This window comes from Scyliorhinus canicula, chromosome 9, assembly GCF_902713615.1.
Source record: "Scyliorhinus canicula chromosome 9, sScyCan1.1, whole genome shotgun sequence".
Lineage (NCBI taxonomy): Eukaryota > Metazoa > Chordata > Chondrichthyes > Carcharhiniformes > Scyliorhinidae > Scyliorhinus > Scyliorhinus canicula.
Genome location: NC_052154.1, coordinates 183,118,466 through 183,262,644, shown reverse-complemented (window position 1 = coordinate 183,262,644; position 144,179 = coordinate 183,118,466). Strand labels below are relative to the sequence as shown.

The 144,179-nt window shown below is 48.8% G+C and overlaps 1 long non-coding RNA gene across 1 annotated transcript; it reads left to right on the top strand.

The window, feature by feature from the left end:
- The first annotated feature begins 77,429 nt into the window (after nucleotides 1-77,429).
- LOC119971023 lies at nucleotides 77,430-143,363 on the top strand. The gene is made up of 4 exons (XR_005461723.1): nucleotides 77,430-77,563; nucleotides 86,987-87,162; nucleotides 141,696-141,873; nucleotides 143,199-143,363. It is a non-coding gene; the product is annotated as an uncharacterized LOC119971023 (long non-coding RNA).
- Nucleotides 143,364-144,179: the final 816 nt, after the last annotated feature.

Sequence of the window (144,179 nt, the reverse complement as noted above, 5' to 3'; positions counted from 1 at the left end):
TGAATGTCCATCTCGGACCCAGTGAAGCCCGCACCCTTTCCCATGGGAATCGATGGTATTCCACACGGCACCGGTGCTAGCCCCTCACCGGTAGCGGAATCGGTGCAGGTTTGGTGCCAATTGTTCTGACGTGACAGTCCACGGATTCTCCACTGGCGTCAACACTTAGACTCAGAAATGGAGAATCTTATATCTGGAGGGATTGATTTGAAAAATAGGTAACTTATGCTAAGCATGGATTGTACCTTGGAGAGTATGGCACACAGTTCTCGTCACCGTATTGTGAGAGGATATAAGGCCACTGGGGAGGGTGCAGTGAAGATTTCCAAGGATAATACCAGAATTGTGTAGGTATGCGTATCAGGAAAGGATTGACAAGTCAGGCCTCTCTTCTCTTGAAAAAAGGACGATCGAGTGGAAAAAATAAATCTTGCATTTAAATAGCGCTTTTCCTAACCACCATGTCGCAAAAGGCTTTACAGTCAAGGAAATACTTTTTTTAAAGAAATCTGAAAGGTTTTGATGGAGCGGATACAGAGCGAATGTTCCCTCATGTGGGGAAAGGCATAACTGAAGGTCACCCGTATAAAATAATCACCAAAAATCCTGATCGGGAAATCAGGAGAAATCTCTTCCTCCAGAGAGTGGTGGGAATGTGGAGCTCACTACTACAGGGACTGGTTAGAGTGAAGATAGATAACAATGCGAGGGAGAAGGGAATAGAGGATTATGCTGATAGATTTAGATGAGGAGGGTTGGAGTGAGGCTCAAGTGGAACTGATTGGGCCCAAATAGCCTGTTACACTGCCATTTATCCGCTGCATAGCAAGGACCCTTGGTGAAATGAGAGATGATACTGTGACAGAAATAGAATCCTCACGATAAAATTTGATTTCAAGGTCTAAAATGGCAGGAACTTTAATTCTCCTTGAGCAACAGGAAAGGGACGGGGAGCATTTAAAATTGAACGTCTCCATCAACGTTCTGCTAATTTCCCCATTTAACGCGCGCGATCTGCTGGCTGCTTCCCGCCTGAACGGGGGCGCTTCGCGGCCAAGAGAGGCCTCGGCCAGGATTCCCGACGGCCGGAACACCTCAAGAGATCCAACCAGGGGTGCGATGGAACGGAAAGGTATCTAAGTGTCGGGTTTTGCTGGGAGTTTCTCCTGGCTCTGTCGGCGAGTCCCCACCGCTATCTAACCACACTTAGGCCGGGATTTACTGAACAGCCCGCAGTGTATTTCTCAGCGGGGGAGGGGGCCCGCCAGTGGGATTGTCTCATCTCTGGGAAATCCATTGGCCGCTGGTGGGACCGGAATATCTCACCGGTGTGGACAGCTGGTAAATTCCGCCCTTGTGATTTCTTTGGGCATTGGGGAGTTTTTCTCCGGATAGCCCACTTATTTTCATCACTGGGGAATTGAAATTGCTCCTTAATTGAAAAAAAAAAATTGGGTACTCTAAATTTAAAAAGAAAGAGAAAATCACTGAGGAGGTGAACTCGCCGGCCAGACCAGCTCCTCAGAGATCGGGCCGCCATTTGGAAAGGGTGTCCTGATCTCGAAGTGGGCTTAAGGGTCCTCCACACCCCCCACGCAATGGTAATGTCATCCCCCCCCCCCCCCCCCCCCCCCCACACACACACAAGGACACTACCCGACCATCCTTCCAACAGATGCAACCCTGTTATCCGGCCGCTGAGGGCCCTCCCTCAGTGTCTCTGGGGCACCTTGGCAGTGTCAGGTGGCAGTGCCAAGATGGCAGCCTGGCAGTGACAAGGGGTCTGTGTTCAAGGGGAGGGCCAGGGTTATGCTGTGTTATGCTGCTTCGTGTCGCATAAGCTGCTCCCTCGATGTATACTTTGACAAAGGAAGCTCCACACTATGAAATGAGTTCAACTTATTTATTGAACTATTAACTCAGTTCTTAAATGAGTTTGACTCTCTGCTAATCTAGCTGCAGTAACTCAGTCTATCTTTACCAACCTGCTCTAAGCCACGTGCTGGGTGTGATGCTGTTGATCAACCCTGTACTCTCTAGATGTCTATCTGTGGAAAGAGGCAGAGCATGTGTGCCCTGTCCTTTTATATGGGTTGTGAAGTGCCCCCTTGTGGTAATGCCACCTCTGGGTGTCCTGATTACCCATTGGTTGTGTCCTGTTGTAATGACCCATTGGCTGTATATCTGCATGTCATGACATCTCTGGTGCTCCCTCTAGTGGTTACTTAGTTGCAGTGTATTTACATTCACCCCTTGTGTATTTACAGTGATGCATATCACCACAGGACCCTCCCCTGTCCCCGACCAGCCAAATGCCCCCCCCCCCCCCCCCCCCATCCCGGGTGCCGTTCCACCTGGCCACCAATACTGAAAGGCGCCTCACTGGGGATACAATAGAACCCAGGTGAGCACACCTAAGCAGGTTTTGAACCTACTTAAGCATGAAAGGCTTGGTCCCGCACATTGTGGGCAAGAGCCTGATCACGACGTCTCATGAGACCTGGGTAGATCCCGCGAGGCATAGTGTCTGCCGGGAGGCTCCTCCGGGAATCTATCGGCCGCATCGCGCTTCCCCTCGGACACGAAATGGCTGGTAGCTCATGCCTCAGATCTTGCGAGACATCACAATCTGGGTCCCGCCCATCTTGCACGGCTAAGCGGGGTTTCAAACCGCACTTAACCGCGCTGACGCCAGATCTAACCGGCTCCCGCATTTACCGGCCTCCCCAGGCGGCTCCAGTTTAATGCTGTTCCAAGCAAACATGGACCAGGCAGAACGGCTCCGGGGGGTCTCCCTGGCCATTGGAGGCCCCTAGGTGGTCAGGGACAGGACTGGGGTGGCACCCTGGCTCTCCTCCTGACGCCCGGGCACCTTGGCACTGCCAGGCTGACACTTCCAAGGTGCCTGGGTGGCACTGCCAGACTGGCAGGAGGACTGTCAGGGTTCTACGGTGGCAGTGCCCGGTGGCAGGGTGGCACTGCCAAGGGCCAGGGCCTGAGGGGGGGCCATGCCCATGAAAGGAGGGATGAGAGGAGGGATATAAAGGGTGGGGGTGGTAAAGGAGGGGTTAGGGTGTGGCTGGGAGGTGTGGGGGACCCCAAGGCTTACTTTGAGATTGGGGTACCCTTTCAAAATGGTGGCCCGATCTCCGAGGAGCCGGTCTGGCCAGCGGGTTCAGCTCCCCAGACTGATTAACAAATTTGAAGTGTGACCCACGGGGAATCTGATCAGGGTCCGAAAAGTGACTAAGTGTGGTTAGATAGCGTCGGGGAACTCTCCGTCAGAGCTGGAGAGAAACTAGCAGCCAAACCCGCCTGCAATGACATTTAGAAACCTTTCCGTTAGATTGCGCCCAATGTTTTTGATACAAGTGAACAATGTTCCAGATGCTCACACTACGTCATTAAATAGTACCAATGTCGAATAGGCAGCCAACTGTACTCCCAGCATTCTCAACGCTCCCAAGTGGGGAAAATGCAAAGGTATTAATTAATTGCTGTATTGATCTCGAAGCTCCTTCGGAATTTAGCCATTTATCCTATTATTTAACTATCCTCCTATTCTGGGGAGTTAAATTCCAAAACTGATCCTTGATCCTCCTTCCTGACCTGAGGTTAAACAACCTGAGGTGTTGAAAGCCTGTGCTGCAGGCGACTGCGCCACAGGGCCTGATTGGTGGAAGCACAAAGCACATACGCACAGAAGGTCAGCCAAATGAACAAGCAGAGCACACAGGACAGTAAAGGCTCATGACTTTTTCTTTTACAAAAATAGCACATTCGACTGGGTCACTCTCAATGGAGGAGGGTTTTTTTTCAGCAATTTTGCATACTTGTTCTTTACTTTTTATCAAATGTTCTTTCCTGACTCAATTACCATCACATGGGATATTTAAAAGAAAATTGAGAATAAATGTCTCTTCTAAACTTGGCTTTCAAAGGCTGTACACAGATTAATACATCAAACCCTTAGTACCGGGAAACGCAACAGATTAAAACATTGGAGCTAAAACAGTACTCTTGTTATTTCCAGTCCTGATTTGAATCCAGTTTGATACAAGTGATGAATAGCATCTCTTTCTCCCTAAGAACCAATTGCGAGCCTGATCCTTCTGCCGCAATATAGGGTTAATCAGGGGCACGCACTTACTTACCTTAAACAGCCTTACATTCTGCAAAATCCCCTCAGAAACGCCTTTATTTATCTGGCCTGATTTCTAATAGTTAAAGGCGCTTCCAACAACTGGTGTAAAGGGTGGCGAAGGTTAGGCATATTGACTGAAAAGCCGTCATTTGATATTCAAAACGTGCAACTGATAATGGCTTTCAGAAGCACTCTAGTGCTGTTGCCAGGATAGTGATTATGCAGCATTTATTATGTGTTAATTTCATTGCCTATTGGAAGAAAGTCAACTAATGCACTCAATTAGAAAGGTCAGGTTGAAATTCTAACGTCGCTTTAAAGCTATAAAAACAGACCCCATTCTGAAAAAGAAATTGCTCATCGAAACTGGGGCCATTCCGCAGATCTGGTTTGAACATTATCCTTATGAATCATTAGCTCTCAATCCAAGTACCTTTCGCAATTTTGTGTAATTAAAGGGAGGAAGTTACATAGATACATAGAACATACAGTGCAGAAGGAGGCCATTCGGCCCATCGAGTCTGCACCGACCCACTTAAGCCCTCACTTCCACCCTGTCCCCATATAACCCAATCACCCCTCCTAACCTTTTTGGACATTAGAGACAATTTATCATGGCCAATCCACCTAACCTGCATGGCTTTGGACTGTGGGAGAAAACCGGAGCACCCGGAGGAAACCCACGCAGACACGGGGAGAACGTGCAGACTCCGCACAGACAGTGACCCAGCAGGGAATCGAACCTGGGACCCTGGCGCTGTGAAGCCACAGTGCTAGCCACGTGTGCTACCGTGGCTACCGTGGAAGGAAGTTGTTCCTTCACAGTGAATGTTGAAGGAAATATTTTGGTTCAGAAGCATTATTTTTATGATGCCATTGTACATACAAATACTGATGTTTGTTGTGCTGTGGACAAGTGAACTCATTGCATTGCACATTTTATATTACTAATGGGACATCATTAATTCTAATTCCACTCAAATCAAGAAACCTTAGCTCATTCTGGCACCCGACTGCACAAACTTTCCATAATTTCGGCACTGGACTGGTGACCCCATTCGAAGAGGCTGCAAATGCGGCTGTTTTGGGAAATGGTAATGGTTGCACTGGTGGGCTCCCCTGAGATGGGATTGAAGGCGTATTTTTTTGGTTCAGTAGGAAGGAAGTTTTAATCTCTATCTGGTCCACGTGGTTTATGGCCCTTGAGTGCCGACATTAATACTGAAGCTGGGGACTTAGCGACACTAACAGCATTGGAACGACAGTCCGTTTAACTCAAAGCAACCTTTAAAGCAAAAAAAAGTTAAGCAGCCAAGGCTCATGTAAAATGTACGATGATTTTCCTACAATTATGTCTTGACCTTGTGTGACTCCGTGCTAATTTAGAGTTGCCTAACATGCGTCCCCAAACAAAGTTTATCCGGTTTTGATTTCAGAGGCCTTAAAATCCTGGTGTTTTTTAAAACAAGAGCCTGCTTTCAATAACTGCGGGATGGCACGGAAGCTTTTCTGTAGAACAAGAAGATAGGAACTCATATTCCTCAACATAATAGCACTTATTCAAAAAACACACGCAGAGTCAGGTGTGCATTTTCCAAACTAAAACTACTCAGTTAATGAATCTAAATTGCTATTCTGAAAACAGAGCAACCCTAACAGATACCTCCTGACCCTTGATATATGCAGAGAGGTGAACATAACTCACAAGCAAGGTAATTAATTTTGATCAACTTGATAAATTTGTTTCACTTCTTAAATCCAAATTAAACTTCAGCCTTTTCTCTTGAACATCCAAGAAGCCAGATAAGTCATGAGACCTACTTCCTTCTCGTTTAGATTTGCTTTCTGAGTACTGCTTTCAGGATATCATACCTAATTGTTTATGCCAGTATTGTTGAGATGTACCCCAGTTAGCCATGGATTTCTGATTACAGACCAACATTTATATCTTTCCTCTGATTAACAGAGGTCTGGTCATAGACTGAATCAGTAGAATTCAACGCTCTATCCTGAAAGAACGTCTAAAGGTGACCGCTTTTCCAAAAGATGTGCATTGTGGCTGAGTTCAAATGGAAAGTTAAGATTGTCATAGTCATAGAATTTACAGTGCAGAAGGAGGCCATTCAGCCCATCGAGTCTGCACCGGCTGCTGGAAAGAGCACCCTACCCAAGGTCAACACCTCTACCCTATCCCCATAACTCAGTAACCCCACCCAACACTAAGGGCAATTTTGGACACTAAGGGCAATTTATCATGGCCAATCCACCTAACCTGCACATCTCTGGACTGTGGGAGGAAACCAGAGCACCCGGAGGAAACCCACGCACACACGGGGAGGATGTGCAGACTCCGCACAGACAGTGACCCAAGCCGGAATCGAACCTGGGACCCTGGAGCTATAAAGCAATTGTGCTACCACAATGCTACCATGCTGCCTTACTTCAATAGCCTTTATAATACCTTAATAACACAGAATAAGTGCTAAATACCTGTATGGATTTGGAGAAGGAAGCATGAATCCCAGCTTTGAAGTACAATGGGCTGGATTCTCCCAAAATGGGGCTGCATCCCCACACAGGCATAAAAACGTTGGCCTTTCATTCCGGAAATTCCTGAAGCATGTTTGAGTTGATTCAATGCCCTGCAGGGGTCTAACAGGAACCCAGGGTGTTTCTCGCAGCTTTAGCTGCAGATACGGGCCCCGGCACTTCCGGTTCCGAGACTGCGCACGCGCGCAGCAGCGGCCTCCAGGGGTCGCGCCGAGCGCCATGGCGGACTTGAACCATGGAGGCAGCTGCAAGGTGTAGGCACCCCCGATCGGCTATGCGCCCTTGCATCCAACCATGCACAAGCACTCCCCGGCCGCCCATAAGGCCCCCCCCCCCCCCCCCCCCCCCCGCCGCAGTGTCCGATCCCCCCCCCCCCACCAGGTTCCCGAACGGCAATAACAGGTTAGTTCCACGCCATCAGGAACTTGGCCGGTCGGGAGTGGAGGATCACTGGTTGGACCTCTGGCAATGGGCCCCCCCCGCCGCGCGGAGTACTCCGTGAAAACGCCGATTCTCGGGTCCCGGAGAATCGCCGGACCGCTGCCAGGCCTGATTTTGGCGCAAAAGCTGATTCTCCGCCCCCGCGCCAAACACAATTTTGGAGCGGGGCTGGGGAGAATCCAGCCCAATGAGCGCGATCGATCCGAATGAGAACAGAGTCCCTTAGTAAACGCATTTAGTCGGGTGTTTCCTGCCGCTCGGAACGCCAAGAACCACAAAGTTATTTGACCCCCATTTGGGTAGATATGGGGTCTCAGTGGGCAATGTCCTGATGCGGCCACACTTAGTCCCGTTTGCTGCACTTGAGGAGCTCCGCTCACTGGAACTCCTCCATGCAGAAGGGGATCGGGGCACCGTTATTAAATGGCATCCCAACCTCTCAACCCCCTAATGCAACTCCCAAACCCCCTAAAGCCCCAACTAACCTCTAAGGGGGGGTCTTCAGCACCCCCCCCCCCCCCCTCACAAATCCCCGCATCCATGCAGGGTACCTCTGGGCCTCTGACCCATAGGGTGGGAAAAATGCCAGACTGGCATCACTCTTGAGTGCTGTTCCGGGTGGTCCCCATTTGTGGAGGCCAGCACTGAACGGTGCTTGCCCGAGATCTACAAGACAAGGAGGTTAGATCCTGTGCCTTGGGTAGACCGTGGGAATGCATTCGATTGACTAGTTGTTTCACTCTGATATGCAAATTTCCCAATAAGTATTCCACCCACAATGGGCAGGATTCACATGGCGATGTCTTGTGAGTGTGGTGTTGTTTGTGCTGCTTATTAAGGATGGATGGCGTAGTGTTCCACAAAGACCACAGTATAGCTTTTACTTAAACAAAGCAATGATTTTATTTACGCTATTAAAAACTGGGTTTCGACACTTAGTCCTTTTAGAATACAGAATTGATCAATAACATCTCACTACACTCAACTACTTCTAATCTCACTGCTGATATAAACTATAATCTAACCTTCTCACACTATCTTCTCTGATGGCCTTCACTAGCTGCATACACTCCTCCCCTGAGGTGCAGCATCACTACTTTATGTAGTACTATCTGCAGCCCCCTCTGGTGGTTATTCGTGGTACTACATTAACCCTTGTAATGCTGATAGTTATGATAATACCACAGCGAGATTGCGTTAGATCTTGCAAGGCGTGGCGAGTCAGGTAGATCCCGGAAGCGGGATCACCCGGCATCTACCAGCCGCATTGTGCCACGCCATGCCACGCTGCCTTTCGGGCCTAATGTGGCCTGTAGATCGCGCTCAATGAAATTAAATACCAGCACTATCTTTTGGATATTGGTCTATCTGATAGATAAAACATTTAACAGTAATGTACCTGATAAGCCGTAATTGCTAATTTAACCTCATAGTTTATCTTCTCACACCTGAATTTTTTGGGTCATCTTTGCTGGTTTTTAAAACTTTACCAATCCTCTGGGTTGCCACTAATCTTTGCCACATTATATGTTTTTTTTCTTTCAGTTTAAGATTATCCTTCACTTCCTTGGCTAAGGTTGATTTATCCACTTCCTAGAATCCTCCTTCCTCACCGGGATATATCTTTGTTGCGAGTCATGAAGTATTTTCAGAAACTTTTTCATTCCTGCTAAACTTCTTTCCCAGTCCACTCCAGCCAGCCCTCATTCTTTTATAATTACTCTTACTTAAGTGTAGCACAGTTGTTTCTGACCCATGTTTCTCACTCTCAAATTAAATGCTAATTCCACCACTGCTACCTGGGGAATCCTCTTCTCTGAGATTGTTATTAAACCTGCCTCAATACACATTACAGAATCCAAAGTAGCCAGATCCCTAGCTGGATCCACACACATCTTGTTTAAGGAATCTGCCCTGAATACATTCTATGAATTCATCCTCTGCCAATTTGATTTGCCCAATCTACAAGAAGATTAAAGTCACACATGATTTTGTTTCATGCTTTATTATCTCCTGATTTATTCTCGTTCCTATAGTATAGCTACTGTTTGGGAGCCTATGGACTACTCCCACCAGTGTTTTCTTCCCCTCATTATTTCTTATTCTCCACCCATATGGATTCGATATTTTCTAATCCAAGATCATTTCTTGCTGTTGTACTTATTCCATCTCGTACTAACAATGCTATCCCACCACCCTTTCCTCCATGTCTGTCCTTACGAAAAGTCAAATAGCGCCGAATATTTAGTTCCCAGTTTTGACCTCCCTGAAACCTAGTCTCTGTAATGGCTATAAGATCATTGGTTTAGCACACTGGGCTAAATCGCTGGCTTTGAAAGCAGACCCAGGCAGGCCAGCAGCACGGTTCGATTCCCGTAACAGCCTCCCCGAACAGGCGCCGGAATGTGGCGACTGGGGGCTTTTCACAGTAACTTCATTTGAAGCCTACTCGTGACAATAAGCAATTTTCATTTCACATCCATTAACCTCATTTGCGCCATTAATTCATTTATTTCTTGCCGAAGTCTATGTGCATTTAAGTAAAGATTCATTCATTTTGTCTTGTTACCTTTTTTTTCATTATTTGTTGATGTTTTGTAAATGTTTGTGCACACTGGGCGCGTTTTAACTAAACAAAACACAGAATCTGTTCTGGGCAGGATTAATGGGGTTGTTCCCGGTGCTTGTAGCACCGTTAACGACCCCGCTATCTAACGGCACTTTGTTTTTTGCGATCCATGGTGGGAACACGCTCCACCGGCACATTGTTTTGCAAAAATGGCACCCTGATCTCCCCCCCCCCCCCCCCCCCCCCCGACACGACACCTGGTCCGTCCCAGTGCCTCATCTCATCTATAAGGGAGTCCTTGCCTCGTCCCCCCCCCCCCCCCCCGCCCCCCCCCCCCCCCCCCCCCACCTCACCTCAAAAGCGCAGAGCATCCTCTGACCTAATCTCCGGCGCAGGCAGTGCCACTTTGGGCACCCTGGCACTGCCCAGGTGGCATCAGTAGTGCCAGGGTACCACCCTGCCCAGAGGCCAGCCACCCAGGAGTCTCCGATCACCTGAGCGACACTCCCCAAGTGCCGTTCCACCTGGTCCCCATTTGTGGGCACCAGTGTTAAACACTGTGCGGCTGGGGTCTCCTTGGCAAGGCTGGTAGATGCCGGGTGGCCGCTCGATTCAGCATCAACACGGTTAAGTGAGTTTTTAAACTGGGTCCTGCCCAGGTTGGGCCGGATTGGGATCGCGATGTCTCTCGGGATCTAGTTAGAACTTGCGAGGCATAATGATGGTCGGGGATCCCGGAAGAGGACACTCCGGAATCTACTGGCCGTGTCCCATTCCGATTCCAGCGGGATATGGCCAGTAAATGTGACCCCAGTCTCTTCCTGTCACACTCTGGGTATCATTACCGAAGTAGCTGCCTTGTAATACTGTCATATCCTTTTACTTTGTAAGCCTACATATCCCCGATATCGAATCGGCCCCTCGTCTATTTAGTTCCAAGCCTTTTGTACTTCCCTAGTTATGCAGTTTGCAAGAACACTGATCTCAGCAGAGTTCAGATGTAGGCCGTCCCAACAGTACAGCCCCCCACTTTCCCCAGTACAACTACCAGTGCCCGTGAACCGAAACACACTTCTGCCACGTCTGTCATTGAGCCACCTATTCATCTCTCTAATCTCCTGTACCTTATGCCAGTTTGCACGTGGCTCAGGCAATAATCCAGAGATTATAACCTTGCAGGTTCCGCTGTTTAATTCGGTGCCAGTCTCCTTTTTATAACCCCAGTGGAGGTCCCGGGATCATGACTATACAATTTCCCATGACCTCCCGGGAAAATGAACTGCCTCTTTAAGAGGGCGGGCTTCCCCTCAACAGGGAGAGCCCCAACTCACATAAAAACCCCATCTTGGGCGCAGGTTGGGGAATGAGACCCTTGGTGGAGTGGAGTGGAGTTTGGATTTATATTGTAATAAACCTTGTTCGTTACTTTCTACCTATTATCTATGCATCCTGCTTATCGCAAATTCAACACTGGCGACGAGGATTTCATGGAGCTGCCGTCAACACTGGTTGCTACGTGCCCAGTTCACCTCGTCTAGGCCTCAGGAGCGCCCTCTATTGACCACTGAAATGCCACATATAGGGAAGCTGGAGCCATTCAACAGGCTCAGATGATTGGGGACAATAAGTTAAATGTATGCAATATTTTTTTCAGACAATTGCGATTATTGGTGATGAGAGACAGACTGTGGTATTGCTATTGTGAAGGACCTACCTACAGTGTGATTAAAAGCCTGACTCCACCAGACCCTCCCAAATACCCGTCATTCCCCTACCTGGTGGCCTTAGTGGGGGGAGCATTCTGACACGAAACCCCTGCCTATTGATTGCTGCATCCGGTTCCACGTGCCTACTCAGGCCCAAGCTGAGCCAGTGAACGACTTCCTGGCCCACCTCCGAAAACTGGCAGAGCTATGCAAATTCAGATCAACATTAAATGAGACGCTCCGCTTAGTGTGTGGATTCCGCGACGCAACGACAGTGAAGAAATTACTAGCTGAGGTACACTTTAATTGGATTGGATTGGTTTATTGTCATGAGTACCGAGGTACAGTGAAAGGTATTGTTCTGCGTGCGGCTCAAACAGATCATTCCGTAAATGAAAAGAAAATACATAATAGGGCAAACATAAAATACACAATGTAAATACATAGACACAGGCATCGGGTGGTGATTGTGGAACTATAGTACGACTCAGTAGAGAATAGAACAGTACAGCACAGAACAGGCCCTTCGGCCCTCGATGTTGTGCCGAGCAATGATCACCCTACTTAAACCCACGTAACCTGTATACCCGTAACCCAACAAACCCCCCATTAACCTTACACTACGGGCAATTTAGCATGGCCAATCCACCTAACCCGCACATCTTTGGACTGTGGGAGGAAACCGGAGCACCCGGAGGAAACCCACGCACACACGGGGAGGACGTGCAGACTCCATACAGACAGTGACCCAGCCGGGAATCGAACCTGGGACCCTGGAGCTGTGAAGCATTGATGCTAACCACCATGCTACCGTGAGGCCCCTATGAGAAGATGTGTGAAGATATCAGATCAGTCCATAAGAGGGGTGGAGATAGTCATCTCCGTTGAAAGCACCAAACAAGTGGTCCAGGAACTCCAAGGCATGGCATTGCTCAGTCTGGGACACCAAGGCAAACACCAATCATGCACGGCTAGGACTGAGGAAGCCAAACCCCGGCAGTGGGACACCTACAGGAGGAACACGGACCATCTTCACTGAGGCCGGAACGGCGCTGGGTGTTCTCTCCCGACCTTGAGGAACAGGAATCTGACCTGTAGGGGCAGTAACAGGTCGCAGGGACCGGGGGAACAGGAGGCCCCTCGAGAATCTGCCCGCCTGCCGACCGACCAGGTGTGACCATCAAAGGGGCAGTGGCCAGAATAAGCATGGACCCTATGGCTCAACCACGCTACCTCCGAGCCCGACCTGTTCCATTTGCCCTACGACCCAAGGTATATGCAGACTTCGACTGGATGGAGAGTTTGGGCATCCTACGCCCAGTGCAGTTCTCCGACTGGGCATCGCCGGTCATGAAGCCTGATGCATCAGTACATTTATACAGGGATTATAAGATGAATGTCAACCATGCGTTTCTGCTGGGCCACTATCTCGTCCCTCGAATTGCGGATCTTCACACCAAGCTGAGCAGGGGGGGTTGCACCTTTAGAAAACTTGACCTGAATCGCACTCACTTTCAGCTGGTTCTTGGCCCCGGGTCCAGACGCTTCGTCACCGTGAACACCCTCCGGGGTCTATATGAATATACTCACCTGCACTTTGGGGTTTCCTCTGCTGTGCAACATTCCAGTGATAATGGAAACTATTCTGCGAGGCCTGCCTCAGGTAACGGTCTATCTGGACGACGTCCTCATCACGGGCTCCTCCGACCAGAATCACCTGCGAAACCTGTCCAGGGTGTTGAGGAGTTTTGAGGAGGCTGACGCCCGCCTGCGGAGAGAAAAGTTCATTTTCAATGCAGCCGAGGTAACGTATCTCGGCTACCGCATTGACCTCCATGGGTTGCATCTGGTGGAGGCAAAAGTGAAGGCAATTCGGCTGGCCCACATGCCAGGTGGCCCGAAGGAACTCCGATCATACCTAGGCCTTGTCAATTACTATGTTCGGGTTTCTCCCGAACCGAGCCACCACTTGCACCCCCCCCCCCCCCCCCCCCCCCCCCCCCGCCGGCGTCTGTTAAAGAAGGGGCAGCGTTGGTGTGAGCCCAGGAACAGCAGGCGGCTTTCACCCGGGTGACAACAGCTTTCCTCAGCAAGACTGCTAATCCGCTTCGACCCGTCACAACCATTCCTGTTGACCTGCGACGCTTCTCTGTACGTCGTCGGGGCCGTGTTGGCCCACCCCATGGGGGCCAGATCTGAAAGTCCCAGTGCCTTTGCCTCACGATCGTTGACAGACACAGAGAAATGAGACGCGCACATCAAGAAGGAGGGTTTGGTCATCGTGTTCGGAGTCAAGAAATTTCATCGATATGTCCTTGGGCATTGCTTCACCATTCTCACGGATCACAATCCCCTCTTTGGGCTCTTCAAGGAAGATTGAGCGATTCCCCCCATTGCTTCCACCCGCACCCAGCGCTGGGCTTTGCTGCTAGCGGTATATGATTATGTTCTGGGACACCGCTCTTGGACGAAGATTCTCAAGCTGACACTATAAGCATCTGCCCCTGCCAACCAGGCCACCTACACCAGCAGCGGCCGGAGAGGTCATCGCTGCCCTCCATTTTATGGACTCACTACCAGTCGTGGCATCCCGCATTCCCGGGTGGACCCAGACAGACCCTCAGCTATCACGCCACTGCCACATGGTGCAGTATAGGGTGCAGCACCGGGCTTGACCGTAGGACCTTAAGGCCTACATCACAAAGCTAAGCATAGAGGATGGAGTACTCCATGGAGTGGGGGACCCGCGTGGCGGTTCCTGAACGTGGGAGGGGCCTGTTCCTGATGGACCTCCACAATGGACACCAGAGGTGTCGAAGATGAAAATGTTAGCTTGCATCTACGTTTGGTGGCCCGACATTGACAGCGAGTGGCCCAGCACTGCGTTTAGTGTCAGGCCCACCAGAAGTCGTCCCCAGCAGCTCTGCTCCACCCATGGGAATAGCCGGGTCTTCCGTGGGCCCTCCTCCTCATCGATGCTCACTCCAAGTGGATTGAGGTCCTCAAGATACAGGTGGCGATGGCCTGGGCCACCATAGAGAAACTCCGGCACATTTTTAGCACGCATGGCATAACTGAGGTGCTGGTGTCGGACAATGATACGGCTTTCACGAGTGAGGAATTTGCTCTGTTTGTGTCCGCTAACTGTCCGGAATCTGTCATGTGAGGACCGCTTCATTCCACCAGGCCTCAGATGGGTTGGCCGAGCGGGTGGTGGAAACTTTCAAGCTTGGAATGAAGAAGCAGACATTGGGTTCCTGGGAGACCCACTTAGCCAGGTTCTTATTCTGCTACCGGACAACCCCGAATGCTACGACAGGCATCGTGCCAGCCGAGATGTTGATGGGGCGCAGCCTCCGCACCCGGCTAAGTCTTGTATTTTCGGATATTGGCAGGAAAGTCTACTACACTCAGGACCAAACCGAGACGGTCACAGGCCGCAGCTATCCACTGCGTGGGTTTGCCCAGGAGATGGGGTACACGTCTGGATCGGCGATGGAGCCGCTTGGATCCTGGGCATCGCATTGGCGAAAATGAGTCCCATTTCCTACCGAACAGAGGCACAGGACCGCGGGGTCAATCCCCGCATGGACCATCTCTGCTGCCGAGTGCTGGATACTACGGCTGAACCGGCTGTTGATTCAAACATCCCAGCGCCGCCCTCTTCACACGGTCCCTGCCGCCGTTGTTGCCGATGCTGCCTGCCGGCTCCGCCGTCTGTCACGTAGCAAGGGGTCATTTGTCAGGATATCGAGATGCCAGAAGAGAAACTGACGAGCTCCGAATCTGAACTGAGATGGATGTTTCACAAACGCCAGAGATACCCGTGCTGGCACTCATGGCCGCACCCGCCCAGACGTTCATCATGCAAATGCAGCTTCCAGTCCGATATACGCCTCCTGACGCCGCACGGTCTGCACCTGAACGCCTCCCAAGGGCGAAACGGCCAAAAGCACGTACCCATTCATGTGGATGTTGCTCCAGACTCGGGGGAGAGGAGCGTTATCACCCCCATGGAGGTCCCGGGATCAGGACCATAGGATTTCCCATGGCCTCCCCCGGAATATGCCCCATTGTGGGACAGGTCTTCCCCTTAGCAGGGAGAGCCCCAACTCACATAAAAACCCTGGTGTAGGTGCAGCTCAGCGAAGGGGACCCGTAGGGGAGTGGAGGAGTTTGGATTTGTATTGTAAAGAACCTTTGTTAATTTCTACCTGTGTGTCTGTATGAGCTGCTCACCATGGATTCAACACTCCTCAAATTCTCTGTGCAGGACATCTTCCCTTGTTCTACCTATGTCGTTGGGTATCTACGTGGAGCATGACAATGGGATCCTGTCCCTCTCCAAGTTCCTCTCCAATCCGGAGCAGATGTCTCAAACACTGGAAACTGGCCGGCAACACATCCGTCCGGACGACCACATTTTCTTTAATCTGCGAGTTATTGAAGGGAGACCTGCGTATATGAAATACCATAGTATTACTTTAAATGTGTCTGGGACTTATTTCTCTATATTAACTGGAGTAATTTCAGTCTGCTCCAGTTTTCCAATATTATGCATGTATCAATGTATGGAGTATAAAATGATTACATTTGATATAGGCATTTTAAACTTAATATGGGGCCAATTTAAAATAGATTGTTTCCAGGTGAACTGGTTTGTTTGTGTCCAAGCAGAACGCTGGTCGATTAGTTTCCAAATCTGTGCAAATTATGGGCTGAGTCTATTTGAAAGAGAATCATTCTAAACTTCTGAGCAGTTTTGGGTATGTCCATATCTTCAATTGACAGGAATGTGATTTCTTGCAGACACTGAAAATAGGAAGTGTAATTACAAATAATTACACAAAGTCAAACAAGTGCATGACTAGATGTGCCACACTGCATCATTCACCTGAGAACTGAAATTGTGAAAGACAACATAACATCTGTACATGTTTTATCGGGAAACATGAAAACTGTAACTCTTAATGTAGCCAGAGTAAACTTTGACTTCTGACAGTGCCCAGAGAAAATTCCCAGGGAAAGTGCAAAGCAACGTTAACATGGCTTCTCCCGAGTTCAAAGCCTCTTCAAGGTTAATGAATGTTGAGAGTTCCTTTTTTTTTAAAGTTTGAGAGCAACTTGCTGAACATCTTTGAAGGAAATCAAAGCAAAGTTGCTTGACTTAAAGCCAAGTTGGTGACTTCGGTGCAGACGGAGGGAAAAGGCAGTGCAAGCTGTTTCTTTTTCTTGTTCTCTCGTACTCCACGCTCCACCGCAGAATGTGATTCAGGAGGTTTCCCAAATGCAATGCTGTAACTCATTGAAGTTTCCTTCAAAGTGTGAACTGCCCAGGCTTAACAATTCCCAGTAAATGCAAACCATGCCTTAAATGCGGCAATTGCTATTCCTTCTTCAAACGTAATAACACCCGTTTTCTCCACTGCCAAGTTTTCATTCCAACAATTAGAAGAAAAACCCGCTAAATCTAATTCCAAGCATTCTCAGTTTCAGTGGCTCTCCCGTATTACTCAACTTCAGTTGAGCCAGAATAAGAATCAGTATTTGCAGTAATCCTTGATCAACCCACTGTCTGCAGTCAGTGCTGTCAGATGAAGCGGTTGTGTGGCAGATTTTAACTGTGCCTCCAGATGTAATATTCAACAGATGTTTTTTGTCATCTCAGCTTTGTCCTTCCTGCATTATTGTTGTGCGTGCTCTGACTTTGCAGATGCTCCCAGAGAGCTAGTAAATGTTTCATGTCGGCGTATGATCACTCATTAGCCATTACATTATTTCTGCGTGATGCAACACCAATTTTTTTAATTTTCCAGTTATTTTCACTGAGTTATGTCTATTGGTTTCGCCAACAGCAATGAGCTGTGAAATTGTGTAGATTGGTACAGCCAACACTGTGCGTTGGTGCCCTCTGGGTTTTAGTTTATGGATAGATATGTGTGTACAATTGACTTGATATAACACAGATTCACTCCTTGTACCTAATCATGTCGCTTTTCGATAACCAATGCTTCATGCAAACATTTTATCTTAATTCATTTTTGACTCACCCTTGGCATACTCAGGATTGTTCAGCAAGTGCTAAACACCTTTCCTCATGCAGTATGAATTGTTGTTCCCTTTGAAATTCGGTGCTCCCGCTTTTGTCCTGAGGAGTGCAAGCTGAAAAGTTTCAGCACCATGGGCAGGATCTTCTGGTCCCTTTGGCAGTGACGCCCTGCGCCAGTTCCCCGGAGATCGCGGGTGCAAACAACGGGAAACCCCGTTGCCAGCCAATGGTGGGTTGTCTCCACCACCATGGAACACGCCGCGGGAATGTGGGGGGCTGTAACTCCCTCCCCCATGTCACTATTTTCAGCCAGGCCCAGGTTCTGTACAAAGTGACTGTTAATGTAAGGTCGGCAGATGGACAATACAGACAGGTTGCAGAGGTAGAAATGGCCCCAATGCCTGTGGGTTTTACAAGTCCAGAAGATTCTGGCCATAGTTTCCAGACTCTGTGCTTCCTTTCGCCTCCGTTTAGTGATTAAAGCTGCAACAGTTCATGACTCAAAGACATGGGGCTGGATTCTCCGCAGCGGAGAGTCGGCATTTACGCCCAAATCGAGCCCAGCGCCACTCCCGCAATTCTCCGGTCCCCGGAGAATCGTTCGCACGCTAATTACGCGGTGCGGCTGGGGGGGCCGTTGGCAGAGGCCCTCCCAGCGATACTCCGATCCCAACCGACCAAATTGCCGACGGCGTAGTTCTAATCACGTTCTAACCACACTCGTGTGGCTGGCCCGGTGGGGGGTCGGGGGATCAAGCACCTGGGAGGGGGGTTCCTTATGGGCAGCGATTGGGCGGGTCATATGGAGCGGCGCGGGCAGATCGGTGGGACCTTGTTTGTTGGTCCAGGTCCGCCGGCTGAGTCCGCCATCGCGTTCGGCGTGGCCGCTGGAGGCTGCCGCCATGCGTATGCGCAGACTCGGAACCGGAAGTACGGGCGCCCGTATCCGCAGCCAAAGCTGCGTGAAGCTCCCCGGGCCCCTGCAGCCACCTGCAGGTAAGTGAATTGGTCTTTTTTCTAGGAAAGTCTGAAGTGAAATGCCAGCGTTTTGACACCGTCGTGGGGACATAGCCCCATTATTGGGCAATCCAGCCCATGGTTGGCACAACTGCACGGGAAAGTGGCCATTATTTGTTCAAACATTTTCAAGTTTCCGTTCCGTTTGAAACCTGTTAATTAGACAAAATTGTTATTCTAGGCACAGAAGTATTTGAAGCAATCACAACGAAAAATAAATGATACATTTATTTTCATTCATCAAAGTTTATTTTGAATTCTCTAATTAAATTCTCATTGAAATGAATGCCCTATCATTGTCTCCTTCTGCTGACTGTCACTGGTGGCTGGAATATTGAAAGTGACTCCACTAGAAATAGGATTCCTTTGCAGGGTTTATCCCCAGGAAACATGAGAACTGGACAAATAAGCGTCATTTAAATTTTCGCTCATCATACAACCCGTAACTTTTATCTTAAATCTGCCCAAATCCTAGTTTAAAGCAATTCCGATCTCAATTTCGAAGTGTGCATTACATGATTCATAAGACCTTCTTTACTTGTTGATGTTTAAGAATCAGGATACCCTTTTCAGTTTCGCAAGCCCTATGTTTAATTTTAAATGCAATGTTGTTTTAGCTTTACATATTTTTATCGGTCAGTAAACAATGAACAGATTGGTTGCTCAGTAACTTGTCTCTAAACTGCTGATATGTCCTATTTCATCTGACATGTAGAATAGGCACAATTACATTTTACTGCTGTTATTTCGCATTTTAACCTGGGTGTTAATGCTATTTGGAGGTGCTCGGGCAGAGCTTGATATTTTCAATTGTAGAGTTTTACCAATACGCTGCTAATCGGAGAGTGGGGAGTGGCGAATATATGTTCCCGGCATCCAGAAACAGGACAAGCGGGAGAATATTGGGATTTAAATTCAGCACTGTTGCAGCTAATTTATGGGTACAAAAATGGGTGTGACAATGACCCACTTATCCTGGTTGGTTGTGCCACTGGCTAAGTTGTCAGGGTCCATTATTTAGGGTGACCCTGCTCCTGCAATGCACAAGTTCAAAAGGTTAGCTGCTGAATAGTAAAGGCCATGAAGTTTACAGAAATGTAGGGCAGAATTTTACTGTACGGTTTCCGTGGCAGCGGGGCCACAGAATGCAGCGAGCTGTCCAACAGGCCATTGATTTCAGCAAGAGCGGAAAATTACACCAGCGGGAGCGACAGTCAAACTCCGCCCGTGATATTAGATCATTCGGAACAAGCGGAAACGCCACAAATCAGCAACAGTGGGACATTGTCATCTCTCCGAGTTGTCTACTTCCCTCACCTACCAGTGGGCCTGGACCCCAGCTGATATAAGTCAGAACCTCCTCCCCACAGCCACCCCAGGCCCCCTGTCCCCAACAAACATACTGGGTGGGATTCACCGACCCCCCCCCCCCCCCCCCCCCCCACCCCCCCGACAACGGAGAATCACTGGGGGGGCGGCAATTCTCCCCCCGGCAATTCTCCGGGCCCCGATGGGCTGAGCGGCCACCTGTTTTCAGCCAGCCCCACCGGCGTGAAATGGACATGGTCCATCCCGGTGGGACCTGGCTTGGAGGGCAGCTACCGGAATCTTTGGGGAGGGCGCGGGGGGATCCAGCCCCAGGTGGGGGCCCCACGGTGGTCTGGCCCGCGATCGAGGCCCACCAAACTGCGGGCGTGACTGTACCGTGGGGGCACTCTTTACCTCCTCACCAGCCTCTGTAAGGCTCCACCATGGCCGGCGCGGAGAAGAAACCCCCTGCGCATGCACCAGAACACACCGGCAGTCCTGCGCATGCACCAACTCGCACCAGCCGCGGCGGCCCTTCGGAGCCGGTTGGCGCAGCGTTAACCCCTCCGGCGCCGGCCTAGCCCCCGGAGGTGCAGAGGATTCCGTAACTTCGGGCGGCCTGACGCCGGAGTGATTCACGACACTCTTGGAGCCGGCGTCGGGCCATCCCGCCAAGTGCAGGAAAATCCCGCCCACTGTGTTGAGATGATAGTACCTGCAGCCTTCATGTGATGAAGCCAAAAGAAGAATGTAGTGCCTCTAGCCTCTTGTAAGATTGTCTGTTAATCACAGCAACAGAGTGGTTAGCACTGTTGCTTCACAGTGCCAGGGTCCCAGGTTCGATTCCCGGCTTGGGTCAGTGTTTGTGCAGAGTCTGCACGTTCTTCCCGTGTGTGTGTGGGTTTCCTCCTGGTGCTCACTGTAGTTTAAGAGACTGAAGAGGAAAGCGAGTACAAACAGGTTAGAAGATTTTGCCTTCTTTGCAAGTGCAGTTTAACGCCTGCCTTACAGAAACTTTGATGTTTGAGTTGCTGGTGTTACCCTCTCATCTGTTGTTCATCAGAGATCCTCTCTTCCTCAGCCACCCTCTCTTCCTCAGCCACCCTCTCTTCCTCAGCCACCCTCTCTTCCTCAGCCACCCTCTCTTCCTCAGCCACCCTCTCTTCCTCAGCCACCCTCTCTTCCTCAGCCACCCTCTCTTCCTCAGCCACCCTCTCTTCCTCAGCCACCCTCTCTTCCTCAGCCACATGACCCAACGATTGAACCATTCTTCTATCTTCCCTTCCTGCCCTTTTAAACCATGTGATCACGCGTTTGTCTAATCTCACGGTCACCTATTATGCCAATTATCAGCTTCATTTAACAGTTTGACACAAGCAATGGTAGCTGATTGTACCGTTTTATAGTATAAGTCAAACAACGGTGATAAATCCAGCTCTCACAATCGTCAACAATGCCTTTAAAAATAGTCCCTGGCTCAAACAAACCTGTTAAAAATATCATTTAAGCCTCCGCATGTTTAAATTTAGGTGAATTATTACATTGGTACAAGTAATAAGAGAAATATTAGTTAATCGTAAGTGGAGGCCTTGTGGCACAGGAGGTAGTAGCCTGTTTCCCAGCCATTGGGCCTAGATTCAAGTCCTGCTCCAGGATTTGATGGTTAAGGAAGGTGCATCCATGACCTCATCAAATATTTTGAGTATGGACTTCTAAATTCTTCCAACACACACCAATGGCAGGCGGTAAGAGTGTGCGAGATTCCTGGTGAGCCGGCTGATGGAAAGAGATTAGAGTCTTTATCATCGCTGTCCACCGCTACAGACTGGACAGCACGGTAGCACAAGTGGATAGCACTGTGGCTTCACAGCGCCAGGGTCCCAGGTTCGATTCCCCGCTGGGTCACTGTCTGTGCGGAGTCTGTATGTTCTCCCCGTGTCTGCATGGGTTTCCTCCGGGTGCTCTGGTTTCCTCCCACAGTCCGAAGACGTGCGGGTTAGGCGGATTGGCCATGACAAATTGTCCTTAGTGTCCAAAAAGATTAGGAGGGGGTATTGGGTCATGGGGATAGGGTGGAGGTGAGGGCTTAAGTGGGTCGGTGCAGACTCAATGGGCCAAATGGCCTCCTTCTGCATTGTTCTATGCTCTATGACTACAACAAGTTGCCCGGCAACTTGGACTGACAGCTGGCCGGGATCAGATTGGGGTGAACAAGATGCGGTTTGACTCCTGTTCAAACTGAGGTGGTTTTAAGACCTTGCCGTCCCCAGGGTGGAGGCCGTAGCGCTGTGTGTCAGACCTGTCTTCAGGCAGAGAACTGAAGGAGATTAGTTGTAAGTTGATTAATCATGGTAGTCCTACAGATGGTCAGTCTGTCACTCTTCATGCCTCTTCTGCAGCCAATGGAGTCACTCCCATTTGGGGTGTCACTCAATTCAGGCCTCATTGAGTGGGAGGGGGACAGGACAAGACGTGAGATGCAAATAAAAGTGATGAAGGAGTGAAAGATAGGAGGCCAATTTAGGAAGTAAGAAATATGATGAGCAAGATAAACTCCTGAGCAAAACGTACTAAGTGATATAAAGAGAGGAACCATGACAAGGACAGATGGGCGCATATGAAATAAGAGCAGGCATGGGCAACATGGCCCATCGAGCCTGTTCCACCAGTCAACACAATTATTGCTGGCCTTGTGCTTAACATCTGTTTTCCTACCCGCTTCATATATCCATGAATTCCTGAGAGCCCCCAAAAATCTGTCTATCCCAGTCTGTTATGATCCCAGTTATTGTGACAATGGAACAGGAAGATTCCAGAATAGAACTCTAACTGAAAAGACTGTGGGCGGGATTCTCCCAATGGGAGACTAAGTGCCGACGCCGGAGTGAAAACCGGAGTGTTTCACTCCGGCGTCGGAGGCCGCTCCTCGCCCCCTATTCTCCCACCCCCAGGGGGCTAGGAGCGGTGCCGCGTCATTTAAATGTGCTGGGCCTTGGTGCCGCGTAAAAGCGGCGCCGCGTAAATGACGTCACCCGCGCATGCGCGGTTGCCGTCCTCCCCGCGGGCGCCCCGCAATAAATGTTGGAGTGACCTTGCGGGGCAGCGGAGGAAAGGAAAGGAGTGCCTCCTTCAGAGAGGCCCCCGCGATTCTCCCATCCGGCGTCGGGGGGGGGGAATTGCGCCCTGTAAGTTTAACTTTTTGTTTGACTAGGTGGAGGAGGAGGGTCACCGGACCGCGAATTAGTTTTCACAACAAGGGAGAAAGTTTAGTAAAATGAAAGTTTGGATTATGCTACAATGCTCCGTTACTCACCCCTTAGTCAGACAAATACAGACATGTTTTAAGATTAACATGGATTACAATTACGTCCGAAGCTACAATGGTCTCACGAACACAAAGTCCTTTTCAGTACACACATTGGTTGTGGTCAAATACTCTCAATGCAAGTGAATTTCCATGGATTTCCCCTCGGAATCGCCAAGTGATTGTCACATGAGAGTTTCTGAACTCCACTCCCAAAAAACATGCTTTAAAATGGTCTTTCACAACAACGATTTCCATCAGTGTTTTGCATTTGGAAATCCAGTCCAGGTTTTCCAAATTACTCTTTCAAACAAAGCTTTCACTCCATTTTTGACATTGAATCCAGTGTCCAGGATTTACAACTCCCCTGTCAGGGTTTCTTTGTTTTGACTGTTGTGCAAACAGTTCACAATTGCGGCAACTATTGACTCCCAGACTCTCTGGAAATAGCATCAAACTTTTGATTGACCTCTGAAGTCTGCTTTCCCATTTAGCTCTGTTTACTGCAGCTGTCTCTTCCATTCACAACACTTTGGGCGCGTTTCTCGTCAGCATCAACTCGGCCTCAGGATCACCAATTCTGGCCCCTATAGGGGGCCAGCACAGCACTGGAGCGGCCCAAGCTGCTCCAGCTGCTGTTCCTGGCGCATGCACAGTGGCTCCCTTCTCCGCGCCGGCCCTGACACGACATGGCGGAGGGTTACAGGGGCCGGCGCGGAAGAAAGGAGGCCCCCAGCCAGAGAGGCCCACCCGCCGATCGGTGGTCCCCGATTGCGGGCTAGGCCACATCGGAGGCCCGCCCCCAAGGTTCGGACACCCCTGCCTCCCATAGATCGCCCCGGACTCTTCCACGCCAAGGTCCCGCTGGTTGAGAGCATGTGTGAATGGCGCCAGTGGGACTTGGGCTTTTTGTCCATTCCGGGCCGAGAATCGGTGGGGGTCCACGTAGAGCAGCCCCCGACCGGCGCCGCGCCAACCACACCGGCGGTAATGGCGCCGATTCTCAGCTCTGCGGAGAATCGCGTCGGGCCAGCGTGGTGCGAATCGCGCCGGTCGCGGAGATCCTCCAGCCCAGGCCCAGGCTGAGAGAATCCCGCCCTTTGTTTGCTTCTACTGTTGAATTCTCCATTGAATAATACCTTGGTCTGTACTCTCCGAACTTCAGTCTTCTCAAATCCCTAATTATCTGGACTATATCTGGGTCTTTGGGAAGTTTGCCTCTTTTCAGCTCCCTTGTCCAGTCAAGCTTCTCCTGGCAGAGTTGAGAGTTGTTCACCTCCCCAGCATCCTTCCTCCAACTTTAATATATCGAGCTAAACCTAAACTCAAAAAAACCTTTCTATCTTAAAAGGCCCCCCAGTTGTAAATCAACAATACTAGTTCTGCCAGCCTCTGCTTACTCTTCACCCTGGGCAGGTTAATAAGGTGGTGTAAAAGGCAAATGGTACACTGGCCTTTATCAATCGAGGCATAGATTACAAAAGCAAGAAGTCATGTTGGAGTTAGATAGAACATTGGTGAGGCCACAGCTGGAGTACGGTGTGCAATTCTGGTCACCACATTATAGGGAGGATGCAATTGCACTGGAGGGGGTGCAGAGGCAATTCACTAGGATGTTGCCTGGGATGGAACATTAAGTTATGAAGAGAGGTTGGATAGGCTGAGTTGTTTTCGCTGGAACAGAGATGGCTGAGGGGGGACCTGATCGAGGTGTACAGGATTATGAGGGGCGTGGTCAGGGTGGATAGGGAACAGCTGTTCCCCTTATTTGAAGAGTTGGTTACAAGGGGGACACATGTTCAAGGTGAGGGGCAGGAAATTCAGGGAGAATTTGATTTTTGATTTTGATTTATTATTGTCACATTTATTCGTATACAGTGATAAGTATTGTTTCTTGCATGCTGTACAAACAGTGCATACCGTACATAAGGAAGGAAGGAGAGACTGCAGAATATAATACAGTTATAGCAAGGTGTAGAGAAAAGATCAACTTAATATGAGGTAGGTCCATTCAAAAGTCTGATGGCAGTAGGGAAGAAGCTGTTCTTAAGTCGGTTGGTACGGGACCTCAAACTTTGGTATCTCTTTCCTGACTGAAGAAGGTGGAAGAGAGTCTGTCCGGGGTATGGGGGGTCCTTAATTATGCTGGATGCCTTTCTGAGGCAGCGGGAATTATAGATAGAGTTGATGGATGGGAGGTTGGTTTGCGTGATGGACTGGGCTACATTCACAACCTTTTGCAGTTTCCTGCGGTCTTGGGCAGAGCAGGCTCCATACCAAGCTGTGATACAACCAGAAAGAATGCTTTCTATGGCAGTGTTCTTCAAAGTCGGGGGCGCGACCCGTGGGTGGGTCACGGGTGGGTGTCGGGAGGGTCACGGAGCCGTTATCCGCGGCGATCTCGATCGCGCAAATCCCCGCGCAGCAGCCGGCTTTTCATAACGCTGGCTACAAGCGGCCGCGAACATGTTAAAAAAACAATTTGCCCGCATTGCACATGCGGGCCGATAATCGGGCACGTATGCGCAGTGCGGCCACTATTTTTTTAAACAGTTGCTGCTTTTTGTTTTTCAAGTTCTGTAGTGGTTTTTATTCATTTATTCATTATTTTATTCACTTAATTTTTTTTCATTTATTTTAGTCATTTTATTTTTTTTACAAGTTCGGGGAAAAGTTACAGGAAAAATTTCAGAAATTTGGACAGATGGAGACTCCATACTTTCCGATACCAGAAGGCTTCACCTTCATCCAACAGGTTCCATTGGAGGAGCGTTTATACTCTGTAAATGTTGATGATATCTCCTTCCCAGCTGGGCAAACAAACTTGGTGAAATAAAAAATTAGCATAGAAATTAATCTCTTGAACATTGAATTATATTTATTTTGCATAAATACACCATCCTGGCTTGGAAATATGGAAAGATGAGGGGCTGGTTTAGCACAGGGCTAAAGAGCTGGCTTTGAAAGCAGACCAAGGCAGGCCAGCAGCGCGGGTTCAATTCCCGTACCAGCCTCCCCGAACAGGCGCCGGAATGTGGCGACTAGGGGCTTGTCACAGTAACTCCATTTGAAACCTACTTGTGACAATAAGCAATTTTCTTTTTCATTTTTCATTTCATATATTGTCATTCCTTGACCATCGTTGGGTCAAAATCCTAGACGCTCCTCCCTAACAGCACAGTGGGAGTACCTACACCTCAAGGACTGCAGCGGTTCAAGAAGGCAGCTCACCACTACCACCTGCTCAAGGCTGGTTAGGGATGGGCAACAAATGCTGGCCCAGCCAGCAAAGTACTTGTCCCATGACCAAATTAAAAAATAATCATTTCAAAGCAGAATTTAATTATTTGATGAGCTGAGTATCTTTCTTTCTGCATCATATTGGAGTAAAAAACAAATGTTAAGGCGATACATTTTCTGGTGAAGTCCGCAAATCACGTTGAAATCTTCATATAATTCTGTTAAAAAAAAGCCTTGGTCGTTGTGCCAACTGTTACTGAAACCTTGCTTCAGCCTGAGCATTATTTTTGCTCAAATTGGTTTCAATAACTAGTTGGTTTAATAAAACAACATTACTGTGGTAGTATTACTAGGGGTATTACGGTACCTGGGAGTGTGAGCTGCCATTGGTGCAGAGGACTCGCTGCCCATTGGCCCAGGTATCCTGTGCCTCTTATCCCTATTGGCTAAGAGGAAGGTAGCTCCGCCTACGAGGCGGGGTATAAGAACCCGTGGTCCCCAGCAGCAAGGCCATTTTCCTGTACGTCTGCTGCCGGGCTCACTTCTTGCTAATTAAAACCTTTCGTTTCAGACTTCACCTACGTTTCGTTTTGTGCATCAATTACGATCTGAGTTAAAAAGCTAGAAAAAGCCTCGCCGGCAACACCAGATTTAACCATGGGAAGGCAGAGTGATTACCTAAATGTCCTTTACTTACAAATATTTTATTTAAATAGTGAATGTTGATTGCATGATTGGAAAAACGGGATGGGAGAAGCTGTTGTGCTGAACGCTAGCAGCAAGGAAACCTGATACCTGTAAATAATATGCACCCGCAAGCAGTAACTGTAATGGAGGTTTATTAATTGGGTTCTCTATTGCGACTGAATCTTTGCTGAACGCTGACAAAAGAATTGATGTGCGGTATAAATGAAGTGTGCAAATCAGGAAAAGATCTGAACTACGGGATGTTTAATTACAGGGCTAGTTGGGGCGGCACGGTGGCGCAGTGATTAGCACTGCTGCCTCACGGCACCGAGGTCCCAGGTTCGATCCCGGCTCTGGGTCACTGTCCGTGTGGAGTTTGCACATTCTCCCCGTGTCTGCGTGGGTCTCGCCCCCACAAACCAATGATGTGCAGGGTCGGTGGATTGGCCACGCTAAATTGCCCCTTAATTGGGAAAAAAAATAATTGGGTCCTCTAAATTTATTTTTAAAATATTACAGGGCTAGTTATCCAGGTTGAAACCCTTTACCAACAATCCACAAAACAAGGAAACATCAACATGTTGTAAAAACATCATAAAGAGGCAAATTAACATCGTGGAAGTTTCATAAATGTGGCCGTCAGATGTCAATCGGAGAATTGTAGACAACTTAGTCTGATATATTTTTATTCTTTCATGGCATCACTGGCAAGCCATCATTTGTTGCCCATTCCTAATTGCATTTGAATTGAGTGGCTTACTCAGTAGTTATGACTCCTGCATTGCGGTTGAATCTTATGTAGGCCAGACCAGGTAAGGATGGCAGATTACCCAGGGGTGATGCAGCGGCCTCGTTGTGCTCAGCGTGGATTCCGGTGGTGAATCGCGCGCAGGCCCAAAATCAGGCTCCGCACTGGGTCGAGTCGCCGGACTCACTCCGCTAGGTCTGGATCTAGCCCTCGCTAGGCAAGATCCAAATCTGAATTCATTTAAATACCCGGACACTGGATACACCGAGTGCCCAGGACTCACCAGCCACATCTGGAAGACGCCAGTTAGTCCCGGTCCTCACAAACGAGGACCAGGCGTAATGGCACCTGGAGGGGGTGTCTCCAGGCCATTGGAGACCCTCTGGGCTGGTCAGGAATGGGGCAGGTTGGCACCCTGGTACTCACCCGGCACCTGGCCACTGTCGGCCTGGCACCTTGGCTGGCGGACAAAATGGCGTCCCGATTTGCAAGGAGCCTTTGCTGTTGGCGCGTTGAAGCGTGCTAGCAGGAAACCACTAAGTCTTTAACTTCAATCTGCTGAATCGCACCCTCCTCCCATTAGTAAACTGAACCGATTATAGTTTTATGATTACCATCACTGAAACAAGACAGCTTTATGCTCCAGTTTTTATTTAATCAATTTAATTGTTTTGAAATTCATTCAAGGGATCTGGGCATTGCTGGTTTGACCAGCATCCTCTGCTGGCCAGGTGGTGGTGAGCTGCCTTTTTCAACTGCTGTGGTCCACGTGGCAACTGAACTGAATTTAAATTCTACCAGCTGCCGTGGTGGGATTCGAACACATGTTCCCCCAGAGCGTCAGCCTGGGCCTCCGGATTACTCATCCAATAACATCACTGCTGTGCTGCCATCTCTGTGGTGCGAAGGCCAAATTGAGTAGATTACTTTAAAGGACACTTACCATAAGATCATATAAGTTATAGGCAGCAGAAAGCACAGGTTTAAAAGTAATGAGTCATGCACCATTAATCGACTGGAATTCTTTGAGAAGAATTATATTTCGATCCAGAAGTGAGACTATTAGAAGGTTTATGGAATTAATTAAGGCTGAGGAGATTGCTTTCCAATGCATGCCTTGGGGCTGGTTTAGCTCACTTGGCTAAATCGCTGGCTTTTAAAGCAGGCCAGCAGCACGGTTCGATTCCCGTACCAGCCTCCCCGGACAGGCGCCGGAATGTGGCAACTAGGGGCTTTTCACAGTAACTTCATTGAAACCTACTCGTGACAATAAGCGATTTTCAGTTTTCATTTTTTTCATGCTTGGTACCCTGAAGCAAAGTCCAAGGCATGAATAACGTTGTCAGAACATAATTCATATGGATAGAGGGACATAAAAAATTTTTTAATGCGGTTTTGGCATTCCTTTCCACAATTGATCATTCACAGAACTTCTGTGGAAGGAAACACCATTTTCAGAAAACTGTGGGAAAATCAGATCTGCAAATCATTATAATTAATTTGCAACAAGCTCGTGGGAGGCAATGGGCACTTGGTTCTACCACTAAATCTCATTGGCTGCTATATTACTGGACTACTGAAGTTGCCATTGTCGCGGTTTGTACAAATGAATCCAGCATTGTTGGCCTGCTGTGTGTGCTCATTAATATAAAGGCGATAATTTCTACAATCTGCGGAGTTCTTGACCAATGGTTGTCTATAATTGCATGAGCTGGTAACTGCATGAGCTGGTTTAGCTCAGTGGGCTAGACAGCTGGTTTGTAATGAAGAACAAGGCCAGCAGCGTGGGTTCAATTCCCATACGAGCTTACCCGAATACATAGAATTTACAGTGCAGAAGGAGGCCATTCGGCCCATCGAGTCTGCACCGGCTCCTGGAAAGAGCACCCGAATGTGGCGACTAGGGACTTTTCACAGTAACTTCATACTTGTGACAATAAAAGATTATTATTAAGTTGGAATCCTTGTTGTTCACATCTGTCCAAAACAAGCAAGCATTAAGTTGGCAAAGAAAGGACTGCTGCCCATCTAAGGGAGAGTGTTCCTTTCTCCACTCACAATAATAAGAGAATTTGAACCATATAAAAGGAGGTCTCGATTGAACCTGCCTCCATCGTACTCCCAGACAGCGCATTCCAGACCACAACCACTCTTTGTCTGAAAATATTTTTTCCTCGCATCACATTTACTTCTTTTGCCCTCCCTGTGCCCGGCCATTCTAGATCCTTTTACGAGCTGGAACAGTTTGTCCCTATCTACTCTGCCCAGCCCCCTCATGGTTTTGAACATCTCTAGCAAATCTCCTCTTAGCCTGCCTCTCTCTGAGGGAAACAGTCCCAACCTCTCCAATCTATCCTCAGAATTGAAGTTTCACAGCCCTGGAACCATTCTTGTAAACCTCTTCTGCACTCTCTCCAATGCATTCACATCAACAAAGAACAAAGAAAAGTACAGCACAGGAACAGGCCCTTCGGTCCTCCAAACCTGTGGCAACCATGCAGCCCGTCTAAACTAAAATCTTCTCCACTTCCGGAGTCCGTATCCCTCCATTCCCTCCTATTCATGTGTCAAGATGCCCTTTAAATGTCACTGTCGTCCCTGCTCCCACCACCTCCTCCGACAGCGAGTTCCAGGCACCCACTACCCTCTGTGCAAAAAACCTGCCTCGTGCGTCTCCTCTAAACCTTGCCCCATGCACCTTAAACCAATGCCCCCTAGTAATTGACCCCTCTACCCTGGGGAAAAGCCTCTGACTATCCACTCTGTCTATGCCCCTCATAATTTTGTAACCTCTATAAGGTCGCCCCTCAACCTCCGTCGTTCCAGTGAGAACAAACCGAGTTTATTCAACCGCTCCTCATAGCTAATGCCCTCCATACCAGGCAACATCCTGGTAAACCTCTTCTGCACCCTCTCTAAAGCCTCCACATTCTTCTGGTAGTGTGGTGACCAGAATTGAACATTATACTCCAAGTATGGCCTAACTAAGTTTCTATACAGCTGCAACATGACTTGCCAATTTCTATACTCAATGCCCCGGCCAATGAAGGCAAGCATGCCGTATGCCTTCTTGACTGCCTCCTCCACCTGTGTTGCCCCTTTCAGTGACCTGTGGACCTGAACACCTAGATCTCTCTGACTGTCAATACTCTTGAGGGTTCTACCATTCACTGTATATATTCCCTACCTGCATTAGACCTTCCAAAATGCATGACCTCACATTTGTCCGGGTTAAACTCCATCTGCCATCTCTCTGCCCAAGTCTCCAAATGATCTAAATCCTGCTGTATCCTCTGACAGTCCTCATCGCTATCCTCAATTCCACCAACCTTTGTGTCGGCTGCAAACTTACTAATCAGACCAGTTACATTTTCCTCCAAATCATTTACATACAAACAGCAAAGGTCCCAGCACTGATCCCTGCCGAACACCACTTGTCACAGCCCTCCAATCAGAAAAGCACCCTTCCATTGCTGCTCTCTGCCTTCTATGACCTACTCAGTTCTGTATCCACCTTGGCAGCTCACCCCTGATCCCGTGTGACTTCACCTTTTGTACCAGTCTACCATGAGGGACCTTGTCAAAGGTCTTACTGAAGTCCATATTGACAACATCCACTGCCCTACCTGCATCAATCATCTTTGTGACCTCCTCGAAAAACTCTATCAAGTTAGTGAGACACAAACTCCCTTTCACAAAACCGTGCTGCCTCTCGCTATTACGTCCATTTGCTTCCAAATGGGAGGAGATCCTGTCTCAAAGAATTCTCTCCAGTAATTTCCCTACCATTGCCATAAGGCTCACCAGCCTGTAGTCCCCTGGATTATCCTTGCTACCCTTCTGCAACAAAGGACCAACATTGGCTATTCTCCAGTCCTCCGGGACATCACCTGAAGACAGTGAGGATACAAAAATTTCTGTCAAAGTTCAGCAATTTCCTCTCTAACCTTCTGTAGTGTGATACTGAGGTCCAACTAGGGTCTTGTACAAGTTCAGCAAAACCTCCTTACTCTTGTACTCTATGCGACTGTTAGTAAAGCCCAGGACAAAATGTGCTTTATTAACTGCTCGCTCTATCTCTGCCACCTTCAATGACCTATGCACATATACACCAAGGTCCCTCTGCTCCATTACCCCTTTAAGAATTTTGCCCGTTATTTTATATTGTCTTTCCATGTTCTTCCTACCAAGTGAATCATCCCACACTTCTCCACATTGAACCTCATCTGCCACATATCTGCCCACTCCATAAACCTGTCTCTGTCCTTTTGAAGTTCTACACTATCCTCTTCACAACTTACAATGCTCCCAGGTTTTGTATAATCCACAAACTTTTAAATTATCCCCTGCACACCAAGATCCAAATCATTAGTATGTATTAGGAAAAGTAAGGTTCCCAATACCGACCCCGGGGTATACCCCACTACAAACCTCCTCCAGCCTGTAAAATAACCATTGGCCAATTCTCTCTGCTTCCTATTCTGTCAACTTTGTATCCACCTTTCCACTGTCCTTTTTATTCCATGGTCTATAATTTCTTTCACAAGTCTGTTATATGGCACTGAATCAAATGCCTTCTGAAAGCCCTTTTACACCACATCAACAGCATTACCCTCATCACCCTTTCTGTTACCTCCGCGAAAAACTCCATCAAGTTAGTTAAACATGATTCACCTTTCAAAATCCATGCTGGCCCTTCCTAATCAACCCACATTTTCCATGTGACTACTAATTCTATTTCGAATAATTTTTTGAGGAAGTTTAAATTTTTTTAAAATTCATTTATCGTTGCTGCTTAGGCGAGAATTCATTGCCCATCCCTAATTGCCCTTCAGAAGGTGGTGGTGAGTTGCCTTCTTGAACTGCTGCAGCCGCTATGGTGTAAGTATACCCACAGTGCTGTTATGGAGGGATTTCCAGGATTTTGCCTCGGCGACAGTGAAGGAACGGCGATACATTTCCAAGTCAGGATGGTGAGTGAGTCGGAGGGGAACCTCCAGGTGTTGGGGTTTCCAGGTATCTGCTGCTCTTGTCCATCTAGATGGTAGTCGTCATGGGTTTGGAAGGAACCTAAGGAACCTTGGTGAGTTACTACAGTGCATCTTGTAGATGGTACACACGGCTGCCACTATTTGTCAGTAGTGGAGGGTTTGAATGTTTGTGGAAGGGTGAACAATCAAGCGGGGCTGCTTTGTCCTGGATGGTGATGGGCCTCTTGAGTGTTGTTGGAGCTGCACTCATCCAGGCAAGTGGGTATTCCATTACACTCCAGACTTGTGCCTTTTAGATGGTGGACAGGCTTTGGGGGCTCAGGAGGTGAATTACTCGCCATGCGTTTCTCCACCACTGATGTTAAACTGTCTGGCCTGAAATTGCTGCAGTCATTCTTCCAACCTTTTTTGAACAAGGGTGTAACATTTGCAGTTGCCCAGTTCTCTGGCACCTCCCCTAAGTCCAGAGAAGACTGGGAAATTGTGGCCAGCGCCCCCCAGCACACTGGGCTAAATCGCTGGCTTTAAAAGCAGACCAAGGCAGGCCAGCAGCATGGTTCAATTCCCGTAACAGCCTCCCTGAACAGGCGCCGGAATGTGGCGACTAGGGGCTTTTCACAGTAACTTCATTGAAGCCTACTTGTGACAATAAGCGATTTTCATTTCATTTCAATTTCAATTCTCACTCAATTCAAAATCCTTGGATGCATCGATCCCCGGGCCTTGTCAACTTTCAGCACCAACAGTCTTTTCAACACTTCCTCCTTATCAATGTTGAACCCTTCCAGGAGAGAATTTCATCATCTGTCATCACTGCCTGTGTAAGATTCTACCTCCGTGGGAAACACGGATGCAAAGTATTCATTTAATATCTCAGCCAGGTTCTTATGTCGAAATTCACTTTTAGGTTCCCAATCATCCCGACTCTTCTGCTACCCCTTTTACTTTTTATGTGCCTATAGAAAACTTTGGGATTCCCCTTTATGTTGGCTGCCAATCTTTTCTCATAATCTCTCTTCCGTTCCCTCTCAATCTTCTTCCATCCTCTTGGCCTCAACTATATTTTCTACCTGCCACCTGCCATAAGCACAGTTTCTCTTCCTTATTTTAATTCCTATCTCATTTTTAACCCAGGGAGCTCTGGATTTATTTGCCTTTTGAGGGAATATACCTTGACTGCGCCCGCACCATTTCTGTTTTGAAGGTAACCCATTTTACAGCGACAGTTTTTCCCACCATCCTTTCATTCCATTCTAACCGGCACTGATTTCTTGCCCCATTGAAGTCAGCACAGCCAAAGCTAATTATCTTTACTCTGTATTACCTATTATCCTTTTTTATCATCACCTTAAACCTTACAATACAATGTCTCCTAAATGTTTTCCCCACTGACAGTTGACACTGACAGTTGGCCCACCTCATTTCCACGAACAAGGTCCAACAGTGTGTCCTTTCTTGTTAAACTGCACACATTTTGCTGTGGAGTTTCCTGAGCACAATCTAGAAACTTTTGCCCCTCTCCGCCCTTTACACTACCACTGTCCCAGTCTACAATCAGGTAATTAAAATTTCCCATTAAAACTACTCTATAATGTTTGCACCTTTCTGTAATTTCCCATCAGCTTTGTTTGTCTACGTCCCTCTCACTAGTTGGCAGTCTATAGACAACACCGAACAACGTAATTGCACCTTTTTTGTTTCTTAGCTCTGGCCAAATTGATTCTGTCCCTGAACCCTCTGGGACATCCTCTTTTCCCAGCATTGTAATGCTCTGCTTGACCAATATTGCCATCCCTCCTCCTTTCCTATCTTTTCTAAACATCTTTGTTTTCTGTAAATTGTCAGATACTTTGACCAGTTTATTAGTGAAATGTTTTACCCAGGTAGCCTTATTTGCAAGATCAACAAAGGACAAACACAAGTTCACAATTCAACCCAAGTCTATTTTTAAACACAATAAAATAGCTATTCTCCCCCCAAAATAAATATCCCAATTACGATATGCACAAGACTCTAATACAACCCGTGCTGATGAACTGGATCGAGCTGCAGGTCCAATCCTCTGTGTCTCTGTCATCTCAGGGCCCTCGTCTGCGAAGGTAGGTCTCACACGCTGCTTCTGTGCGTCCTGTAGTCCACCGTTGAGTCTTCTCCGCTGCCTCCGCATCGAGTCTTCACTAGGTGTCCTGGTCTTATCCCCTCTTCATGTCCATCCCTGGGCGGGGAACCCGCCCCCAGAGGTCCATCCTCAGGTGCATTGTCTGAACACAACCTTATCCCATATAAGGTGTTGTAGGTACCAGAAAGTGTGGCTTCATCTGGGCAATCCACAACAATCGATCCATTTGACTGGAGCTGATTCTCTTCTGATGTCCTCTTTCCAGAAAAAGACAAGACTTGACCCGGTGTATTCGAGTTTGACTGTTTGACCTCCCATCAGGCCTGTCTGCGGTTCTGACTGTAGCTTTAATTTAAAGTGTCCAATTCTGTTTTGGGCCTAAAATTCTGACCATTGGCCATTTTACCACATCATGTAGCCAGGAATATTAAACACCCAGTCCTGTCCTTCCTTGAGCCACTTCGCACAGATCTGTGAGGGTCATTATGTTTACGTGACACACCTGTGTCCATTTGACTCTTCAAGGTCTCTGGCCATCACGGTAAGAGTTGCAAACTATTTGTCACCTTTAGACCCGACTGAGCCAACCTGTCGTTTGGTCTATCGTTCTTCGTCAGACTCTTCTGCTGATGTCTCTTCAATGGCTGTTTTGCTTTTTTCTCGTTGAACATTTATGTGCGAAATGATTCTGCTTCTTGCAGTTAAAACATTGTTTTCCCCATGTTGGACAGTCCTTGCTTCCTGTGGTGTGCAGTCCTCCACAATATCAGCATCTCGTCCTTTTGTCTGCAATTCTTCGCTCTTTCAACTTGACTATCTCTGAACATAGTGCATCTCCTGGTCTGCTCTATCGTACATATGTTGACTGAATCAAAGAAGAGGGTGTAACTAGTAGAGCTGATCAGGGGGAAGTAGTGGATGTGATACATTTAGACTTTCAGAAGATTTTTTACAAAGTCCCGCATAAGAGATTAGCGTGTAAAACTAAAGTGCATGGGTTAGGGGTAGTGTATTGAGATGGATAGAAAACTGGTTGGCAGACAGGAAACAAAGAGTAGGAATTTTTCAAATTGGCAGGGTCCCGCAGGAAAAGGTGCTAGGACCCCACAATATATATTAATGATTTAGGTGCGGGAACAAAATGTAATATATCCACATTTGCAGATGACACTAAGTTGTGTGGGAGGGAGAGCTGTGAGGAGGATGCAGAGCTGATTTGCACAAGTTGAATGAGTGGGGCAAATGAATGGCAGATGCAGCATAATTTGGACAAATGCGAGGTTATCCACTTTGGTAGCAAAAAGGAGAAAGAAGACAAATATCTGAATGACCATCAATTAGGAGGGTGTCCTCGTACACCAGTCACTGAAGGTAAGCATGCAGGTGCAGCAGGTGGTAAAGAAAGCAAATGGTACGTTGACCTTCATAGCGAGAGGACTTGAACAGGAGCAGGGACGTCTCGCTGAAATGATACATGACCATAGTGAGGCCAAACCTGGAGTATTGTGTGCAGTTTTTGTCTCCTTATCTGAGGAAGGATGTTCTTGCTCTCGAGGGAGAGCAGTGAAGGTTTACCAGGCTGATTCCCGGGATGGTGGAATTGATGTACGGGGAGAGAGTGAATCGCTTAGGATTGCATTCACTGGAGTTCAGAAGAATGTGGGATCATCTCATCGAAACCTATAAAATCCTAACAGGACCAGACAGGGTAGATGCAGGAAGAATGTTCCCGATGGTGGGTGTGTCCAGAACCAGGGGTCACAATCTGAGGATACGGGGTAGACCATTTCTTCACCCAGAGAGGGTCGGCCTGTGAAATTCATTATGACAGGAAGCAGTTGAGGCCAAAGCATTGTATGTTTTGAAGAAGCAGTTAGATATAGCACTTAGGGTGAAAGGGATTAAAGGATATGGGGGAAGGCCCAATTAGGCTATTGAGTTGGATGATCAGCCATGATCATAACGAATGGCAGAGCAGGCTCAAAGGGCTTAATGGCCTCCTCCTACTCCTATTTTCTATGTTTCTATGTTTCTAAGTGTTATAGTACAGAAGGAGGGCTATTGGCCGATCATGCCTGCACTGGCTCTCCAAATGAGCAGTATGACTTTGTGCCATTCTCCTGCATTTTCCTGTACCCTTGCATGTTTCTATTCAACTAATCATCTCATGCCCTCTTGAATTTCTCGACTGAACCTGCCACCAACCCACTTCCAGGCAGCGCATTTCACACCCAAACTACTTGTTGTATGAAAAAGCTTTTTCTAGTTGATCTTTCACAACTTCCATATTTTGACACATATCTGCACACATCTATTGCTTTCTTCAGTGTCAGTTTCAGTAGACATGCTCTCACAGTGGGGCATCTCAAGCCGAATATAATCTAACTTTAATCAGATCATCCTTTAGCTGTTCGAATTTACATAATTCTACAAGCTGTGTTACTGTATTCATATACTCTTCTCTGGTCTTATTTTGACGCTGAACTCTGGTGTTGAATACATATTGTTCCTATGTAACATTCAGTCAGTGTTTAAAATGTGCATTCAAGGTGTTTGAAACCTCTGCCGCCTGCTTGTATACACTTTGTAACAGCCCCTCCCCAGCAGTGTTAAAAGTGTAGCGACACTTATTTTTTTGAGGATTGTTAATTAAGTCTTTTGCAATCTCATAGTTTTGCCATTTTGTAAGTGGAAAAACTGCCAGTTTTACCACGTATCACTATTTACTCTGACTGGAGATGGGAGTAGGATACTTACTGCAGCCATTTTTACTCACTCGGTAATTTACTTGCAGCCTTTGTTTGTGTTATTTTTGTCCTTTCATATCGGCTTTTCTTTAGCGTTTTTACAATAGCTGTCTCCAGACTGGAACTTTTCCATGTGCCTTTCTGAGCTGTGCTTCTCTCTGTAGCCAGTATTTTACTTTGAGCCAGTGTGCGCTTTTCTTTTGTCCTTTTTACAGCAGCTTTTTCTTTGCAGATTTGAACCTTCCTGTATTTCTGAGATCTCAATGTCTTCTTTACATCATGTCCGGGGTTCAAAAATATTTTTCTTCACTTCCTGACGCCATGGGTGGGATTCTCCGGTCACCGTCATCGAAATCGCGTTCGGTGATCGGCTGGAGAATTCCCATTAGCGACGCAATCGTGGGTGGCGCCGCTTTTGCGATGCTCCGCCCCCTCCAAAATGGCATACTCTAGGAGTATGTCGCACGGCGTATGGACGGCCTCAGGATGTTGCCTGAGGCCCTTCCCCCGATGCTCCGCCCCTGACCGGCTGAGTTCCCGACGCCGCGATCACCTGTGCTATTCATTGTCGGGAACTCAGCGTGGCGGTCTTTCAGTCAGAAAATGCCACCGTTCCCACGCCAGCATCCGGACATAGCATGAAAACCGGAGAACCCAGCCCCAAGTTTCAGGTATAAGGAAAACCGTCTCCTTCAGTGTCTTGCCTCAGTGAGAGACGTTTTTGAACTGCTCAAGATGTCCGCCTCCAGAGGCAGCCTCATGGCATAGCCATTTGACTACGGAAATCCAAATGTGTCAATCAGACTGGTTAAATTTCAAAACCCAAAAGGATTTGAATATATTCAAAATGCTTCTTCTTTCTGTCCTTTTCCCCACATCCGTCCCTCATGTCCAAACTATTTTCTTAGTCAGGGACAAGATGGTCCCGTGCGCAGATATATTCACGGAGGGCAATACTTCAGGAGATGAAGCCAATTTCCAATGCAGTCCATTTTCTCTTCTCTCTCTCACAAATGGCCTAATGAAGATTGCCGACCTTTTTTTATTTCTTCTAGTTACAAGTCCAATGGCCAATTACGATGTAGATATAGGTCCTGATTGGGTTACTTTAGCAAAGCCGAAAAACGTTGCGTTTTAGTTACTGGACCAGTCCAGCTGTTGCAGAGTTTATCATTGAATCATTACGGTTTTATTAAAAAGTTTGCTGCAATGTTCCAGCACATGTTATAGAACATAGAACATAGAACAGTACAGCACAGAACAGGCCCTTCGGCCCTCAATGTTGTGCCGAGCCATGATCACCCTACTCAAACCCACGTATCCACCCTATACCCGTAACCCAACAACCCCCCCCTTAACCTTACTTTTTTTTATTAGGACACTACGGGCAATTTAGCATGGCCAATCCACCTAACCCGCACATCTTTGGACTGTGGGAGGAAACCGGAGCACCCGGAGGAAACCCACGCACACAGGGGGAGGACGTGCAGACTCCACACAGACAGTGACCCAGCCGGGAATCGAACCTGGGACCCTGGAGCTGTGAAGCATTTATGCTAACCACCATGCTACCCTGCTGCCATCATGTTCTCCATGATGTTTCTGATAAGCTATACCCTGGACTTTAGAACCAGCACCAGCCCTGGAGCAAAATTTTCTTTTTCTTGTACTGGAGGAAAACGGTCACATGATTTTCCAAATTTGCTCTCACTTTGCTGTCGCTGCTCCTGAAGGCAGCCTCTCAAACTGGGCGAACGTTCCATATCGCCTTGCTCACTTGGAATGTTCTTCATGGGTGACAGTGTAATGGAGGTGATTCAGCTGGCAGGGGAACCCAGAGCTGCTTCCTGCTTAATATCCCCACACTGCATGTATTTTACAGCAGACCTCACCGGGAGCTGATCAAGAGCATGAACCCTGAGTGACCCTTTCTCCCGCCCTCTCCTTCCTTCCCAACTCACCCACCCAGCTCCAGAAATCTGAAGCAACTATAGTGCGCCTATCGCCGGCCTGATTTTGATTAGCTCAATGTGCACAGCCTAAAGATCAAACCTCAGGCTTTCCAAATGTGTAAAGGTCAGTAACAGACCACATGATTCGTCATCTACTTAGCCACAAAGATATCCGTGAGCGGCACCATTTTAATAAATTAATCGATAGCATCCAGAGGAATGGCCCCAGGCAAGATTAAGTTAAAGGAGAATATTAAATGTCGACTACAATCTACCATAGATAATTGTCATGATTGGTGCAGGAATGAAGTAAGGAAACAAACGGGAATGAAATTTCCTGCATGTGCTATGTCCAACTCTCCGGTTCTTTGCCAGCTCCAACCTCTGGACCATCGGAAGATTATAACGTTACATTATTGATACCACATTGTGCAGCCCTCGGAGCTGTAGGCTCTCACCTGGAGAACGGTTAGTATTGACCCAGAGTTTGCTGAAAGGGTGAGTATTGCTTGTTGGGTTATATCCTTCAGCTCTCCTTAATCTTGCACCATAAATTGCTGGATGTGTGAGTTGGTAGCAGCACGGCGAGGCTAATGGGGACTTGGTCAACGGCACCAATGGCCTGTTCCCTTCCACCAGACCAATTTAATGGTTAGCAAAGGTCAAAATGGCAGCTGGAACATTTGACAATTTAAATATGGTTTATCACTAAATTTGCGTGCAGGAAAATGTGTAGTGCCAAAGTTTGTTTTTTGCCTGTAGAACGTGACACAAACCTATACATGAGACAGCCCAAGGTTCAGATTATAGCTGATTTTCACTGACAGCGTTCAGGAATTGATGGCAGCTGATGTCCACACATGCAAGTTAGATATTTTACTCCAGTTCAAAGCTGTGTTACTTGTGGGATCAACAGGGTGATTGTTGGTTATTTGCAAATCAGTAGCTACTTTGACAGGAGAAAAGTCTAAATCCTGACAAGCTGAAACAAATTTATCGTCGCCTTTACTCCCAATCAAAAGCCACAGCAAACCAATTTAACAAATAGTCAGTTAAACAAAGCAGTTTAACCCAGACTATAGTTGCTGTTGTATCTGACATGTGCACCACCATTATCGTTTAATTACTAACTGGGAGGCCTTTCGAAATAGAAATCGCCCCTTTAATAGAGTCCTTACGCCGTTAGATAGCAGCCCTAACTATTTACGGCAAGCTTGATTCTTGTTTCAGTTCAGGTGCAGCATTTTCACAGGGACGTTGACAGCGAGAGCCAGTTCTATTGAGGTTAATGACAGGACATCCGACAGTTTGTGGTGATTGGCAAATCAAGGATATCACTCCCTTACCACAACTTGCTGGAGTGGACAAACACCAGCGCGTGTCTTTATCTTGCCCATTATTTGTCAGCAAACCCTGTCCCATCAATTCAGCTACCTCTGCAATTCATTGAATTTAACTCACTCAAACCCCCCATCCCCCGCCCCCATGTGGAAAATCTGGAACCTTTTGCAAAAGCTACAGTCGACGTTACAATAGCGTAATACTCTGCTGCAAAGCCAGCAGAGACAATTAATGAATAACAATTTAACGGGGGGATCCATTGTTTAAATATTTACAGTGACCACACAATTCCCTTCAAGATTGCCGCGTAATACATATCTGCTTTAAGGACCTAGACTGAGAGTGACCAGCTGGAAAATGGGATTGTGAATACGACCTTATGGTTTTGGTTTTAAATCAATTCACGAAATCTAAACCTGGTCTGAATTACCACAGTCTCGCATGTAGGCCTCCATGGACAGCAAGGAAACATGGATGCATTCCTCATGCCATACCGCTGGAAAACATGGCAAACAAATCGCTGGACCACCAGGGAATCACACATTTATTCCTTCCCTCGCACCCTGCTCTGCAAGGGTACTTTTCCTCCTTAACTCATACATTCTTGCTATCCTTTAAGGGATTCTGTTCCTAGTCCATGTCTCCAAAATCCCCTCCACCCAATCCCCCAACTCCCCTCTCTATCTGTACCCTTTCATGTACAATATTCCTCAACGCATTTAAATCTCCCTTTCACTTATTGCTCCCACAGCTCATTTCCCATCCTTTTATCTTCAAGTCGTCAGACCACCGCTACCCACCACTCCCCCCCCCCCCCCCCAATTCCATGCAAACTTCAAACTACTCCAGTTCTGAATCACAAATCCGCTGAAAACCACTTCCCACCCATTCCTGACTCCCCCCCCCCCCTACTATTATTCCCATCACTGCTCCAGCATATGTCTCTCAGTGATATGGAATGTGATGAGATGCTGGGCGGATTGCCACCGCCCCAGCAATGAAAATGATGTATTATCCTCATTCGCAAGGGGGAATCTAATCGGACTATTGGCTTTGAATCAGACTGACTGACAACTGAGGTGTGTGTGTGTGTGTGTGTGTTTTTCCCTTTGTCAACATAATTCAGTGCCTCAGGGCACAAACAGACAGGAAGAGATCAAAGTAAAGATAGCACAGAGGTAGAACTCTGAGCACATATCGAAAGTTAGAATCTGAGAGGGAGCAAAATCATAAATTCGTTAATTTTCTCAGCTTGTAATGTATCAAAATTTCAAAATTAATTTCTAATTTTGTGTCAGATTTGGATTGGATTGATTTATTGTCACGTGTGTCGAGGTACATTGAAAAGTATTGTTCTGCGTGCGGCTCAAACAGATCATTCCGTACATGAAAAGAAAATACACAATAGGACAAACATAAAATGCACAATGTAAATACATAGACACGGCAGACAGGAATGCAGTACTACTCAGTAGAGAAGATATGCGAAGAGATCAGATCAGTCCATAAGTCTATAAGGCCATAAGAGGGTCGTTTAGAAGTCTGGGAACAGCGAGGAAGAAGCTGTTTATGAATGCAAAAATCCTTTGGTAGCAGAAATAGACGCAAACATTTCTCGTTTGGATGGGGGAGACATGCTGTGCCAAAGGCCATTCCTCAAACGTCAGGGAGATAGAAGCAAGATTTCAGTTTTTACGATATCTTGGTTGTACCAAATCAAGAGTCGATAGATAGTCACGCTTTACATCACGATGGCCTGGGAGTTGGTTTGTGCCTGAGTCAGGGCATAATCTCAATGCACTGCATCTTCTTAGCGCCTACTGAGGATGGGAAAAAGACTGCAGCTAATCTGTTGGCCGGCCTCATTGCCGATCTCATGTGGGCACGTCTCGTGGCCTCTGACGCAGCCCACTCCTGCGGTGGAGTTGCGAATTCCGCTGACTGAGAAGCCAGTTAATAGGTCCAGGCAAGTCAGGGCTGGGGCAGGTGGAACCTGGTTGAAAGCAGCCCATGGTTATATTGTGGAGCACACGCTTTCTGATGGCGACATTCCCGCAGTAATTTGTAGGATTCCCTGCCGAGGCCGCATTGAGACACAGTAATCCTGAATGGCAAACCAAGCTGGGCAAAATTAGTTCTTGTTTAGGTGCTAAAATAAACTGGGGAGTTACAAGGATAGGGTGGAAGTGAGAGCTTAAGTGGGTTGGAGCAGACTTAATGGGCCAAATGGCCTCCTTCTGCACTGTATGTTCTATGTTCTCAATAAAAATCTGGAATTAAAAGCTTTGCGATGACCATGAAATTATTGTCGCAAAAACACACCTGGTTCACTAATGTCCTTTCGGGAAGGAAATCTGCCGTCCTTACCTGCTCTGGCCTACATGTGACTCCAGGCCCACAACAATGTGGCTGTTTGACTCTTAAATGCCTTCTGAAATTGTCGAGCAAGCCACTAGGTTGAAGGGCAATAAGGAATGGACAATAAAAGCCGGCCCAGCAAGTGATACCCATATCTCAGTGGCTAAGTGCCGGCTGAAACTGAGAATTTGCGGGCGTTTTGCGGCGCTGAACCCTCACCGATTCTGTGTGAACGGCTATCAGCGGCGCCGGGTGAAGCTCCCAAAACCTGCGCCAAAAACAGTCAAAGAATGGCCGGGTTCGTGGCCTCGCAGGCGCACGGCGACTACCTGTAGCGGTCGTGCCGTACAATATGGTGCCGGTCGTGAGCGGACCCAACCCGCCAAATGCAGCCCCACAGGCCATCCCTTGGCCATCCTCTCAGCACTCGTGGAACATCCGTTGCCAGCGGCACTGATCCCGGCCAAGTGTGGCGCCGCTGGACACAGTCCGCAGCCGCCACACCGGGTTCCCGACTGCTCAGACCGCTGGTCAACCGGGAACTCGGCCCATCACAGAGACGGAGCATCACGGAGGGCATACCGATGACCCGTCAACACCGTTTCAACGGCGTGCAGCGGGCAACGTGGTGATGCCATTTCAGAGGGGGTAGAGACTCAAAAACCGGCGCCAAACCAGCGGCGTCCCCAATTTGGGCGTCGGTCGGGATTCTCCGCTCGGCAATTACGATATCGACGTCGGGCAACGGGGAATCCCGCCCGATGGTTTAATTAGCAAATTCAATATCCAAGCAGGTTCCCAAAACTGCTGAAACTAATGCTCAAACATTGGTCAACGGTCCCCCCCCCGACTCCTCCCCCCCCCCACTCCCCCCCCGACTCCACCCCCCCCACCCCCCCCCCCACTCCCCCCCCCGACTCCTCCCCCCACCCCCCCCACTCCCCCCCCCCCCCCCCCCCCCCCCCCCACCATTACCCTAAATTAAACCGTTTGTATCTAATTATCTGCTTGGAATGTGGCTGCAATGAGGTGCAATTCCACTCAAGGGGCTGGATTCTCCCACCCTCCCGCCGGGTCGGAGAATCACCAGGGAGGCGGCGTGAATCCCACCCGCTCCAGCCGCCGAATTCTCCGGCACCGGATTTCCGGCGGGGGCAGGAATCGCGCCGTGCCGGTTGGCGCCCCCCCCCCCCCCCACCAGCGATGCTCCGGCCCGCGATGGGCGGAAGTCCCGTTGCTGTAATGCCTCTCCCGCCGGCGTGAATCAAACCACCTCCCTTACCGGCAGGACCAGGAGGCGCGGGTGGGCTCCGGGATCCTGGGGGGGGGGGGCCACAGGGCGATCTGGCCCCGGGGGGTGCCCCCACGGTGACCTGGCCCCCGATCGGGGCCCACCGAACCGCGGGCGGGCCTGTGCCGTGGGGGCACTCTTTTCCTTCCGCATTGACCATAGCCACCACGATGGCCGACGCGGACGTGACCCCCTCCCCTGCACACGTGCGGGGATGACGTCAGCAGCCGCTGACGCTCTGGCGCATGCGTGGACTTCCACCGGCTGGCCAAGTCCCTTCGGCCCCGGCTGCCGTGGTGCCAAAGGCCTTCCACACCAGCCGGCGGGACGGGAACCACTCCAGCGCGGGCCTAGCCCCTCATGGTGAGGGCTTGGCCCCTAAAGGTGCAGAGAAATCTGCACCTTTGGAGCGGCCCGACGCCAGAGTGGTTCACGCCACTCCGTCCCGCTGGGACCCCCCGCCCCGCCGGGTCGGGGAGAATCCAGCCCAAGAAGCTATTGGAAACTGCATCTCATCAATTTCAAAAGTCCACTCGTTAAAGCAATAAGATAAAGATGTGCATTCGTATAGCGGCCAGCAGGACCTCACAGCATCGCAAACTGCTTTACCACCCAATGATTTTTTTTTTCAATGTAAAATACAAGTAACCAAGGTTCACACCCTGCCTGTCAAAAGTCTCTGCCAACTATCCCCATCACCTGTCCAAATGCAAAATTGACCATCAGTTATTACTCATCAACAAACAAGGCCACAAGAAAGCTTTTGTTTACATGTTGACATCACGGTGCAAATTTTCCAAAAGTTAGTTCTCACTAACCGCCATCAGTCTCTGAAGACATTTGTCCTGGTTGTTGCAATTATCTCCAGCTGTAACCTCATCTGCACAGTGATTCAGAAGAAAACAAATTGATTATTAAAGTACTAATGTTACAGCTATGATTAACGGCATGTTATCAATGTGCTATCTTTGAGGGGCATTGTCCAGATAAATAGATCAGTAAAGGTAGAGTGTAAATTAATGGACTACATTTTCTGACATTTTCCCAACCAGATTTATGTCTGGGACGAGGACCATGAAAGAAACTCAGTGACAAGAAAATTCAGGCTGCTCTTCTCCACCTCCTAGTGGCCAGATCAGGAATAGGTTGGCAGCGTGAGGAAAACTGACCTCTTGGGTACCAGTTGTATTGTGTTCTGTGCCTGTCACGTTGGCGACGAGGTAAAGACTTCGATCGCAGCAGACAGACATGTGAATTTAAGGGACAAGGAAGGAACAGTTGAGAAAGTAAAGAAGCTCCAGCAAGAGTCGGGAATCAATTCAACTCTGAATGAAAATGCCTATAATTTGTAAACTCAACCTATTTGACTAAGAGACTGAGGAGTACATCAAATGGCTCCACTATTTTTTTTCCCCACAAACAAGATCACAGGCACGGACAAGCAGAAGGTGATACTGCAGAAGGGGCTGGTTTAGCTCACTGGGCTAAATCGCTGGCTTTTAAAGCAGACCAAGCTGACCAAGCAGGCCAGCAGCACGGTTCGATTCCCGTACCAGCCTCCCGGACAGGCGCCGGAATGTGGCGACTAGGGGCTTTTCACAGTAACTTCATTGAAGCCTACTCGTGACAATAAGCGATTTTCATTTTCATTTCATTTCTGATGGTTATGGGCCCCAAATGTATAATTTATTAGGAACCTCACATCCCCGGAGGCACCCGACTCGAAGACTTTTGACCAGGTAGTGAAATTGGTCAAAGAACATTTCAACCCCAGGTGCTCGATTATCCTCCAACTTTGTAAGTTTAACACTGCAGTGAGGGAGCATGAAGAGTCTGTCTCAGCCTTCATAACCAGGTTCCACCAGCTCGCTGAGGACTGTGAATTTGGGACTGCACTTAATGACATGTTGCGCAACCGGTTGGTTTGTGGAATTCATAATGTGGGAAAAAGTCGTTGAGATAGCTCAGGCGATGGAGGCCAACCCCAGGCGAACTGTCATGTTCCGGAGTTTGTGTGCTTCGGATGCAACTGAAGGGGCACATTGAGGAACGGTGCAGCACTAGGCAAAGCGCCTCAATGCAATAAAAAACTACAGCAGCAGCAGTCCACAGCACCACTGAACATAGTGGAGAAGAGGTCTGCAGAAGAGCATGCAATCGATTGCTAAATTAAGTCCAAATGAATAAGACGGCCCCAACTGAAATTGTCTCAGGTTAAAGGGCAAACCCCTTAAAATCGAAGTTGGCACAGGGGCTTCGGTAACCGTAGTGAGGGAGCAACATTTCCAATATCTTCGTGCAGGAACTTAGTGCTAAACCTGAAGAGTATGAGGGCGGCACGTGGCACAGTGGTTAGCACTGCTGCCTACGGCGCTGAGGTCGCAGGTTCAATCCCGGCCCTGGGACACTGTCTATTTGGAGTTTGCACATTCTCCTCGTGTCTCACCCCCACAACCCAAAGATGTGCAGGGAAGGTGGATTGACCATGCTAAATTGCCCCTTCATTGGAAAAAAAATAATTGGGTACTCTAATTTATTTTTATACCTGAAGAGTATTATAGCCAAGTACACCCACGTACACCGGGGAAACTCTGAAGGTACTTGGAACCACCAATGCACAAGTGACCTACAAAGTGCTGGAGGCCAATCTGACTTTGGTTGTCGTGGAAGGGCACAGGTCCAGTCTGATAGGAAGAGACTAGTTGCAGAAGATTAGGCTCAATTGGCTGGAAATCCTGGAAATATCCAATGGCGTCCAGCAAGATGCTCTTAGATAGTATGAAGACGTTTTTTACAAGGAAGATGCACACATGCACAAGATGGCACTCCGGAGCATGGCGACTCTCTGCGAGCTCACCCTAACAGATCCTCTTTTTACTTATCTTACAATCGTTCGAACCGTTATTATGTATTTTCTTTTATTTCCTTTTCTTTCCATGTACTTAATGATCTGTTGAGCTGCTCGCAGAAAAATAATTTTCACTGTACCTCGGTACACGTGACAATAAACAAATCCAATTCAAGGAACTAGGCCGGATTGAAGGCTTCAAAGCCAAATCTATGTCAATCTGGATTCGTCACCCAAGTTTTTCAGACGAGCTGCATCAGAAGATTGAAGCAGAGCTGAAGAGATTGGTAGAGCTGGACGTAATCAAGCTGGTCCAGTTTTCCGAGTGGGCAGCACAAACAGTCCCTGGCTTTAAACCAGATTGTTCTATAAGAATTTGTGGGGACTACAAACTAAGCATAAATCAGGCTGCCCAAGTTGATAGGTACCCAATTCCCTGGATCGAGGACCTCTACACTAAGCTGGCCGGTGGGTGGGGGGGGGGGGGGGGGGGATTACCTATTCTAAGTTAGACCTTAGTCATGCCTACCTGCAACTAGAATTGGATGAAATGTTTCAGACATTTGACACAATATATACCCACAGAGGCCTCTTTCAATATACCAGAATACTGTTCAGTGTCGCTTTAGACTACGCTATTTCCCAGTGTACGATGTAAAATTTCTCCGGGGGTCGGAGAATCGCCCGGGGCCGGCGTCAAACCTGCCCTCGCTGTGACCCGAATTCTCCGCCAGCCGGGAATCGGCGGTGGCGGGAATCACGGCGCGCCATTTGGCAGGCCCCCCACGCCGATTCTCCGGACCGCAATGGGCCGAAGTCCCGCCACTGAAAGGCCTTTCCCGCCGGCGGGAATCAAAGCACGTCTGGTGCCGGCGGGATTGTCGATGCGGGCGGGCTCTGGGGTCCTGAGGGGGCGATCTGGCCCCGGGGGGTGCCCCCACGGTGGCCTGGCCCGTGATTGGGGCCCACCGATCGCCGGGCGGGCCTGTGCCATGGGGGCACTCTTTTTCTTCCGCTCCGCCATGGCCTTCACCATGGCGGGGGCGGAAGAGACCCCCTTCCCTTGCGCATGTGCCGGTATGACGTCAGCAGCCGCTGACGCACCGGCGCATGCACGGACTTCCGCCGGCCGGCGAAGGCCTTTCGGCCCCGGCTGGCGGGGCGCCCAAGGCCGTTCGCGTCGGCCGGCGGAGCGGGAGCCACTCCGGCGCAGGCCTTGCCCCTAAAGGTGCGGAGAATTCCGCAGCTTTGGGGAGGCCCAATGCCGGAGTGGTTCACGCCACTCCGTCCCGCCGGGACCCCCAGCCCCGCCGGGTAGGGCAGAATCCCGGCCATGGTCATTAACTTCAGCAAGCAAAGTGTCGTACACACCCCTGCCTGCATCAATGGGACTGAGGTGGAGATGGTCAACAGCTTCAAATTCCTAGGTGTGCACATCACCAACCATCTGTCCTGGTCCACCCACATTGATGCTACGACCAAAAAAGCACAACAGCGTCTAAATTCCTCGGGAAACTAAGGAAATGTGGTATGTCCACATTGACTCTTATCAAGTTTTCCAGATGCATCATAGAAAGCATCTATCTGACTGCTCAGCCCAAGACCGTAAGAAACTACAGAGAGTTGTGAACACCGCCCAGTCCATCACACAAACCCGCCTCCCATCATTGACTCCATCTACACCTCCTGCTGCCTGGGGAAAGCGGGCAGCATAATCACCCGGGTTATTCACTCTTCCAACCTCTTCCATCGGGCAGGAGATACAAAAGTCTGAGAACACGATCAAAAAACAGCTTCTTCCCCGCTATTATCAGACTATTGAATGACCCACTTATTGACTGAACTGATCTCTCCATCAGTTTACTGAGCAGAACTACACTCCGTATGCTTCACCCGATGTTGATGTATTTACATTGTGCATTTATCACATATCCTATGTGTTTCATGTGTGGAATGATCTACCTGGACTATACGCAGAACAATACTTTTCACTGTACACAAGACAATAAATCTAAATCAAATCAAAGAACTATGCCCAGATTGAGGAGGAGTGCTTAGTGGTTATATGCGATGTGAAATAATTCCACCAATATGTGAGTGGATGGCGGTTTGACATAGTGACCGACCAGAAGCCATTACTGGGCCTTTTAAGGGGCGGCAAGTCCAAACTGCCCATAGCCTCGGTCAGGGTGTAGCATTGGGCCTTGCTGCTGCTGGCCTCCCATTATACTTCCCAGCACTAGCCTGGCATGCAAATTGCCAATGCGGATGCATTAAGTCATCTGCCTCTGCCAAAGAGCATTCTGCCGCCACCAGTACTCCAGGAGATCATACTGGCTTTCAATTTGCTCAACACTCTGCCAGTGGTCTGCTGGACACAATCGCAACTGGACCCAAAGAGACCCCATACTCCCAAAGGTGAAAAGAATGACACAACCTGGGTGGCGCCACGAGAAGTCTGAGCAACTAAGTCCCTACTTCACTCGTCAGGACTAGTTGGCATGTGAGGATGGCATGATTCTGTGAGGGTCACAAGTGGTTGTTCCTCCTCCTGCCAGGGGCCCCTTCCTTCACGAGCTACATAGCGCCCATCCAAGGCAGACAACGGTGGAGATGCTAACACGCAGCTACGTCTGGTGGCCTGTCACAGATAAAGCCAGTGAAGAATTTGTGCAACAGTGCCACTCTTGCCAAATGCAGTAGTCCTTGCCGCCGATCACCACTCTTCAATCTTGGCAATGGCCCGGTCACCCGTGGACCCGGGTCCATGTTGACCATGTGGGCCCTTTTATGGGCAAGATGTTTTTAGTCCTGATGGATGCCCACTCTAAGTAGCTATCATTTCAAGAGATGGGAACCATGACCTCAGTCCCCATGGTGGATAACTTTAGCCCATTGTTTGCCATTCCCGAATCAATCATTTCAGATTGGTGATGATTTCCAGGTTTTTGCATGAGCCAAAGGCATACAACACATGAGGACAGCCCTGTACCACCCAGCGGCTAACAGATTGGGGCCGTTCAGACCTTCAGTATTGTGCTGAGAAACAGTCTGATAAACCATTTCACCAATGGTTGACTCATTTTTTATTGTTGTACAACTGAACCCCCCCCCCCAACCCCTCCCCCCCCCCCCAACTCCACCATGGGGGTCGCACGCCGATGAGCCATCAGTTGAGAACCTGCTTGGATCTTGTATTTCCAAATTTGGCAGGGAGGGTGGAGGCACATCAGGGGTCCCAGAAGAGTCAGCGGTCAGATGGTATGGGACCGATCGGTTTGTGGTGTGAACAATATGGCGACCCAACGAAGGTTAGTGGCCGAGCCATTGCTCCAGTGAACTCCTGGCATTCGCCCTCTGCACGCCTGAGGTCATTCAAAACTCTGCTGCCTGTGCCTCGACCCATGAAAGTTCCCCTATCACCTCTGTGCTCGCTGACCTACTCTGGCTCCTGTTCAAGCCACATCTTGAGTTTAGAATTCCCATACTTGTTTTCAAATTCCTTTCTGGCCTTGCCCTCCCTATCTCCATAATATTCTCCAACCCCACAATCCTCCTCTACCCCTGGCCTTGCGCGCATCCCCAATCATAATTCTTTCACTATTGGTGACCATGCTTTCAATTGATCTGTTAATGGGATCACTTATCTCTGTCCAAAGCGTACTACCTCCACTGTTTAGCATGCATGTGGTCCTGTGTTGTAACTTCACCCAGTTGACATCTAATTTTCATGTGTGCCGAAATGCTAAAAGATCCTACATTGACAGGTCAAATAAACTACAGCCTATTTGATAGGGGAAAGGTTAACCAGGTTAACAGCGATTTACTAGCATCCCGTAGCTTGGTCATTTGGTAAAAATATAACGTAGCTGGGCTACTCAGGTTGGTTAATAACCCAATGCAGAGTTAGATTATCTCCCAGCCAGGATATAAACAGAAGTGCTTTAGTTATATTGCTGGAAAGAGACATGTTGTCGAAGCTTTTTGTCTTGCACTCATCAGGACAGATGCAAGAAATACCAAATTTCAAATGATCGCCACAATTTATACTGCAGGAGAAAAGGGAGCTGATTGGTTGGCAAGTCGCTCATTTATGCCCGCTAGAAGTGACATACATTCATACACAGGGACCTGTTCTCTGAAAGGAAAAGGAATATGTTCAAGCTTTGTGCATTTTTTTGAAAGACCCAGGAGCTTGCGGAGACTTAGTTCTACACTGCTTTCTCCATGGCAATATATTGGCCAATCAGAGCATAGCTGTGAGTAAATTCAAAACAATTTTACGACAGAAATTGCTTATCAACGCAAAAAAGAACAAGGTAAAATGTGTTCAGTAAAGTACAAATTACAGACCACAGTACGTTACTGTAGAGTACTTCACTTGAGGGTGCGGGTAGGGGGAGTGTGTGATATGCCTGATGCACATGTTGATGTGGATGAATAGAACAATTTTATTGTTGACTGATTTGCTTCCTGTTTTTAATTTTGTAAGGTCTCAGAAAAGGAGCAATCGCAGTGCCAATCGCACTTGAAAAATACAACGCTTCTTTTCATTCTTGGATTATGGTCTGTCACCTGTTCTTTCAGCCGATCTTATGAGATCTGCCACCATCTTTGTGTGAATTGCCCTTTCCCAGGCTGTTCGGCCTGCCCCCACTCGTGCTTAGTTTCATTTCATTTCGTCAGCTCAACCAATTTTTCCAGAGAGTTCCTCTTGATGAGGTTGAAGACACCCATCCACTTTATCTGTGATCAGCTTCTCAAATCCACACACACCCCCCCCCAACTTGTTTTGCCAGGTCAACACTCCTGGCCATTTCAGCAACCACATTGAGGAACCCTGTGGAATCATTCACAGCCTCAAGCCAAGCTATTTTCCAGCAATAATTTGTGGTCGAAGTTCCACCTTCACCCCATGAATCCTTAATTATGTTGACTCCTGTGAGGTTGTTGAATTCCTTTCGGCAATCAAGGACTGTGGTTGAAGGGTCCGTTTCCATAAGAAGATTGCAGCTGAAACCTTGCCTGGTGGCGTAAGCCTTGACTGAGTCAATGACCTCCTGGTGCACTGGCTGGACAGGTGAGGTCATATCTGGGGTAAAAACAAAATGTCAACTCTCTGTGAGAGAGTGTGGATCCTCAGTTGCCCTATTGAGGAATAGTAGGACCTTGAATGGCAGTTTCTTTTCCCTCAGATAGGTCCTGACCTCTGACGGAAAGCATTGGCAAACCAGACTTCAAAGACTGCAGCTGAAACCCATGTACTGTTTCCAAAAGCTGGAGTTTATTTTTCCCTTTAAAAGCGCGAGGGTTGTCTGACCTATAACTCAGCACTGGTTTGCATTTAAAACCAGCCACTTTGGCACGTAGCAGAAGTGTCAGCCCGTCCTTTAATTTCTTCCAATATATAAATCCTATCTGGCAGCTTCTTCTCGAACAAGGCAGTTTTGTCTGCATTCGAGACTTGTTCTGCCTAGTAACCTCTCTCCTCGATGCATCACCCTGGGCAACCCTTGCAGCGGCCTAGTAAGCTGAAGCAGCCTCCCCACCAACTTCACATTACGCAGCCTGCAACGCTGGATGAGAATCCTTTGGAAGACGAAAGAAAGGCACCTTCTGCACCACCTTCACTGTCACCAGCACTAACCTCCTCACCATGCTTTATGCGCCGGTACAATTCAAGGGCTTTCTTTCGACTACTGGACCATTAACTGGGTCCTCACTTGATGCTGGTTCTCCATCCACATGTTGAGCATCTTCTGCATTTCCTCTCAGTGCAGGTCTCTCCTGGCCACTAAGGTTAACCTGGCAGGAGGAACACCAGAAACGCTAGCATTGGCCCTTCATTTGTCTTCAGAATGCTTCTTGCACCTGATTGTGGATTCATTGACTAAGTGTTCCCTGGCCAACATGTTAGCAATGGCACTACTTTGTAGTGTATGTAAGATTGTGACTTTGTCCTCAAAAACATTTTCAAAATTATGTGTAACAGAAAACAGAACTATCAGAATTGTGAGGCCATATTACTTGGTTCATATGGGGAGGGAAGGTGGCCAGAGTTAGAAAGGTGCTGTTACAGAGGGGAAGGCAGGCAGGGGGTTTGGGTCTTCCGGACCTGATGTATTACTACTTGTCAGCAAATGTGGCGAAGGTGCGGAGCTGGGTCAGAGGGGTTGATTCCCAGTGGGTCAGAATGAAGGAGAGTTTGTGCAGGGGGTCGGGATTGAAAGCACTAGCAACAGCGCTGCTCCCGATAGCTCCGGGGAAATACTCAGGGAGTCCGGTAATAATAGCTTCATTGAGAATTTGGAGGCAGTTTCGCCAACACTTCGGGTTGGGGGCAGGGTCAAGGGAAATGCCGATTCGGGGGAACCACAGATTTGAGCCAGGGAAGTAGGATGGAAGTTTTCGGAAATGGGAGGAGAAGGGGATTAAGACACTAAAAGATTTGTTTCTTAGGGGTTGGTTTGCAGGATTGAAGGAGCTGGAAGCGAAATATGGGCTGGAGCAGGGGGAAGTGTTTAGATACATGCAGGTTCGAGATTTTGCCAGAAAGGAGATACAGAGCTTCCCGGTGGAGCCGGCCTCCACATTGCTGGAGGAGGCGCTGACGACAGGGGGACTGGAGAAAGGGGGTAGTGTCAGCGGTTTATGGAGCTATTTTGGAAGAGGAGAAGGTACCACTGGAAGGGAGCAAAGCAAAGTGGGAGGAAGAGTTGGGAGAGGATATGGAGGAGGGGTTCTGGTGTGAGGTGCTCCGGAGAGTGAATGTCTCCACCTCGTGCACGAGGTTGGGGCTGATACAGCTGAAGGTGGTATACAGAGCGCATGTCTCGAGGGCGAGGATGAGCCAATTCTTTGATGGAGTAGAAGATGTGTGTGAATGTTGTGGGAGGGGGGCCCGCTAATCATGTTTATATGTTTTGGTCCTGTCCAAAGCTAGAAGATTACGGGAAGGAGGTTTTTAGGGTAATTTCTAAAGTAGTGCACGTGAAACTGGACCCGGGGCCCCGGGAGGCCATATTCGGGGTGTCGGACCAGCCAGGGTTGGAAACGGGTGCGGAGGCAGATGTTGTAGCCTTTGCCTCGTTGATCGCTGGAAGGCAGATCCTGCTGGGATGGAGAGCTACCTCTCCACCCTGTGCCCTGGTGTGCCGGGGGGACCTGTTGGAATACTTGACTCTTGAGAAGGTTAAGTTTGAACTGAGGGGAAGGATGGAGGGGTTTTACAATTCATGGGCATTATTCATTATGCACTTTCAAAGTTGGGGGGGTGGGTGGGAGGGTTGGGGGGAGGGGGGCTGTGTTTGTTAATGACAACTATGGGTGATCCCTAATTCCTTTCTGTCATTTGTTTGTGTGAACATGCGGACTAATGTTTGCGGTTTGGTGGGAGGATGGGATCGTTGTTATTGATATGGGGATTGGCATATTTGTTACTGATTATTGTTTATTGTTGGTGGGTGTAAATTTGGGAGAAAATGTGAAAAAGGAGGAGAATAAAAAATGTTTAAAAAAGAATTGTGAGGCCATTCAGCCCGTCGAGTCTGCACCGACTCTCTGAAAGAGCACCTGACGTAGGCCGTCTCCCCTGCCCCGTTTCAGTGACCTCCACTTAATCTGCACAACTTTGGACATTGGGGGGCAATTTACCATGGCCAATCCACCTAACCTGCACATTTTTGAGTTGTGGGAGGAAACCGGAGCACCCGGAGGAAACCCAGGCAGACACGGGGGAGTGTGCAAACTCCACACAGACAGTGCCCCGAGGCCGGAATTTAACCCAGTTCCCTGGGTGCTGTGAGACAGCAGCGCTAACAACTGTGCCACCGTGTCTACCTTCTTCGCCTGCCCCACAGATTCTCCCCGTGCTAGATCAAAGAAGGTGGGGGGAACGTGGTGAGGTAATTACCTCACAGCTGCATTTTAAATTGCAAAGTTACCCACAGACAATAAAAATACACATTTTCTTTCCATTTAAAAGCATTGCCTGACTCATTGAATCGGCCAGTGGGGGGGGAGGGGGGGGGGGGGGGGTTACTCCTGTAATGTGGGCCTTGGCTATTGCTATATCATGCATTTTATATTGTGTCAATTCGGAAACCTCCTACAGTACAGCCACAACACCCTGCTGGAATACTCTTTGTTACCACAAACTGCATGAAGAATGGCCACTTCACCCAGATGTAGAAAACCTTTGACATTTCCATTGATGACAAGAGGAGCACAAAACAAAGTGAATTCTGTAAAATGAGTGTTGAGCAGGTAATTCCTGCTCCTCCTGGCTCCACAGAAACAAAATAGGTTCCTTTCCTTTTTGTGGCCGGTTGCTGGGCATTCCTGTAAGGGCCATGGGTAAGGTCTCTAAAAAGATGAGCGTGAGGCCAGGTGTAATGCCTGGATCTGGCATGTCTCTCTTGTGGGGACCGTAAATTGGATTCAATTTGAATTGTTTTTTGGAGTAGGCAAGGAGCTGGATTAGGGGTTTGCCCCTGTCCACACGCTGAGCTCTGGCTTTGTAACTCTGATAAAGTAATATACAAATGTCATGTGAGCTCCTGAACATGCCTTAGGGCCCTAATTTGGAGACACAAGATGCCCAACATCTGTTTCAGGCAGGTGCACTTGTGGTGCAAAGGGTTAACAGGTGGGATATGTAAATGTGTGACATAGATGGGACACCATTGACACCTGTCAATCATGTGTTAGACTCAAGAGAGAGAGAAAGAGCTGACAGCATGCCTAGGAGCAACAGACCTACTCTGTAACCCGTTTAGAAGTAGTGCTAACAAACAAGTGATAAGCAGATACCAGAACATGTCTACAGTCTGTCTAAGCACAGAGTTCCATGCCTAGAGTTCAAGGTAGAAAGACCCATCTCAGAACAGCACTGGACACTTGACGTCGCCAATTTCCAGCTGGTACTTCCAGGGAAAGATGGGCCAAAAGAAATAGCAATGCAAAATAGAAGTCTCCGCCCAGCCCTGCCTCCGCCCAAATGCAAAATTTTCACGCCAAAAAAAAAGGGCATGCGAGTCTCAACTTGTCCAACAGCAATGTTTGTTCCATTTCCCCCAAGCAGTGAATGAAACTGGTTCAGGAAAAACACCTGAAATGCGTTTTACTCGGTGCTTGCAATCACAAGTCAGGCCGCTGAAGTAAAGGATGCCCAGCTCAGAGAGTGAGCACATATTCCCACAAGTCATAAAATAATCTAATAACCGCATTGCCACTACTACCCTTTGACACCTTGGCCACATTTTCTCTAATTGCCATCAATCAGGTAAATAGTGTTTGACCAATTTAATTAGAAAATGATGTTCCACTGTTGCCATTCTCTGAGATCAATAACATGTAAGTGAGTAGCTGTTCAGCAGGGCTGCAAACTTTGACCTCACAGCACCGAGAGGTGTACCTACCCATTGCGCTGCGTCCACCACGGACATTGGGCTTTCCACTGTAATGAATAAAACAAAAAGGAAATGGCAAACTATTTGCAGGGTCAGTGTTGTGAATTCCTCCATGTCAGAGCCAATCAACATCCGCATTTCTGGTGTGCCGTCCCACTTCAAAATGTGGACAGAAAAATGACAGAGATAAGAAAATACAGCAACGCCGTCATTTTTCTTTCGCTTTACGGGAGATTCATCATTCAGCAAAATGAATCTGAAAAGCTTATTTTTGCACCTGGTACCTGCCAGGACGTGACAAATCCTGGAAAGAGGGGAAAGAAAATGCCGGAAGTAAATGGCACAGAGCAGCAAGATTCTACAAATTTGACCCGAATGAAAATTACAGAAGATAAATGATGTCCTCCAAGGATAATGAGGTTCACAGAACCTCTTTGATGCATGGGTGTGACGAATCTGAGATTTCAATGCTGAAGCCAGCTGATTCTCATTTGCAATCCTCAACGTGCAAAGTACAGGCACAGACATTAAAACAGACTCATCCTACATTCAGCTTGAACAGGGGTACATTGTTATCCTTCAGAAGAATGTCTACATACACTAAAGCTTGTTTACAATCACGAATGATAAGCTCACACAGTAAAAAAACAACTCCTGAGATTAATTACCACGGGACTGTGAGCATTTATGGAAACGTAGCCCAAAATAATTCACCAGAAAGAGTAAAAAACAAATGGGGGTGATCTCCCGGCCTCGTACCCCACGAATGGAGTTGCGACCCGGCCGGCGGGTGCTGGGGGAGGTCCCCCAATGGCCAGTGCACCTCACGAGATCAGGGTCCCTCCCACAATGGGCAGGACCCAGTCTTGTACGCTTAAGTAGGTTCTAAACTGGTTTAAGCTTGTTGACGCCAGACCTAACCGGCTCCCGGCATCTACCAGCCTCGCCAGGGAGAGCCCAGCCAGGTACCATTTAGCAACGGTCCACACAAATGTGGACCAGGTGGAATGGTACCCAAGGGTCTCAAATGGCATCCCGATCTCTCGCTACACTGAGGAGTTCCGGCGACCGGAGCACCTCAGTGCGGAAAATGGGGCTGAGCACAGCCTCGAACGCGCTTTCCCCACGGAGGCCCCCTAACTAACTCGAGTGCCGTTCGATAGTGTTGTGGTTCTCGGCGCTGCGGGCGGCGGGAAACACATGGCTAAATGCGCTCACTGTGGGACTTTGTTCCTATTTAGTGCGGACTAAACCAGTGAGAAACCCCAGGGCCCAAAGAAGTGTGGGACTCGCCAACAGAGCCAGGGAGCAATTCCCAGTCAAACCTGCCTGAAATGACACTTGGAAACGTTTCCGTCAGACCGCGTCCATAATGTAAGTTGCTTTTGGATGATGCTAACCTGCGGCTTCATCTGCCTCCGCCTCTCGATGTAAGAATCCCCAGTGCACAACTCCGAGGACAGGTCCTCCCAATGCTTTGGTTAATATTTATCCGTCAGCCAACTACACCAAAAGAAACGTTGGCGAGCTGGATTCTCCGTTTCAGCCGGCACCGTACCAAACTATATCCACAATCTTTGACTGGAGATTCCTCTGATAATGAGAAATGAAACATTTGTTACACCAGTTCAGACTGAGCTGACAGGGTTGGCTTCAGGTGGTCGAAACAAAATACGTTCTGTTTAACAGATAAACCGATCAGGAAAATGTGAAGTTTTGAGTAAAATTCATCTTCAGACCTGCAGCTGAAGTGAGTGACAGCTGATTATCCCGGAGAAATATTCCCATGCCAGCTTCTATGTGGGTCCAACTGTCCTGCAATCAAAACAGTAATTGGAGCCTGTTCTTTGTGCATTACTCACAATGTGGATTGGTATTATTTCAATGCAAACAGACTTGTATTAAAGGTTTGTAACGAGGGGTCTCAGCGTTTGTAGTTGTGCGCACAAAGCAGCAGAAGAATGTTCATGCTAACAGCTGAATGAAAATACAGTTTGATACCAATAAATTGTTACAGCTGGTTCCTTAAATCTCTGGGGCAAAGCACTCCACTCCACAGGGTGGAAATTAAAGTCAACTCAGAAATTTTATTGGAATGACAGGGGGAGGAGGGGAAACTGATCCAGAAGGAATTTTTATAGAAACAAAATAAAGACTGAAGCAAAAATAGAAAATGCAGGTAAGTCTCTATCTACAACAAAAGAAAACAACAAAAATTGGAAATTAAGGGCATCAGTATAACTTGTCCGAGCTGTTCTTGTATTCCTTAAAATGGATCCCCAATGTTCATTGTGTCAGTGTGACTGATTTTTACCAGGATTTGAACTGGGAAACATTGAATACGATGGGATAAACCTTTTTGGGAATTACTGGGATTTGAATTTGTTTTTCCTCCTGGAAAACATTGAATACGATGGGTATAAACCTTTTTGGGAATTACGAAACGAAGAATACAATAGTTCATACACAGAGTAAAGGAACCATTCACAGTATTCTGTAAACAGAGGAAGAGCACCTTTTCCAGCTTCTAACATGAGGTTGAACCCAGAGGGCCCAGCAGAAATTGGGCCACGCACCGAGCTACCGTGTCCTGTTTGTGCCCCCTGAGGCAGCTCTCTATTTCGGCCAGATCCAATTGGGGCCGGCTGCCATCGTAATAATAATAATCTTTCTTATTATCACAAGTGGCCTTGCATTAACATTTCAATGAAGTTGGGACGACGAGTTGGTCTGGTGTATCTGAGAGGTGGAGAGCTTGGGGAGGGCAACCAAGAAGGGGGGGATTTGTTGCTCGCAGCAGCCTGCAATGTGAACGTGGAACCTGGGTGAACATAACCGTGCTACCCGTCTCCGCGCTGAGTTGAATGTACCCAACACCCAAAAATCCATTCACTTCTAATTATAACCCCAAAATCCTAAAACACTGCAAGCTCCAACTAGACTCAAAAAACCTAAGGAATCTGTTCCGAGACTACAGCAGGACCCTCATTTCAATATGAGGCCTGTGCTCATTGCAGGGAGCGGGCAAGGCAACCAGGCAGGAGTCCTAACAACCTAACAGTAGCCCAATCACACGTGCAGATCAGGCAAGGGCCAATACATTGTTCATAAAACAGTTGCAGCAATGTTGATTGTAAGTGCTGGTCATAAATACTGTTGTATGTACAGTAAAATATATACTGCCAGCAATATATATATAGCATATATAACAGTAACAGTGGGGGGATTTGCTGTCCCGGAATGGCAGAGGGCATGGAGAATCAAGGGGGGTTGCAAATTGGCCTTTGTGCCAGCGGAATTTCCTCGCTCGATTGTTCACCCCTATCCCCCCCCCCCCACCCATTACCCCTCCCCCCCCCTCCCCCCGCCACCATAACCGCCCCCCCCGCAGCACCAATGGCCTCATGGGAATCCTGGCTTTAAAAGTGGGGATCTCCATTTGCATCTACTTAACCACGCGTATCAGGACTTCACCCTGATAGTCTCCCCACGTTAAATTATCCAGTCACGTTGGTGTGAGGGCACGTCGGCGTGAATCCCGTCAGGTCCCCACAACGTGCACCTGGCAACCTACTGGAGCCACACAGGTGAGTACAACTCCCGGGGGGGTATAAGGCCATGCCCAGCCAGAACACTGGCAATACCCCCCCCCCCCCCCCCCCCCCCCCCAGCACTGCTCAGGCACTGCAGGTGGTGCTGTTGGCTCCATGGTGGGTAGATGGGGGGGAGGAGGAGTTCCTTGGAGGAGGGGGGTTTCTATGTTTTTTACATCGGGGCGCTCTATTTAAACGTCAAAGTTCCTGGCCACCCCCTGGTTTTGTGTTCACAACATTTCTAAAAACGTGGCTGGAAAAGCCAGCAACACAGCCGATGGTCAACCCTCCGCTCTTCCTGCCCAAAGAAAATCAGTAAATCCCACCCATTATAATAGTATGTATTGAAATATACATTTTGTACATATATAATTCCCGGCGGGATTCTCCATTGCGAATCCGCCTCGCTCCCGCTGCTCGCAAGGACGGAGAATTTGGTGCTCAGCCAAACCTCCCATTCACCCCAGCGGAAACGGAGAATCAAACCCTATATACTGTTGTATATACAGTAACATATATACTGGTATCAGTATATGTAACATATATATCTAATAGTAACTGTATATATATAGCAACATGGATAATCTGTATGTACCGTATAATATATATTATATATGTATGTGTATTTCTATATATATATATTATGAAACAGCACATATATATTATATAGTTTTTAAAAAGGATGCGTCCTCATGGTAACAGAATAGCGATCTGTTCAAGTGATACTTCACTGCAGAAACAGACAGAATTCTGCCCTATGCACCGCCAGGATATGGAAAGGTTGAAAAAGTGAGAGAGATAGACCAGTAACAGTACATAGAAATAAAACAGTATACATATATGTATATAATTCATACCTTCTGTTATATACAGAATATACATACAGGCGCTTATCAATAAACGTCAGTATATATGTAAAACAGTAACAGTAGAAAAATAAAACCATATATATTTATAATTCATATATATTTGGTATACAGTATCTCTCACCCAATGACAATGCCAAATCTTTTATCCCACAATAGCATGATTAAAGTACTGAACGAGTAATTCTTGAATTGAGGCAACAACCTCAATCTCCTTGGGATCAACTGTTACCAGATAAATGCTAACTTGGTTGCTGATAAGAGTTCTAAGAATTATTTCAGTAAAAGCTGCCATGACCTATTGGTTGTGTGTTAAAAATCACTACAGTTAAACTAACTGTCAGTCAGTGGGGCGGGTGATATTTGTCAATGTCTAAAGGATCTAATATAGACATTTATAAAAGCTCAAAACTGGTGTTCTATCAAAATGTATATTTGAGCATACTATTATCATACAGAGATAATCAACCTGTAACCATGTGTCAAGGGACAGCCTCTCTCATAACAACAGCTTAAGCGCACATTTAACCATTATATTTTAATGACATAAACAAACTAGCAGATTTCTGGGATTTCAGAAATCCAATGTTCATTGTTTGACAAACCCAGTTCCATTTCTTAGTTATTTCTTAGTTTGGGGCAGCACGGTAGCATTGTGGATAGCACAATCGCTTCACAGCTCCAGGGTCCCAGTTTCGATTCCAGCTTGGGTCACTGTATGTGTGGAGTCTGCACATCCTCCCCGTGTGTGAGTGCGTTTTCTCCGGGTGCTCCGGTTTCCTTCCACAGTCCAAAGATGTGCAGGTTAGGTGGATTGGCCATGATAAATTGCCCTTAGTGTCCAAAATTGCCCTTAGTGTTGGGTGGGGTTACTGGGTTATGGGGATAGGGTGGAGGTGTTGACCTTGGGTACGGTGCTCTTTCCAAGAGCCGGTGCAGACTCGATGGGCTGAATGGCCTCCTTCTGCACTGTAAATTCTATGTAAAAAAAAAATCTAACTTCCTTTGAGCTATATCGAATGCAATTAATATCACTGGTTTTCTCACGCCAAAAGAGTTTGCTACATCCATCTTTTCATGGCACTGCGTACTCCATCCTGAATCAACCCCGCACAAAGCTGCAATAATTACACCACTTGCCATTTGTCAAGCTTAGGGCAACAAACTACAGTGGGAATCACGCCAAGAGGTACCAATTTAATTGTTAACGTGTCCAGTCCATTTGTAAGATCATTTGCTTTATTCTATTCCCCAGGCACTCTTATACGATGACAAAAAAGCGTTGGCAAACTTTAGAATATCCTGCCTCAAATAAAGAATTTAATTCCAGAAGCAATAGGTTTAGAGCTAAGTTTGGGGCGAAAACATTAACGCGTTTGAAGAACATCAGTGAAATTTCACATTCACCTTTTGCGGTTTAGTCAGAGAGGACTGCCGTTTATATTATGTTACAATTTTAACCGTTATCACATTTGTTTTCACAAAATGCAGCTTCCCAAATGAATAAAAACTGCCTGATATACAAAGGGTGAAAGCGAACTCTCCACAAAAATGCAGGAAAAACAAAGTCTGAAGATGTATTTGTCCAGGGGTAAATATTAAAAATGCCATGGGTCGCTAAAGGGTGAATTCAGAAAATAATTAAACTTGACCTGAATCTGCAACTTGGGTCTCTCTTGATAGCAGCTGACATTGAAATCTAAACATTATCAGCAAAATCTGACACACTGACAGCGGTGAAAGTAACATGGCAACTTGGTCCTCTTCAACATCTTAAATGAAATTCTAAGTTGCATTCTAAAAAAGCATGACAAAGGCCACTTTTGATTTAATTAAGTGCAGGTATGTTATTGAAGGCTCCAACCAAGGTAATTACAGCTGACGCCAGACCCAAAGGCAGCCTCACAGCCAGACTACACAAGCAGTGACGGTGTTTAGAGTCTCAGAGGGATTTGGAAAACCGTACTCAAAGTAGTGAGGAATTTGCTGTGTGAAGGGGAGGGAGGAGCCCCGGGGGAGTTCAATTCAGCCTCAAAGAAGAGAATCAAAGGGTTCATCTCTTCGTCTTGGCACTGTCCCAACAGCCCTTTAAATATCCACTCCTGCATCAGTGCTCCATATGGGGAGAGTCAAAGTGACAAACCCGCAGTTTAACACTTCCCTCCCCAGCAGACATGCCACTGCTAACACATATTGACGGAGTAATCATGAAGCATGTGGTTACATAATCTGGCTTCACCACTGGAGGTTTCGTTCAAAGGCGTTGATGGGAAGCATTATTTCAAAACGTGTTTTCCTTCACCTTCATGAATAATAGGGCGGTTTCTCAGGAATGTTTACATAGAATTCCTACAGTGCAGAAGGAGGCCATTTGGCCCATCAGGCGTGCACTGAAAGAGGTATCCTACCTCGGCCCATTCTCCCGCCCAGCCCTGTAACCCCACAACCCCACCCAACTTGCACATCCCTGGACAGTAAATTCAGGTGGGTGGGAGCCCAGGCAGGTTCGCGAGAAGACCTGCCTCATATTCTCTGTGACTTCAACTGCCTCGGTTGTATAAAAGGCTGCTCGGCCCTCTGAGCCTTACCTAGTCCCCCCTCACCCACCCACTCCCATGCCCTTTCCTTCTCAAATGCCACCTCCATGCTCATTCATATCACCATGCCAAGGCCATAGCCCCTAAAACACGAAGCCAATGCTATACCCCCTCATACTTCCCATATCCTCTCCATCGTCACTCACCAGTATCCACTATAAGCAGGCCTCAGGAACCATGTGGAGATGAAAAAAATAATATTTTGACAACCAAAGAGATCTCTCCCTCATACACGTCTAATATTGATGAAAACTCTTATTCATGCAACCCATTCAAATTTTTTAAATCCCCTTAAGTGGTCTGTCTGGTGTAAACTACAAGCAGCCTTCTATTCACTAACCATAGAACCGTAGAATTTACAGTGCAGAAGGAGTCTGCACCGGCCCTTGGAAAGAGCACCCTACCTAAGCCGATACCTCCACCCTATCCCCACACCTCCACACTAGCCCCGCAACCCCACCTAACCTTTTTTGGACACTAAGGGCAATTTAGCATAGCCAATCCACCTAACCTGCACATCTTTGGACTGTGGGAGGAAACCGGAGCACCCGGAGGAAACCCACACAACCACGGGGAGAACATGCAGACTCTGCACAAACAGTGACCCAAGCCGGGAATCGAACCTGGGACCCTGGAGCTGTAAAGCAACTGTGCTAACCAGTGTGCTACCGTGCTCCCCTTCATTAACCGCATTAAAGGCAGTTAATCCTTTAATAACTTCTTTAAATTGTCCATAAAAATGTGAACTCACATCTGCCTGCTAGCATAAGTGGTTTTGGAGCTTTTGAAACTCAGTCAAGCATTCAAAAAGTAATCCACGATAATAACAGCCCTTAGAAAATGTCAACAAGGAACTCTATTGAATCAGCAGGAACAGGTGGCTACTGTTTTTTTCTGGGGTACCCTAGATGGATTGTCAATCTGTTTACTACAGCAGACGGGGTCTTCTTTTTCACACCAAGTGAAAGCTGCAGCTTATTTTCTTCTTCACTTTAAAGAGCTGGGGATTTAAATAACTTCAGATCATGACACTGATACAGACTACGCCCGTCTTTCAAGAAAATGTATGTCCCTTCTATATAATGGGTTAAGGCCCTTGGAACAGCAGAAATTTGGGGTCTGTTTGAGTGCAGCATTAATTTCAAGTGACCCTACTGAGTCCAGTTTTCCCACCTTGTGATTTATGCTCCGACCCCCATCAGCATGCCAGCAGAAATGGGATATGCCAGCAATAGGATTGAGATTTCCACACCTGGATTCCGCTCACCATTTGTAAGACATCCAGAGTCGACCAGATTCTGTGAAAACCCAGCCCGCATTTGACATTTCCCCAAAACAACAATGAACTACATTTCTGTTGGGATCCTGAAGCATTACTTATTTTACTTACAGCCCAGTGGCTATTGTTGGTCTCACCAGAATAGGAATATGAGGAGGCCATTCAGCCCCTTCAGCTTGTTTTGCTATTCAATTAGATAATTGCTGATTGTACTATCTAATCCATCCTTCCTCCTCGGTCTGTATCACATGATACCGCAGCTTCCAGAGCTCAGGTTATAAATTATCAATTGATCTAGATTCTGTGGGAGAGTTACACACTACTACCATCCATTAAGCATGATGTAGAGGGCTGGATTTCAAGCAGCCCATGGCAGTGGGGAAACATGGTGGCCAAGCCCACTTAATCATGGGAGAGGCCCCACACCAGATACCCCGGTGGTGGGGCTCCCTCCCCAGGTTTAGTGGGAGGGAGGAGGAGCTGATGTCGAATAGCCAGCCAGTGGCGGACAGTTAATTAAGCTAATTTAGGAGCCAAGCGATATTATCATTCAGCTCACGCTCAAATTATTGGAGCCTCAGAGATGGACTGGGGTCTGAATGGCTTTCCCCCGTCTTGGGATGGCCTCCAAGCAAATTCTGTTGGGTTTGCCAGCAACCTTCTGGGAAGGGGGTTCCTCGTATTCACCCACTCTCTGTGCCTGTTTGAGAGACTCAGGCAGGAGGGTGACTGCTGAAAGCCACCTCCCCTTGCCCTTGCCTTTGACCACCCCCCCCCCCCACCCGTTTCCCTGCCCCACCGTTACCCTGTAAAGCCCATCCTTCCCCCACACACCTTGAGCCTGGAGTCCAAGGATGATCCTGCGCCTCTGGTGGCTGCAGTACCATCAGCAGCCACCTCTTCCACTGGGGCAAGATGCATGGTGAGCTGCCAGCCTTTGATTGGCCAACAGCTCTCAGCAGGCGGGACTTCCAATCAGGCATCAAACGTGGGCAAATCCCACTGGTGGCCACTCAAGTACATGAGGGGCGCATGATTCCATCAGGCCTCCTCTGTGGAACTGACGGGGGTTCACCACCACTTCTCCAACTTTGGGGCGATTCCCCTGTCAGCGCAAAAAATCTCTACCTCTTTTTTTCCCTAATTTCTCACTTGGAAGGCTTCAGTCTGAATTTAACGCAATGTCTACTTGTCCCAGGAGCCAGCACACCGAAATGGGGTGGGATTTTCTGGCCACCCCCCCCCCCCCCAATCCCCGGTGCGACCTTCCGGTCCCGCCGAAAGTGAACCCCCGCAGTGGATTCACCGGCGGCAGAATGGGCAACCCATTCAAAATGCCTTCGACTTCGGCAGAACTGGAAGGTCCCACCACCAGCCAATGGCGGCCTGCCTCCCAACACCACGAAACACGTGGTGGGGTGCGTGGTAAATCCCAACCATTGTTTCTCTACCTAACGTTTCGATTCATTACAAAATCCTAACACTAACACCAGTGTTAATTGTATATCAGTTGGGTTTTTCATTGTATTTCAGCAGGTGAGTATTAATTGAAGACACCTTTGCTCACAAAGACAAGTTATGTGATGAATGTAGGAATTTCAGACATCTATGTGGTGCAGTAAGGGTTAAAAGCCTGGGTTAGTGTGTGCCTCTGCAGCCCTGCATTAAAAATCCTGGTTCGAAAGTCAGCTAAGCTTTTTGGAGCCGATGGTGCAATTAAAGCATCGTAAAAGGTGGGGATAATGGACTTTATTGATTTTAAGAGGGTTTCCTGTGGAGTAGTTAATTAGAGACATTGTGTTAAATTTAATGAGATGATGCGGTTAATGTTAGGAGCCAGGGTTTGACCTACTCAAGTGTTGATGTTTTTTGGTGTTAGTTTCGGGCTGGAAGGGGAGCTGAGACGGCTTCTGAAGAAATACAGCCAGAGACTCTGCATTGTTTGAACAGAGTGTCAGGCCTCTGTCTTTCAAGCAGTCTCAAAAGATCTCTCTTTCACAAGGTGGAGTCTTTGAGACATCACTATGCAACAAGTATTCCTGAGTTCGAACTGGATTTGAAAGTGGATTGGGATAGAGTCAAAGAGCCATAGCTGTTTACAGCACGGAAACAGGCCCTTCGGCCCAGCTGGTCCATGCCGCCCAGTTTCTTTCACAAAGCTCGTCCCACTTGCCCTCATTTGGCCCATATCCCTCTATACCCACCCTGTCCATGTAACAGTCTAACTGCTTTTAAAAGATAAAATTGTACCCACCTCTCAAAAGATCAGCCATGATCTCATTGAATGGCGGAGCAGGCTCGAGGGGCCAGATGGCCTACTCCTGCTCCTAGTAATTATGTTCTCCCACTACCTCTGGCAGCCCGTTCCAGATGCTCACCACCCGCTTTGTGAATATATTTGCCCTCTGGTCTCTTTTGTATCTCTCCCTTCTCAGCTTAAACCTATGCCCTCTAATTCTAGACTCCTCTATCTTTTGGGAAATACCTGCTGAGTATTTCCAGCTATTTCTGCGATTTATTTTGAAAGCAGTAGTAGTTATAACAATGCAGATAGGACAATGTCCCAGTTCACCTATCACGCCTGCGCTTGCTGACCTATACTGGCTCCCGACGAAGCAATGTTTTCATTCTAAAATACTTAATTTCATTTTTCAAATCTCTCCATGGCCACATCTCTTCCTATCTCTGTACGCTCGTCCAGCTCCACCACCCTCCGGGGTATCTGCGCTTCTCAAATTCTAAAAGAAATTCCAATTAAGGGACAATTTAGCCTGGCCAATCCACCTATCCTGCACATCTTTGGGTTGTGGGGGTGAAACCCACACATACACGGGGAGAACGTGCAAACTCCACACGGATGGTGACACAGAACCGGGATCAAACCCGGGTCCCCAGCGCCTTGAGGCAGCAGTGCTAACCAATGCACCACTGTGCAGCCCATGCTCCGAAAACTCTGGCCCCTTACACATCCCCAATTCTAATCGTGCCACCATTGGCAGCTATGACTTCAGCTGCTAACGACATAAGCTCTGGAAAGTTAATTGTATATTAATGAGTTTAATTAGTCTGCACGAGGTGTTGGAACTCCTCCCACGTGAAAGCTGTGCCCTTATCGGGAAACTGATAACCGTGGAAGGCCATGAGTGTGCCTCATGGTTTCAATGGTGGCCGCTGATGTTGTGATCCAAACCTCCTGGATTTCCAACCGCTTGGAGTCCATCAGTTTCGAAAACATTCTTCCCAGGAAGAGGCCAGCGAAATCAATGTGTAACCTTGTCCACGGACGGCCCGGCCACTTCAATGGATACAGATGAACCGCAGGCAGCAAGGTTTGCTGGGACTGACAGAAGTCACACTAATGGACCTCAATATCTTTGTCAATACTCGGCCACCATATGAAGCACCTGGCCAACATTTTCAGCTTAGCCTAGCCAGGACGCACACTGTGCAACCCCTGCAGCAGTGACTCCGTTGCTGGGAGTGGTAGCACCACCCGGGAAGCCCAGAGCAATGCTCAGCCTTCACAACTGAGTTCATCTCTCCTCAGCTGGCATGGCCTGAGCTGGTCTGACTTGTCGTGGTGCCATCCCCTTCGAACCATTTTGTTTGACCTTCGAGAGGACCGTGTCACATTGGGTTAAGTTCCTGATGTGGATCGAGGAGACCGGCAGGGTATCCAGAAAATTTAACACCAGGACGATCTCAGGCAGTGGAGAGGAGATACTGGGCGGGATTTAAACCGCTGCGTGTTTTTCATCAGCGGCGCAGCCTGCTGGTGGGATCTACCAAGAAACCCATGCACGGCGTGGGACCGGAATTTCCCGCTGGCATGAACACCCAGTAAATCCCGCCCAAAGAGTTTACACACGGATATAGATAAGCTGCAGAATGGGCCAAAATTTGGCAGATGGAGTTTAAAGTGGATAAGTGTGAGGTTATCCATTTTGGCCCAAAAAAATAGAAAAGCAAATTATTATCTCAATGGAAAGCAGATTCAAAATGCGACTGGGCAGAGGGATCTGGGTGTCTTTGTCCATGAATCACAGAAAGTCGATATGCAGGTACGGCATGTAATAAAAAAAGGCAAATGGAATGTTAGCATTTATTGCACAGGAACTGGAGTATAAAAGTAGAGAAGTGTTGTTGCAATTGTATAGTGTGTTGGGCAGACCATATCTGGAGTATTGTGTCCAGTTTTGGACTCCTTATTTGAGGAAGGATGTGGTGGCATTGGAGGCAGTTCAGAGGAGTTTCACCAGATTGATTCTGGGGATGAAAGGGTTGATGTATGAGGAGAGATTAAACAGTTTGGGTTTATACTCGCTGGAATTTTAGAAGGATGAGAGGGGATCTGATTGAGGTATATAAAATACTCAGAGGGATTGATAAAGTAAACATAGACCAACTGTTCCCCCTTGTAAGGCAATCTAGAATGAGAGGTCATAGATGTAGGTTGAGAGGTGGTAGATTTAAAACTGAGATGAGGAGGAACTACTTCTCGCAGAGGGTGGTGAATTTGTGGAACTCGCTGTCCCATAGTGTGGTGGAGTCTGAATCATTAAATGGTTTCAAGCAGGAGATAGATAAATTTCTGATTAAAAAAACAGGTTAAAGGGATATGGGAAACAGATAGGGAGGTGGACGGGAGACCAGGAAAAGATCAGTCATGATCTGATTGAATGGTAGAGCAGGCTCGAGGAGCTGAATTGGTGGCCAGATGCTCTTCGTGTGATGTCCCCGTCACTAAGACACCATCTAAGCATACCATGACCTTTGGGATTCCTTGTGACAGGTTCTCCAACGTCCTCTGAAATATTGCAGATGATACCCCAAAAGGAAACCTGGTATATTGGAAATGCCTCTTGTGCACACTGATGGTCATGAATTTCCTCGAATTCTCATCCAGTTCAAATTGTAGATAAGTGTAACTAAATCAAGTTTTGTATATGGGAGGCCCCCTTCCAACTTGCATAGAGGTCTTCTGTCAGAGGGATTGGATACTTGTTGAGTTGGGCTGCTTGGATTATGATGAGTTTGTAAGCACCAGAGATTCGGTAAGGTTTTAAAACAGGGACAACAGGGGGCTACCCATTCAAAGAATTGTATCGGTTTCATGATCCCTATTTCTTCCAAGCAGGTCGTCAGCCATGACCTTCTAGTGTAGAGTATATGAGACAGGCCTAGTTCTGAAGAATTTCGGTGTGGATTTGGTGTGCATGTAAATGTTTTCCGTTACTTTTCGTATTCGCCCCAGCTCATTTTGAAACGCATCTTCGTACATGGACAAGACTTCTTGGAAGATGCCTTCTGATATCCTGACCATCTCTGGCCAGTTTAGCTTTGTCTGATGTAACTAGACTAGCCGTTGAGGCTCTGCCCATGGTCTTCCACAACAATCATGGGTAATTGAGCCAATTGTTGTTGATACGAAACCGGCGATGTCGTGATATCTAAAACCTTTAAGGTTTCCCCTGCACACCCTGCCAAACCTGGCAGTCGTGCTGCTTAGACTCAGGGGTTGGACTCATCCTCGAAGGTACTTGTAGATTTGTTCACCCACCACTGTCAGCGATGCCCTTGTGTCGACTCCATGCTTAATGGCCGCTTGTGGTCCAAGGGGACTATTTCTCCGGGAGCCGGCTTGTTTACTTTAACCTGGAAATCTCAGATTCTTCTTCGGGATTCTTCGCTACTTTATACAGTGGAGTCATTGTGTGTTTTGTTTAAGACTGGGCGCCACGTCTGGCGCGACAGTGTACTTGAAGGTAGTCCTTCATATTGCACTTGAAGCAAACAAACTCTCTGCAGTTACACATTTCTTGCGGGGTGGACTCCCCCCTCTTCTGCAACACTCAGGGCAAAATTCCTGGGCTGACAGCCCACTTTTCTTCCTTGCCTCTGACCACGATCCTGCTCCTGGGATCTCTGTTCAGCCTCCACTGTACTCGCCTAACAGCCGTTCCACTCCAGAGTTGATTTATCTCGCCTTTCTGCACGCACTGTGGCTCAGAAGCTCCCTTCTCAGCACATTCGGTGGCTTGGGCTATCTCCAGGGTCATTTTCATTTTGGCCGTCTATTTTCTTGACATTGTTGATACCACACACCAGACGATCGCCTAGCATGTCGATGAACACCAATCTGAATTCGCAGTGTTCTGTCATTTGACAGGGTCTGGCAAGAAAAGCCAAGATTGTCTCCCCTGGGTTCCTGATGACCAAATTAAATTTGTACCTCTGCAACATATTGGGGGGGGCGGGCTGTGTTTAAGTGCATTTTCACGAGTGTCACTAGCTGGTCAGACAATTTTGTGTCTGGGACATCTGGGGCCATTAGACGCCTAAAGAGTAGCCCACAAACCATTAACAAAATGATCTTTTGCTTATCTTCCTCCATGATCTAAATGGTGATAAAAGCCCAGAGTCTCTCAATATATTGGCTCCTGACTTCAGCCCCCTGGTTGAACAGATTCGATGTTCCTATCATCGACATAGGATCCCCCAGTCGCGTTTCTCAGTGGCACCCCATTCGTTGATGGCAGGATTCTATCCTCCTGCCGCTTGTCAATGGGATTTCCCATTGAAACAATCCCACTCCACCGTTGGGGCCGGTGCACTGCGAGTGGGAAAAGTCAATCCCAACCACTGGAGAATCCCAGTCATTGTTTCTGTCTCACTGTTTTTCTGCTGACCTCATCTTTTCCATTTCTTGCACATTTCTGGTGCAACCCCGCGTATTCTGGGACTTGCGATCGTTGTCCAATTGTGTCGTCACCAATGTAACGGAGCGAGGTATCACTGAGGAGGATTTTTGTAAAAGAAAGAGATTTATTGGACACAATAAAGAGGTCTAACTATATGCAAGCACAGAGGTATATCATACAGGTTTTTACTCCTGGACTCCTGTGCCCAAACGCCCCGGGCCCCTGCTCCCAGGGCCCCTCACTTTTTCCCCTTTGGCCGGGATTTGCACCCTGCTATGCGATAGACCCCGAGTGGATTAGGTGGCCCGTCAAGAATCGACCCTTAAAGCGGCCACGCTACCACAGAGAGGAACTTACAGGTGGTGGTTGTCCCATGTATCTCTTGTCCTTCTTGATGGTAGGTGCTGTTGAAGCCCCTTCACATTGATGAAGTTATCTGGGTCCTCAATGTGTTGCGACAGTCTTGTTACATTGTTATGCAGCACGTTACTGTCTTTATAACGATGGGATCAATTTCAGACAAAAAATGGCGACTTTCCAAATAATTTATAATGGGAGGTTATAGAGCAACTCTGGTGCACTTGAAGTCAATCCAGTGCTTGAGACAGATGGAATCATCCTTTTCAGGTTAATCTCATGTGAAAAGATGCAACATTTGACAAGGAATCAAAAGTCAAAATAGTTGCAGACTGGCAAACTGTGAGGCGACTGAGTATGTTTCATACATGCTACTAGTTTCCATCACCTGAGGAGGTTTGTTGTAACTAAAAACGCCTGTTCCCTCCTCCTGTAGCCTATCATCTGGAAATGTAAACAGCCCTTCCTTCTTCACATAGTAAACATTCAAATAGGTTCCATCTTTACTGTGTGAACATCTTCATTGGCTTCAGAACTGTAGCCAGAGCGAGCAGAAGGATCATATTGGATTTGCCTCAAATCAAATGCTTACTGCTCCGAACATTGCTGGTGGTCTGCAAGGTTCGATCAGTAGATGGGGGAGGCCAACAAGTTCTCAGTCGCTCGTGCCCCATTTTGAACCCATCTGAAGCGCAGTAGTTTGCTACACCAACTGACTGCCAGGCCACTTATTAATGTTCGGTGATCCAAAAAATATAACATGAGAAACAAATGGCAATTCTGTCTATGACCCGATGATGGCCACAGTGCAAAGCAACAGCTTCAAAAAAGACACTACCGTCTGAGTTGCTGATAATAATATTAATCATCTTTATTATTGTCACAAATAGGCTTACATTAACACTGCAATGGAGTTACTGTGTAAAGCCCCTGGTCGCCACATTCCGGCGCCTGTTCGGATACACAGAGGGAGACTTCAGAATGTCCAGATTACCTAACAGCATGCTTTTCGGGACTTGTGGGAGGAAACCGGAGCACCCGGAGGAAACCCACGCAGACACATAGAGAATGTGCAGACTCCGCACAGACAGTGACCCAAACGGGAATCGAACCTGGGACCCTGGCGCTGGGGGCGGCACGGTAGCACAGTGGCTAGCACTGTTGCTTCACAGCGCCAAGGTCCCAGGCTCGATTCCCAGCTTGGGTCACTGTTTGTGAGGGGTCTGCACGTTCTCTCCGCGTCTGGGCGCTCCTATTTCCTCCCACAAGTCCCGAAAGACGTACTGTTAGCGTCTTCATTAAACAATCAGGAAGATTTTGATTAGCATAGCGACAGCAATAATGAATGTTTTATTATGTGTGCAATCTTTACTTTGTTGTTTTGTCCCAGTGAAATGAAGCTCAGCGTGTACTTTTGACAGGTTGCTGTATTCCATCAGATCGCTTCCTTCCACGTGACACCAAGCCAAAAGGAGACCATCGCCTTTCTCATTCATCAAGTCTAATCTCAAACTCTCTTCACCACAACAGCCTTGATCAGCTTGCTGTCATAGCAACTGGCCAAACGTCTGTTCATCACAATTGACACTTCACCTTATCTCTCAGACACTGAGGACAAGCCAATTCAGTAAAAGATAAATAAGACACATTTCGTGTGGAACAAATATCAGTATTAAATGGCCCAAATCAAACTTGCAGGTGTTGCAAACTTGGACCAATATCAGTAGTTTATTTATAAATTATCTGTTTGGCTTTTAAGTATGCAAGCTTGATGACATTGCAAATTTCTAATTGCCAGATTAATGTTGATTAAAGGTTAGCGTTGATTTTCTTTGAAGAAATGCTGTTTTCTGGGTTGCGTTTTGCAAATTATTAGGATTATCGGAGAAGGTGGAGCAGTAAATACAAACAGTACAGCCAAAAATACTCCCAAAATAAAACAAGCACTGACTATAAATTATTACTGTGTGCAGTCACAAATTAGTCAAACGTACAAATTGCATTATGAGACAAATGTAAAAAACAAGGGCTCAAAATATAGTACAGTCAGAGAGATTATTCTATGGGCGGGATCTTTCAGCCCTTCCCGCCAGTCGTTTTTCTTAATACTGAGTTATGTTTTTGCATTAATATAATCTGTCGAAAACAACAGAGGACTACAGTAGCGTTCCTGGACCAACCTGAAATGTTTCCCAGGCAGCTTTATGACTCATGCTCATTATTGAGTGGAAGTTAAGAATCCCATCTTCAATTTTATTCCCCTCAATCAAACTGCACAGTTTCATCAAAGCGTTCATACTAGCACTTAGGCAAGTAACGAATAGAAGTCGCTTTAGCTTCTTTTACAGGCGATGGCAGACCTTTTTGTCCATTATGATTCGCTGCCAGCCTAACTCATCTGTTAATTCCTCTTTACATTTATTTGAAAACATTAAATCCAGAGGGAACGTAACCGTACAATGAGGTTTGTTAATTAATAGTCTGGAATTGCAGTAAAACAGACATATAGCTGAAAACTATCTGTGTAACGTGTTTTAATGTTTTCGGCTATAATTCAAACTCAAGCACAATTTCAACTATATCACTCAGGGAATGGACTATTGGGACATTTTCAGGGCGGTTGATATCCTCTGCTATTTTGTTTGTCGCAAATATTTCTAACCTTTTCCCAAGTTATTACAGTCAGAACAGCTTTCAAAGGTACAACCTCACAAAAGCGCAATAGACATTTTGCAGGTTTCATTCATGATTGGAAGCACTGTTAGGAAATATCATTTGCAGATTTATTGTTGATTTTTAATACCCTTTGCAAACTAAATGTCCTTTTACCTTCGCTGAATCATACTTATTAAACCGTTTGCACAAACCAAAAAAAAGTCATAATTTCACTTCTCATTTTCACAAAATGAAATCCAGGAAGGTATCACCTTACTCAGCAGTAACAACCATTCCATCCCAGAAAGATTTCAATAATTTAGTTCCCTCACTGTTGATTACACATTTTATTTAATGAAAAGCTGTTCATTTCACTGAGAAACAGAAAGACTTGCCCAGTGTTTTGTAGCAGATAATCAGACTTTTGCAATGATAAACAGCTTGCCTGAGCAAACTGCACACAAAATCCAATCGTAATGAAAATAAGATGTGCAGAGGGTGACACTCAAGCAGGAAGCTATCTTCAAATCAACAAATGTAAATTCCTTCCATAGTAGCTGTATAGGTTGCAAAGGTATTGAAACGACCCAGGTCTTTTGTTTCAGTTCCACTTCTACAAGTTATCATCCCTATTTTACTTTGGGCGCCAACTTTAATGGAAAGACATAATGGCCTTGCATTTTTGCCCCTTCTCTAATTCCTGCCCTCGTGCTAATAAAAATTGTTCATTCAGAGTGGCCAATCCCTGCTGTAGTCTCGACATGGGGATTAATATATTTAGAAACTACGGCACAATTGGGCGCAGTGGCGAGTGGGTGAGGCGGGGGGGAGGGGTGTCAGAGGTCAGTCTGAATTGTAGATTACCCACCCACCTTCCCCCACCTCAGCTGGAAAGTTGGGGGTGGGGGATGCGGAATCCCTGCGAAGAAGAACATTGGCTGCCCTGTCGCCATTAAATGGCTGGATTTAATTGACACACACCCTGCTCTCCTCCACCTCCTCCCCACCCCAACCTTATAAACCCAGGGGCATGGAAAGTTACATCTGGTCACAAAATTCACACTCCAAATTGTTGAAAAAAGACTCCAAAGCACCAACCCTTTCATTCAAATATTATCTTAAAACAGCATTGCTCAACATGGTAATAATGTGGTAGATAATTCAAATGTGGCGCCTAAAATAGTACATATCAAAAATGTTGGTATGATATTCAATATGACGTTATTTTTCATGGGTGCACATTGTGCGTTGTACACATTCAATTATAGTTCAAAGGAAACACATAAATGAATGATACATGCACCACACTAGTCAAGCGCAATGATATGGCATTTGTCAGTGCTAAATCATACCTCAAAACAGGATGCGTCTTTGTTGTTAAGAACTTTTAACATACTCCAAGTCCCACTTACCTGGAAGGCTAAAGGTAGAGAGAGGTTGGAAGTTTTGCTTCAACGATTACCTTTGTGGCTTCACAGCACCAGCATCCCAGGTTCGATTCCCTGCTGGGTCACTGCCTGTGCTGAGTCTGCACGTTCTCCCCGTGTCTGCGTGAGTTTCCTCTGGGTGCTCCGGTTTCCTCCCACAGTCCAAAGACGTGCAGGTTAGGTGGATTGGCCATGCTAAATTGCCCTTGGTGTCCAAAAAAAGTTAGGAGGGATTATTGGGTTATGGGGATCGGGTGGAAGGAAGGGCTTAATTGGGTCGGTGCAGACTCGATGGGCCGAATGGCCTACTTCTGCTCTGTATGTTCTATGTTTTATTACTCTGGCTGTTCAGGTACACTGAGGGAGAATTCAGAATGTCCAAATTACCTAACAGCACGTCTTTCAAGACTTGTGGGAGGAAACCGGAGCACCCGGAGGAAACCCACACAGACACTGGGAGAATGTGCAGACTCCGCACAGACAGTGACCCAAGCCAGGAATCGAACCTGGGACCCTGGTGCTGTGAAGCCACAGTGCTAGCCACAAGGCTGTTAATATATTTTGCAAGGGGAGGCGGCGGCATAGTGGTATTATCACTAAACAGTAATCCAGTGACCCAGGGTCATGTTCTGGAGTCCCAGGTTCGAGTCCCACCATGGCAGATGGCGAAATTTGAATTCAATCAAAATCTAGAACTAAAAGTCAAACAATGACCATGAAACCATTGCCGATTGTCGTAAAAACCCATCTGGTCAACTAATGTCCTTTAGGGAAGGAAATCTGCTGTCCTTACCTGGTCTGGCCTACATGTGACTCCAGCCCACACAGCGATGTGGTTGACTCTTAACTGTCCCCCACTGAAATAGCCCAGCAAGTCACTCAGTTCAAGGGCAATTAGGGATGGGCAACAAATGCTGGCCCAGCCCAGCGACGCCCACATCCCAAGAACAAATTTTTTAAGAAGCCGAATAACCTTGGAAAGGGCATTTGTGCCCACAAAACAAGTTTGCCATTCTGCCCTTGGATATATATACACATCGAGGTCTTGGAAGGTACGATGTTACCACCATAATAAGTGAGTGCAGCAAACAGTAATTGTGAATTTGTTTCCTCCCCAAGTAACGTAGGTTTATTCTTAAAAGATCTGAAGAATTACTGATGAAACTTTAACCAGATTATCCAACAAAAATGTTAAAGTTACAACATTACTGATGTAATCCCACTTGAGTGTGTGAGGCAGAAAAATGTGAATACTGAAACTGAGACAGGTAAATATTATGGACATCTCAAATGTTTATTTATTATTTTCCAGCTTCAAAAGAGCCTCACTTAAGATCAGCTTGAAATACCATACTTTTGGAATGTACTGTGTTTTAACCCAATAAGGTCAAAGTAACATATGTATAGTTCTAATATCCTAAAACAGATATGCATTACCCAGTTTCAATTCCTTCTATTATAGAAATTGGATACTATAGAAAATGTTCCCCACAGGGCACCACACTCACTACAGCTAGATACTGAATTGAGTGGACTGAGTTTTGGTTTCACATGTCCTGATTTGAACTGTGACAGTGCCCTTTTAGAAATTAGCTTGAAACTGAGTAGAGTTTGTCTCTGTAAAAATCTGTTATAAATAAATGGATTAATTCCCATTTAAGTATTATACAGACAGAATGAGTTGCAACTTGCTGTCTCATGGGTGGGAGTAGCATTTACATGGACTGGAATTTTGAGCACAGTAAGAAGTCTTACAACACCAGGTTAAAGTCCAACAGGTTTGTTTCAAATCACTAGCTTTCGGAGCACTGCTCCTTCCTCAGGAGAATGAAGAGGTATGTTCCAGAAACATCGATATAGACCAGGGGTGGGCAAACTTTTCCGTGCAAGGGCTACATTCAGAAATTCACAATTCACAAAGGGCCGCATAGTATATTAAGTAAAATAATTACTTCACCCGGTTATGATTCTGGGCGCCTCATAGAACAGTACAGCACAGAACAGGCCCTTCGGCCCTCGACGTTGTGCCGTGCAATGATCACCCTACTCAAGTCAACGTATCCACCCTATACCAGTAAGTAACCCAACAGCCCCCCCCCCCCCCCCCCCCCATTAACCTTAAAAAAAATTTTTTTTTTTTTTTTTAAATTTTTTTTTAATGACTTGGTGGGCCGCAGAAATACCTTTGGCGGGCCGTATGTGGCCCGCGGGCCGTAGTTTGCCCACCCCTGATATAGACAAATTCAAAAATGCAAGACAATGTTTAGACTGCGAGCATTTGCAGGTAATTGAGTCTTTACAGATCCAGAGATAGGGGTAACCCCAGGTTAAAGAGGTGTGAATTGTCTCAAGCCAGGACAGTTGGTAGGATTTCGCATGAATGTAATGCAACATGAATCCCAGGTCCCGGTTGAGGCCGCACTCATGTGTGCGGAACTTGGCTATAAGTTTCTGCTCGGCGATTCTGTGTTGTCGTGCGTCCTGACGGCCGCCTTAGAGAATGCTTACCGGGAGATCAGAGGCTGAATGCCCTTGAATGCAGTTGACTGAATACCCAGTTCCCCGACTGGAAGTGTTCTCCAAGACGGCCTTCAGGACGCGCGATAACGCAGAATCGCCGAGCAGAAACTTATAGCCAAGTTCCGCACACATGAGTACGGCCTCAACCGGGACCTGGGATTCATGTCACATTACATTCATCCCCCACCATCTAGCTTGGGCTTGCGAAATCCTACCAACTGTCCTGGCTTGAGACAATTCACACCTCTTTAACCTGGGGTTACCCCCTATCTCTGGATCTGTAAAGATTCAATTACCTGCAAAGGCTCGCATTCTAAGCATCGTCTGGCATCTTTGAATTTGTCTATATAAATGTTTCTGGAACATACCTCTTCATTCACCTGAGGAAGGAGCAGTGCTCCGAAAGCTAGTGTTTGAAACAAACCTGTTGGACTTTAACCTGGTGTTGTGAGACTTCTTACTGTGCTCACCCCAGTCCAACGCCGGCATCTCCACATCATGGAATTTTGAGTACTGTTAAACATGTTTCGAATATAGGTAGACTCCTTTCCCACTAATACGATGCTGCCGTCAGTACAAACCAAAGATGTTCTGCCTATCACACAATTGAGGAAGTTTGTAGTTGACATAATACAGACCCCACTCAACTGCTGCCCAAACTTGCAAAAGTCCAAAACAAAACGGTTGCTTTTAGATGTAACTCTACGATTGGGGAGCACTGGCTAAACAAGCCTGAGAGCTCTAATAGTTACAGCCAATAGCTACAACCAATTTAAATCAAGCTCATAATATGGCTCATTTATGCTTGCCAGAAGCAGCGTACATTCATACACTGGGACCCATCCTTTGCAAACAGGGAGGATGCAGCCCATAAAGATGAACATTCTCCCGAGATTTTTATTTTTTTTCCGGTCCCTTCCGACATTCCTTCCAAAGGTGTTCTTTAGGAGGGTGGATAAACTAATCTCGGAATTTGTGTGGGCAGGCAAGACGCCCAGGATTCAAAGGATTTTTTTTCAGAGAGGATGGGGGGTGGGGGGCCGGTGCTCCCAAACCTGCTACATTATTATTGGGCGGCAAATGTGGAATAGGTGCGAGGGTGGTGGGGGGAGAGGGGGTTGGAATGGGTAATGGTGGAAGAGGCCTCCTTTGTGGGGGGGTGCTTAAGGGCCGTGGCGACGGCCCCCCTCCTGTTCTCCCCGGGTTGGCATAGCAACAGTCCCGTCGTGGTGTCGTCCCTGCAGGTATGGAACCAGCTGAGGTGGCACTTTGGAGTGGGGTCTGACGGCATTGGACCCAATATGCAGGAATCATAGGTTCATTCCAGCAAGGTTAGACACGATGTACAGGAGTTGGCATAGGGAAGGGGTAGAGCGGGTAAGGGATCTGTTCGTAGAAGGGAGGTTCGCGAGGCTGGAAGAGTTGCAGGAGAAGTTTCAGCTGGTATGGGGGGAGTGTTTAGGCACATACAGGTCGGGACCTTGTGCTTAAGGAGCTCCCTTTGTTCCCTCAGAGGTCAAAGTATACTCCACTGGATAGACTGTTAACCCAAGATGAGCTGACGGAAGGGAAGATTGCGGATATTTATGGGTGATTGTTGGAAAGGGGAAAGGCGCCAGAGAAGGAGATAAGACGGAAATGGGAGGAGGAGCTGGGAATAGAGCTTGGTGGGGGGAGGTCTGGAGTGACATTATGCACCGGGTAAATTCAACATCATCCTGTGCCAGGGTGAGCCTGATCTAGTTTAAGGTGGCGCTCAGTGCCCACATGACTCGGGCTCACATGTGGGTTCTCCACTGAAGTTGAGGACAAATGTGAGAGGTGCGCAAGGGGGCCTGGGAATCACATCCATATGTTCGGGTCTTACCCAAAGTCAGGGGGATTCTGGACATTGATTTTCGAGATACTGCCGGTGATTGTGGGGGTGAAGATGTCCATTGTTACCGATCTGAGTTGTGGAGGCCCAGAGGAGAGGGGAGCCGATGTCGTGGCCTTCACCATTCTGATTGCCCGGTGGTGAATCCTACTTGGATGGAGGTCAGCGGCATCGGCAAGGGTGTCAGCGTGGTTGGGGGATATGGCGGAGTTCTTACAATTGGAGATTAAGTTCACTCTTAGTGTGTGGTGATCTACCACTGTATATATGTGTATGCTTGCATTAGGGGATGTACGACAGTACCTGTATTACAGGTATTCCGGTAAGCCCCTGCCGGCTCCGCCCACAGGAAGCAGTATAAATATTCATAAGTTTCCCTGACATGCCATTCTACAGCTGCAGCTGAAGGAATAGCATCTCACTGTAATAAAGCCTCTCTTGTACCGATTCGAGTCTTTGTGTGCAATTGTTAGCGCCACAGAGTGTCAGATGAAAGATTTTATGTCAGATGCAAGCTGTTTTTGTCTCAATTCAAGGATTTGCTTGTCGCCAGCGGATGGATGGGGTGGGGGTTGTTGCGGGGGGGGGGGGGGGAGGTGGGGGGGATGCTGTGTCAGTTATGCAGAGAAAAGGGGGAAAATGACAAACTGTTTGTAATTTGGTTGAATCTTTCGATTGTGTGATTTGTTGACTGTTGGGAATAAATTATATAGTTTTTAAATGGAGGAGGGGCTGTTGTGGAGGGGGATGGGGAGGGCAGGGGCAGGATTAAAGTAAAAATAAAATTCAGCCATGGTTCTCATTCCAGGTCACTGTTTAGCAATCACTCTGGGTGAAGCAGCTACGTGGCTGCGAGCTGATGGCAAGGTATGATCAGTTTGCCAACACTTACTGCCCAAGTTCATACATGCACAGTGGTCGCTGGAATGAGACACTGACAATAATAATAATCTTTATTAGTGTCACAAGTAGGCTTACATTAACACTGCAATGAAGTTACTGTGAAAAGCCCCTAGTCGCCATATTCCGGCGCCTGTTCGGGTACACAGAGGGAGAATTCAGAATGTCCAATTCACCTAACAAGCACGTCTTTCGGGACTTGTGGGAGGAAACCGGAGCAGCCGGAGGAAACCCACGCAGACACGGGGAGAACGTGCAGACTCCGCACAGACAGAGACCTAAGCCGGGAATCGAACCTGGGACCCTGGCGCTGTGAAGCAACAGTGCTAACCACTGTGCTGCCGTGCCGCCCAAGTCGCAACCAGCAGTTAGTTACACCTCAACTTGCATCGAGCGTCTTCAGCAGATGAGGGGGTTAAGGTGTGAATAAAGGAGTAAAAAATAATAGAACGTAGAACACAGGGGAATAAAAATCACAAACCTCTCCGTTTTCAGAGATTTGATCGCGGGGTGCCTGAATTCCGCCCAGAAGGGAACCTTGCAGGACCCAGCGTTGCGTGTGGCGAGTTTGCAGTTGGTCTGTATGGAAATGCATCGTGCCATCCTGGCTACAGCTGAATTAAAACTGCTGTTAGCCAGACTGGGGTCAGTACAGGTTTCCTAGGCTCACAACTGACAGCAATTTGAGATTCGGTTTCACAACAACCAAAATTTAATGATCAGTTGAATTCTCTTTCCAGCATTTATTAAAACAATACAAATTGAAATGTAACAAAGTTTATTTAAATGTTTAAATCGGCAATTCTTGTTGAGTTCAGTTAAATCATAAGTCATCGCACACTTACACTGTTTAATTAATTAGAATACATATTCTATTCAAAAGAACAGTTGACAAGTTACCTGATCGAGTTGTGGTGCCATCATGTACAGAGGGTTGTGTATTAAGAACATAAGAATATTGGAACGAGGAGCAGGGGTAGGCCATCTGGCCCTTCGAGCCTGCTCCGCCATTCAATGAGATCATGGCTGTGGACTCAGCTCCATTTTCCCGCCCGAACACCATAACCCTTTATTCTTCAAAAAACTATCCATCTTTATCTTGAAAACATTTAATGAAGGAGCCTCAACTACTTCACTGGGCAGGGAATTCCATAGACTCACAACCCTTTGGGTGAAGAAGTTCCTCCTAAACTCAGTCCTAAATCTACTTCCCCTTATTTTGAGGCTATGCCCCCTAGTTCTGCTTTCACCCGCCAGTGGAAACAACCTGCCCACATCTATCCTATCTATTCCCTTCATAATTTTATATGTTTATATAAGAACCCCCTCCCCCGCATCCTTCTAAATTCCAATGTGCACAGTGCCAGTCTACTCAACCTCTCCTCGTAATCCAACCCCTTCAGCTCTGGGATTATTCTGTTACTGATGGGGGCAGAGAATGCTCTTTGATAGGTTGCTGGTTATAGTCAGAAAGAAGTCGAGGATTTCTAAATAAAATGGCTGAAGCAAATTCGGAAAGTCCTTCGCCACGTTGATCTAGAATCATGGAATCCCTACCGTGCAGAAGGAGGCCATTCAGCCCACACTCATACGCACACATACATACCACTCACACATACAAGGAAAACTAAAAGCATATACAGTCTGTAGTCTGGTGATATGGCTGGCTTCAGGCTGAATTCAATGGTCTTGCTACTTCCGATTTAAAGAGGTAGATAACTGAGTTGGTTGTTCTTCAGGAGATGGTAGTGCTGCGGTGGATTCAGCAGGGTTTCCCTGGATGATCAGTAATTGGGGCTCAAAGATTACCAGGTGGATTGGAGAAGAAAGGAGGCGAGAGGGACCCCACTTAGGTATTTTGTATTTGTATCTGTTTATTACAGTGATAATAACAATCTTTATTGCCACAAGTGGGCTTATATTAACACTGCAATGAAGTTACAGTGAAAAGAGGTACAGTGAAAAGTATTTTTCTGCGAGCAGCTCAAACAGATCATTTAGTACATGAAAAGAAAAGAAAATACATAAAAGGGCAACACAAGGCCCACAATGTAAGTACTTAGACACCAGCGTTGGGTGAAGCGTACAGGAGTATGCATATAGGGCAACACAAGTGGATAGCACTGTGGCTTCACAGCGCCAGGGTCCCAGGTTCGATTCCCCGCTGGGTCAATGTCTGTGCAGAGTCTGCACGTTCTCCCCGTGTCTGCAGGGGTTTCCTCCGGGTGCTCCGGTTTCCTCCCACAGTCGAAAGATGTGCAGGTTGGGTCGATTGGCCATGATAAATTGCCCTTAGTGACCAAAAACGTTAGGAGAGGTTATTGGGTTACGGGGCTAGGGTGGAAGTGAGGGTTTAGGTGGGTCGGTGCAGAGTCAAGGGGCTGAATGGCCTCCTTCTGCACGGTATGTTCTATGTATTTCTATGAGTGTTGCATTAATCAGTCCATAAGAGGGTCGTTTAGGAGTCTGGTGACAGTGGGGCAGAAGCTGTTTTTGAATCTGTTTGTGCGTGTTCTCAGACTTTTGTATCTCCCGCCCGATGGAAGAAGTTGGAAGAGTGAGTAAGCTGGGTGGGAGGGGATCTTTGATTATGCTGCCCGCTTTCCCCAGGCAGGGGAGATGTAGATAGAGTCAATGAATGGGAGGCAGGTTCCTGTGATGGACTGGGCTGTGTTCACAACTCTCTGAAGTTTCTTGCGTGTTGGGCCGAGCAGTTGCCATACCAGGCTGTGATGCAGCCCGATAAGATGCTTTCTATGGTACATCTGTTAAAGTTGGTCAGAGTCAGTGTTGACATGCCAAATTTCCTTAGATTCCTGAGGAAGTATAGGCGCTGTTGTGCTTTCTTGGTGGTAGCGTCGATGTGGGTGGACCAGGACAGATTTTTGGTGATGTGCACCCCTCAGAATTTGAAGCTGCTGACCATCTCCACCTCAGCCCCGTTGATGCTGACAGGGGTGTGTACAGTACTTTGCTTCCTGAAGTCAATGACCGGCTCTTTAGTTTTGCTGGCATTGAGGGAGAGATTGTTGTCATTGCACCACTCCACTAGGTTCATTCGGTCCACTCGGTCTTTTCCCTGCTTGCCCTCAGTTCTCTTGAGAAAGTGTGCTTAAAACAGACAACCGATTGGCTTGTCAAGTGACTTTCCTTCTCCAGTTGTCAGGGGATGCAAAATAAGACATTGTTCATGTGTCCCAAAAGTGACTTCATTAGCTCATGTCTGGAAGCCACATCGGCCATGGCCCAACCATCCAATGGATTAGTCTTAATGGCCCACGTCCAACAGTTGAATACCTCAAATGATCGCCATAGATGACTTGCTAATGAGGCAGCAGATGTGACTGTCCTGAAGTCATTGCCTCTGATGGGTTTTGCAGACAAACTGACTCCACTCCAATGAGTTAGAATGTGAAGTGTATAGTAATGCAGATTGGGGTTAGCCACCTTGGACTGATTTCAACTCACTTTGGTCTGTGTTTTTGAAAAGTCTGTCTTTAAAAATTAAATTCATGTTTCCAGTTGGAGGATTAAAAATCATTACTTGACAGAAAATAAATCTTCATGACAATAACAGAAATAGAAAATGCTGGGAAAAACCTCAGCGTGTCTGGCAGTATCTGTGGAGAGAGAAGCAGAATTAAATGATTTGCGTCCACATTTATTTCAGATTTCCAGCATCTGCAGTATTTTTGTTTTTTTGGATGAGTCTCCATCCACCCAAACTATGCTGTCGTTGAAATCGAACCATCTGTTGTCAATGGGCAATGGAGATGTAATTTCCAATTCAATGTGATTAACCCTTGCAGGACACAAGGCAGAATGGAGCTCAGGTCAAATTGATGTCTACAATTGCAAATGTACAACATGGAATTGATCCCATTACATATTGAGCCCCTTATCAATATCTCCAAATTTAGTGTGGGCACTGTTGCCTCACGCCGCTGAGCATCCGGGTTTGATCCCGGCCCTGGATCACTGTCATGTGGAGTTTGCACATTATCTCCCCTGTCTGCATGGGTTGCATCCCCACAACCCAAAGATGTGCGGATTAGGTGGATCGGCCATGCTAAATTGCCCCTTAATTGGAAAACTAATTGGGTGTTGGAAATTTATTTAAAAACAAATATTTCCAAATGTAGTGGTAATGAACGTTTATTTCGCAGTCTTTCATTTTAGCGAGCTCCCCTGAGCAGGTAGGACACCCACAAAAAAAAACATCTTTCATCAAAATCATCTGGTATCAGCGGCACACGGATGGAATTCTCCTTCTGTTGGGGTTCTCTATTCCCATCGGCAGTGCACTCCCCCCCCCCCCCCCCCCCCCGCCCACGGGTTTCCCGGCGACATAGGGTGGCTTCGATGGAAAATCCCACTGACAACTGGCGGAATATAGAATCCCGCCGTCAGCGAATGGCGCACCGCTGGGAAACAGGCGGCTGGGATATCGGAGAATCCAGCCCCGTATCTGCTACCTTAACCAGCAGTCTGAATGGGGAAGATGGCTCTGGTTTTTCAGCCAATTGAACATCGTGGAAAAAAAGAGTTTGGTACCAGATGAGGCCCAAACAGGCCAATTAATAAACATTTTTTTTCTTCTGTTTGTTTGTTGAAAACTTGGCTTGTGTGCGTAGCTGGAGCAGGAATGCTCCTCCAGGCTTCAAAAGGAAACTTCAGGCCTTCTCAGCCCCCGGGTTGCCCTCGCCCTGATTGTGAGGCCCCACGGAAACTCTCTCCCATGTGATGTACAGAGGATTATTCTTTGAGGCCTTGCCAGCAGCCTCTCGTTGCCAGACCATCTGCTCCCATTCCCTTGCCCTTCCTCCGTTGCCCTGGAGCTTTACCTCACAAAGCTGCCACTTCTAATAGTTTCACGCAGGGCAACCGATCGGGGTCAGGCAGACAATGGTCAGGCGTTACGTTTGCCCAAGCCCCTTCCATTGCCGAGGTCACCACTTGCCTCAAACCGCTCCCCCCCCCCCCCCCCCCCCCCCCCCCCATCCATTCAGTTTATGCACCATTAATTTTGAGTCTGTGGTGTTTTCAGTATTCCTTTTCTCTAACTTTCTCTCTCTCTCTCTGCCTATTTCAGTACAACTGCCAGACTCTAATCTCTGGTACTCCCTCCTTTGGTCTCTCTATTTGTCTTACATTCTCTCACTCGGCCTTGTTGACATTGCAGCAGGCTCTGACCCCCAGCCCTAGCTAACTGAGCGCTACAAAGTAGTTTGGCTTTCGACCTTTGACCGTTCCAGGATATGAAACTGCATGTTGCATGTTATGAATTTACCCCTCATGTCGTACACACATCCAGTATGGGTATGAGAAGAAATGCAATTATACTTTGTTTTCCTTGGGTCAGTTTGGTTTATAATTTGCTCGTTCTTCCCAACAGCTATTATTGGAATACCTCAGCTCACTTGTCCATCACTGAGAGCGGTATTACTTTGGGCAGCACCGTGTGACTTTCATTTGCTCTGGGGAACTTCAAAAGCACGTTTAAGCTCGGCATACTTGGGACAGAAAAGAAAACTTCAGCTGCCTGGGCGGACGGGCTAAAAATAGCCACAGGTAAAATGAAACTTGGGAAAATCTCCAGAAAATGTGCATTCCAGGGTTTGCATGGGGTCTCAGCGGATAGGCCTCTGCAATTCGCTGTGACTGATTAAAGGTGCCTATTTCAGTTTAGAAAATGCACAGCGGTCTACTTCAAGTGTTGTATATACAACATCTGGGGCCTCCACTCCGATTTCCTGAAGATGTCAGTCAAAGCAAACTCCCTCTGAAGCTGTGCATGGTCATGTGGGGGTAGTTCCAGCAATGGCTTTCCTCCAAAAGGAATCCCTAGAGTTTGGCTGTGATTCCATCTGTACAAGTCTGCCACACTCTTCCCCTTCAAATAGAAACACCACATAATTCAGGAAGATAGGCCGAGAAAGAATGCAAAGTTGAAATCTGATATTTCACGCTACAATTCCTTCCTCGACCACCACATCTCTTTTGCCAACAAGGAGATTGAGATGGTGCAAACTACAAGCCTCTCCGTAGCAATGATAACGTTGCTTCGTTATTAATCTATCGACCACTGCATATGATTGGTTCTGACAATTTAGTTGCTCTGAGACAGGTTGCACTCGTGCACAGAGTGCTCCACCTAATGGACAATCAAGATCGAACAAATAGCCTCCTGTTGGAACGGGCGAGTCAAGAGTTTTACTTCAGCCTTTTGATTTGAAGTGCAAAATTACATCTTCATTTTTTCAATGGGAAGCCAACCTGGATTAAAAATAGGAAATGAAAAGACCTTTTACTCCCAGTGACTTGTTTTAGTCGGTCTTGCACTGGATTTATACATAACTGACTTGGCGTCTTCCTTAATGGTGATTTAATTACGGACATGGCTGCCTTTTCTGTTGGTAGAAATGTGATCCTTTATTTTTCGCTCAGATACTTACCTTTTATTTGAGTGGCTTGCCCGACCATTACAAAGCACAGTTACGAGTCAACCATATTGCCTTGGGTCTAGAGTTAGATGTAGATCAGACCAGGAAAGGGTACGCGGATTTCCTTCCCTAAAGGGCATTAGTGAGCCAGATTGATTGATGATAGCTATCATGGTCACCATCACTGAGATTAGCTTCATATGGGCGGCACAGTGGTACAGTGGTTAGCACTGCTACCTCACAGCTCCAGGGACCCGGGTTCAATCCCAGCCTCGGGTGACTGTGTGGAGTTTGCACTTTCTCCCTGTGTCTGTGTGGGTTTCCTCCGGGTGCTCCGGTTTCCTCCCACACTCCAAAGATGTGCAGGTTAAGTGGATTGGCCACGCTAAATTGCCCCTTAGTGTCCAAAAGGTTAGGTGAGTTACGGGGATAAGGTGGAGGTGTGGACTTGGGTAGGGTGCTCTTTCCAAGGGTCGATGCAGATTCGATGGGCCGAATGGCCTCATTGTGCACTGTAAGTTCCATGTATGTAAATTCCGGACTCATCAATTGAATTTAAATTCTCCCGATTGCGGTAGTGGGATTCGAACCCGTATCCCCAGGCTATTAACCTGGTCCTTCTGGATTGCTAGCTGGGTGACATAAACATTAGGCCGTCATCTACCCCCATGTATCAATACCTGGTTATGAATCTATGTTACACGTAAGTGGGTTTTTTGCCGGTAAGTTGTGCCAGAATCTGTACTCCACTCAATGGGTTCACCACAATAACCTGTCAGCGACTTCAACCGGGTGATTCAACACAATACAAAAACAACATACTCCGGGCACGTCTGTAGCACATCACAGGGATAGTTTTGTGCGAGCAATAGAGTTTTACAGATTACGTGTTACATGTTCAACCAAGCAAAACGATAGAGGATTCATCATAAATTTCTCATCGCACTCTGAAGGTTACAATTTAATTCGAAGAACTATTGTGCCAGTGATTCAGAAAACACTAGTGTAAACATTGAAGTTACCATAAAATCCAGTGTATAGTTTACATTGCTGGGCAGGTTTATGCCCTGGAGACGTGAAGGTTTTTTTTCTCCCTGCATTATTGCGATAATTGTTCTTTCTCTTAATCACCATTTAATTGTCCGTGCAACTCTGAAACCATGGTAACCAAATGTAGTAAACTACAAACTGGCACTTACAACTGCCAAATTAGTTTAGCAGTAAAATGGATTTGAACTGTAGAGTTCACCTACGTTCGAGCAACAAGGTTTTAAAGATTGCTGTCGTTCCATCACAGTTGACCAACTGTTTTTTTTTCTTCCTTTTTTTGTTCTTCTGATATTAGTTGACCGCACTGCCCTCATCCAACACCAGCCCACTGCTGGATGTGACTGCAGTAACCGACTTCCATTCTCATCAATCTATCATAGGCAGAGGGTCAATTGAAATGGCTTCTCTTGTCGCTGTCACGCCATTGACCCCCACCCCCTCCAAGGTGCTATCCTTGGCCCCTCCTTTTTCCCATATACATGCACTCCATGGCAACACCATCTGATGTACCATCAGTTGGACTCGAGACACGGTGAAGATCCAAACTGTGGCTTTAATCAGCTAGTTGTTAGCCCGGTGGTCGACTACAGAGAAAGGCCGACCGCCGGGAACTCTGGGTACTTATACCCCGCCTCGGAGGCGAGGTCTACTTGCCTCTCGACCAATTGGTGAGCAGTCACATGACTAGTCCCAGCCAATCGGACGAGAGGCACATGACCAGCCAGAGCCAATGGGAAACCAATGCTCTGCACCAATGGCAGTGCTCACATTCATACCACCACACCATTTGAAAACGTTCACATTGATAACACCCAGCTCAACCTCACCGCCGCCACCACTCTCGACCAACGGACAGTCTCCAAATGATCAAACTGCTTGTCCAACTTGTAGTACTGGATAAGGAGAAGATTCCTCCAATGAAATATTGGGAAGGACAAAGCCATTGGCTGGGATTTTATGCCCCCCCCCCCCTTCCTCCATGTCAATAGGTTTGATAAGTTCATAAGATTGAATGAGACCATTTGGTCCATCGAGTCTGCTCCGCCATTCAATCATGGCTGATCACATCCTGGCCTTAACTCCACCGTCCTGCCTGTTCTCCATAACCCTTCAACCCATTACCAATTGAAAATCTGTCTAACTCCTCCTTAAGTTTACTCACTGTCCCAGCATCCACCACACTCTGGGGTAGCGAATTCCACAGATTCACAACCCTTTGGGAGAAGTAGTTTTTCCTCAAATCTGTTTTCAATTTGCTACCTCTTATGCTAAGACTATGACACCACGGTCTAGAATGCCCCACAAGAGGAAGCATCCACTCCACTTCTACTTTATCCATATCTTTTATCATCTTGTATACTTCAATTAGATCTCCCCTCATTCTTTTGAACTATAGAGAGCATAGGCCTAAACTGTTCAATCTTTCTTCATATGACCTCTCACCTCTGAAATGAATCTAGTGAACCTCCTTTGAACTGCCTCCAATGACACTACATCTTTCCTTATATAAGGGGACTAAATCTGTGCACAATACTCCAGGTGTGGTCTCACCAATGCCTTGTGTAGTGCCAAGGGGCCCAGGTGGCAGCAGGGTACCAGTGCTAAACTGCGTCAGGCACGGGCGTTAGTTCTAGGGCTCGGGAGCATCGGGTGCCTAACTGTTCACTTAAATACAGAATTTTGGATATCGCCAGTGAGGGAAGGATCCAGATCAGAATTAGATCTCGCGAGGCATTCTGGGTATTACCAATGGCGCAAAAAACTTCTCACGAGGTTTAACCGCCTCACCACGCCACTGAGTTGGGCACAACGAGGTTGTTTGATCGCGCCCTGTGACTCTATGTCTCGCGAGATTTGCGATGGTCAGAACATCTCGCGAGATCTCATGAGGCGTATAATCTGAACATGGCCCTCGCTGAGCGAGATCCAGATATGTCGGCGCACCTGGGAGATCTCCATTTACACTGGTCCACACAAATGTGAACCAGGCATGATGGCATCAGGCCATTGGAGACCGCTGGGTGGACGGGGACAAGGAAGGGTAGCACCCTGACCCCCCCCCCCTCTGGCATCCAGGCACCTTGGCAGTGCCAGGCTGGCACCTTGACACTGCCAACCTGGCTCTACCAATATGTCCAGGTAGCCCAGCCAGGCTGGCAGGGGCACTGCCAGGGTGCCTGTGTACAATGCCCAGGTGCCAATGTGGCGCTGCCAAGGGTATGGGCCTGTGATGGGGCCATGCCCATGAAAGTGGGAGGTTTATGAAAGTCCGGGGTGGTGAAGGACAGGTATGAATGGCCTTATAAAGGTTGGGGGGCTGAAGGGTGGGAGTCCTGAAAGGGGGAGCCGAAAGGGGGAGGGGGTAGGCCTGAAAAGCGGTGAGGAGGGGTGCTCTGTAATGGGGTATCCTCACTGGGGGCCGGGGGGTGGGTAATGCCCACGTGGGTGTAGGGTGACATTTCCTGTGGTTGTGGGGCCATTAGAGATTGGAGCGCATTTTCAAAATAGCGGCCCAATCTGGAGGAGCCAGTCTCATCAGTGTTGAAAACATTTCTAAGTGTGAGCTAGACCAGGAAAAACTCCTCAAGGCCCAAAAAAATGAGTAAGTGTGGGTAAATTCCGGCATGGGTCTCGTCCAATAAGCCAGCTGGAAACACCCCATCAAACTCACCCAAAATGACTCTTTTATTTTGGTTAAATCGCGTCCTCTGGCTTTATAACTTTATTAAATATGCCACATATATCCAAGTTGTAGTTATTAAACAGACTTGTGTTTTTATTTTTATATCTGCAAGTCTCGCACTGGGGGCACATCCCTCTTCATAGAGCATGCAGGGCCAAAGGGTGGCGGATGAGAAGGCCAACAGCAATGAACCAGAAAGAGCAGAGAAGAAGGAACAAGTCAATAGCAGAGAAATGGGAAGTGTATTCAGAGACACAGAGCTGGAGGGCATTCCAAAGATAGGAAGAAGCCAAGCCATGGATTTTCTTAAGCGGATGAGGATTTTACAATGAATCTATTTAGCTAGAGGAAGCCAGTGGAAATTGGCAAGGACCGAATGATGGGAATACATCAGAGGATGTCAGCTTTAGCATTCAGGATGGGAGGGGCATGGAAGCCAGCAAGAACTGAGTTCAGAAACTCAAGCCTTGAGTTGATAAAGACACAAGGACTTCCTGGACCAGGAAAGGAATGTTGGGATGACTACTCCCGCATCCCAGAGGGAAGAGTTCACAGGCTCCGAATTTCATGGGGACAGCCTGGGAATTGGTTGGAGGGTAGCTGTGGTTGACATTTAGCAGCCACGGAGATAGGTTTGAAGGAGAAATTGCAACAGTACAGACCAGATTGTAACTGACCGTTACAGCTGTGGCTGCCATCTTACCGACTCAAATGTTGTAGCAATTATGGTGTAGGAAAGGCAGAGGGCTGGGCCCTGGGGCAAGGCTCCCCTCATTTCACTAATGCAGACTTGCAGGGGCTCCTTTGGACAGTGAAGGAGCAGAGGGAGGTCTTCCATATGGAGGGTGGGAGGCAAAGGTTGTCATCCCAAACCAAATAGACCTGGATAACGGTGAGCAGACAAAACCGGTTCCTCAGGAAATAAACCTCGTGCCAGAAAAGGCTCAATGAACCTCTTTGCTCTGGCAAGGTGAGGGCAATGTTAGTTCCTGCTGCCAGGTATCCAGGTATGTAACCTCCAACAATCACAACAGTCGAGACGTCAGAGGGTGCATAGTGCTTCTCAAACATGGGAGGAATGTTTGTCCAGGGGACTTACTGATTACTGACTGAGGTTTAGAGCCATAACCCAGAAGTGCTTTTGTTGGATCTTGAGGACCTACCAGCACTGAGATGTGCTCATCTCATTGAGCCATTGCCATTGGCCATAAGGGACAGCTGCATCTTATCCATCTCGCTTTGACCCTTGCAGACGACAATAGCTCATAATGCCCGTCAAATGGCACAGACTGGAGGGGGTGTTCCAACTTACACATTGCGAACACCATTGAGGAGGGAGCAACGTTTCTTGACAGGAAGGAAATCAACGACAGTGAGGTTGGCATCCCTTTTGGAATTGAAACTGCAACATGTAGATGAAGAGGATGCAATGCATTCCACCTCACCTGACAACATGGCCATTGAGAAATGTCCACACTACAGAGCCTCCCACTTCCCAAGGTCAGGCCTCACGATCTCTCTTGTCTCTGCTGCAGGTTCCGAGGCAAGTGATGCCAGCTGGCACATCAGACCAAGCCTCTATCACACAAACACACAGAGCTGATAAACAGTCACCTTGCTGGATCCCTGCACACAGGTAGACTGGGTGGGCATTTGGTGATCGACAAATCAGAGAAGCAGTTATGGGCAATCCCCCATTTGGAGAAAGGAGGACAGACATAATCCTGCTCAGCTGGGCACAGATACAGGGCCTCAGGAGTTACTGGAAAGGAGGTTGTACCGAGTCCAACAGCAGCAGATGTGTTCCCACATGTTAGAGTTCACTGAGAGAGTGCCGAGTCAGAACCAAGAGAGCAGAGGAACCCATCCAACCTGTGGGCACCATCAGGGCTTGGGGCTTTGTACAAGTGAGCTCCTCCACTGAGAGGACAGCACGGTAGCACAGTGGCTAGCACTGTGGCTTCACAGCGCCAGGGTCCCAGGTTCGATTCCCCGCTGGGTCGCTGTCTGTGCGGAGTCTGCACGTTCTCCCCATGTCTGCGTGGAGGTCCTCCGGGGCTCCGGTTTCCTCCCACAGTCCAAAGACGTGCAGGTTAAGTGGATTGGCCATGATAAATTGCCCTTAGTGACCAAAAAGGAGGGGTTATTAGGTTACGGGGATAGGGTGGAAGTGAGGGCTTAAGTGGGTCTGTACAGACTTGATGGGCCAAATGGTCTCCTTCTGCACTGTATGTTCTATGTTCTATGAGAGAGTGGCCAACCGCACGGAGAACCATGTAATAATATCAATCTTTATTATTGTCACAAGTAGGCTTACATTAACACTGCAATGAAGTTACTGCAAAAATCCCCTAGTCGCCACACTCCGGCGCCTATTCGGGTGCACGGAGGGAGAATTCAGAATGTCCAATTCACCTAACAAGCACGTCTTTCGGGACTTGTGGGAGGAAACCGGAGCACCCGGAGGAAATCCACGCAGGCACGGGGAGAACGTGCAGACTCCGCACAGACAGTGACCCAAGACGGGAATCGAACTTGGAACCCTGGCGCTGTGAAGCAACAGTGCTAACCACTGTGCTGCCATGCCAACCATATGCAGCAAGACTTGCAGGACATACACAAGATGCATTCCACACCATTAAGCATGGAGCCGTCAGTGACACTAATGGCATCAGGATGTTCGGAGGAATGTTGATCATGTTGCACCGAAGATGGTGCCCCTCTCCCACCATCCAGTGGAAGCCAAGGCCTGAGGCAGTGACCAAGAAGTTAAGGGGTGCCACCACTCATAGGGCACCATCATTATTATCAGCTTCCTTGGTTGAGGAACCATCTGTGCAGCAGGGCCTAATAACAGTGCCTGCCTCCCGTGTTAACACTGGTACAGAACTGGCTTGGGCACAGAAGACAGAGGGTAGCAGTAGAAGGGTGCTTTTCTGAATGGAAGGCTGTGACTAGCAGCATTCCACAGGGATCAGTTCTGGGACCTTTGTTGTTCACAGTGTATATAAATGATTTGGAAGAAAATGTAGCTGGTGTGATTAGTAAATTCGCAGACGACACAAAAATTGGTGGAGTTGCGGATAATGAAGAGGATTGTTGGAGTCTTGGGCGGAGAAATGGCAGATGGAGTTTAATTTGGACAAGTGTGAGGTAATGCACTTTGAAAGGTCCAATGCATGTGGGAATTACACAATAAATGGTAGAACTCTTGTGAGTACTGACAGGCAGAGAGATCGGGGTGTGCATGTCTACCAATCTCTGAAAGTGGCAACGCATGTGGATAAGGTGGTCAAGAAGGCATACAGCATGCTGGCCTTCATCGGTCGGGGCACTGAATATAAAAATTTGCAAGTCATGTTGCATCTGTACAGGACCTTAGTTAGGCCTCATTTGGAATATTGTGTACAATTCTGTTCGCCACACTGCCAGATGTGGATGCTTTGGAGAGGGTGCAGAGGCAGTTTACTAGTAAGTTGCCTGGTATGGAGGACATTTGCTTTGTCAAGAGGTTAGACAAACTCGGTCTGTTCTCACTGGAATGACGGAGGTTGAGAGGCGACCTGATAGAAGTCTGCAAGATTATGAATGGCATTGACAGAGTGGATAGTCAGATGCTTTTTCCTAGGGTAGGAGAGTCAAGTACTAGGGGACATAGGTTTAAAGTGTGTGGGGAAAAGTTTAGAACAGATGTGCGGGGCAAGTTTTTTACACAGAGGGTGGTAAGTATATGTAACCTGTTGCCTGGAAATGAATGAAATGAAAATCGCTTATTGTCACGAGTAGGCTTCAATGAAGTTACTGTGAAAAGCCCCTAGTCGCCACATTCCGGCGCCTGTCCGGGGAGGCTGGTACGGGAATCGAACCGTGCTGCTGGCCTGCTTGGTCTGCTTTAAAAGCCAGCGATTTAGCCGAGTGAGCTAAACCAGCCCCTAGTGAGCTAAACCAGCCCCTGGTGGTGGGAGCAGGGGCATCCAGACAAACATATGAATAGGGTGGGTATGGAAGGTACGGACTCCGTAAGTGCAGACGGTTTTAGTTTAGGCAGGTACCTGGAGGGCCAAAGGGCCTGTTCTTTGTTCTTTGGTACAGCAGCCTTTAGAAGTACTCCCCAATGACATCCCTACAATGAGGATGACTGTCATGTGTTGCAGGAAATTTGGCTCATTCTTTTCCAAACTATCAGTGACTATGTACAGATTACCGTACTTGCATTAATGCAGTTGGTCGTGGTAATGTATTTCTAACTCACCATGGCTCCTGAGGCAGCACCTTCCAAACCCACGGCCACTACCAGAAGGATGAGATCGGCAGAAGGTGGGGAACATCAGCACCTGGACGTTCCCTGGAACTCCCTCCCCAACAGCACTGTGGCTGTACCTACACCACAAGGGGTTCAAGATGGTCACTCACCACCACCTTCTCAAGGACAATTGGGAATGGGCAACAAATGCTGGCCTAGCCAGCGATCCCCACATCCCATAAATGAATAAACAAAAAATACGTTTGGGGATTCCCGCAGAATTCTCCGCCCTCTCTGGCCTTCCCACCCACCAATAACGGAGGCGGAAAATACCCCCCAATATCTGGAACTTTTGACAGCTATGAAAGTTTCTTTGAGCTCTTTTCGAGTTAGTTTGGCTCTGAGTTGCAGTACCTTTAGTGGTCACTGCTGTATCTAGTCATAGGTTACAGCTTTACTGCAATGATGGCACGCTTGATCTTTCTGACTTTTCCTGGCTTAGCTCGAAGTTCCTTTGAAACCTACAGGATACTGCCAGGCCTGGATAGAGGGCATGTGGAGACGATGTTTCCACTTGTAGGAAAAACTAGAACCAGAGGACACTATCTCAGACTAATGGGACGATGCCTTAAAACAGAGATGAGGAGGAATTTCTTCAGCCAGAGGGTGGTGAATCTGCGGAATTCTTCGCCGCAGAAGGCTGCGGAGGCCAATTCACTGAGTGTCTTTAAGACAGAGATAGATAGGTTCCTGATTAATAAGGGAATCAGGGATTGTGGGGAGAAGGCAGGAGAATGGGGATGAGAAAATATCAGCCATGCTCAAATGGCGGAGCAGACTCGATGGGCCAAGTGGCCTAATTCTACTCCTATGTCTTATGGTCTTATGGTTCCGCCCAAAAAGCCATGGCCAGGATCTTTACGTCACCTCCCTCCCGGCAGAATATTACAGTTCCACCATGTAAACGGCGATTGAAATGGCCTGCTGCATCAACCAGGGGGGAGACACACCATGGCTGGGATGTAAAATCCTGGCCAGTGATTTCAGAAGGCAAATGGCTACAAGACTTCCAAAGTGAAAACAAATAGTGAAAAAATATTTTTACTGGCTTCTTCCAACTGTTCGGAGCTGGCAGTAGAATAATTGCCTTCATCGTATGCTTGCCATGACATAAATTCCTTCCGGCATTTTGGTCCTGCTGGCTACTGCCAAAAACTTTTAATGTTGGGGGCTGATGCACTATCAATCATGATGAGATGAGAGTACAGAGTAATCGAGGCTTTATTAAGCAGAGATGTGTTGCCTCCTACAGCTGCTGCCGAAATGGCTGCAGCTCGGTGAGCACACACATTTATACTCCGCCTACTGGGCGGAGCCAGCAGGCAGGGATCTACCCCCGTACCTGCAGTACTGGAGCCTTTGTGGCAGAACGGTAGCACTGTGGATAGCACAATTGCTTCACAGCTCCAGCGTCCCAGGTTCGATTCCCGGCTTGGGTCACTGTCTGTGTGGAGTCTGCACTTTCTCCCCGTGTCTGCGTGGGTTTCCTCCGGGTGCTCCGGTTTCCTCCCACAGTCCAAAGATGTGCAGGTTAGGTGGATTGGCCATGCTAAATTGCCCATAGTGTCCAAAATTGCCCTTAGTGTTGGGTGTGGTTACTGGGGTTATAGAGATAGGGTGAAGGTGTGGACCTTGGGTCGGGTGCTCTTTCCAAGGGTCTGTGCGGACTCGATGGGCTGAATGGCCTCCTTCTGCACTGTAAATTCTATGATCTATGATCTATGATCTAATTGCGTCAGTAGTTCCTGAACAGCGACTCAAACTAAGGTAAGTTTTGTCAAAATGCGCAGGAAGTGTCGTCAAATACAGAAACCTGAGCCCCAGGATTTGGAAATTGAGGGATGGCCGGGGTCATGGGTGCATCCATGAAACTGCGACCTACGTAGGTAGCACAGAGAGGGTTTAGTGCTGCTGGAGCGCATCAGAGAACCGTTCCGGAACCTTCTATTTAAAGGCTTTAATATTCCCCGCTGGATGGTAAACTCTCCTTTGCCGATTGGCCATCCATTATACGTCCCACTTGACATTTCTTTCCACTGACCTTGCTAACATTACTTAAGAAAATTAATTTGCATGCAAAATTTAACTTTTCAAAGTTAATCGGTCGTAACTTCCTAATGTGCCCCAGAGTAGCAATAACTAAAGGTTTGACAGCAGGAAAAGAAGCGTGTCTGTCTGCTGCCAGATGCTGCGAATACCTCACAGATAAAAAGGTAAAATATACTGAACTCATCAAACACTCTTTCAGCAATGATATTTTAGAATTAGTCACAAAGGGAAACAGTGTGATGCAGTGTGGTAGCGTTCATCTGTCAACGTTGTTTTGGAATGGAAGAAATATGAAGCAAACTAAATTGCATCAGAAGCAGGATGAATCCACCTAGTTTTGCCTTTTGTCAAATAATGTGCGGGTGTATTTTACATCAAGGATATATTGTGTATTAGAAATGTATTTCCACATCTATCAAATTACAAAACCCATACTTCCAGTCTTCATTTGAATTGAACCAACATTTGGACATTGATTTACTTTCAGTAAAGTTCAAATTAAAAGGTTACTTACTTCCATCTCCGTTCCTGATAGTCGACGCAGGGGATGGATTCATGGACTTTCACGACAGCAAAACTGGCGCCAAACCTGGATCGATTCAGCGACCATTGAAGGGCTAGCACGTGGAACACAATCGATTCCAATGAAAATTGGCGCGGGATTTGCCGGGCCCGTGATTGACACTCAAGAGGCTGGAGTGCGCCCATACAGCTGATGGGTAGACTGGGGCCAGAGGGCACCTGGGGACTGGCCTGGGGGGACACCCAAACGACCTGTGGCTCTAAGTTCACAGTGGGCTGTTAGCGGCGTGTGCAGCTGTATGGCTGCCTTGGCGGCTGTGGTAATGGTGTTCCGTGCCCGTCCACCCCCACCCCACAGCCCACCTCCTGGCCTCCCCCCGTACTACTTACGCCGGCCAGCAGCACAACTGTTAGCAAACTATGGCGATGTTGTACCCCCTCTCTCTCCCTCAGCAGCCACAGCACCGATTTCACGATTTTTAAAAGCACCAGCGAACCGCACCATTGGGAACCCGGCTCATCGGAGGCGGAGAATCGCGGAGAATCCTGGGCCAGGCCCGCTAATGATACGCAAATAGTGTTCACTGTACATAATAATAATAACAATAATCTTTATTGTTACAAATAGGCTCACATGAACACTGCAATGAAGTTGCTGTGAAAAGCCCCTAGTCGCCACACTCCGGCGCCTGTTCGGCTACACAGAGGGAGAATTCAGAATGTCCAATTCACCGAACAGCTCGTCTTTCGGGGCTTGTGGGATGAAACCGGAGCAGCCGGAGGAAACCCACGCAGACACGGGGAAGAACGTGCAGACTCCACCCAGACAGTGACCCAAGCCGGGAATCGAACCTGGGACCCTGGAGCTGTGAAGCAACAGTGCTAACCACTGTGCTACCGTACATGTGTTCCGGACCGCATTGACGCCGCTGTCAAGGTGACGGTAAATTGTTATTTGGTATCTAATTAGTGCCCACCACCATTTGCCGTAGGAACCTATTCACTGCCCAATCGCGTTTCCCGATTTCGGGGTCAGCTAACGGTGAATCCAGTGTTTTATCGGCAAAATAACTGGCTAATAGTCAACAATGAATTGGTTTCACCATTCCCCTTACAAATGATAGTCTCGATCATTGGCTCTCACCTTGACAAGCAGCAGTATTCGATTGCTTTCGGTGCAGGATATTTTCCACCTCACAGTTATTATACCTGTGCACTATTTTAACATTTTAGTACTGTATATGTGTTGCAGAACATTTAACACCATTTAGATATGAAGATCTTAGAATTTACAGTGCTGAAGGAGACTATTCAACCCATTGCATCGGCCCTTGGAAAGAGCACCCTACTTATGCCCACACCTTCACCCTATCCTCGTAACACGGTAACCCCACATCACGTTTCGGACACTGAGGGGCAATTTAGCATGGCCAAGCCACTTAACCTGCACATCTTTGGATTGTGGGAGGAAACCGGAGCACCCGGAGGACACCCACGTTGACACGGGGAGAAGGTGCAAACTCCACACAGACAGTCACCTGAGGCCAGAATTGAACTCGGGACCCTGGAGCTGTGAGGCAGCAGTGCTAACCACTCTGCCTCCGTGTAACTGTTTGTAAAAAAAAAGGAGGAATTTGATAGAATTGGAAAGGGTGCAGAGGAGATTGACCAGGATGTTGCTTGGGCTGGAGAGTTTCAGTTACGAAGAGAGATTGGATAGACTGGGGTTGTTTTCCTTGGTGCATCGGAGACTGAGCACATAGAACATACAGTGCAGAAGGAGGTCGTTCAGCCCATCGAGTCTGCACTGACCCACCCAAGCCCTCACTTCCACCCTATCACCATAACCCAATAACCCCTCCTAACCTTTTTGGTCACTAAGGGCAATATATCATGGCCAATCCACCTAACCTGCACATCTTTGGACTGTGGGAGGAAACCAGAGCACCCGGAAGAAACCCACGCACACACGGGGAGAACGTACCAACCGCACACAGACAGTCACCCAGCAGGGAATTGAACCTGGGGCCCTGGTGCTGTGAAGCTACAGTGCTAACCACTATGCTACCGTGCTGCTGAGGGGGGACATGATTGATATGTATAAAATTATGAGGGGCATAGATAGAGTAGAGAGGAACCTTTCCCCTTGGTGGATGGGTCAATGGCCAGGGGCATAGATTTAAGGTAAGGGACAGGATTCCATATGGAGAGGGGATGTGAGGAAAACCCTTTTCACCCAGGAGGTGGTGCGAGTTTGAAACTCGCTGTCTGAAAAAGTGGTGGAGGCAGAGACCCTCATAACATTTAAGAAGTATTTGAAAATACTAGAAGTATTTAGCTGTGCAGTTGCGATGCCAAAGTATACAAGGCTGTGGGCGAAGTGCTGGAAAATAGGATTAAAATAGTTAAGTAGTTATTTTTGACTAGCACAGACAAGATGGGCCAAAGGGCCTTTTCTCTGCTGGAGACCTCTGATTGTATGTCTCCAAAAGGATTTATATTTGTATTGGCAAACAATAAAAATAATGCATAGTTTTAAGTGGGTTAATTTAATAGTTCTGTGGAAGGAAAGGTAAAACCTATAGTTAGATTCATTTTTAAAAAAAATTTAGATTACCCAATTATTTTTTCCAATTAAGGGGTAATTTAGCGTGGCCAATCCACCTATTCTGCACATTTTTGGGTTGTGGGGGCGAAACCCACGCAGACACGGGGAGAATGTGCAAACTCCACACGGACAGTGACCCAGAGCCGGGATCGAACCTGGGACCTCAGCGCCGTGAGGCAGCTGTGCTAACCACTAGGCCACCGTGCTGCCCTTATAGTTAGATTCATGCTGGACAAAGGGGTTTGTATGTGTGAGGGTTGGTTAAGTTCCAGTTCTGGGTGCAATTTAACCACTGCGTTGCACGCAGCACCGGTTAAATAGCGGGAAAGGCCAAAATTGAGATCCGTGCCAGACTCAAATGAGCCCACTCATTTATCTAATTGGCCCACTCCTGATGGGGAGTTCTGGATCCTGCCCAAATATGGTGGGCATATTATTTACCCCAATTAGCACCTATTTGCATCTCATTAGCGAGATTGAAGTGGAATGTAACGGCCTCCCGGAAATTAACCGGCTGTTGTTTAAAGAGTTTCAAGTTTAAATTTAAATTACCGGTAGTTTTCAGCTACCGTGGAGCTTGAACATGGTCCATCGAATCGATTTGTTGTTGAGGATCCGTTTGCTGCGAAGTCTTCCACAGTCAAATAGTCGGTACTGGAACTTTCTTTTTTTCTTGCCTAACCTTTCAAGTAATCTTTCTTAAAGTTTTTAGCCTGGTACCATGTTATGTTATATTACTACTCCTGGTAGCATGTTATATTACTTGGGAGTAATATATGTTACTCATTTGTTTGTGCTGAGGTAAACTTAACGTTGATGATGAATACTCGCAGTCTTTCAGTGATAACAAATTATTTATTGAGTAACTAATTAATTACTTGTGAGTTCTTTTCTTCAATACTTTTACTGGTAGTCAAACTAAACAAGATATAATTAGATTAATAATGGATATGGGGCTGGTTTAGCACAGGGTAAATCACTGGCTTTGAAAGCAGACCAAGACAGGCCAGCAGCACGGTTCAATTCCCGTACCAGCCACCCTGAACAGGCGCTGGAATGTGGCGACTAGGGGCTTTTCACAGTAACTTAATTTGAAGCCTACTTGTGGCAATTGGCGATTTTCACCCGCTTTGGAGCGGGCTGGGTATCCGGGGTGACTACGGTGATTGGTGCCGGCGCCGGCTGGGGGAAAGGGGCACTATGGGGGGGACGCTGTTGGGGTCGGCAGTTGGTGCGGGGAGGGGAGCGTCGGTAGGAGGGGGGGGGGGTCGGTGGGGAAGCCGGCGGGTGCCAGGTCTCGCAGGGAGACAGTGTCCTGCCTGCCGTCGGGGTGCTCGATGTAGGCGTATTGAGGGTTTGCGTGTAGCAATTGGACCCTCTCGACTATCGGATCTGTTTTATGGCTCCTCACGTGTCTCCGGAGTAGGACTGGTCCCGGAGTCGTCAGCCAGCGTGGAAGCAAGACCCCAGAGGTGGACTTCCTGGGGAAGGCAAACGATTGTGAGGTGTCTCGTTTGTGGCCGTACAGAGGAGCGACCTAATGGAGTGCAGGGCATCGGGTAGGACCTCCTGCCAGCGGGCGATAGGGAGACTCCTTGACCATAGGGCTAGAAGGACAGCCTTCCAAACTGTTGTGTTCTCGATCACGGAGGAGAGTCGGTGGCCCACCCGGGCATGTAGTAAGCTCAGCTTGCGAGCGCCGTCGACTTCAGTCTCTGAGGAGTTTAGATAGGCCTCAAAACACCAGAGCCAATATTTTAAAATTTCTGGGGCCTCCAACGACCGAGCGTCTAGGTTGAGTTTCTCCGGCTTTAGAGCGCTGTCCATCTTGATGTGTCTGGTAATTAAATTGAGATACCCTCAATTACGACACAGGAGAGAAGATTGGTAATTCAAAGGCTTTAATTACCAGAGAGCCGGACAGCTGCCGAGAAGTGTAGTCACAGCATGCTGCCCAGTGAGCATCACCTTATATACCGTTTCCTGGGGGCGGAGCCAGAGGCGGAGTCCCCCAGGGTTCCAAGGCAAGGTACAGTTACAGCAGTTACTGATACCATTCATCACACCGTGCTTTCACGGTCAGGTCCACCGACGTTAAGCCGGTGTTCTTCTCTGACCACTGCCTCCTATTGGCCGACTGCCACCTGCAGGAAAACCAGGGGGCGGGCAGGGGGACATGGAAGCTGAATGTAAAACTGCTGACTCCAGAGAACCTCGAGGAACTTAAAAGGGATTTCGAGAGATTGGAGAACCGTGAAACCTCTCTTTGAGTCTCCATATCTCTGGTGGGCAGCAATCAAAGGGGAGGGAGAGTGCCGGGGATGGGAGTTCCGGGGATGGGAGTGCCGGGGATGGGAGTGCCGGTGATGGGAGTGCCAGGGAGGGAGAGTGCCGGGGATGGGAGTGCCGGGGAGGGAGAGTGCCGGGGATGGAGAGTGCCGGGGAGGGAGAGTGCCGGGGATGGGAGTGCCGGGGATGGGAGTGCCAGGGAGGGAGTGCCGGGGAGGGGAGTGCCGGGGAGGGAGAGTGCCGGGAATGGGAGTGCCGGGGAGGGAGAGTGCCGGGAATGGGAGTGCCAGGGAGGGGAGTGCCGGGGATGGGAGAGTGCCGGGGAGGGAGAGTGCCGGGGATGGGAGTGTCGGGGATGGAAGTGCCAGGGAGGGAGTGCCGGGGAGGGGAGTGCCGGGGAGGGAGAGTGCCGGGGAGGGAGAGTGCCGGGGATGGGAGTGCCGGGGAGGGAGAGTGCCGGGGATGGGAGTGCCGGGGAGGGAGAGTGCCGGGGATGGGAGTGCCGGGAATGGGAGTGCCAGGGAGGGAGAGTGCCGGGGATGGGAGTGCCGGGGAGGGAGAGTGCCGGGGATGGGGTTGCCGGGGAGGGAGAGTGCCGGGGAGAGGAGGGCCCGGGAGGGAGAGTGCCGGGGATGGGAGTGCCGGGGATGGGAGTCCCGGGGATGGGAGGTCCGGGGACGGGAGTGCCGGGGATGGGAGTGCCGGGGTAGGGAGTGCCGAGGTAGGGAGTGCCGGGGATGGGAGTGTCGGGGAGGGGGTTGCCGGGGAGGGAGTGCCGGGGATGGGAGTGTCGGGGAGGGATGCCGGGGGGGGGGAAGAGTGCCGGGGAGGGGGTTGCCCGGGAGGGAGAGTGCCGGGGATGGGGGTGCTGGGGATGGGAGTGTTGAGGAGGGGAGTGCCGGTGAGGGAGTGCCGGGGATGGGAGTGCCGGGTAGGGAGTGCCGGGGATGGGAGTGCCGGAGAGGGAGTGCCGGGGAGGGAGAGTGCCGGGGAGGGAGTGCCGGGGAGGGGGAGTGCCGGGGATGGGAGTGCCGGGGGTGGGAGTGCCGGGGAGGGGGAGTGCCGGGGAGGGGGAGTGCCGGGTAGGGAGAGTGCCGGGGAGGGGGAGTGCCGGGTAGGGAGAGTGCCGGGGATGGGAGTCCTGGGGATGGGAGTGCCAGGGATGGGAGTGCCGGGGATGGGAGTGCCGGGGAGGGAGAGTGCCAGGGAGGGGAGAGTGCCGGGTAGGGAGAGTGCCGGGGAGGGGGAGTGCCGGGTAGGGAGAGTGCCGGGGATGGGAGTCCTGGGGATGGGAGTGCCGGGGATGGGAGTGCCGGGGATGGGAGAGTGCCGGGGATGGGAGTGCCGGGGATGGGAGAGTGCCGAGGATGGGAGTGCCGGGGATGGGAGAGTGCCGGGGATGGGAAGAGTGCCACGGAGGGGAGTGCCGGGGAGGGTGAGTGCCGGGGATGGGAGTCCCGGGGATGGGAGTGCCGGGGATGGGAGAGTGCCGGGGATGGGAGAGTGCCACGGAGGGGAGTGCCGGGGAGGGTGAGTGCCGGGGATGGGAGTCCCGGGGATGGGAGTGCCGGGGATGGGAGTGCCGGGGAGGGGAGTGTTGAGGAGGGGTGGGCCCGGGAGGGAGAGTGCCGGGGATGGGAGTCCTGGGGATGGGAGTGCCGGGGATGGGTGTGTCGGGGATGGGGGAGTCCTGGGGATGGGAGTGCCGGGGATGGGAGTGTCGGGGATGAGAGTGCCGGGGACGGGAGTGCCGGGGATGGGAGTGTCGGGGAGGGAGTGCCGGGGGGGGGGGGGGGGGGGGGGGGGGGGGGGGGGGGGGGGGGGGGGGGGGGGGGGGGGGGGGGGGGGGGGGGGGGGGGGGGGGGAGAGTGCCGGGGGAGGGGGTTGCCCGGGAGGGAGAGTGCCGGGGATGGGAGTGCCGGGGATGGGAGTGTTGAGGAGGGTAGTGCCGGGGATGGGAGTGCCGGGGAGGGGGAGTGCCGGGGAGGGAGAGTGCCGGGGAGGGGGAGTTCCGGGGAGGGAGAGTGCCGGGGATGAGAGTGCCGGGGATGGGGGTCCCGGGGATGGGGGTCCCGGAGAGGGAGTGCCGGGGATGGGAGTGTTGAGGAGGGGAGGGCCCGGGAGTGAGAGTGCCGGGGAGGGGAGTGCCGGAGATGGGAGTGTCAGGGAGGGGAGTGCCGGGGATGGGAGTGTTGAGGAGGGGAGTGCCCGGAAGGGAGAGTCCCGGGGATGGGAGTTCCGGGGATGGGAGTGCCGGGGATGGGAGTGCCAGGGAGGGGGTTGCCGGGGAGGGAGTGCCGGGGATGGGAGTTCCGGGGATGGGAGTCCCAGGGATGGGAGTGCCGGGGATGGGAGTGTTGAGGAGGGGAGTGCCCGGGAGGGAGAGTCCCGGGGATGGGAGTTCCGGGGATGGGAGTGCCGGGGATGGGAGTGCCAGGGAGGGGGTTGCCGGGGAGGGAGTGCCGGGGATGGGAGTTCCGGGGATGGGAGTCCCGGGATGGGAGTGCCGGGGATGGGAGTGCCGGGGATGGGTGTTGAGGAGGGGAGTGCCGGGGGTGGGAGTCCCGGGGATGGGAGTGCCGGGGATGGGAGTGTCGGGGAGGGAGTGCCGGGGAGGGGGTTGCCGGGGAGGGAGTGCCGGGGAGGGGGAGTGCCGGGGATGGGAGTGTTGAGGAGGGGAGTGCCGGGGATGGGAGCGTTGAGGAGGGGAGTGCCGGGGATGGGAGTGTTGAGGAGGGGAGTGCCGGGGATGGGAGTGTTGAGGAGGGGAGTGCCGGGGATGGGAGAGCCGGGGATGGGAGTGCCGGTGGAGGGGGGGGGGGGGGAGAGTGCCGGGGATGGGGTTGCCGGGGAGGGAGTGCTGGGGGGGGGATTGCCGGGGATGGGAGTGCCGGGGATGGGAGTGCCGGGGATGGGAGTGCCGGGGATGGGAGTGCCGGGGAGGGAGAGTGCCGGGGAGGGGGAGTGCCGGGGATGGGAGTGCCGGGGAGGGAGAGTGCCGGGGAGGGAGTGCCGGGGAGGGGAGTGCCGGGGATGGGAGTGTCGGGGATGAGAGTGTCGGGGATGGAGTGCTGGTGATGGGAGTGCCGGGAATGGATAGTGCCGGGGAGGGAGTGCTGGGGAGCGGAGTGCCGGGGATGGGGGTTCCGGGGAGGGAGTGCTGGGGATGGGAGTGCCGGGGAGGGGAGTGTTGAGGAGGGGAGTGCCGGGGGTGGGAGTGCCGGGGATGGGAGTGTTGAGGAGGGGAGTGCCGGGGATGGGAGTGCTGAGGATGGGAGTGCCGGGGATGGTAGTGTCGGGGATGGGGGCTCCGGGGGGGGGAGTGAAGGGGAGGGGGAGTGCCGGGGAGGGGGAGTGCCGGGGAGGGAGTGCCGGGGATGGGAGTGCCGGGGATGGGGGTGCCGGGGATGGGAGTGCCGGGGGGGGTGGGGAGAGTGCCGGGGATGGGGTTGCCGGGGACGGAGTGCTGGGGATGGGAGTGCCGGGGAGGGATAGTGCCGGGGAGGGAGTGCTGGGGAGGGGAGTGCCGGGGATGGGAGTGCCGGGGATGGGAGTGCCGGGGATGGGAGTGTCGGGGATGGGGGCTCCGGGGGGGGAGTGAAGTGGAGGGGGAGTGCCGGGGAGGGGGAGTGCCGGGGAGGGAGTGCCGGGGATGGGAGTGTTGAGGAGGGGAGGGCCGGGGAGGGAGAGTGCCGGGGATGGGAGTGCCGGGGATGGGAGTGCCGGGGATGGGAGTGCCAGGGATGGGGTTGCCGGGGAGGGAGTGAGGACACCGTTCCCAGACTGCTTCGCTGCAACACTGACTGCGTGCACACGTTCCCAGGCTGCTTCACTCTGACGCTGACTGCATGCACATGTTCCCAGGCTGCTTCACTGTGATACTAACTGTGAAGACCACAGGCAGGATTCTGTGATCCTGAGGCTAAGTGTTGACGTCATCGGAAACGTTGTCGCATGTCTCGATGGCGTCAACACGGCCTCAGGATCAGCAATTCTGGCCCCAACAGGGGGCCAGCAGGGCACTGGAGCAACCCACGCCGCTTCAGCTGCTGATCGTAGCTGAACAGGGTGCCGCGGTGTCTCCGTTGTCCGCACCGGCCCCGGCGCAACATGGCACAGGGCTACAGGGGCCGGCGCGGAAGAAAGAAGGGCCCCAGCCAGAAAGGCCATCCCGCCGATAGTGGGCCCCGATCGCGGGCCAGGCAACGTCGGAGGACCCCCCGTGGTCAGTCCTTCTCTCCCCCCCCCCCCCCCCCACCACCACAGGGCGCCCTCGGACCCTTCCACGCTAATGTCCCGCTGGCTGAGAGCAGGTGTGAATGTCGCCGGCAGGAGTTGGGTTTTTACAATGGAACCTGTGCCGGGAATTGGTGGGGGGGCCGACAGGCGCCGCACGAACCACGCCGGCGCCAATAGCGCCAATTCACCGCTCTGCGGAGAATCGCGTCCCAGCGTGGCGCGATTCACGCTGGTCGCATGGATTCTCCGGCCCGGCCCCACTCTGGGACAATCCTGCCTCCCATTCCCAGACTGGTTCAATTGATGTTAACTGCGAGGACACAGTTCAGGAAACTGATCCGCTATGACATTGACTACGCAGACAGCATTCCCAGGTGTCGTTCCTTGTGGAGTCCCGGAACCAAGCACAGGCTCTTGGAATGCTGATACCCTAATAGAAAGAAACAAGATGCACTTATTGTTCGAGAGAAGTTTTTTTCTGTTTATTTGTTTTTTTCCAATGCTAAATTATGTTTGAAGATAAGTTCTCTTCAGTCATCTTGAAACAACTGCAAGGACCCAGAGTGATAGAACATAAGAACATAAGAACTAGGAGCAGGAGTCGGCCATCTGGCCCCTCGAGCCTGCTCCGCCATTCAATGAGATCATGGCTGATCTTTTGTGGACTCAGCTCCACTTTCCGGCCCAAACACCATAACCCTTAATCCCTTTATTCTTCAAAAAACTATCTATCTTTACCTTAAAAACATTTAATGAAGGAGCCTCAACTGCTTCACTGGGCAAGGAATTCCATAGATTCACAACCCTTTGGGTGAAGAAGTTCCTCCTAAACTCAGTCCTAAATCTACTTCCCCTTATTTTGAGGCTATGTCCCCTAGTTCTGCTTTCACCCACCAGTGGAAACAACCTGCCCGCATCTATCCTATCTATTCCCTTCATAATTTTATATGTTTCTATAAGATCCCCCCTCATCCTTCTAAATTCCAACGACTACAGTCCCAGTCTACTCAACCTCTCCTCATAATCCAACCCCTTCAGCTCTGGGATTAACCTAGTGAATCTCCTCTGCACACTCTCCAGTGTCAGTATGTCCTTTCTCAAGTAAGGAGACCAAAACTGAACACAATACTCCAGGTGTGGCCTCACTAACACCTTATACAATTGCAACATAACCTCCCTAGTCTTAAACTCCATCACTCTAGCAATGAAGGACAAAATTCCATTTGCCTTCTTAATCACCTGTTGCACCTGTAAACCAACTTTCTGTGACTCATGCACTAGCACACCCAGGTCTCTCTGCACAGCGGCATGCTTTAATATTTTATCGTTTAAATAATAATCCCGTTTGCTGTTATTCCTACCAAAATGGATAACCTCACATTTGTCAACATTGTATTCCATCTGCCAGACCCTAGCCCATTCACTTAACCTATCCAAATCCCTCTGCAGACTTCCAGTATCCTCTGCACTTTTTGCTTAGTGTCATCTGCAAACTTGGACACATTGCCCTTGGTCCCCAACTCCAAATCATCTATGTAAATTGTGAACAATTGTGGGCCCAACACGGATCCCTGAGGGACACCACTAGCTACTGATTGCCAACCAGAGAAACACCCATTAATCCCCACTCTTTGCTTTCTATTAATTAACCAATCCTCTATCCATGCTACTACTTTACCCTTAATGCCATGCATCTTTATCGTATGCAGCAACCTTTTGTGTGGCACCTTGTCAAATGCTTTCTGGAAATCCAGATATACCACATCCATTGGCTCCCCGTTATCTAGGGGCTGTTTAGCACACTGGGCTAAATCACTGGCTTTGAAAGCAGACCAAGCAGGCCAGCAGCATGGTTCGATTCCCGTAACAGCCTCCCCGAACAGGTGCCGGAATGTGGTGACTAGGGGCTTTTCACAGTAACTTCATTGAAGTCTACTCATGACAATAAGCTATTTTCATTTCATTTCTACTGCACTGGTAATGTCCTCAAAAAATTCCACTAAATTAGTTAGGCACGACCTGCCCTTTATGAACCCATGCTGTGTCTGCCCAATGGGACAATTTCTATCCCGATGCCTCACTATTTCTTCCTTGATGATAGATTCTGGCATCTTCCCTACTACCAAAGTTAAACTCACTGGCCTATAATTTCCTGCTCTCTGCCTACCTCCTTTTTTAAACAGTGGTGTCACGTTTGCTAATTTCCAATCCACCGGGACCAACCCAGAGTCTAGTGAATTTTGGTAAATCATCATTAGTGCATCTGCAATTTCCCTAGCCATCTCTTTTAGCACTCTGGGATGCATTCTATCAAGGCCAGGAGACTTGTCTACCTTTAGCCCCATTAGCTTGCCCATCACTACCTCCTTAGTGATAACAATCCTCTCAAGGTCCTCACCTGTCATAGCCTCATTTCTATCAGTCACTGGCATGTTATTTGTGTCTTCCACTGTGAGGACCGACCCAAAAAACTTGTTCAGTTCCTCAGCCATTTCCTCATCTCCCATTATTAAAACTCCCTTCTCATCCTCTAAAGAACCAATATTTACCTTAGCCACTCTTTTTTATTTTATATGTTTGTAAAATCTTTTACTGTCTGTTTTTATATTCTGAGCAAGTTTACTCTCATACTCTATCTTACTCTTCTTTATAGCTTTTTTAGTAGCTTTCTGTTGCCCCCTAAAGATTTCCCAGTCCTCTAGTCTCCCACCAATCTTTGCCACTTTATATGCTTTTTCCTTCAATTTGATACTCTCCCTTATTTCCTTAGATATCCACGGTCGATTTTCCCTCTTTCTACCATCCTTCCTTTTTGTTGGTATAAACCTTTGCTGAGCACTGTGAAAAATTGCTTTGAAGGTTCTCCACTGTTCCTCAACTGTTCCACCATAAAGTCTTTGCTCCCAGTCTACCTTAGCTAGTTCTTCTCTCATCCCATTGTAATCTCCTTTGTTTAAACACAAAACACTAGTATTTGATTTTACTTTCTCACCATCCATCTGTATTTTAAATTCCACCATATTGTGATCGCTCCTTCCGAGAGGATCCCTAACTATGAGATCATGAATCAATCCTGTCTCATTACACAGGGCAAGATCTAGGACCGCTTGTTCCCTTGCAGGTTCCATTACATACTGTTCTAGGAAACTATCGCGGATACATTCTATAAACTCCTTCTCAAGGTTGCCTTGACCGACCTGGTTAAACCAATCGACATGTAGATTAAAATCCCCCATGATAACTGCTGTACCATTTCTACATGCATCAGTTATTTCTTTGTTTATTGCCTGCCCCACCATAATGTTACTATTTGGTGGCCGATAGACTACTCCTATCAGTGACTTTTTCGCCTTACTATTCCTGATTTCCACCCAAATGGATTCCACCTTATCCTCCATAGCACCGATGATGTGGAGATGCCGGCGTTGGACTGGGGTGAGCACAGTAAGAAGTCTTACAACACCAGGTTAAAGTCCAACAGGTTTGTTTCAAACACGAGCTTTCGGAGCACCGATGTCATCCCTTACTATTGCCCGGATGTCATCCTTAAATAACAGAGCAACACCATCTCCCTTACCATCCACTCTGTCCTTCCGAATAGTTTGATACCCTCGGATATTTAACTCCCAGTCATGACCATCCTTTAACCATGTTTCAGTAATGGCCACTAAATCATACTCATTCACGATGATTTGTGCCATCAACTCATTTACTTTATTCTGAATACTACGAGCATTCAGGTAAAGTACACTTATGTTGGTTTTATTACCTCTGTTTTGAATCTTAACATCTCCAGTTTTATTCCTTTTAGTATTACTGGGCCTATTCACTGAGCTCCCCTCAGTCACTGTACCTTGTACTGTCGCCCTTTTTGATTTTTGGCTATGGCTTCTCTGCCTTACACTTTTCCCCTTACTTCCTTTTGCTTCTGTCCCTGTTTTACTACCTTCCAAAATCCTGCATCGGTTCCCATCCCCCTGCCACATTAGTTTAAACCCTCCCCAACAGCTCTAGCAAACACCCCCCCTAGGACATCGGTTCCAGTCCTGCCCAAGTGCAGACCGTCCGGTTTGTACTGGTCCCACCTCCCCCAGAACCGGTCCCAATGCCCCAGGAATTGAATCCATCCCTCTTGCACCATCTCTCGAGCCACGCATTCATCCTATCTATCCTGACATTCCTACTCTGACTAGCTCGTGGCACTGGTAGCAATCCTGAGATTACTACCTTTGAGGTCCTAATTTTTAGTTTAACTCCTAATTCCCTGAATTCCGCTTGTAGGACCTCATCCCGTTTTTTACCTATATCGTTGGTGCCTATGTGCACCACGACAGCTGCTGTTCAACCCCCCCACACACCCCCCCCCCCCCCCCCCCCCCACACCCAGAATGTCCTGCAGCCGCTCCGAGACATCCTTGACCCTTGCACCAGGGAGGCAACATACCATCCTGGAATCTCGGTATGAGACAATTGGGCGCTGCCGTTTTGGCGCGGCCGTTTGGACGCAGCCGTTTGGGCGCCATGGGACAATTGGGCGCAGCCAATTTGGCGCGGCCGTTTGGGCGCAGACGACAGAAATTGCTTTAGTTTTTGTGGCTAGTAAATTGTTGCAAGTAAATTGTTGCAAGATTCAGTATCATTCGAAGGAAGGACTTAAAAGCAAGCTTAAAACTATAAATTAAAAGATGAGCTTTAAAAAGTTTTTAAACTAACTTTATTGTAAATTAAAAACCTTAAATTAGTTCATTTAGTTAAAAACCTTAAATTAGTTCATTTAGTTTAGTTCATTTGGTAATTATGAGCAAGGCTCCTCAAGTACTCGATAGCATCCATGTTTTCAAATTTAAGAACAGTTTCATGTATTCTGCATCTCTATACTTTTTTAGTTTTTGTGGCGGTTTATGGCCGACTAGTAACATTTCATAATATGCATCTCTACCTTTCTGTACTTTACGCAGGCCATCAATTAGTTTCCATATGGTGGGATGATGCATGCCAAGTTCGTATTTCAATCGACGGTGGGCTGCCTCCGCATTATTGTTTGTGCGGTCTTCCCCGTTTAATGTTCTCTGATAAAGGTTCCAAATCTCAGGGCGAAATAAAGGTGTTCGTCTACCATTTCCTCGTCTGTTCAGACGACCAACATATGTATCTTCAAACCAGTTGGGTAAATCTTGAAGTTCTTGCGGCAGTTGGGTCGCTAAAGCATCCAGATATTCATCGATTTTGTTCAAAGGTACAAAGGCAATGGCAATAATCATTTTAGCTTTTAACGCGAAATCTGGATCAGTGTTATACAAACTACGGAACCCCATACTAGCTAGATGTTTTTGCATATTTTGAGCTAAATGAAGAAAACATCCTTTTATTTGAACATCAGGGAATATGTGTTTCATAGCACTGTGCGCAGCTTGTTCATAATCACAGATGATTGAACTGAGTTTCAAGTTGGGTTCGATTTCTTTCAATAATGCGAACATTCTCGCATGTGTTGTGCGTTGCTTGTTGGGCAAAAGAGCATAAACCGTAGGAGTAACTCCTCTGTGTTTTTTTTACCATAATTACATAAATCTGAGAAAAGAGGCTGGGAGCAATACTGAATGTGCCATCTGCAAACCACATATCAGATGTCAATAAGTGCTGTAGCCAGCTCTGTCTTCCGAAGATTAATATCCGGTCGTGACCTGGTCCGCTATCACAAAGTAAAACATTTTCTTCCACTCCTGGTTGAGGGACATATATCCTGTAGCATTCTGGCACAATCAATTGTTGTAAATCACTTGGATTGGTGGGGGCGTTCAATACATAATTACGCTTTCTGCTTATCATTCTCCTCAAAGCAGATATATTAGGAATGGCTGGTAGACTAGCTTGGGATATGTCTGTCAAACATTCATTAACAACTATAGTCGGTGCCTCAAGAGTTTCCTGTGCTCTCTTTTTTATTTTAGTTTTCACGAGTGCAACCTCTACTTGTGCATCATGCAGAAGCATCATGCGAATGGTTGTTCAGCTGCCTCACCACGTTTGCAGCTTTAGTATGGAGCCGTGCTTTGCACCGGTTCTTTTGCTCACAACGCCAAAATTTCACTTCGCTGTCACCTTTGCTTGTTTTGTCAAAGACGTAAAGGAATCCGTTATGAACAAATTTTTCTTTACCACGTTTCGTTGATACTTCCTCAGCCATCATATGGGTATGCAAATTGGTTTAGTTAAAAAATATATAAAAAGATGGTGATAGAACGAAACACTTGTGACAGCGGACCCGCACCAGCAGCCAACTCAACTGAGGCTAATTTACAAATAAAGAAATGTTATTATGGCCAAAACGTCCGGCGCCAAAACGTCCGGCGCCAAAACAGCCGGCGCCAAAACGTCCGGCGCCAAAACAGCCGGCGCCAAAACGGCCGGCGCCAAAACGGCTGGCGCCACAACGGCCGCGCCCAAATGGCTGCGCCAAAACGTACCTAACCCCTGGAATCTCGATTGCGCCCACAGAACCGCCTGTCTATTCTCGTTACGATCGAGTCCCCTATCACTATAGCCCTGCCATTTTTCTTCCTGCCCTGCTGTGCAGCAGAGCCAGCCACGGTGCCATGAACCTGGCTGCTGCCTTCCCCTTGTGAGCCATCTCCCTCAACAGTATCCAAAGCGGTATATCAGTTTTTCAGGGAGATGACCGCAGGGGACACCTGCATTGCCTTCCTACTCTTGCTCTTTCTTTTGGTCACCCATTGCCATCTCCCTCAGTAACTTTCACCTGCGGTGTGACCAACTCGCTAAACGTGTTATCCACGACCTCCTCAGCATCGCGGATGCTCCAAAGTGAGTCCATCCGCAGCTCCAGAGCCGTCAAGCGGTCTAACAGGAGCTGCAACTGAACACACTTCTTGCACGTGAAAGAGCCAGGGACAGTGGACGTGTCCCTGAGCTCCCACATCGCACACGAGGAGCATGTCACGGGTCTGGGATCTCCTGCCATGTCTTAAACCTTAGGTAAACTTATACAACTACAATTTCAAAATAAAAATAAATAAATTAGACAATGAAAAGAAAAACTACTTACCAGTCACTTACCTGGGTTAAAAAGCACCTCCGAAAAAGCACCTTCTCTCACTCTGCACCGAATTACCTCACTGCACCAAATTACCAAGTTGCAATTCCCAATCTGGATGTGCCTCACTGCACCAAATTACGAAGTTGCAATTCCCACTCTGGATGTGCCTCACTCTGGCTGTGTCTCCTTGACAAGCGCAAGCCATCGGAAAACTGGAGGCAACCCTTCTTCAGAGAGATCACCAAAACTATGGCAAGTATTTCTGGCCATTCAAGCTGGTGGGATCTTACTGTCCTGTTGACGGTGCACCCCCACCACCGGGGTTCGAGGCACCAAGGGGTGAATTGTGAGACCAGAAAGTCCAGCCTCCAGCCACTGTGAGGCGTCCTCTACGGATGCAGAACACACCATGGAGAAGGAGGAAAGTCCTGGCCTGTGTTCTTCCTCTTTCTAATCAGCTGTTCACTCACTTTTCAACAATAGTTTGTGGGTGACCGGGGGTTTATCCTCCCTTACCTTACAATAGAGCACAAATTCTCTCAGAAAACACCAAAAACACCAATACTGTGTAAACAGTTTCTTGGTACAGAACTTGAATATTGTTGAACAGAGAGACATATTGTTGAAGCTTTTCAATGTGCACTCATCTTCCCAACCAATCAGCACCCTTTTCTCTTGTGGTATTAATTTTTGTGATTGTTTGGAATTCGGCATTCTTGTGATTATCCTGATAAGTGCAAGACGAGAAGCTTCAGCAACTTTTCTCTCTTTTCAGCAATATTTAAATAACATGTGCAAGACTCCTTCTCATTGGCATTTCATTTGGCTTGCAAACGAGAGTCAAAACGCAGTGAAATGTTGGTGTGTTGAATGAATCCAGATAAAGGGCCCGGTCTCCCCAATTGGGAACAGAGTCCCATAGCACCGCGATTAGCTGGCTGTTTCCCAGCGCTCAGGACGACATTCGAGTAAATCGAGGCCTCAGCGGGGAATTCATGGCCGAGGCCTCACTTAGTCCCGTTTTCTGCTCCAATTGCCGGGACACCTTAGTGCAGGGAGAGATGGAGACGCCCTTTTTAAATGGCTTCCTGATCTCTTGCCCTCCACCATCCCCCCACAAGGCAATCCCGAAATCCCCGAAGCCCCAATGCACCTATAAAGGGGTCCTCACCCCCCCCCCCCCCCCAACACACACACACACACACTCAACCCCGCAGGGCACCGCTGCGCCTGATCCCCAGTGTGCAAAAAATGCCAGCTTGGGGCCTTGGCGGTGCCAACCCGGGGCACCATGGCAGTGCCAGTCGGACACCCTGGCAGTGAGACTAGCTGTCTAACTCTAATACGCAGATTTGCCAGAAAGTGATCCCGCCCACAATGGCCGGGTTTCACATCGCGACGTCTCGAGACATCGGCTTAGATCTCGCGAGGCTTGGCCAGCCGGTCGATCCCGGAAGAGGGATCTCCTGCCAACCCCCCGGCCATGCCGCTCTGCTTTTTAGGCTCAGCAGGGTCAGTAGATCTCGCCCTCCGAAAATATGGGGCGTGATTCTCTCACACAGGGAGAAATCGGAAGGCTGGCGTCAAATCCGGGCGGGTTTGACGCCAGCCCCCCCCCCCCCCTCCCCGACCGGGAACCGATTCTGGTCCCCGGTCGGGGCTAGCATGCCGCCGCCATAAACTCCGGCATCGCGGGCTTAACGAATTTCGTTAAGCCCGCTTGCCAGAGTTTGCGCCGGCTGACGCGTCATAGGACGTCAGCCACGCATGCGCGGATTGGAAGACTCCAACCCGCGCATGCACGGATGACGTCACGCGCATTTGCGCGAAACCCGCGCATGCGCGGGCCGGGATGCCCCTCAGCCGCCCCGCGAAGTGATACAGCGGGGCGGCGGAGGGACAAAGAGTGCGCGGGCATCGGACCCGCTGCCCGCGATCGGTGGCCGTGGTACTGCCGTGCCAATCGGTGCCATGGTTTTAAAAATCGGCACTTTACGGCCGTTTTTACGAACGGCCAGACCAGGTGTGTTTGCCGTTCGTAAAAACAGCGTAAAGGGCTGGGAACTCGGCCCATCGGACAGCTGAGAATCGCTGCTGGCCGTAAAAAAACGGCGGCAGCGATTCGTATCGGGAGTCGGGCGTGGGGGGGGGGGAGAATAGCGGGAGGGCGTCGGACTAGCGTGGCCGTAAAATGTTACGACCCCCGCTATTCTCCGCACCGTCGTGCGTGCGGAGAATTGCACCCATGGTCTGATAACCGAGCTTCAAAATAACGGCAACAGCAGTGTTCGTCAGGCCAGGAATAAATTAAACACTGATGAAGATCAGCAGGATATCGACGGAGCTAAATTCCATTAGAAAGAATTAGAAGCTGAAGGTTGTAACAAAGCCTGCAGTTCATTTGTTCCCAATTGAAATATCTCTAACCTCACCAGCAAAGATTAATTTTCAGCTTTATTTGTGTCCATGCCCACCGTTTTGATGCTATTCATCAAATTTCTAGACCGACATGTATGCCCGAGAGAAATCATTTGAGTGCAATGTGTGGAGCATGTAGGAGAAACAATTGAGAGTGAAGTGATTTCAAACATAGCAAACTGACAAGGGAAGTGACCGGGATGAAAATAGGATTTAAAAAGTGTCAGCTTCACACAAAGCAAACAATCCGCACACATGGCAAGCAGATCTGTAAAAGTGTTTTTATTTGAACCTGATTTATACAGGCACGGACCGGACAGCCTGCAGTCCACGTGAGGACCAGCAGGAGCTGAAAACTCTCTCTGAGGAAAAGGAATATTCTTTTTTAAACTCAAATAATTCAACTTGCTGGCACCAATAAGTGACTTCATTCTAGTAGTAATATCAACCATGGCTGAGACTATATGAAAACAGATGATAAGTTCAAACGGAACACGGACCATGAAAGATTTTCACGTTCCAACCCAAACCACAGCCCAAAAAATTCATTTAACTGTTACTTGACGGATAGCTATAGCAATTATTTGAAATGGCTGAATCGACTTCTCTGTGGTTTAGGTAACCTTTAGATATGGTAATTGGATAAATATGAGCTGGAACAATTATATTTTCAATAAAAGCAACGTTGTATTACTATAGAAAAGAGATATAATACCGGTGAATGTTAAAAATAATTTGTCAACTCTCCATACTATTTTATGGAGCAATATATCCAAATGCCAATATGTATTCCTGAACTTTACTAATATTTAAATTTCTTTGCAAACCTCAGTGATTTGATTCCACCCCGTCCCACACCCCATTACTGAGTCACAACTTCTTATTTTGCGAAGGATATTGTGATTTTTTATTTTTACAAGGCCAGCAATCTCAAAGCAATTGATAAAGTATCCTTCTGACTAATGGCATTTGTGACTAATGCAAATATCCAATATTGGACAAATCTGCAGGAGAAATTATTGGGATATGTGTCGAATATCCTCCCAGTTAACACGTCAGTTATTATAGTGAACAGGGGGACCATTCCTTGTGGAGAAAGTGCCCAGTAAAGCCGAGTTGTTTGAAAAAGCACAAAGCAGCTATTTTCAAGGACCAAGAATAGTGGCCAGTGGTTAGCACTGCTGCCTCACAGTGCCAGGGACCCAGGTTCAATTCTGGCCTTGGAGCTGTGTGGAATTTGCACTTTCTCTCCGTGTCTCTGTGGGTTTCCTCCGGGTTCTCCGGTTTTCTCCTACACAGGTCCAGGTTAGGTGGATTGGCCATGTTAAAATTGCCCCTTGGTGCCCAGGGATGTACAGGTTAAGGGGAGTTATGGGGATAGGGTAGGGGAATGGGCCTCGATAGAGTGCTCTTTCAGAGGGCCGGTGCAGATATGATTGGCCAAATGGCCTCCTTCTGCACTGTAGAGATTCAATGATTCTATTCTAAATAAGGTATATGAGAAAGAATCTGAATATCGTCCTGTTTTACAAACCGTCTCCTGATTTTGTTCTACTCATTCGTGGGATGTGGGAGTCGCTGGCTAGGCCAGCATTCATTGCCCATCCCTACTTTCTCTTGAGAAGATGCTGGTGAACTGCCATCTTGAAGTGCTACAATCCATGTGATGTAGGTACACCCACAGTGCGATTAGGGAGGGAGTACTTGGTAGGACAGAGCATAAATATTGCTAAGAAAAGAGAAAAGTTGCTGAAGCTTTTCATCTTGCACTCATCAGGCCAAACACAAGAATACCAAATTTCAAAATGTCCCAACAGTTTATAGTACAGGAGAATAGAGGGTTGAGTGGTTGGCAAGTCAGCTCTGATTGGACGAGACATTGCCATTGAGAAAACAATGGGGAACTTTAGTTTTGACCTTGTGACGTGACGCATTTACCCTTTGCTAGTTGCGACGTACATTCATACTCAGGAATCCGTTCTCTGCAAACTAAACATTCTAGATAAACAATTCCTAATGCCTGGATTCCTGTTATCTTTTCAAATAGATGGTGGATCTTCTCAGTGCAATCTGACAATTCAAATGGTGCTCACCAAAGCACCATGGAGCTGACTCCCATCATATATTAGGGGCTGGTTTAGCTCACAAGGCTAAATCGCTGGCTTTTAAAGCAGACCAAGCAGGCCAGCAGCACGGTTCGATTCCCGTAACAGCCTCCCCGGACAGGCGCTGGAATGTGGCGACTAGGGGCTTTTCACAGTAACTTCATTGAAGCCTACTCGTGACAATAAGCCATTTTCATTTTCATTTCATATGCGAGGTGCCATGTGCCAGTCCCCATCGAACTTGGCGCCGTGAGGCAGCAGGGCTAGCCCACTGCGCCACCTTGCTGCCCCTTATTTTGGTAATTTAAGCAGGTGTGTACACCAAACATTTACTGGTGGCTTGTACATCGCCAGAAGCAATGAGAGAGAAAACTCAACAGTTAAGTTTCTTTTTCTCCATAAATGGTGCATAGATAGTTTAATGACTCAGTGGAGGCTGGTGGTCAACGAACATAGAGTTTACACTATTTTCAAAGGTTGGCATCTTAACTGGTCTGACGTGACATCTGACACTTCAAATGGTGCTCACCAAAGCACCATGGAACTGACTCCCATCACAAATGCGAGGTGCCATGTGCCAATCCCTGTTATAATGTCTGCTGATTGGTCTGCCATAGCAAGCATGATAAGAAGATGGTGACCACACCCATGAAGCGGAAGGTGATGCTCCAGAGATGCATAATGTTTTCTCCCAGAAACAATGGGTGAAACGGTGGGTAACGCTACAGCACCTAACAATCCTCAGGTTAATTCACAACCCAAACAGCAACTTCGGGCGTCTAGGCGAAGATCTGAGCGAGTCCGAGATTTCCTTTCATCCTCGTCGCCACTTTAATGACTCAGAGGAAGCCGGCACTAAACAAACATAGATTTATTTACACTATTTACAAAGATCTGCACAACGCAGCATATAGCTCCCAGTACAGTCCTAGCTGGGAGGACTAACCACACCAGGCCCTGTTTTGGGCCTGCTTTTATGTTAGCTCATACCAAGCACCAGCTGGTTGGCCTCTGCCACCTACTTGGGAAGCTCGTACTCCACGAGTCCCATGGGGACATCAATGATGGTTTCCCCATGGTCCTTGTGGGGTTCAGTAATCAGGCAAAACATTTGATGGATCAAGTATAATGGAGAACAATATGAGGTTGTAAGAAAAATAGAAAAGCTGCATCTTTAAATGGAAAGAGACTGCAGAACTCTGTGGTGCAGAGGGGATCTGGGTGTCCTCATACATGGACAGCAAGTGAATGAAAGGCAAATGGATCGTTAACTTTTATTGCAAGGGTGGTGGGGGTATAAAAGTAGCGATGACTTGCTACAGCTGTACAAGGCCTTAGTGAGACTGCATCTACAGTCATGTGTACAGATTTGGCCTCCTTACTTGGGGAGGGATATACCCGCATTGGAGGCAGTTCAGAGAGGCAGATTCTCGGGCTGAGAGTTCTGGCTTATGAGGAAGAGTTGAGCAGGTTGGGCCTCCACTCACTGGAGTTAAGAAGAACAAGGAGTGATCTATTGAAACATGTAAGATTCTGAGAAGGAAGGGCGGTATGTGGCCCAGTGGTTAGCACTGGGACTGCGCCACTGAAGACCCGGGTTCGAATCCCGGCCCTGGGTCGCCGTCCGTGTGGAGTTTGCACATTCTCCCCATGTCTGCGTGGGCTTCACCGCCGCAACCCAAAGATGTGCAGGTTAGGTGGATTGGCCACGCTGAATTGCCCCTTAATTGGAAAAAAAAAAATAATTGGGTACTCTAAATTTCTTTTAAAAGATTCTGAGAAGGGCTGATAGGATAGATGCTGAGCGTCTGTTTCCCCCTCATGGGGGAATCTAGAACTTGTTTCAAGAGAAGGATTCTCCCATTTAAGACGGAGATGCGGAGGAATTCCTTCCCCCGGAGGGTCGTTAGCGTTTGGGATTCTCTTTCCCAGCGAGTAGCGGAGGCAGGGGGATTGGAAGCTGAATTCGACAGATTTGTGATGGACGAGGGAAGTCAAGGGGCGGGTGTTCTATCCTGGCCTGTCGCCGGGATTGTCCATTCCCGCTGAAAGTCAATGGACTTTAGGCTGGGTGATTGAACCTCCTACAACAGCTCCCCCCACGATGGTGCCAGAAACTCCAGGTCAAGGGTTATGGGGCCGTAATCAGATCAGCCATGATCTTATCGAACGGTGGGCCAGGCTAGAGGTCCTATTTGCTATGTTCTTATGTATCAGTGTCTTAATTACACCTTCACTTGCTCACAAAGCCTTGTACCAGTTCCTTTCAGAAATAGTTTGTGATTGAATTACGAGGGACATGCAAGGTCCCCATCATTATTCTTATTGTTGGGATTTGTCTGCACTAAAAGTCTGTCTCTTTTCCACAGCAGACGGCAACATTTTGATGTATACAGTATACTGGCAAAACACTCCAGACCTTCTCTTCCCTGCACCACAATACTTTACCAGATGTGTCAGGACATCAAAAGCATTCTTTTGCGAGGTTAAATGCCCTTTCAATAACATATGTGCTGGTGAAATGTGAATCGTTGTAGCTGATTTGTACAGGGTTTTAAGGATCTCCTCAAGGAGCCATCAGCCTGACTTTCAATCTTTACCTGCTGTCTCCTGGAGTTGGAAAGATTGCTAATTATCCACCAACCAGTCTGCTCTAATCCCATTGTTTGAGTTAGCAGCCAAGAAGCCATCCCAGAAACGCGCAATAACTCCAGTGATGTGACTTACTATTGTATACAAACCGCACAATCGGAAATTAAAGCTTTCTTGATAATGTCAGATGCCAGAATTGGATGGACCAGTGTACTGACCAGGACATGAAGGGTAGATGGGCAGCACGGTGGCACAGTGGTTAGCACTGCTGCCTCACAGCGCCAGGGACCCAGGTTCGATTCCGACCTTCGGTGACTGTGTCGAGTCCACACATTCTCCCTGTGTCTGTGTGGGTTTCCTCCGGGTGCTCCGGTTTCCTTCTACAGTCCAAAGATGTGCAGGTTAGGTGGATTGGACATGATAAATTTCCCCTTAGTTTCCAAAAGGTTAGGTGGGTTCGGAGTGATGGGGCAGGGAGTGGGCGTGGATAGGGTGCTCTTTCAGAGGGTGGGTGCAGACTCGATGGGTCGAATGGCCTCCTTCTGCACTTTAGGGATTCTAGATGTTGGGTTTCCAAAACAAAAACTTATAATGAACAGTAGTTTATCCACTCGCTTAGCAGCTATCTCATCCTCGTACTCTGCCCCCATTCCCCAGGGATAGCTACCCCACTCCCCAGGGATAGCACCCACACTCCCCAAGGATAGCTACCCCACTCCCCAGGGATAGCACCCCCCCTCCCCAGGGATAGCTACCCACACTCCCCAGGGATAGCTACCCCACTCCCCAGGGATAGCACCCCCACTCCCCAGGGATAGCTCCCCCACTCCCCAGGGATAGCACCCCCACTCCCCAGGGATAGCTACCCCACTCCCCAGGGATAGCTCCCCCACTCCCCAGGGATAGCTACCCCCACTCCCCAGGGATAGCTACCCCCACTCCCCAGGGATAGCTACCCCCACTCCCCAGGAATAGCACCACACTCCCCAGGGATAGCACCCCCACTCCCCAGGGATAGCTACCCCACTCCCCAGGGATAGCACCCCCACTCCCCAGGGATAGTTACCCCCACTCCCCAGGGATAGCTACCCCACTCCCCAGGGATAGCTACCCCCACTCCCCAGGGATAGCTACCCCACTCCCCAGGGATAGCTACCCCACTCCCCAGGGATAGCACCCGCACTCCCCAGGGATTGCACCCCCACTCCCCAGGGATAGCACCCCCACTCCTCAGGGATAGTTACCCCCACTCCCCAGGTATAGCACCCCCACTCCCCAGGGATAGCTACCCCACTCCCTAGGGATAGCACCCCCACTCCCCAGGGATAGCTCCCCCACTCCCCAGGCATAGCACCCTAACTCCCCAGGGATAGCTCCCCCACTCCCCAGGGATAGCTACCCCCACTCCCCAGGGATAGCTACCCCACTCCCCAGGGATAGCACCCCAACTCCCCAGGGATAGCTCCCCCACTCCCCAGGGATAGCACCCCCACTCCCCAGGAATAGCATCCTAACTCCCCAGGGATAGCTCCCCTACTCCCCAGAGATAGACCCCCACTCCCCAGGGATAGCTACCCCCACTCCCCAGGGATAGCACCCTAACTCCCCAGGGATAGCACCCCCACACCCCAGGGGTAGCTCCCCCACTCCCCAGGGATAGCTATCCCACTCCCCAGGGATAGCTACCCCCACTCCCCAGGGATAGCTACCCCCACTCCCCAGGGATAGCTACCCCACTCCCCAGGGATAGCACCCCATTCCCCAGGGATAGCACCCCCACTCCCCAGGGATAGCTACCCCCACTCCCCAGGGATAGCTACCCCACTCCCCAGGGATAGCTACCCCACTCCCCAGGGATAGCTACCCCACTCCCCAGGGAAAGCTACCCCACTCCACAGGGATAGCACCCACGCTCCCCAGGGATAGCTACCCCATTCCCCAGGGATAGCTACCCCCACTCCCCAGGGATAGCTACTCCCACTCCCCAGGGATAGCTACCCCCACTCCCCAGGGATAGCTACCCCACTCCCCAGGGATAGCTACCGCATTCCCCAGGGATAGCACCCCCACTCCCCAGGGATAGCTACCCACACTCCCCAGGGATAGCTACCCCCACTCCCCAGGGATAGCTACCCCCACTCCCCAGGGATAGCTACCCTACTCCCCAGGGATAGCGCCCCCACTCCCCAGGGATAGCTACCCCATTCCCCAGGGATAGCTACCCCCACTCCCCAGGGATAGATACCCCACTCCCCAGGGATAGCTACCCCACTCCCCAGGGATAGCTACCCCCACTCCCCAGGGATAGCTCCCCCACTCTCCAGGGATAGCTACCCCATTCCCCAGGGATAGCACCCTCACTCCCCAGGGATAGCTACCCACACTCCACAGGGATAGCACCCACGCTCCCCAGGGATAGCTACCCCATTCCCCAGGGATAGCTACCCCCACTCCCCAGGGATAGCTACCCCCACTCCCCAGGGATAGCTACCCCCACTCCCCAGGGATAGCTACCCCACTCCCCAGGGATAGCTACCCCATTCCCCAGGGATAGCACCCCCACTCCCCAGGGATAGCTACCCCCACTCCCCAGGGATAGCTACCCCCACTCCCCAGGGATAGCTACCCCCACTCCCCAGGGATAGCTACCCTACTCCCCAGGGATAGCGCCCCCACTCCCCAGGGATAGCACCCCCACTCCTCAGGGATAGCTACCCCACTCCCCAGGGATAGCACCCACGCTCCCCAGGGATAGCTACCCCTACTCCCCAAGGATAGCTACCCCCACTCCCCAGGGATAGCAGCCCCTCTCCCCAGGGATAGCTACCCCCACTCCCCAGGGATAGCTACCCCCACTCCCCAGGGATAGCTACCCCCACTCCCCAGGGATAGCACCCCCACTCCCCAGGGATAGCACCCCCACTCCCCAGGGATACCTACCCCACTCCCCAGGGATAGCACCCCAACTCCCCAGGGATAGCTCCCCCACTCCCCAGGGATAGCTACCCCCACTCCCCAGGGATAGCTACCCCCACTCCCCAGGGATAGCTACCCCCACTCCCCAGGGATAGCTACCCCCACTCCCCAGGGATAGCACCCCCACTCCCCAGGGATAGCTACCCCCACTCCCCAGGGATAGTACCCCACTCCCCAGGGATAGCACCCCCACTCCCCAGGGATAGCTACCCCACTCCCCAGGGATAGCTACCCCACTCCCCAGGGATAGCACCCCCACTCCCCAGGGATAGCACCCCCACTCCCCAGGGATAGCACCCCCACTCCCCAGGGATAGCTACCCCACTCCCCAGGGATAGCACCTCCACTCCCCAGGGATAGCTACCCCCACTCCCCAGGGATAGCACCCACACTCCCCAGGGATAGCACCCCCACTCCCCAGGGATAGTACCCCACTCCCCAGGGATAGCTACCCCACTCCCCAGGGATAGCACCCACGCTCCCCAGGGATAGCTGCCCCATTCCCCAGGGATGGCTACCCCCACTCCCCAGGGATAGTACCCCACTCCCCAGGGATAGCTACCCCACTCCCCAGGGATAGCACCCACGCTCCCCAGGGATAGCTACCCCATTCCCCAGGGATAGCTACCCCCACTCCCCAGGGATACCTACCCCCACTCCCCAGGGATAGCTACCCCACTCCCCAGGGATAGCACCCCAACTCCCCAGGGATAGCTCCCCCACTCCCCAGGGATAGCTACCCCCACTCCCCAGAGATAGCTCCCCCCACTCCCCAGGGATAGCACCCCCATTCCCCAGGGATAGCTACCCCCACTCCCCAGGGATAGCTACCCCCACTCCCCAGGGATAGCACCCCCACTCCCCAGGGATAGCACCCCCACTCCCCAGGGATAGCTACCCCCACTCCCCAGGGATAGCTACCCCACTCCCCAGGGATAGCTACCCCACTCCCCAGGGATAGCTACCCCACTCCCCAGGGATAGCTACCCCACTCCCCAGGGATAGCTACCCCATTCCCCAGGGATAGCCCCCACTCCCCAGGGATAGCTACCCCACTCCCCAGGGATAGCTACCCCACTCCCCAGGGATAGCTACCCCACTCCCCAGGGATAGCACCCCCACTCCCCAGGGATAGCTACCCCACTCCCCAGGGATAGCACCCCCACTCCCCAGGGATAGCACCCCCACTCCCCAGGGATAGCACCCCCACTCCCCAGGGATAGCTACCCCACTCCCCAGGGATAGCACCCCCACTCCCCAGGGATAGCTACCCCACTCCCCAGGGATAGCTACCCCACTCCCCAGGGATAGCACCCGCACTCCCCAGAGATAGCACCCCCACTCCCCAGGGATAGCACCCCCACTCCCCAGGGATAGCTACCCCACTCCCCAGGGATAGCACCCCACTCCCCAGGGATAGCACCCCACTCCCCAGGGATAGCTACCCCACTCCCCAGGGATAGCACCCCACTCCCCAGGGATAGCACCCGCACTCCCACCACATGACCTCCTTTATAGCCACATCATCACATCATCTCATGACCACTCAATCTACATCTTCCCCATTTAGTTGGAATAACATGAAATGAAATGAAAATCGCTTATTGTCACGAGTAGACTTCAATTAAGTTACTGTGAAAAGCCCCTAGTCGCCACATTCCGGCGCCTGTCCGGGGAGGCTGGTACGGGAATCGAACCGTACTGCTGGCCTGCTCTGTCTGCTTTAAAAGCCTGCGATTTAGCCCAGTGAGCTAAACCAGTGAGATGTGGCAGTGTGCACGATCAGAATCTATGTACAGTTCATTTGGTAACATAAAATTTAAACAGGCTAACAATGCATAACTATTTACATATATAGTGAGGCATGGTTTAAGCTGTTGCGGCTGGTGCATAGTTCATTGTGTCTCCTTTACCACACCCCTTTTCATTGAGAAAGATGAGGTTCGAAAACCAGTTCTAGACTAGTTGGTAATATATAATCCTGGAACCTTGGTGTTTGTTTTACTCAGGTGCCCTGAGCACGTGGTTATGTTGGTTGGTGGTGATGCCATCTCAGGTCAGTGCCCAGAGTGTGGGCAGCCTGGGGCGCTCTGTCAGGCCTGTGCATGAAGGCCTCACCACGTTGGCCTCTGAAGGAGTCTGCATGTCCACTGGTGTAGAGGGCCTGCGTTATCTGCTGGTGCTCATTCCGATACCTCTGGGAGTTGACAGCAGCTGCTTACATAGTGGGCACATCTGAGTGTGTTGGGTTAAGGGGCACTGCTGTGCGCCACCGCTAACCGATCATGGCCAGGTTCATTCAGAATCCTGACCATTTGACCAGGCCTGAGAAGGCTGAGTTTGTAGGCATCTCGATCACAGTGCGTTTACTTCTCAATCTGCGTTGCATGAGGGCATCATTCACGTTGGTTTCAGGTTTAGGCAGCAGCAGAGACTTGGTGCTGCTGGAAAAGAGATTTAGTGCTGACGAGGGCAGATCCTGTTGTGGTAGATTCCACAGGCAGGCGAGGGCAGCAGTGCAACCTGTGCCATCCCGTGTACATTATCTCTGGAAGATGCTTGGCTGAGTGAACTGCCCATTCCGCCAGACTGTTTGGCTGTCGATATAGGGGACTGCTCATGATATACTCAAAGTCCCATGTTCATATTGTTCAGTGGGGATGTATTGGCGAATGATGTCTGTCATGAGTTCCTGAGGGATGCTGTGTGTGGCGAAGTGTGTCTTGAGCTTGATGGTGACTGTGTTACTTGTTATGGGCCAGGGTTTAGAGAAGCCCAAAGTGTATCATAGAGTTCACCTGACCCACAACTTTTACTAGATTGTGGTACGGGGAGCACACGACCACTCTACAGGTGTGGTACAGCAGAAATGGAAAAGTATTTTTTAAAGCAAAACAATGTTTATTCTATGAACTCAAGTTAACCTTTTTAAAACATACAGTGAGCATCTTAGCAACCATTGATTCAAATACAACCCCCAAAGACTACAACACTAAGCAATCTTTTAAGCTTTCCTTTTAACATCCATAAGACTTAAAACACCTTTTACCAGAAGCACATCAGGTTAAAGTCACTACTGTTATTAGTTTTAAATCACCAGGATCGATTTACAGTCTTTAGATTACAGAGAGAGATTCTAATACACCTTCGGGCTGTGACTGCAGCTATCCAGCTCTGAAAATGAAACTAAAACACACCCTGCAGCAAACAAGCTGAAAACGAAATTAAAAAGCTGACAGACAGCCCAGCTCCACCCACTCTCTGACATCACTACAGTAATAAACACCCATTTCTTTTTTTAAAAATAAATTTAGAGTATCCAATTAATTTTTTTCCAATTAAGGGGCAATTAGAGTGGCCAATCCACCTACCCTGCACATCTTTGGGTTGTGGGGGTGAAACCCACGCAAACACGGGGAGAATGTGCAAACTCCACACAGACAGTGACCCAGAGCCGGGATCAAACCTGGGACCTCGGCGCCGTGAGGCAACAGGGCTAGCCCGCTGCGCCACCGTGCTGCCCCAACACCCATTTCTTAAAGGTACTCTCACTACAGATACTTATATACACACCCTACTTATACAGGTTCTTGTTAAGTGGGCTCTATGTACCACTTTTAGCTGTGTCAGGCTGAGCCTTGCGCACGAGGAAGTGGTGTTGACCCTATGCAGTGCTTCGCTCCAGAGTTTGCACCCTATTTCAAACCCCAGGTCCTCCTCCCATTTCTTTCTTGTTGCGTCCAGTACGGTGTCGGCCCTCTCTACCAGTTGGTCATACATGTCGCTACAGTTTCCTTTATCTAGTATGCTTGCGTCCAGTAACTCTTCTAGGGGGCCTCACGGTAGCATGGTGGTTAGCATCAATGCTTCACAGCTCCAGGGTCCCAGGTTCGATTCCCGGCTGGGTCACTGTCTGTGTGGAGTCTGCACGTCCTCCCCGTGTGTGCGTGGGTTTCCTCCGGGTGCTCCGGTTTCCTCCCACAGTCCAAAGATGTGCGGGTTAGGTGGATTGGCCATGCTAAATTGCCCGTAGTGTAAGGTTAATTGTTGGGTTATGGGTATACGGGTTACGTGGGTTTAAGTAGGGTGATCATTGTTCGGCACAACATCGAGGGCCGAAGGGCCTGTTCTGTGCTGTACTGTTCTATGTTCTATGTAATGTCTGTCGTGGCGGTTGTGGGTACGTCCTTGTCTCCTTTCGTAGGAAGTTTTTAAGCTGCAGATACCTTAGCTCATTCCCCCTGGCTAGCTGGAATTTCTCTTTCAGTTCGACCAGTGTTGCGATCCTGTCGTCCGTGTATAGGTCCCTGACTGTCAGTGTCCCTCTGCCTTGTCCCCACCTGTTGAAGGTGGCGTCAGTCAGCGCTGGTGTGAGCGTATGGTCGTTGCAGATGGGAGCCCTGTTCGACATTTTGATCATGCCAAATTGCTGCTGTAGTTGGTTCCAGGATTGGAGGGTGGCTGTCACCACTGGGCTGCTGGAGTGTTTTTTGGGTGGGGATGGGAGTGCTGCCGTGGCGAGGGCCCGGAGGGAGGTCCCCACGCAGGAGGCCTCCTCCGCACGCACCCACTCGGCTTCTGGCTCCTGGATCCATCCCCTTATTCACTCGGCCGTCGCCGCCCAGTGGTAGAATTGTAGGTTTGGGAGGGGTAGGGCCCCCCCTCCCGGATGTTTTTTTTTGTGGGACCTTCTTTGGGATCCTAGCTTTCTTCCCCCCCCCCCCCCCCCCCCATCCCATTACGAGCGCCATGATTAGTTTGTCCAGCGCTTTGAAGAAGGCCTTGGGGATGTAGATCGGAATGGATCTAAACAGGAAGAGGTACCTGGGCAGTACGTTCATTTTGATCGTCTGGAATCTCCCCGCGAGGGAGTGTGTTCCATCTTTGCAGGTCCTTTTTTACTTCCTCCGTCAGACTGATGAGGTTCCATTTGTGGATCCCTTTCCAGTCATGGGCTATTTGGATCCCTATGTAGCGGAATTTGTGTCGGGCCTGTTTAAACGCCAGTCCCGTTAGTGCTGCCCCCCCCAACTTGTGGGTGTACCTGGAAGATCTCGCTTTTGCTCATGTTGCGTTTGTAGCCCGAGAAGGTGCCAAACTCTTTCAGGAGCGCGATGATTCCGTCCATGCTGCTTTGTGGGTCCGAAATGTAGAGAAGCAGGTCATCTGCATAGAGTGAGACTCTGTGCTCTCTGCCTCCCCTTCGGATCCCCCTCCAGCGATTGCTAGTGCTTCGATCGCTCGAGCGAACAGCAGCGGGGACAGTGGGCATCCTTGTCTGGTGCCCCTGTGCAGCTGGAAGTATCGAGAGTTGGTGTGGTTGGTCCGTACACTCGCCATGGGAGCGTTGTATAGGAGCTTTACCCAGGAGGTGAACCCTGTTCCAAGCCCAAATCACTCCAGTACCTCTATGAGGTATTTCCATTCGACTCTGTCAAAGGCCTTTTCTGCGTTTAGGGAGATGGTGACCGGAGGGGGTCATTATCACATTCAGCAGGCGCCTGCCTACCTTTGACAAAGACCCTCTGGTCCTCTGCAACCACCTCTGGTACACAGTCTTCTAGCCTTTTGGCCAGGATTTTGGCCAGTATTTTGGCGTCTGCGTTCAGCAGTGAGATGGGTCTGTATGACCCACATTCCGTTGGGTCTTTGTCTTTCTTAGGTATCAGGGAGATTGAGGCCTGTGCTAACGTGGGTGGCAGTGTGCCCCTAGCTAGCGAGTCTGTGAACATCTCCCGCAGGTGCGGGGCCAGTGCTGTCGCAAATATTTTGTAGAAGTCCGCCGGGAACCCGTCCGGCCCCGGCGCCTTCCCCGCCTGCATGGAGCTAATGCTCTCCATGATCTCTCCCAGTGCTAGTGGTGCTTCCAGGCCCCGTTTTCTGCCCTCTCCCACGACTGGAATGTCCAGTCCATCAAGGAACCGTTTCATCCCGGACTCCCCCATTGGGGGCTCTGAGGTGTACAGCCCTTGGTAGAGGGCCTTGAGGGTTTTGTTGATCTTTTCTGGTTCTGTTTCCCACGTGCCTCTGGTACCCCTGATTTGTGCAATTTCTCTGCTGGCTGCCTGCTTTCTCAGCTGGTGTGCCAACAGGCGGCTGGATTTGTCTCCATGTTTGTATACGGTCCCACGTTCCTGGCGGAGTTGGTGTACTGCTTTCCTGGTGGAGAGCAGATCAAAGTTCCTTTGTAGCTCTTTCCTCTCCGCCAGGAGCTCTACGGTCGGGGCCTCGGAGTATTTATGGTCTACCTCCAGGATGGATTCGACCAGCTGCTGCCTAGATGCCCTTTCCTCCCTATCTCTTCGGCCTTGAAAGCGATGATTTCCCCTTTTAGTACGGTCTTCAGCGCTTCCCAGAACGTGGAGGGTGAGAGCTCCCTGTTCTGGTTGTTCTCTGTGTACTCTGCTATGGCCCCTGGTATCTTTTCATTGAAGGCCTTGTCAGCTAGTAGGGCAATGTCCAACCTCCATGTGGGGCTTTGGGCCCTGCCCGTCTCCAGCCTCACGTCCATGTAATGTGGAGCATGGTCTGATATCACAATTGCGGAGTATTCCACTTTGTCTATCCCGGAAGCACCATTTTCCCCACCAGTCAATTCTGGTGTGTACGTCGTGTACTGGGGAGAAGAAGGAGAATTCCTTCTCCCCTGGGTGGGCGAACCTCCAGGGATCCACACTCCCATCTGTTCCATAAGCTGACTGAGTTCCCTTGCCATGCTTGAGGTTTGCCCCGTTTTGGGGTTTGATCTGTCTGTCGTTGGATCCTGTGCACAGTTGAAGTAATCTCTTCCTGCATTGTCGACTGCAGCTCCTCAGAGCCGGAAATGCACTTGAGTGCGGCCTTGGTGGGGCCTTCCCCTTCAAGGTCCAAAATAAAAGAGTGCCGTTAGATAGCAGGGCTGTTCCTGGCGCTTGTAGCGTTGGGAACAACCACTCGAACCCCCTCCCCCCACCCCAGTCAGACTCTGTATTGTTTTCATTCGATCGCACTCAGGGTGTCATCGACAATGACCTCGCAAGGTTGGCCTGTAAAGAGTTGTTCCATGCACCACTGGTTTGTTGAATGCATGTCCGTTAAGGATTATATTTTTTTACCGGAAAACCGATATTCTCAAACATTTTTCGAACTATTCCGGGCCCCCTTTTTCCTCCTCCATCGGGAAAGCAAATGACTGGAATTTCCCAATGGCCTCAGGGCCTGCTGAGTTTAATAGACCACACGTCTGTACATTTTTTGACTTGTCAGACAATACAGCACCACAGTAAATACACATCTCCTTCTCAAACCTTTCCCAACTAATAATTTCACCAAAGGCAAACGGATCAATGCGGCCAAATCCTTCTGCCATACCGCCAACTCCTGATACCATGTAAATAAAGGCCCCGAAACACGGACAACAAGGACTTAGGACAGAGAGTAGTTTATTCACTAGCTTAGCAGCTACTGAAGACTCTGCCCGTGCTCCCGAGGCGAACACCCGCACTGCCACCATGTGACCTCTTTTATCGCCGCCTCATCATCACATGACCACTCAGTTTACATCAAGGAACCCAGAAAGAGGGCTGCAACTCCCAGATGAACTATGTCTGGAATCCTCCTGTTAATTCCAGTCTGTCCCTTATTTTTTCCTTTTAATTTCTATTAGCCTGTTATTTCAATTTTTGTACCTGCACAATTAATGGGGCCTGTACCTTTAAGATGGTGAACGGCTTAGCTCAGGGTTAGGCAGCTGGTTTGTGATACAGAACAAGGCCAGCAGCGTGGGTTCAATTCCCGTACCGGCTGAAGTTATTCATGGAGGCCCCGCCTTCTCAACCTTGCCCCTCGCCTGAGGTGTGGTGACCCTCAGGTTAAACCAGTCAGCTTTCCCCCCTCACACAGAAAAACAGTCTATGGTCACCTGCACTATGCCAACTTTACATTTACCTTACCTTGCCTTTAATTTTGAAACAGGAAACTCCAGCAGAATGTGCTGTTTGATCTGACATCAATGATGATGCCCCTTGATGGACTTGGCTGGCAGGCAATGAGCTTTTTTAAAATTGCCTGGCCTCAGCTGATACTCAGTGTTGATTGGTGCTGACCATTCTGGAATGTTCTGCAGGGCAAGGAAGGTTTCTTCTTGCTTGCAGTTTTGTTTTGATCTGAAGCTGGAGGGTCACAGCTTTGATTTCCCTCCCTCTCATCTGATGGATTCCTTCTACAGATCCAAAGTAAAGACCTTTCTCTCTGCGCAGCCAGACTGAACTGCAAAGAAATCCAATCCAGCCAGCAGCACACTCCCGAGCAGGGGTGAAGCTAGGCCCGTAGCTCTTCCGGGAACAGCATCACAGATGGTGGAGCTCCATTTGGGACAGTATCAGCCAAGGGTATTCCGACATTGGACATCCCATCTGCAGATGTCAGGGCCACAGTGCCAGAGATGACTGTGCCTGACCCGGGAGAGGGTGGACCGACTTTACCATGTCCTGCAAGAGCTGGCACCACGTGGAATGGGAGAATACCCACTGCCATTGGCCTTTACGGTGACGGCCACTCTGAACTCCATTTACGATTGGCTCGTTTCAGGGCAGGTGATCTGTGTGGCATTTCTCAGTCAGCTGCACACAAATGCATGAGGGAGGTTACTGATGTCCTTTATGTGAGGGCCCTTATGTATATAAACTCAAACCAGGACCAGGCGAACCAAGGCATTAGGGGGCCTGCAATACAGACTGAGGATGTCCCGCATTATTGTGGTCTGCGACGGTCTCCACAACATGGCGCTGCAGAGGGGAGACCAGCTGGACCAGGAGGAGACGATGGAGGAGCGCCACATTTCCTCGGAGGAGGAGATGGTCTAGGAGGGCGGCGAGGTGCAACTCACAGAGGAGCAGTAGGAAACCTTGGGTCATGGCCAGTACCTGCGTGGGCTGGCGAGCTAGCCTCTCGGTTCGAAGACAAGCAGGATTAGGGGGTGACAAGATCTCCCACAGTGGCGACTGTAATCTCACCATTACTGTGGTCCCAGTGGTAGCTTCTCATGGTCGGATCCAGGTTCATGATCAGGGCGCTAAGGTGTCACATCTGTCAGCCACCGCGCAGATACTTAAATTGACTTATATTGAAGACTGAACAAAACTCCTCTCTTCCTCAGCAATATATCTGACTCCTGCCTGACAAAGAGTTGAGCGCATCCTGCCAATGAACAGGCTGATCATGAATTTCAGAGGAGCAGAATGAGCTCTCATCCTGAGAAACAGCCCCCTCAAGGTCAGGGGTCCCGTTCTGTTCCCCCAACTCGCATCTGGGGTGGGTCAGCCTCTTAATCAGCCCGCGATGGCCTCCACATCGCTGGGGAAGAGGGGCTGCCAGCGGCCAGATGAAGTTGGGAAGGGGTCTTGGGGGTGGGGGAGGGGGGGGGGAGGCTGCCAGCAGTGGCACGTCTTTACTGAGGTGGGACTTGAGTGGGAGCAGGGATGTGAGGAGCAGAGCTGAGACTGGGGGGCACCATGGGGATTGGTGGAAGTGGGGGAAGGAAAGAGGGCCTCCTGATAGGTGGACAACCCACCAAGTGCGGGGGTGAGGGCGTGCAGTGGGAGACTGCAGGTGGCAGACTTAACCCTGGGCGTGCGATGAAAGTCATTCATTTACTTCCTGCACTGCTGCCCTGTCCTCTTCTAGAGTGAGCCTGGACTCACCAATGCCACAATAGGTGGCCGGGGGGGGGGGGGGGGGGCACGCTTTCTGGAATGCGGGTACGGGACACATAGTGGTTAGCACAATTGCTTCACAGCTCCAGGATCCCAGGTTCGATTCTGGCTTGTGTCACTGTCTGTGCGGAGTCTGCATGTTCTCCCCATGTGTGCGTGGGTTTCCTCCGGGTGCTCCGGTTTCCTCCCACAGTCCAAAGATGTGTAGGTTAGTTGGATTGGCCATGATAAATTGCCCTTTGTGTCCAAACGGGTTAGGTGGAGTTACTGGGTTACAGGCTATAGGGTGGAAGGGTGGGCTTGGGTAGGGTGCCCTAACCAAGGGCCGGTGCAGACTCAATGGGCCGAATGGCCTCCTTCTGCACTGTAAATTCTATGATTCTATGACAAGCCTAATGGATTTTTGTTTTGATTTCTGGGGAGTAGATAATTAGAGAATGGGAGGAGCCAGGAACTGAAACAATACGGTAGCACAGTTGCTTCACAGCTCCAGGGTCCAGTTCCAGGGTCCCAGGTTCGATTCTAGCTTGGGTCACTGCCTGTACAGAGTCTGCACATTCTCCCCGTGTCTGCATGGATTTCCTCCGGGTGCTCCGGTTTCTTCCCACAGTCCAAAGATGTGCAGGTTAGGTGGATTGGCCGTGATAAATTACTCTTAGTGTCCAAAAAGATTGGGAGGGGTTACTGGGTTACGGGGATAGGGTGGAGGCGCGGCTGAAATGGGGTGCTCTTTCCAAGGGCCAGTGCAGACTCGATGGGCCGAATGGTCACCTTCTGCACTGTAACTCCTATGATTCTATGATTCAGTCAGGGTTTGAGTCAGTCAGTTTAGATTTGGCTGTGAACAGGAGCAGCAGCTACTGGAAAAAAGTTGTCAAGTTAAATTGTGGTTTGACACAGACAAGAATCTACAGGCTGTTTCCTGAAGGATTTCTCTCCCTCCAAGACATCTCTATACAGCAACTATTAAAGTGTTTGTTAACTGTATGTGAAAGTGGGGTTTTAATCTGTGGTGGGTTTTGCTTGTTTATAGATATAGAAGACAGCAGTTAGTAGTTAAAGTGTTTCATTTTATTCTTAAGGATTATTAAATGGTCACTGTAAGCTATATTTTCTGTGCTGTTAAAGTTAGTTCAATACTGTAACAAAGTTTGCTTTAATGTACCATATCCCTATTTGTAGATGGAGCCAATACTGGAGCCAAGTATCCTTTCCTCACATCTTTACAAATTTAAAAACAATTAGGGTTTCTGTCCAGTATCCTAATAGATGTTGGGGTCTGATCCGAGATCGTGATATTAACCCTTAATCCTCTATTTAAATAGGGAGGAATGCTGGTGGGATGGGCGCCTACCCCCAAGTGGAAAACATGTCTTCTGAGAACGCGTAATGTTCAGCCATGTTAGTAAAAACTCGTGCAGCAATGAAGAGCGCTGTTTTTAGCATTTAGGATTCAAAATTAAGTTTCTTTTTTAATCACCTACCAGCGGATTGCTAATTGCTAAGGGCAAAGTAGAAACCTTAATCATTGAAATTCACTCACGAAATTTAGAAACTTGCACCCCAATGACCATCTCCTACAAGAGAGGATCTAACCACCGCCCCTTGACATTCAATGGCATTACCATCGCTGAATCCCCCACAATCAACATCCTGGGGGTTACCATTGGTCAGAAACTGAACTGGAGCAGCCATATTAATATTGTGGCTACCGGGGCAGGTCAAAGGTTAGGAATCCTACCAAAAGAGGAAAGTTGGAAAATCTCAGCAGGTCTGGCAGCATCTATAGGGACAGAAAAAGAGCCAACGTTTCGAGTCCAGATGACCCTTTGTCAAAGCTAAAAGACATAGAAAGTGGGAGATATTTATACTGTAGTGTGGGATAATTAAAGATGAGTCATAGACACAGAAACTAATAATAATAATCGCTTATTGTCACGAGTAGGCTTCAATGAAGTTACTGTGAAAAGCCCCTAGTCGCCACATTCCGGCGCGTGTTCGGGGAGGCCGGTACGGGAATTGAACCCACGCTGCTGGCATTGTTCCGCAGAGTGAGAGGCAGTCCCCAGAGAGAACAAAAGGCTTGAAAGGCCAGACAGCAGGGAAACCAAGATCAGAGGGTGAACTGTGACAGATGTAGATGTGTGTGTGTGGGGGGGGGGGGTGGGGGGGGGGGGGGGGGGCATGGGCGGGAACCGGGATTTCTCTGATGCCCTGCATCATATTGACAGCTTCCAGATCGCGGGCCCTAACCGCCCCCTATTCACCATGGATGTACAATCTCTCTACACCGCCATCCCACACCAGGATGGCCTGAGAGTTCTCTGCTTCTTTCTCGAAAAGAGGCCCATCCACCACCACTCTCCTCTGCCTATCTCTCAACAACTTCTCCTTCAACTCATCCATGGGTACCCGCATGGGACCTAGCTACACTTGACTTTTTATAGGGTATGTGGATCATTCCTTGTTCCAGGCCTACCCGGCTCCCCTCCCACAACTCCTTTACCGGTACATTGATGACAAGTTTGGTGCTGCTTTATGCTCTCGTCCAGACCTGGAAAAATTCATCAACTTTGTTTTCAGTTTCCACCCCTCCATCACTTTCACCTGGTCCATCTCAGACATTTCCACTGCCTTCCTTCACCTTTCTACTATCTACTAATATCCATTGCAAGCCCACTGACTCCCACAGCTATCTGGGCTACAGCGTTTTGCATCCTACACTCTGTAAGGACTCCACCCCTTTGTCTCAGCTTCTTCGACTCCTTTGCATTTTCTATCAAGTGATGCCACTTTCCAAGGTGCTTCGAAAATGTGTTCCTTCTTCCTCAACCGTGACAGGGCCCTCAACAGTGTGCGTTCCATCTCCCACCCACTGTCCTCGCTCCTTCCTTCCCCAAACAAGGATAGAATCCTCCTCGTTCCCACTAGCCTTCGTATGCAAAGTATAATCCTCCATCACTTTCGCCAACTCCAGCGTGATGCCACCACCAAACACATCTTCCCATCACTCCCTCTGTCAGCATTCCACAGAGACCATTCCCTCCGAGACAATCTCGTCCACCCCTCCACCACACCCAACACCTCTCCCATCACCCAGGGCACCATCCCATGCAATCACAGAAGGTAAGAAGTCTTACAACACCAGGTTAAAGTCCAACAGGTTTGTTTCAAACACGAGCTTTCGGAGCACGGCTCCTTCTTCAGGTGAACCTTTGTCAAAGCTAAAAGACAGAGAAAGTGGGAGATATTTATACTGTAGGGTCCATCACCTGAAGAAGGAGCCGTGCTCCGAAAGCTCGTGTTTGAAACAAACCTGTTGGACTTTAACCTGGTGTTGTAAGACTTCTTACTGTGCTCACCCCAGTCCAACGCCGGCATCTCCACATCATGATCACAGAAGGTGTAACACCTGCCCCTTTACCTCTTCCATGCTTAACATTCCAGGCCCAAAACACTCATTCCAGGTTAAGCAGCGTTTCACTTGCATCTCTTCCAATTTGGTCTATTGCATTCGCTGCTCCCAATGTTGGGCCTCCTCTATATCGGAGAGACCAAACGCAGACTGGGTGATCGCTTTGCTGAGCATCTTCGGTCTGTGCGCATTCAGGATCCTGACCTTCCTGTTGCCATTTTAACACAAGACTCTGCTCCCCTGCCCCCATGTCTGTCCTTGGCCTGCTGCAATGTTCCAGTGAAGCTCAACGCAAACTGGAGGAACAACAACTCATCTTCCGGTAAGGCACGCTACAGCCTTCCGGCCTGAACATTGAATTCAACAACTTTAGATGATTAGCTCTACCCCACCCATTTGTTTTCATCCCATTTCATTTTAACTGTCTTTTACCATTTATTTCCTTTTTGTCTTTCTTTAGGTATATATTTCGCCCCCCCCCCCCCATCTGATCTGCCAATTTCCTTACCTTTTCTCCCCTTTGCTTCCCCCTTTCCCTCTCTCCCACTCATGTCCCCCCTCCCTCCACATCTACATCTGTCACAGTTTAACCTCTGACCTTAGTTTCTCTGCTGCCTGGCCTTTCACACCTTTTGTTCTCTCTGGGGACTGCCATTCGCACTCTTTTCCCTTGTTTACTGTGGCTATGATTCATCTTTATTCCCCCACCCTACAGTATAAATATCTCCCACTTTCTCTGTCTTTTAGCTTTGACAAAGGGTCATCTGGACTCGAAACGTTCGCTCTTTTCTCTCCCTACAGATGCTGCCAGACCTGCTGAGATTTTCCAGCATTTTCTCTTTTGGTTTCAGATTCCAGCATCCACGGTAATTTGCTTTTATTTGTTATTATTATGTTAGGAATCCTACGGTGAGTAACTCATCCCCTGACCCCCTCCACCACCAAAGCCTGTCCACCATCTGCAATGCACAAGTCAGGAGTGTAATGGAATACTCTCCACTTGCCTGGATGAGTGCAGCTCCAACAACACTCAAGAAGCTCGACACCATCCAGGACAAAGCAGTCTGCTTGATTGCTCCTCCTTCCACAAACATTCAAATCCTCCATCACCGACGAGCAGTGTCAGCCGTGTGTACCATCTACAAGATATCGCTGGCTTTTAAAGCAGACCAAGGCAGGTCAGCAACACGGTTCAATTCCTGTACCAGCCTCCCCAAACAGGCGCCGGAATACGGCGGCTAGGGGTTTTCACAGTAACTTCATTGAAGCCTACTCGTGACAATAAGCGATTTTCATTTCATTTCATTTTCAAGATGCCCTGCAGTAACTCACCAAAGCTCCTCAGACAACACCCTCCAAACCCACGACCACTACCACCGAGAAGGACAAGAGCAGCAGATACCTGGGAACCCCACCGCCTGGAGGTTCCCCTTCCAAGTCACTCACCACCTCGACTTGGAAATATATCGCTGGGGCAAAATCCTGGAACTCCCTCCCTAACAGCACTGCGGGTGTACCTACTCCTCAGGGACTGCAGCGGTTCAAGAAGGAGATTCACCAGCACCTTCTGAAGGGCAGTTAGGGATGGGCAATAAATGCTGACCTCACCAGCGACGCCCACGTCCTGTAAATGAATAAAAAAAACATATATACTGAACTTCTGCTGAGAAGCTTTCCTCCTGATTAATTGAGGAACTACATAAACCTTAAATCATAATTCTTTTATGTTTCTCAAATACAACATTATTGAATGTCTACTGAATTTTAATCTTTTAAAATGTTACTTTCTTTCCCTCTGGCTACACGGGGAGCTGTGGTAATCCCATCACTCTGATGATGGCTTGCAATAGACATAAGAAAGTGGCATTGAACATATAATTTCAGGCTGTTTGAATTAGCGTAAGGCCCAGCTAAATAAAAAAAAAATCAACAGGTTAACATTACACTACAATTCAATTACTGTTATTCTTTTAAAGATGTATTTACTTAGTAAAATTAAACTTGTACTCATGTTCAAACCGCATTGAAGACCAGCTGGTCGAAATTTTACATTTCCACATGATCAGAAATGACCATCTTGCCGTTCTGTCCTTGCTGTCTCGTGTAATTCAGCCTCAGCACAATAAAGAGCTACAGAAATAGTATTGGATTGCTGAAGAAATGAAACATAATATTTGTTTTTTTATCAATTGCAGACTGTCACCATGTGGAATACTTCAGAAAGATATTTAACCCTCAACTTCAAATAACACTGCCTGCATGCAGTGGCTATAGTGAGATGATTTGAGACATGTGCCTTCAATATCATGGCTTAGAAATTGGTACATGTTGCCCCTGTTTCTCGGATGTAACACGAGTGCAAAGCCTTGGGCCTGCACCCAATCTGCGCAGTCCCACTGCCAGATTTTGCGGCCTACTTTATCGAGGCATTTTGCCTAATGCGTCTTAAAACCATTCACCTCGTAAATCAGGAGTCTAATTTATTTTTTGTAGAATCTCGACAGTGCAGTCTCAACCGACCATTCGAAAGAGCACGCTACCTTGGTCCACTCCTCAGCCCTATCCCCGTAACCTCACCTAACCTACACACCTTTGGACACTAAGGGGAAATTTAGCACGGCCAATCCACCTAACCGGCACATCTTTGGACTGCGGGCGGAAAATGGAGCCCCGGAGGAAGCCCACGCAGACACGGGAAGAATGTCCAAACTCTACACAGCTAGTAACCCAAGACTAGAATTGAACCCAGGGTCCCTGGTGCTGTGAAGCAGCAATGCTAACCACTGGGCCTCCCGCTAATCTCAGCTAAAGGGTCCTGTGCTGAAATTTGCTTCTTCAGTGGCAAAGCCCTATGGGTCTCAATCAAAAGATGTTTAAAGTAACACTGCCCCTAAAGATCTAGGAGGAGCAATGGACCTCCATTGACTCCACAGGGAGTTGCACTCCCCCTTCGCGGCTACGGCCCTGAAGCTTGTCTAGCACTACTTCCTGAGACTTAACGTGCTGGCCAGGTATAGGCAGCCTGAAATTTGGGTAGCCCATTGGAGAAGCTGCCTATGGATGTGAAGATCTGTTGGCAGTCTGCCTGTAGGCCCAAAGGCCATTTTTACTACTAGCTCAGGGCTCTTCCTTCAGGCTTGTTTAGGGTTGCCAAGACTGGAGTCTCCCGAAATCGAAGACTAATCTCCAGGAAACTATGACAATCACCTCAGGAGAGAAGTCTTGGGTACAATAAGATCTAACTTTTTTTTAAACTTTCTAATTAAGGAGAAAGTCAGAGTGGCCATTCCACCTACCCTGCACATCTTTTAGGTTATGGGAGAGACCCACTCTGGGAAAATGTGCAAACTCCACACAGACAATGACCCAGGGCCGAGATCAAACCCAGCTCCTCGGCGCCGTAAGGCAGCAATGCTAACCACTGCGTCACTGCGCTACCCTAAGATCTTACTTTTACATTTTTGTTTTCAACACTTCGAGAAGAAAATGATTATTTTTTTCCGTTTTTGGAATTTCAAACATCATTGTACAAACTCCTTGGGGGTCAATGAAAGCAGACGAAGTGCAGCTGAACTGACTCCTCCATCCTGAACTAACGTAAAAGAGAGAGATCAAAACTCGTACTCGAAGAGACGTTAATAACCAATTTGCCTCTGTCCGAAGGAGGAACAATGGAATCATGGCCAGGAGCATAGAAACTAATTGTAAGGTGCACTGAACCAGTGATAAGCCATGACCCAAGCCTCTGGCCATATGGACAGTTTTATCTTTGCAGCCTTGGGCTTCATAGCCAGGCTGCTGTTTTAACATCAACTGGACAGAACGCCAACAGCTGGACTGGGTAAGTAGTTACAACTCCATGAAGCCTCCCTGACTTTACAAGTTGCTGATTAATGCCACGTGGTCAAAACCTGGATGACACGGTAGCACAGCGGTTGGCAGTGTCGCTTTACAGTGCCAGGGTTCCAGGTTCGATTCCCGGCTTGGGTCACTGTCTGTGCGGAGTCTGCACGTTCTCCCCGTGTTTGCGTGGGTTTCCTCCGGGTGCTCCGGTTCCCTCCCGCAAGTCCCGAAAGATGTGCTGTTAGGTGAATTGGACATTCTGAGTTCCCCCTCAGTGTACCCGAACAGGCGCTGCAGTGTGGCGACTAGGGGCTTTTCACAGTAACCTCATTGCAGTGTCAATGTAAGCCTACTTGTGACAATAAAGATTATCATTGTGCAGCAGTATTTCCAGGATTTCTTTTATTAACCAGCCAGAAACCCATCAGAACAGAACCCCACCATTGGATTGGATTGGATTTGTTTATTGTCACGTGTACCGAGGTACAGTGAAAAGTATTTTTCTGCAAGCAGCTCAACAGATCATTCAGTACATGGGAAGAAAAGGGAATTAAACAAAATTCAAGAAAATACATGCTAGAGCAACACAAGATATACAATGTATAATACAAGATATACAATATCATAAAGGAAACACCCTCTGTACCCTAAAACTCTCATGAAATGATATTCATTCTTTCTGTGGCTCTTGTACGGAGTGGAGTGAGAAGTTGGGAACATTCCTTTTTCTCCGGTTTTGCATCTGCAAAAGGAACAAACCTGCCGTGCAGAAAGCAGGAAGCTCCACGTCAGTTACCAAACGCCTGTCCCGGGGGGAGAGGGGGGGGGGGGGGGGGGGGGAGAGGATGTTTGAGGCTATTATTAAAGATGTTATAGCAGGGCACTTGGAAAAATTCAAGGCGATCAGGCAGAATCATAGAATCATACAGTGCAGAAGGAAGCCATTCAGCACATCGAGTCTGCACAGGCCCCTCTGAAATAGCACCCTACCCAGGCCCACTCCCCCCGTATCCCCACACTGATACACACCCAAGGCCGGAATTGAACCCAGGTCCCTGGTGTGGTGAGGCAGCAGTGCTAACCACTGTGCTACCGTGCCGCCCAGCTTGGATTCGTAAACAGTTCAACCAATTTGTTGGAATTATTTGATGGAGTGTTGTAGATCAGAGGAACTGGTGAATGTACTGTACTTAGATTTTCAGAAGGCGTTTGACAAGGTGCAGCACCAAAACCTATTGTGGAAAATGAAAGCTCCAGGTTGAGGAGGCAGCATACTGGCATGGATTGGAGATTGGCTAAACTGGTTACTTTTCTGGTTGGCAGGCTATGAGGAGTGGCATGCCACAGGGATCAGCGCGTGGCCTAAACTTTTGACAATTTATACAAATGAAGAGACTGAAGGTATGGTTGCTAAATGTGTTGACGACACAAAGATAAGCAGGATAGCAAATTTTGAAGAGGACGTAAGTTGGCGACAAGGGACCACAGATGGGTTTAACTGAGTGGGCAAAAATCTGGCAAATGGAGTACATAATGCGGGAAATGAAAATTAAATGAAATGAAAATCGCTTATTGTCACGAGTAGGCTTCAAATGAAGTTACTGGGAAAAGCCCCTAGTCGCCACATTCCGGCACCTGTCCGGGGAGGCTAGTACGGGAATTGAACCGTGCTGCTGGCCTGCCTTGGTCTGCTTTCAAAGCCAGCGATTTAGCCCAGCGTGCTAAACCTGCCCCTTACAAATGATAAATTTGCATTTGAGCAGGAAGAATAAAAAAGAAGCTGATTATCTCAATGGGGAGAGACTGCAGAGCTCTGAGGTGCAGAGGGAGCTGGGTGCCCTAGGGCATTAATCACAAAAGGCTACTGTGCAGGCACAGCAAGTAATTAGGAAAGCTAATAGAATGTTATTGTTTATTGCGACGGGAATTGAATTCTAAACGTAAGGAGGTTGTACTTCAGTTGTACACAGGGCATCAGTGAGGCCACATCTGGAGTATTGTGTACAGTATTGGTCCCCTTATTTTAGAAAGGATAGAAATGGGTTAGAAGCCGTTCAGAGAAGATTTATTGGACTAATACCAGGAACGGGCAGGTTGTGTTTTGAGGAAAGGTTGGACAGGTTAGGCATGTATCTGCTGGGGTTTCGAAGAGCAAGAGGTGACTTGATTGAAACATAAAAGATCCTGAGGGGTTTTGACAGGGTGGATGTGGAGAGGATGTTTTGTTTTGCTGGAGAATCTAGAACGAGAGGTCACTGTGTAAAAATAAGGGGTCGCCCATTTCAGAGCGAGATGAGAAGTATT